General features: G+C 35.0%; 20 protein-coding genes, 1 long non-coding RNA gene and 1 other non-coding gene across 31 annotated transcripts; 10 read left to right on the top strand and 12 right to left on the bottom strand.

Annotated features, from left to right (window-relative positions):
• The first annotated feature begins 5,837 nt into the window (after nt 1-5,837).
• Nucleotides 5,838-8,137, top strand: LOC105156524 (transcription factor MYB106). The gene is made up of 3 exons (XM_011072681.2): nt 5,838-5,988; nt 6,349-6,478; nt 7,327-8,137. Exons 1-3 carry the CDS (start codon nt 5,838-5,840, stop codon nt 8,135-8,137), a joined length of 1,092 nt encoding a protein of 363 aa, XP_011070983.1.
• An 881-nt stretch (nt 8,138-9,018) lies between these two features.
• Nucleotides 9,019-11,192, top strand: LOC105156523 (uncharacterized). Its single transcript, XM_011072678.3, has 3 exons — nt 9,019-9,336; nt 10,364-10,437; nt 10,852-11,192. The coding sequence occupies exons 1-3, from the start codon at nt 9,085-9,087 to the stop codon at nt 10,922-10,924; spliced, it is 399 nt and encodes a 132-aa protein (XP_011070980.1). The 5' UTR covers nt 9,019-9,084; the 3' UTR covers nt 10,925-11,192.
• Nucleotides 11,193-12,626: 1,434 nt separating this feature from the next.
• LOC110013123 (uncharacterized) lies at nt 12,627-13,778 on the top strand. The gene is made up of 2 exons (XM_088875901.1): nt 12,627-13,499; nt 13,665-13,778. Exon 1 carries the CDS (start codon nt 12,818-12,820, stop codon nt 13,421-13,423), a length of 606 nt encoding a protein of 201 aa, XP_088732027.1. The 5' UTR covers nt 12,627-12,817; the 3' UTR covers nt 13,424-13,499; nt 13,665-13,778.
• Nucleotides 13,779-14,925: 1,147 nt separating this feature from the next.
• On the bottom strand, nt 14,926-16,529 carry LOC105156522 (uncharacterized). Its single transcript, XR_016062968.1, has 3 exons — nt 16,165-16,529; nt 15,663-15,826; nt 14,926-15,583 (listed from the first exon to the last, which is right to left on the bottom strand). It is a non-coding gene; the product is annotated as an uncharacterized LOC105156522 (transcript).
• An 869-nt stretch (nt 16,530-17,398) lies between these two features.
• Nucleotides 17,399-20,091, top strand: LOC105156520 (transmembrane emp24 domain-containing protein p24delta9). 2 transcript variants are annotated; one of them, XM_011072675.3, is made up of 4 exons: nt 17,400-17,843; nt 18,828-19,037; nt 19,521-19,597; nt 19,684-20,091. In XM_011072675.3, exons 1-4 carry the CDS (start codon nt 17,625-17,627, stop codon nt 19,826-19,828), a joined length of 651 nt encoding a protein of 216 aa, XP_011070977.1. In that variant the 5' UTR covers nt 17,400-17,624; the 3' UTR covers nt 19,829-20,091. The 2 variants fall into 2 exon arrangements, with proteins under 2 accessions (XP_088732026.1, XP_011070977.1); XM_088875900.1 differs by lacking the exons at nt 19,521-19,597; nt 19,684-20,091 and adding an exon at nt 19,359-19,472 and having other exon boundaries at nt 17,399-17,843; nt 18,828-19,064.
• A 181-nt stretch (nt 20,092-20,272) lies between these two features.
• VIK (VH1-interacting kinase) lies at nt 20,273-26,334 on the bottom strand. Of its 2 annotated transcripts, XM_020698869.2 has the most exons (12): nt 26,196-26,334; nt 25,551-25,982; nt 24,309-24,383; nt 23,556-23,672; nt 22,838-22,932; nt 22,423-22,543; nt 22,249-22,328; nt 21,711-21,770; nt 21,486-21,607; nt 21,309-21,394; nt 21,114-21,229; nt 20,273-20,817 (listed from the first exon to the last, which is right to left on the bottom strand). In XM_020698869.2, the coding sequence occupies exons 2-12, from the start codon at nt 25,860-25,862 to the stop codon at nt 20,691-20,693; spliced, it is 1,311 nt and encodes a 436-aa protein (XP_020554528.1). In that variant the 5' UTR covers nt 25,863-25,982; nt 26,196-26,334; the 3' UTR covers nt 20,273-20,690. The 2 variants fall into 2 exon arrangements, with proteins under 2 accessions (XP_020554528.1, XP_011070978.1); XM_011072676.3 differs by lacking the exon at nt 26,196-26,334 and having other exon boundaries at nt 25,551-26,054.
• Nucleotides 26,335-27,194: 860 nt separating this feature from the next.
• LOC105156519 (plant/protein) lies at nt 27,195-29,688 on the bottom strand. The gene is made up of 5 exons (XM_011072674.3): nt 29,176-29,688; nt 28,294-28,393; nt 28,075-28,198; nt 27,577-27,672; nt 27,195-27,503 (listed from the first exon to the last, which is right to left on the bottom strand). The coding sequence occupies exons 1-5, from the start codon at nt 29,528-29,530 to the stop codon at nt 27,366-27,368; spliced, it is 813 nt and encodes a 270-aa protein (XP_011070976.1). The 5' UTR covers nt 29,531-29,688; the 3' UTR covers nt 27,195-27,365.
• A 1,371-nt stretch (nt 29,689-31,059) lies between these two features.
• LOC105156518 (Tetratricopeptide repeat (TPR)-like superfamily protein) lies at nt 31,060-34,101 on the bottom strand. Its single transcript, XM_011072673.3, has 3 exons — nt 33,941-34,101; nt 33,117-33,739; nt 31,060-32,144 (listed from the first exon to the last, which is right to left on the bottom strand). Exons 2-3 carry the CDS (start codon nt 33,582-33,584, stop codon nt 31,362-31,364), a joined length of 1,251 nt encoding a protein of 416 aa, XP_011070975.1. The 5' UTR covers nt 33,585-33,739; nt 33,941-34,101; the 3' UTR covers nt 31,060-31,361.
• A 1,187-nt stretch (nt 34,102-35,288) lies between these two features.
• Nucleotides 35,289-37,315, top strand: LOC105156517 (uncharacterized). Its single transcript, XM_011072671.3, has 2 exons — nt 35,289-36,433; nt 36,974-37,315. The coding sequence occupies exon 1, from the start codon at nt 35,429-35,431 to the stop codon at nt 36,413-36,415; it is 987 nt and encodes a 328-aa protein (XP_011070973.1). The 5' UTR covers nt 35,289-35,428; the 3' UTR covers nt 36,416-36,433; nt 36,974-37,315.
• Nucleotides 37,316-38,947: 1,632 nt separating this feature from the next.
• LOC105156516 (uncharacterized) lies at nt 38,948-43,702 on the top strand. 4 transcript variants are annotated; one of them, XM_011072669.3, is made up of 9 exons: nt 38,951-39,818; nt 40,457-40,898; nt 41,071-41,154; nt 41,236-41,521; nt 41,613-41,775; nt 41,884-42,012; nt 42,368-42,562; nt 42,767-42,889; nt 43,050-43,702. In XM_011072669.3, the coding sequence occupies exons 2-9, from the start codon at nt 40,616-40,618 to the stop codon at nt 43,161-43,163; spliced, it is 1,377 nt and encodes a 458-aa protein (XP_011070971.1). In that variant the 5' UTR covers nt 38,951-39,818; nt 40,457-40,615; the 3' UTR covers nt 43,164-43,702. The 4 variants fall into 4 exon arrangements, with proteins under 4 accessions (XP_088733579.1, XP_011070971.1, XP_088733578.1 ...); XM_088877452.1 differs by having other exon boundaries at nt 40,122-40,898; XM_020692118.2 differs by having other exon boundaries at nt 38,951-40,264.
• A 189-nt stretch (nt 43,703-43,891) lies between these two features.
• On the bottom strand, nt 43,892-48,148 carry LOC105156515 (putative WRKY transcription factor 3). 3 transcript variants are annotated; one of them, XM_020692117.2, is made up of 5 exons: nt 47,940-48,148; nt 47,628-47,858; nt 45,047-45,741; nt 44,803-44,964; nt 43,892-44,545 (listed from the first exon to the last, which is right to left on the bottom strand). In XM_020692117.2, exons 1-5 carry the CDS (start codon nt 48,039-48,041, stop codon nt 44,266-44,268), a joined length of 1,470 nt encoding a protein of 489 aa, XP_020547776.2. In that variant the 5' UTR covers nt 48,042-48,148; the 3' UTR covers nt 43,892-44,265. The 3 variants fall into 3 exon arrangements, with proteins under 3 accessions (XP_020547776.2, XP_011070969.2, XP_011070970.2); XM_011072667.3 differs by having other exon boundaries at nt 47,628-48,146; XM_011072668.3 differs by having other exon boundaries at nt 44,803-44,961; nt 47,628-48,142.
• A 2,499-nt stretch (nt 48,149-50,647) lies between these two features.
• Nucleotides 50,648-52,571, bottom strand: LOC105156514 (eukaryotic translation initiation factor 5A-2). Its single transcript, XM_011072666.3, has 5 exons — nt 52,271-52,571; nt 51,296-51,418; nt 51,140-51,196; nt 50,976-51,050; nt 50,648-50,852 (listed from the first exon to the last, which is right to left on the bottom strand). Exons 1-5 carry the CDS (start codon nt 52,391-52,393, stop codon nt 50,751-50,753), a joined length of 480 nt encoding a protein of 159 aa, XP_011070968.1. The 5' UTR covers nt 52,394-52,571; the 3' UTR covers nt 50,648-50,750.
• Nucleotides 52,572-53,782: 1,211 nt separating this feature from the next.
• On the bottom strand, nt 53,783-55,786 carry LOC105156513 (cell division topological specificity factor homolog, chloroplastic). Of its 2 annotated transcripts, XM_088877055.1 has the most exons (3): nt 55,470-55,786; nt 54,980-55,012; nt 53,783-54,556 (listed from the first exon to the last, which is right to left on the bottom strand). In XM_088877055.1, exons 1-3 carry the CDS (start codon nt 55,560-55,562, stop codon nt 53,963-53,965), a joined length of 720 nt encoding a protein of 239 aa, XP_088733181.1. In that variant the 5' UTR covers nt 55,563-55,786; the 3' UTR covers nt 53,783-53,962. The 2 variants fall into 2 exon arrangements, with proteins under 2 accessions (XP_088733181.1, XP_011070967.1); XM_011072665.3 differs by lacking the exon at nt 54,980-55,012 and having other exon boundaries at nt 55,470-55,783.
• Nucleotides 55,787-56,541: 755 nt separating this feature from the next.
• RRG (sporulation protein (DUF155)) lies at nt 56,542-59,821 on the top strand. Its single transcript, XM_011072664.3, has 7 exons — nt 56,542-57,035; nt 57,453-57,561; nt 57,642-57,801; nt 58,558-58,706; nt 58,887-59,038; nt 59,221-59,335; nt 59,410-59,821. Exons 1-7 carry the CDS (start codon nt 56,731-56,733, stop codon nt 59,548-59,550), a joined length of 1,131 nt encoding a protein of 376 aa, XP_011070966.2. The 5' UTR covers nt 56,542-56,730; the 3' UTR covers nt 59,551-59,821.
• A 494-nt stretch (nt 59,822-60,315) lies between these two features.
• On the top strand, nt 60,316-65,012 carry LOC105156511 (ERAD-associated E3 ubiquitin-protein ligase HRD1B). Its single transcript, XM_011072663.3, has 8 exons — nt 60,316-60,473; nt 61,161-61,706; nt 61,801-61,977; nt 62,578-62,727; nt 62,813-63,009; nt 63,278-63,434; nt 63,744-63,990; nt 64,519-65,012. Exons 2-8 carry the CDS (start codon nt 61,174-61,176, stop codon nt 64,669-64,671), a joined length of 1,614 nt encoding a protein of 537 aa, XP_011070965.1. The 5' UTR covers nt 60,316-60,473; nt 61,161-61,173; the 3' UTR covers nt 64,672-65,012.
• Nucleotides 65,013-71,729: 6,717 nt separating this feature from the next.
• LOC105156510 (uncharacterized) lies at nt 71,730-77,283 on the top strand. 2 transcript variants are annotated; one of them, XM_020691766.2, is made up of 4 exons: nt 71,730-72,465; nt 73,393-73,653; nt 73,805-74,615; nt 74,910-77,283. In XM_020691766.2, the coding sequence occupies exons 2-4, from the start codon at nt 73,420-73,422 to the stop codon at nt 77,036-77,038; spliced, it is 3,174 nt and encodes a 1,057-aa protein (XP_020547425.1). In that variant the 5' UTR covers nt 71,730-72,465; nt 73,393-73,419; the 3' UTR covers nt 77,039-77,283. The 2 variants fall into 2 exon arrangements, with proteins under 2 accessions (XP_020547425.1, XP_011070964.1); XM_011072662.3 differs by having other exon boundaries at nt 71,731-72,465; nt 73,418-73,653.
• Nucleotides 77,284-78,781: 1,498 nt separating this feature from the next.
• On the bottom strand, nt 78,782-86,245 carry LOC105156509 (uncharacterized). The gene is made up of 15 exons (XM_011072661.3): nt 86,090-86,245; nt 85,163-85,617; nt 84,739-84,816; nt 83,232-83,287; nt 82,769-82,888; nt 82,600-82,670; nt 82,302-82,395; nt 81,986-82,192; nt 81,256-81,507; nt 80,332-80,440; nt 80,115-80,182; nt 79,678-79,747; nt 79,498-79,572; nt 79,299-79,390; nt 78,782-79,141 (listed from the first exon to the last, which is right to left on the bottom strand). The coding sequence occupies exons 2-15, from the start codon at nt 85,472-85,474 to the stop codon at nt 79,066-79,068; spliced, it is 1,680 nt and encodes a 559-aa protein (XP_011070963.1). The 5' UTR covers nt 85,475-85,617; nt 86,090-86,245; the 3' UTR covers nt 78,782-79,065.
• Nucleotides 86,246-87,432: 1,187 nt separating this feature from the next.
• On the bottom strand, nt 87,433-90,669 carry LOC105156508 (Ankyrin repeat family protein). Its single transcript, XM_011072660.3, has 6 exons — nt 90,485-90,669; nt 89,709-89,997; nt 88,927-89,053; nt 88,200-88,324; nt 87,848-87,994; nt 87,433-87,716 (listed from the first exon to the last, which is right to left on the bottom strand). The coding sequence occupies exons 2-6, from the start codon at nt 89,889-89,891 to the stop codon at nt 87,582-87,584; spliced, it is 717 nt and encodes a 238-aa protein (XP_011070962.1). The 5' UTR covers nt 89,892-89,997; nt 90,485-90,669; the 3' UTR covers nt 87,433-87,581.
• Nucleotides 90,670-91,378: 709 nt separating this feature from the next.
• LOC105156505 (uncharacterized) lies at nt 91,379-93,192 on the bottom strand. Its single transcript, XM_011072657.3, has 6 exons — nt 93,059-93,192; nt 92,842-92,933; nt 92,444-92,653; nt 91,944-92,355; nt 91,754-91,835; nt 91,379-91,676 (listed from the first exon to the last, which is right to left on the bottom strand). The coding sequence occupies exons 1-6, from the start codon at nt 93,082-93,084 to the stop codon at nt 91,485-91,487; spliced, it is 1,014 nt and encodes a 337-aa protein (XP_011070959.1). The 5' UTR covers nt 93,085-93,192; the 3' UTR covers nt 91,379-91,484.
• On the top strand, nt 92,899-93,374 carry LOC148789273 (uncharacterized). Its single transcript, XR_016064012.1, has 2 exons — nt 92,899-93,038; nt 93,116-93,374. It is a non-coding gene; the product is annotated as an uncharacterized LOC148789273 (long non-coding RNA).
• Nucleotides 93,327-96,440, bottom strand: LOC105156507 (heparanase-like protein 2). The gene is made up of 9 exons (XM_011072658.3): nt 95,840-96,440; nt 95,712-95,748; nt 95,210-95,393; nt 94,975-95,129; nt 94,659-94,892; nt 94,370-94,559; nt 94,147-94,272; nt 93,903-94,002; nt 93,327-93,826 (listed from the first exon to the last, which is right to left on the bottom strand). The coding sequence occupies exons 1-9, from the start codon at nt 96,041-96,043 to the stop codon at nt 93,512-93,514; spliced, it is 1,545 nt and encodes a 514-aa protein (XP_011070960.1). The 5' UTR covers nt 96,044-96,440; the 3' UTR covers nt 93,327-93,511.
• A 1,274-nt stretch (nt 96,441-97,714) lies between these two features.
• Nucleotides 97,715-102,031, bottom strand: LOC105156504 (uncharacterized). The gene is made up of 11 exons (XM_011072656.3): nt 101,797-102,031; nt 100,977-101,130; nt 100,764-100,835; nt 100,417-100,488; nt 99,327-99,398; nt 99,089-99,232; nt 98,930-99,010; nt 98,756-98,827; nt 98,574-98,645; nt 98,022-98,093; nt 97,715-97,935 (listed from the first exon to the last, which is right to left on the bottom strand). Exons 1-11 carry the CDS (start codon nt 101,897-101,899, stop codon nt 97,845-97,847), a joined length of 1,005 nt encoding a protein of 334 aa, XP_011070958.1. The 5' UTR covers nt 101,900-102,031; the 3' UTR covers nt 97,715-97,844.
• Nucleotides 102,032-108,341: the final 6,310 nt, after the last annotated feature.

Here is a 108,341-nt window from a genome sequence, read left to right as displayed (position 1 = left end):
TAATTACAACCATCTTATAAGCAATGTTTATTAAGTTCGATAAGATAAATATTAAATTTTTATCTTTTTTTATCGATATAATATTTCGAGATCACAAAGTTAAGTACTTTATTCAAATTTGATATTTAATACTCAACAGTAACACTTATGAATATAAAGAAAAGGAGAAAAGTGATGTTTCTACTTATAACAAATTTTAAAAATATAATTTCAAGTCTAACACCTTTATAGTTATGCTAGGACTCTCACTCAAAATGATACTGTTGAACCACTTAATAAGATTGCCGCCATGATTTATGATTTAATTCGGCTAGTCACTGTAAATTATCTCCTGAAAATATGTGGTAAGAATTGAACTGTTTACTCAATAAGTATAGCTAATTAGCTCTTATATATACACACACACATGCTCATACGCAGTACTTCAAATTTCATGCAATGACATTAACAACAAAATGCACCATGCAATCACTACAAATTTAAGACGTGACACCTACCAACAATTATATTTCAACTAATAGCATAATATTCGATGTTATCCTTTATTTTCTTAGGGATCTACTTGCTAAAGTTGGAGTGCATCACTCAATGGGCTTTGTCAGCTATCATCATCTCAATCCAATATATTTTTTTTTCTTTCTGAAATCATACGACACATAACTCGTATGATATCACATCATTAATCATAAGCACAACACACAACTCGTATGATATGTCATATCGTCAATCATACCACACAGCATACAACTCATGTGGTATCACGTCATCTCCGTTGATCGATTGATAGACACAACTCATCGTTAGTCATGTCATTATAAGTCATTGTTGAATGCCTCCCAGTCAGATAAACCATCTATTTATTTCAATTTACAATATATTTTCCCATTAATAACTTCCTCATTCCATTTCATTCGGCAACTCAATTTTCCATCAATAACTTTACCATTCAATTTAATTTCAACAATTAAATATAGTGTCACACAATCATTCATTTGTCTTTCTTACACCATAACCACAAATAAGCATAACAATAACCTCACATATCAACAAGGTAATCAATGTAAATAATTAACAATTCACGATCAAATACAAACAAGTATATATATATATATATATAACTATATTTACCTTAATCTTAAGCCAGTTATGTTAGTAAGAACTACTCAACCATCTATTTTATTTTTGCATCCTATAATAAATTATAGTATGTCGCATCAATATATTAAAAGTATGATAAATTCTAAATAAAATATTAAGTAAAGTATTCATATATTTTTCATCAACCTTTTAATATTTCATTTATATTGAAATTCAACTCTCCGTTCAATTTTCTTCTAAATAAACTAGATATTCCAAACTTTTGGGCATATATAAAATTTGTCAATTAACTCTTAATAATTTATTTTTGTTAAACTACTTATATTCTTATATTATCGCTCTTGACAATATCTCTTTATTAATTTATCTCAAAAATCTCATATAACTTTTTAATAATTAAATATAATATTTCTCAAATATAATTTTATGAAATTTTTATTAATTTCCATCAATTTCTTGTTATTATAGGAATTTAAGTAAAAACCTGTACATGCATATAATTAAGTATTCGACTAATAATTCAAGTTAAATCGAATAAAGTAATTATAATAATAATTAAATCTAATAAATTAAGTAATTTAATTAATTGAATATAATATCTTCTAGTCAAATTGAACGTTTAGCCAATTATTAATTTATAAACAATCAAATATATAAAAAAAATTGATTAAATATTAAATTGGATAATAAAATTACATATAATAAATTCACTAATTAAATCATATTGCTATACTACTTAATTAACAATTTTAAAATATCTTTCTAGAGGGGGGGGGGGGGGTTTGTATCATTTGGTGGTGTCACGCAGCACTTGCCATCATCATTCTTAGCAAATTGGTAGCAGCCCACGTGCTGCCACCATAAATTCTGGTCCGGTTTTTCTTTTTTCTTTTTTATTAACTTTTATTAAAATATAATTTGATCCCCAAATTTTTAAATTTATGTAATTCATTTAATCCCTTAATTTTTTAATATATAATTTATTTATTAATAAATTTAATTTTTTTAATAATTCAATTAATCCCACAATTATATTTAAATATCTATGTACGTCACACTTACAGTCCCATGCCTTTCTCTTTTTATTGAGGTATAATATTTTAAAATAAAATCATGATACTTATACAAAATCTGAGGAGATAATATTTGGTGCAAAATATCAATTAATTCGTAAACCACGTTAATATTGTTTTGACTGCACGCCTTTATGTGGCTGTAGATGTGAATAGAAGTAAATAAAGAAAGGAATTATTTGTAATAATACTTTTACTTATTACAAATATATAACGTTGTGAAGGAAGGTACAATTTGGTGATATGGAATAATAATTATTTCTCTTCAAAAAAAAATAATTATTATTTCACACGAAATATATACTATTAAGGCATTTCGTCATAAAGTGAACAGTTCGTTCTGCGAAGAATGTTGAGAATTTTATAAATTTCAAACCTAAAACATAATATCTAGAACATAATTAAAAGTTTCACCACAAAAAAACATCATTAATTCTAACAAAAAAACATCATTTAAAAGTAAAAAATCGTAGCGAATATTATTTAATTATAAAATACTGTGCACCGACTCCTAGTAATTATTTTTATATATAAGGTCAAAATATTAATTATAACTAAATAAGTCATAAAATACAATAAATGATAATTAATGGTAGTGAAAAAATTAAATTCTCAAATCAAAATTGTATGACCGTACCTGATATATAGTTGAGATACTTTGATATGCTATTTTCAAAATTGTAGTTATTTATGTAGTGAATGTTGTTTTTATTTTTTCACTGCAACTTGGGACGAGATTGAGAACACAAAAGAAAATTCACCACACCTCAAATATCATATGTGGCGACTCTTAATTGGTTGCCACTTGAAATAAATTCGACCCAAGATTTCTATTTTCTTCTTTTGATTATTTAACAATCTTTGTGGCACCGACATACCCAAAATGTCTTTTCATCAAACGAGCAGACAAAGAACTAGGTTTACGTCTATCAACCAATCAACATCCAAGGAACAACGGAAAGTTAGAATGTTGTCTTACTGTATTCAGAAGTAAAGATATTAATGACACGTACTCAACATACGATTCATCATGTCCCAATTGTTAATCATTCCCAGTTGAAATCTTTTTACTCACGTAAGAGTTTGTCCAATCAAATTATATAATAATTATATTATATTTATTATATAATTAATTTAAATTTAATCGAGTCGATTCCAAATTAAAATTTTCCATTCCAATTTCTCATGATCAAATCGAATATTCATTAAGCTACATTACTTACTTGCTGAAATCAATTAATTTATCAGTCATATAATTTTATGTTCCATATATAGAGCAGCCCACAAAGTTGAACCTAATAATCCACATTTTAATATTATTATGACGGTACTTTTTTGATTTGCCAATTTTAAATTTTTTATATTTAATTTAATTTATTTATTAACTTTTCATCGTCACACTAGATCTTCTAAAACTCCAAAGTGCTAATTGTTCTCGACTTCCATTAATTTTAATTTTTTATAACTTTTTTTTATATTTTATTTTAGCATTTTAGCTACTTCAAGTAATTTTTTTTAAATGAAAATCGTAGTAAATCAATACTATCTACTACAATCAGACAAATTTGATGCAAAAGCTAATTAAGTGTTGATCACAATTAATCACTATTTGTTATGATTTAATCTATGATCAAATTTTTTGTCGTGATTTTTAACTACTGCAGACGCTTTAGACTTGCTTGAAGAAATATACAACAATTAATAGTTGTTATGCAATCATGATTAATTAGTTGTTTACTTATAATCAAAATTAAAAGTTGTATTTCTCTAAGTGTGAGCAATAACTAACGGGAAGAACGTAAGGGAAATCTTGGTCCCGAAATGCTATTTGAAACACACCAAATGGTCCAAAAATTTGTGGTACCATGCGCAGAATCATCCATCTTAGATCGAAAGCAACTTTTTGGATATTTTATTAAATTTGCTCGCTAATTGAATAACATACTAATCAAACTCGATTTGAATTACAATAAATAAAATATCGATAATCACTTTTGATGTCTTCTCATATCAATTTTACACTTGTTAAAGTAAAAAATTAATAGTCATTAACCAATTTTTTACCTTAATATATCGTTCATGTTACATAGGATGATAAATGAGCGAGTTGGATTGGGTCCAAATAGATTTGGTTAAAAATAGATCGGATCCGAAATGAATTGAGTTGCAAATTGATTGGATCAGGTTAGTATAAATGATCCTATTAATTTGAATTTAAAGGTTTTAAAATTTTAAACAATAAAAAGAAAAAAAGGACAATATTTGAATTATTGAAAAAGGTAACTACTACTTGTAATGTAATAAAAATAAATTAACTTGTATCACATGTCATTTCTGATTAATAACAATGTACATTAAGATTCATTTGCTAAATCATAAAATAATAATCTACTAAGTATAAATCTAACAAAGTACTACATTTTATCAAAATAATTAATTCATAAAAGTTTTAATGCTCATCTTGAATGAACACCAAACCATGCAACCAAATTCTCTATACTTGTTGAAAGAAAATTTTCATTTTCATCATCTTCAAAATTATAAACTTATATAATGTGAAATAAAAAAATCACATAAAAATATAAAGTAAATTAATAAACAATTTGAAATATATAATAAAAATAACATTATAAGCTTTTAATTGAAAATTGACAGTTGTGCATGTGTGTGTGGGGAGAAAGAGAGAAGTGAGTGTGAGTGTGTGCATGTGTCTGCTGAAAGAGGAGTGGAAAAGAATAGCGGACGTATGTGTGGTGAAAGAGAAGAGTGGTTGAGAACACTGGAGTAGGTTATGTTCTTGTAAAAAAAAATATATTTTTTATTTTATGAATCGCGTTAAGAATATATTCATATCAAGCTCATTGACAATTCATATTAGGTCCACATCCAACCTATATTATCAAATACCTATTTTAAATTATAACTAGGGTAAATTACAACAACCTCTTTTGAGGCATAATTACAAATACCCTTTGTTGTTTGAAAAACTACCAATACCCCCTGATGTTAACAACTGTCTAACAATTAGTCCAATTCGTTATGTATTCATCCATTTTTTATGGTGAATTGACCAAAATGCTCTTGTGGATTAGAAATTATAATTTTATTTATTTTTTTAATTTTTTTTATTTTCTTTATGGACTAAGTGGATAATTTTTTTTATATTTTTAAAAACTTTTTTATCCACCTCTTTCAATTTTTTTACAAATTTTTAATTTTTTCAAAGAAGAATAAAAAATATAGTAAGGGCAAAGTCGATAATTTCATAACTATATTTAAAAATTACATAATTATTTTAAATACTAAAGTATTTATAATTTTTCAAATAACAAGAAAATATTGATTGTTTACCCTTATAACTAGCACAGTCCAACCCAACATTAATTGAGTCGAGTTGAACACATGGTCTAAACCCATTTTGACACCCGTATTGGATCTTCAACTACTGAAAACAATGAATCCCGTATTGATACGTACACGTGATTAAAAAATTTGATCCTTATATATATAGTGTAGTGGCGCACAGCTGGGTTTTGAGGCTCACCATTAATATATATAGTATACACTCTCTGTCTGAATGATGTAGCTAGGGCTAGCTACTTGTATTCTCTCACTCTGAGGTCTGTGTGTGTCCATAGGTTCGCCCATTTTGACGTACGGTAAGAAATGGAGGTGAAGGCTGATGACGGTGGATGCTGGCCGGATAACGTAGTCGAACTGAAGAAAGGGCCATGGACACCTGAAGAAGACCAGAAGCTTCTCCATTACATCCAACAACATGGCCACGGTAGCTGGCGCACCCTCCCTCCCAAAGCTGGTATGTAATAATAATCTCTCTCTCTCTCTCTCTCTCTCTATATATATATATATATGTATATGAACTACTCATGATTTTATTATTACTTTATAGTTTTTAAATCATGCATGCATGCAATGCATTTTGAAGATATATATAGATCGTATAGAATGTTTTATGAGATTTAATTAATATATGAAATAGTTATTAATATATATAGATATATGATTCGAATTTGGTAATGTACGTCGTTACATATTTTATAAACTATTATAAGATAATTAAAAAACTTTTTAAATCATGACAGTATTTGTAATTATATTAAATATTTAAATATTCAATGTAAATTGGGGTAAATCATTTGTTGGGGTGTAAGAACAGGGCTCCAGAGATGCGGGAAAAGCTGCAGACTAAGGTGGAAAAATTATTTGAGGCCTGACATTAAGAGAGGAAAGTTCAGCATTCAAGAAGAACAAACCATCATTCAACTTCATGCCCTCCTCGGAAACAGGTCTGTAAATGCTTAATTAATCTTCACTAATTAGTTCAGTGATGGATCATATTCATGGCCATACCCCAACCATCATTTCAACATCTTTACCCACAAATTAGGGCGGGATACAATCTTGTTTCTGTCATTTCTGCTCTGACTTAGGAATGATACATAGGTACAATAATACTGGGTTCCCACCAAATTTATAATAAAATTATTATTATATTTGTTAAAATTAGTATTAAATTAATTAATAAGTAAAATTCTCGTGATTAATCTATATTATTTAATATATTTTTTCAAATAATAATAATTAAAAGTTTTCATTTTGTCACTATAATGAGTTTTATAATAACTTTATTAGGTGACAGCATTTACATAAAAATTGACACTAGCAATATTTAGTAATTTATTTATAAAATTTTCAGTATAAATAATTAGCGAAACATGTATAATAATAATAAAAAAAGCATTGCTTCTAACATATGATTTTTGCTATTAATAATTATGTTATAAGAAGATGAGAATTATTTATATTTAACACATATCACTGGTAACTAGTAGTTAAATTTGTTATTTTAATAATTTATCACAAATAGTATCTTGTGTTCTAGTGTAGAATAGGGTCATAACTTAGTTATACAATCTAGTTTTTTGTCCATTTTAATTATACTTCCGGTGGAGTTACAGTAATTAAAGGGCTCACCTTTTGAGCAGTAGCTATGGCTCCAAAGGAACATTCCATGCCACAAGGCAAGAAATTCCTAAAAGCTGCTCCTTCATCCTTTATTTATAGTCTTAATAAATTTGGACAATTATAGTGTTAAACTGCTCTTTTTGGTTTTTGTACATTAATTGTTCCATAGATGGTCGACCATAGCAGCTCACTTACCAAAGAGGACCGATAACGAGATAAAGAACTACTGGAACAGTCATCTGAAGAAGAGACTCAGTAATATGGGAATTGATCCAACGACTCACAAGCCCAAAAACCACGCCTTCTTCTGTGGTGGTCGCTCCAACGACTTTGCCAATCTTTGCCACATGGCTCAATGGGAAACCGCTCGGCTTGAGGCCGAAGCCAGGCTGGTCCGCGAGTCCAAACTCATGTCCAACCCTTCCACCCACTTGCTCAACAAACCCACAACCGCAGCTCCACCACCACCACGGCCGCCGTGTTTGGACGTGCTCAAAGTGTGGGCATGGACGAATAATCCTGGAAAACACATGTCGACTGCTACTACACCTAGTGGATTGTTAACCTACAACGGCGGCCTTCAATTAAACTTGTCAGACAACTTGGGCCCCATCCCAACCGTCGAATTATTCGATCAGAACTCATCATCCATCACAAACATAAATCGCGTCCAACTGTCGGGTTCATGGACAGTTAATGGACCACCTAGTACTGGTTATAACTATGATCAGGATGATGATGAGGAGGAGGAGGTCAAAGGCATAATTGACGACTACTCATCATCAATGGATCAGATCCATGATATGATGATCATGACAAGCAACCCTGTTGATTATGCTGATCCCTTATGGATTCCAAGCAGCTTCATGCAGGGTTTCACAGATCTTCCTCCAAGAATTAATGTTTCCGAAACGTCCGGACCTTCTGATAATTACGTTTTCCAAGTTGTTGACGCTAATGCTTTTAACTTAACGCATTAACTGCTCATAAATTCGGGTACTCATGTTCTTTCTCTCTCAGTAATTATAAAGATGCACCAATAAAGTGTAAGATTAATGTTGTCTGTTATCGAAAAATTCTTACCCAAACTTATTACTATTATGGAAAATTGTTTGAGTACTTCAGTGGTGAGAATTTAATTTATGCGTTCATAATTGTTTATGAAATTGTGGTCCATCTCTGGTCTGCCTATATATGTATATCAAGAACCAAAATAGACACATGCTTTCATATATACGTTCTAGTGGGGTAAGAGATCTTATTATAATTTCCGGCATGAAGAATGTTCCACGACCAGTTATTAATTCCATTGTCCCATTCTTGATATAGTAAGAATGTTTTAATCACCATTGGATTTTAGAGAATGAATATAGCACACTTATTATTATTATTATTATTAAGATGGGGCGGGGGTGGGGGATTTTGCGTTTGAACCTAACATCTCTCATTATGATGCTAAGTCAATTAAATACCGGTGGTATGAAATAGTATGGTTCAAATTATTTTGATGTTCGAAATGATATAATTTTAAAATTTCAAGGGCTAGAAAAATACATTTTGCCCCAACAACGAGATATTTGTTAGCGTTCATCAATTTTAAAAGATATTTATATATCTTTTAAAGAATGAGTATGTATTCGTGATTATGATAAATATTGGGGAAGCTCATCAAAATTTACCGATCAAATAATTAATTGAGAGGGTATGAGTTGGGAATGGGCCGATTCATGAAAATGTGTTGTGGTCTAGTAAGATAGTCCACTTTCTTGAAAATCTACAGTTGGGCTGGTAAATAAAATCGGCCCAGTTTCTAAGAATGTTGAATTGGGCTTCATAGCAGTTTATGCGTCTTGACGTTTGTTATTTTCCGTAGGTCTGCTGCACCAGGGGTGTAGAGTAGCTCGGCCTTAACTTGACCGGAAACGACATGGCCTTGAGAGCGGCGATACTAAGAAGCGCCGGGAGGAAAGCTGGGTGCGGCTTAGGAGGCATCCGGCGGTGGGTCCACTCAACGGCCCAACCAGCGCCGCTTCAAGCGGCCATCAGCAACCCTTTCAACACCACATTGCCGCCGTTGGTTTTGCCGGAGAATGAAAATAATTACAAAATCGGAGTTGAAATCCCGAAATTTTCCCCCTTCCATGGGTCCATTGAGCTCATGGCTGTCCCAAAAAAGAAAGTATGTTCTCTTTTCTGGCTTTTGATTTTTCTCGAAGATATATCTTTCAAGTTTCAGCTACGCGTCACTCAAAAGAGAATTATTTTTATTCAGATTTTTGTTGGTTTTTTTTTTCCTGGTTCACTGTTTGTTTGATGATTGATGGAGCTATGATTCTGCTTTAGTTTCTTCTTTGAGGTTTTAGGGTTCAGGGAAGTGTGACTATAAACCAAACCTCTATGAACAATAGGACTTAGCTTAGAGCAGCGAGAGTATCAGTGTATCTTTCGTTTTACGATCAGTTTTCTACATGATTTGCTGTATTTTCATGGTTAACTATATTGTGCTTGGCCTTTTTCATCTTTGCTGTTGTTTTTGGACATGTGACTATATGCAGCTTAGCTTCTTGAATCCCCCCCCCCCCCCGGGACAACCTACCAAATAGAAATACTTGCCATGCTAAATGGTCTGTTGCTCGAGTGTTAGGTAACCTTATGGCTCAGGTTGGAGTCTGCACTCTTAAGTGGTTTAGGAGCTATTCTTATCTCGATTGCTTCGTAATCATATCTATATTGATAATCCCTTTACTAAATGGAGTATGTGTGTTGTATTGACCTGTATTTAATCCATCTATTATAGAAACTCCAAGTCACGATATATTCCACGTGTTTTGTCAAGAATATTGGGTTAAAAGTTAGGAACGTGTCCACATGATTGGAGGCTTGGCCAATGAATACTCTCATGATCTAGTTCAATTCAGTACTTGATCTTTTAATACTCTTCGACCATTAGTTTTAAAGGATTCGACCGATTCTTCTCATTCCCCTTGCACATCTTTCAGCTAGCACATTCAAGTAATACTGCATGACTGCCCTTTTTGGTTCTAGAGATCGGTGCTTCTTCATTTTTCTTTCAACACATCAAAATTATTAGAAATCCTTGTGGGAAAGCCTTCATATTTCTCTTGCTCAAAACCCTTGAACAATCATTAGAACATGTAAATGCGTGAATTCTTCTGGAATCTTACCATAACAATGTAAAAATGCAGGTCACTCCACACAAGAGAGGTATCAGAAACGGACCAAAGGCTTTGAAACCTGTACCTGTAATCATACGTTGCAAGTAAGGTGTTTTTGTTTTGGCAATGGTAGCATGACCTTCTGAAATCTTTTGTGATGACTATCCCAAATCTGCTAATAGCATTCAGAAAGTTTGCTGGGCCTCCGTTTTCTTCGGAGTAACTGGTTGTGTTTTACTTAGCATTTGCAAGGATGTTGCTATGGTTTTTTCTGTTGAGAGAAACTGATAAGGAAGCATGTGTGGCTTGAACATTATAATGACCTGAATTTTGAAACAATTAGCCTATGCACCATTGCAATCAATTCTGTAATCACTTTGCAGTAAACTGAATTGAACTGTAATATAGGTCACGAAACCAATGTACCATCATACTTTACTACTTGTTAGTTGTGATCAGTTAAGCTATTCAGCATTAGAATTATGCCAAAATCCTTCACAAATGTTGTGGCTTGGCAGGGTGTGCGGTCGGGTAAAACTACCACACTTCTTCTGTTGCAGTGGGATTAAGCAAAATCCTGGTGAACAATGAACACAATGGTTTGTCCTGCCCTCTTGTCCCTTCTCCGGGAATCTTGTCTGCATAATCAAAGTGAAATTAAGCACATGGATAGAGAAATGCAGAAAATTGGTTATAGTGCATGAATTATCAAAATTGAAAAGTCTTTTACGGTGAATTGATGACCTGCCTTGTCACGGATTATACTCTTGGATTTGACATTCCTGGAGGTATTACTCAATTAGGTTTACTCCTCCTGTTGAACAATTTTATGGTAAAAATTTTCGGCTTTGATTAATCATTCTAGACTTCTGTTTTGATGTTTCTGTTCTTCACTTACTGCACTCAAAGTTGCGACTTATGAAGAACCATCTATGTATACCCATATACATTGCATATATATTTGGTGGGAGTTGATTGGGGATTGTTTGGGGGTTCCTCAAAATCATAACAGATTTTAGTTTAAAGATTAAATTGTCTCTCCTTGTTATTTAGCAAGTTATTTGATAACTGGTTGGGCATTAAAATTATAATAATTTCTTCTGACAAAGTAATTTTAACTTACCAAACACACAGAGGTAAAAGTGGGGTAAATGTATTTTTGGTTGTCAAATATAATTACTAATGCGATTTTGGTGCTCAAACAATTTAATATTGCAATTTTGGTGTTCGAATTTTTTTAACTTTTTTGGCACTTTTAATCCTTCTATTAATTTTTTTGTTAAATTTAATGAAAATTTCTTTTAAAGTGAAAAAAATTGCTATTTTCCTCTTATTTTGTGGTGTTTTTCAAGTTTGATCTAGTGCACCCATTTTTTCTATTTTTCTTCAAACTACAAAAGAGAATAAGCAAAAAAATTAAATTTAAGCAACAAATTTTCTAAATAATCTTAACAAAAAATTGTCAATAAATTTTAGAAAATTTGTTGTTTAAATTTATTTTTTTTGGTTTACTCACTTTTTAAATTTGAAAAAAAATAGGAAAAAATAGATGCATGGGATTACATCTTGAAAAACACCACAAAATGTGAGAAAAATATACTTTAAATAAAATTTTCGTTAAGTTTAACGAAAAAGTTAACTTAAGGACTAAAAGTGTTAAAAAAGTTAAAAGTTTGAGAACCAAAATTACAATTTTAAATTATTTGAAGATCAAAATTGTATTAATGACTATATTTGAGAACCAAAAAATGCCTTTATCCCGATAGAAGTTTTACGTGTACTATTTGGTTTGATTTGCATGTGAATAAAGGAAAATTCTAGTTTGGATTTTGCGAATTTGAACTAATCATATGACAAGTGCAATACATTATCGTGTAATTAGTATACAGTTTTGAAAAAATAATCAATTAATATAGCAAAGTGTAATATACTTGCGATGTGATTGTTTAGTTCGGCCAAATTTGATCCGAATAAGAATATTTCATGAAGAAAAAATTAAAACGTTATCGAACACATCAACTAATTTGAATATATTTTCATTTTTAAGGTGGAAAAATATTATAAAGTAGTCGAGTGCATAAATTAATTAAAATATATTTTCAATTTTATACAAAAATTTAAATAAATTGAGAGCCATATTCTTTTGCTGAAACTGAAAAGTAAAAAATAAGAACAAACTTCAGAGTCCTTTTCAGCTAAAATAAATAAATAAATAAATTTGAGGGTAGATTGCGTAGTTTGTAGTCTACAAAACAAAATTTCCGAAAAAGAAAAAAAAAAAAAAAAGTGTACATTAAAACAGAAATTGGATTGTCCGCCAAGACTTCGATAGTATTCCAAAACGAATTTTCTGTTGACCTTAAGAAAATAAATAAATAAATAAAAAGAAATACCATTAAAATATACTTGTTGGGGAGAGAGAGAGAGACAGAGAGAGAGAGAGAGAGAGAGAGAGAGGTTTAAGGAGGTTTAAGATCAGCAGCCATGGGAGACATTCTGTCCGCGCCTTCACTATCAAACCCTAGCTCCACCGCCATCGCATCCGCCACCTCCGCTATGACTACTTCAAATTCCTCACAACCCCCACAATCGAAGTCTGAAACGGAACCCTCCAACCGGCCCAAAACCCCAGAATCCGAAGCGCCTTTTCTAGAAACCCGAGATCCACCAGCAGAAAACCAAGAAGATCCAGCAGAAGATGAGACCCTTTTGGGAAAAGCTTCAGAAGATGAGGAAGGAGAAGGAGAGGAAGAGGAGGGTGAGTGCGGGTTTTGTTTGTTTATGAAAGGAGGTGGGTGTAAAGACGCGTTTATAGAATGGGAGAAGTGTGTGGAGGAAGGAGAGAAGAACAAAGAGGATATCGTGGAGAAGTGTTTTCAGGCAACTGCTGCTCTGAAGAAGTGCATGGAAGCGCATTCTGATTACTACGCACCTCTTTTGCAGGCTGAGAAGGCTGCTGAGGAGGAGGCCGTGAAGCAATTGGAGGAGGAGAAAGAAAGGTTGAGTAACCAAGATAGGGGCGTTGAAGAATCGGAGAAGAAGGAGAAGGAAGAAGCTTCGGGTGGTTCTGAGAAAAAGGAGACGTCTTGATTTTATAGAGATTTGTTGCTGTCTTGATTATACGGCTATGATTACTGATTGGACACTTGAGATTTAGGGCTTCGAGGTAATTTAACAGAAAACTTCAGATTTCTGACAGAAATTCATATATTTTGAATAATTGTATTGAACAATGAATGGAAATTCTTTCAGTGCACATTGCCAATATTAACTTAGAATCTTTTCAACTTACAGTTTATAATGTGATCTTGAATTGTTTTGTCTTGCGCAGTTGTGCTGCTATTTTGGCTCTGTGAATTTGAGTTTTTTCTTCCGTGATGTGGAATTATGATATGTTCTTGTGGAATAAAAGGGGGAATAGAGGATGTTGTTTGTCGAGCCGTGTACTTTTGAATGTTAGAAATGCTTGTATCCAGTATGTTGTGCTGATTGCTTAAGTCACTATTGTTGCAATAAAACAATTTGATTGCAAATCTGGGGGTGTGTAGTTGGTGTGTCAATTCGATGCATCTGGGAGAGCATATGCTGTATTTCTTTGCGTCCATTAGTTCCTAATTTGGTTTAGTAGACTCCAGAGCATTTCCTTTAAGAATTGTTTACAGTCATTCGTACTAATTCTCAGTTGCAACCTTGAAGATGGAAATCAACCTTGAACTTCGTAGTGGCTAGCTTTTCTGGCACTATCACTGATTTAAATTTGGTTTGCCATTTGCTAAATCCTCTCTATGACTCACCAATGACATAGTAAAGCGGCAGGTGCTCTTAATGTGCAAGTCTGTCTCTCTCTCTGTATGTGCATGCCTATTACCATGGTCTGTGGTCTGATTCTGAAACTTCTTTTTCTTATTTTTTGAAACTTTATCCTATCACTTTGATAGCAAATATAAGTTTTGTGAGAAGGTTCTAATTGGACAATAGAAGCTGCAGTTGCTGGTGGTGGTTTCCAAACTGTTCTTCAGACTGTTGTGTTTTTATTACTTATATATCTTAAGCTCCTTGCGTTGTAGTCGATTAGACTTTACAAATATTCACTAGCTCTTCTACTTATTAGCCTCGGCTGCTCCAGTGTATTATCACCACTTACATAAGTTGATGGAATAGTGAAACATGTTTACTTCATCAATCAACCTTGAAGTGATATTTAGGAACTTATCATAGATGTGTGGCTTAAGGAGGTAAAAGCTAGGTTTTTTATTCAGTTTCTTTTCAGAAGCCAATTGCTGTAACTCCTGAAGAAATTTAAAATTGCTCTTATCTGTATGGTATTCATATTCCCCACTGAATGGGAGAGAATTTCTTGTTCTTGGCAACTTTCAAGAAAGCCTGAGTTTTGAGAAATAAAGTTTAATTTTAGAGAGTCGCGTTTTAGTTCTGCTATATCCCTGTAAATATAAATGAAGAGACGGTATATTTAAGGGAATAACACTTCTCATCTGAATAAGTGAATAGCAAACACGTTATGTAAACCATTGGTTTTGCCTCAGATTTTGAGTTCACTGACCTGCAAACTGCCGGAGCCAATACAAGCAAAATCAGAACAAAATAATTTTGAAGTTTCTATTAGCAAAATAATCAAACCATATATACTTTCTTCTTTTCTTGAATATTCAGATTTCTGCTCCCTACAATAAGAAGGGGAAGGACTCTTCAAAGTTGGCAATTGAGAATGTGATCATTCTTCTTTAGTAAAATTGTAAACTATGTTAGTCACTTGACATGAAGATCACATCTTTATAGGCCTCTGCAGCAACAGCCGATCCTTTGCTATTTCCTAGATTACTTGTTGAGAACATTGCTGTCACACTTTGAATGAAGAGTTGGCAAATCAGTGGCATCATTTCTTTCACTCCGGCACTACACCATACACAGGCTGTGGTACTGATATCTGCTTAAAAATCTCATTTTTATGGCATCTCTCACTGAGCTTTAGTTGTAATTTTAGGAGCTGATAAATCGCCACAGCTTGTGCCCTCACACAGACATTCTTGAGGATTTGCGTAGAAATAATCCTCTTCTTTAGGATTGTCTGGGATAACCGTACGGCTAACTGGCTGGCCCATTCTTCTCACATGAGCCAGCCGTACGGCAGCTGAAAACTCATCCCATGAGAGATTTCCATTGTGATGTAAATCCAACAATTCTACGAGCCTTCTCCGATCAAGTTGGAATGATTTTTTGTACCCAAGATACCTGCAAAATAGCCAATCAGATGTATCTTTCAGATATTGTAGTTTATGTAGATAGAGCATCCACTAGTTCGATTTCATACCGGTACCTACGGTGGCCTTTCACAACCCTTGCTATGCTCCCATCATAAGTGGGAACAAAAGCATTACTGGCGACAGAAACTATAAAATCCAGCGCTGCCATTTGAGATGAATGATTCTGGAACTGTCACAAATCTTCAGGTCCCAGTGGCATTTCCTTTTTCATCTGTATCCCAAAGAATAAGCAATCTTAAGAGGCAAAAGTTAATGATAAAAAAAAATAGCAACGACATTCGAGGGATCAGTGTCCCAAAGGGAAGTCAATTTTTTATCAGGCATATGTAAAATGTTTCAACAGCAAATCAGGTATTAAATTATACATAATTTCAACAAAATTGTAGTTGACTAATACTTTATCTACAAATAACTTTCAGAAAGACAAGATACTTTCTCTTGTTTCTGCAGAGCCCTTTTTAAATCGCAATCTTACCTCAACTAGGAAAGAAAGTATTACTCATTGCATATGACAGTTTTATATAGACACAGAAAGAAGACACGACTCACAATACTTGGAAAGGCAGCTCCTAATGCTGCAAGTCTCCTTTCACCACCGTAGATCTGTGTCTCCAGATTCAATCTTCAGTATGCAATTGTAGGATTTGAAGGAAACCCCAAATGACAGAAATATGAAAACAACTGTCTACATTTCTCCAACTTGAAGAAGAAAGATTTATTTTAGGGAACAAGACTGAAGTAATGGGATTCCTTCCTAGGAATGAGGGGGAAAGATGTATAGAATCTACACTGAGCGGTGAATTTCAGGAGAGAAAAATGTCTAGAAACTAAATGAAGTGTAATTCTCAGGGAATGGGTTTGTTAGTTTAGCAAAACCGCTAAAAGTGAAATGGACTGCAACAATTTCTCTCTTTCTTTTAGCAACTCTGAGTGTGTGTAATTATAATCATTTCACCTGAAAAAACATCAAAAGCTCCATTCTACTATTAATGAATTAATATTTACCAATTAGTTTATTATATGAATCATTGCAGATTATGTTTGATTTAAATGGACACAGAGAGATAGACATGTGCGTAGCTACTACTTTAATTACCAAGTTAGAAAATATTAATCCGCCAAATGTTGCCTTTAATTAATACGACCAATTAATGTGATATGTGTGTTGGAGTTTGAGTGGTGGCATGTTATCTCCTTAAAAAATAATAAATACATCCTATAATGAATTCAATTTTCGATTTCTTAATGTCTGATTGCCACAACGTCTATCACACATTATGTGTATGTGTTCACTACAAACTACATTTACATCAAATGAAACACCAACAAATCAAAATCATCTGTGATTGAGATCATAAGTTTGAAATTATGAGTTTCATTTTATGTAAATTATTATAATTATATTAATATATTGATTGACTAAAGAATTAGGCTAATTTTATTATTTACTGTTTTTATTATATTAATATATTAGTTTAATCAATATAAAACCAAAAAAAGAAATCAAAATCATCTTAAGAAAATGGGATAACAAATGAGAATTTAACAGGGTAAAATCTTGCCTAAACCTCGTGGGCCGAGCTGAGGCCTTGATTTAGTGTTAGGAATTCGTTAATAGTAGAGCCCAATGGGCCCAAGCCGAATTAATTTATGCCAAAAATCGACGTTGCTATATATATTAGTGTTCTACGTGTAATGCGTTCATTGGCTTATACAACTATTTATTGACGTCATAATTTATATTTTTAATAATAAAAATGGAGTTATATTTGCATTCAGAAACAAAACGAAAATCAAGAATTAGAAGACAAGAAGATTCCGTACAAGTGATTTGAGCGAGGAAAGAATTTGACTGCAGTTCTTTCCTCTCCTCTCCCTCTGCTTCATTTGCCTTTTTCGGATTTCATCTCCGCTTACACTGTTATCGGGAACAAATATAGGACGCCACTTCCTAAATCGAAGGTGTTGACCCAGAAATTATTGGTTTTTCTTGTTTTAGGATCGTTACTATGAATATCCAAATCCAAGGACAGAGTGTTTGCCTGGTTTTAGTTTCAATTTTACTGTTATGGACGGGGGTGGAGTGTATCCGATTCGATCTGGAGTCTGGTCACACCAAATGCATAGCGGAGGATATCAAGAGCAATTCAATGACAGTGGGGAAGTACCAAATCGTAAACCTCAATGAAGGACAACCTTTACCTGATTCCCACAAAATCAGTGTTCGGGTACTGTTCTCTATCCAGGGTTTATATATATATATATATATATATATGTGTGTGTGTGTGTGTGTGTGTGTGTGGCGTGGTTTTCTTTTCTTGTGTGAAATTATTCGATTCTGGGTCAACTTAGTTTCTACTCTATGTACTTTGATTCGACAACAATGGTTTTGCTGAAAGTTTGGATCTTTCTGTAACTCTAATTCCCATTTGTCTTTTGTTAATTTGGTCTGGTTTGTTTTGTTGCTGCTGCTCTGTTTCGGCTCCATTTGCTGAATGGGCGTGCAACTTATATTTAGAAATGTAGCGGTTTTGATGGCAACATTGGAACAAAAATTTGAATCTTGAAATTAGAAATTTCCTGGATATAACTTAATTTCTTTTTGTTTGCGTGAGACTTCTTCATCGCTAAGACTACTCACTTGATGGATTTTCTGAAAGATTAGGGTTTTGGGAGAAGTTTGAAAGACTATGATTAGATAAAAAGAATTAAATCTTCTTTGGAGCTTATATTTTTAGGTATATTTACTATATTTTGTCTCCCTAATGTGAGACAACACTAAGCCAAAGTTCAATGATACTTATTTTCTTGTGTAGAAATGTGTTTTGCTTATTATTATTATGTTGTATTATTTATATGCTTTTTTTATTGCATCATTAACCACTCAAAAAAACCTATGCTCTTTTTATTGCATCATTAACCACTCAAAAAAACCTATGCTCTTTTTATTGCATCATTAACCACTCAAAAAAACCTATGCTTTTTAAGAATTTGCCTGCTGTTTCTTTTCATGGTTCAATGTGTCATTTATAGATTTTGCTTGAACTGCTTTCTATAAGAACATATTTTAAGATAATGGCTTCTGAATGGGTTTTAAGTTACGGAAACAAGTTAGCTATATTTTTCTTTACATTCTATTCGTATTTCAGTTATATTATTTTGCTTTCCGCAAGGGATGATTGTAAATTTTCTGAATTTTGTTGAACTCATAGGTTACATCTTCATATGGAAATAGCTATCACCATTCGGACAATGTAAATGAGGGCCATTTTGCATTTCATGCAGTAGAGGCAGGTGATTACATGGCTTGCTTTTCTTCTGCTGATCACAAACCTTCCACTACCATCACCATTGACTTTGATTGGAAGTCTGGTGTTGCTGCCAAGGATTGGACTAATGTTGCCAAGAAAGGCTCTGTTGAAGTGAGTGCTCATCCTTCTTCTGCCCTCGTATCCATCATGTTCATGCATAGCTTTACTTGCTTTTCTTTTAGCTGCTATCCTATCATGCCAAAGATGAAAGTAATCTCGGTTCTTTGTGTTTCTTGTTTTGATTTTTCTTTTCCTGAGGATGGTTGTGAGTCGACCGGAGTTACAATTGTAGTTTCTACTTTCTTGCTTCCTTTCTGGATTCCACTTTGTGGAGTTGCCTATCTATCTTTATAAGCTATTGGGTTGTTTTCTGTCCTAAATGGCAGGACAGAAATAAACTCATGGCAGTTTCTTCTTAACTCTAGAATGCAGGCAGTACCCCGTGTCAACCCATGTTTGCAGCTCAAAACTTATTCAATTATGGCCGTCTTTCTTGTACTTCATCAAGTTGATCATGCTTGGGAAGTATAAAAGTACATTTTGTTCTTCTTTTTCTAGTCAAAACTAATCTTCATTTTTCTTTATTGTCACCAGTTAATGGAATTGGAATTGAAGAAAATGTTTGATACAGTCCAATCTATCCATGATGAGATGTTTTATCTGCGTGAAAGGTAAGTTCTCTGGATGACTTTTCCGTGTTTCGTGAATCATACTATTCAAATTCCAACATCTCAGATTTGGTTGATACTTATTTCAGGGAAGAAGAGATGCAGCAACTGAATACATCCACGAACTCCAAAATGGCATGGTTGAGTTTTATTTCGCTTTTTGTTTCCCTATCTGTGGCTGGACTGCAGCTTTGGCATTTGAAGTCGTTCTTTCAGAAGAAGAAGCTTATTTAATGTACTCCTGAATTATTTTAGAGTTTTCCCCCCATTACTGTATAATTTTCCACCTAGAGTATGATGGCTTCAGTTCAACGTGATAAAAAGATTGTTTTGGCTATACATATTTATTTTTATCTTGGACAATTTACACATGCTGTGGAGGGTTAGGACGCAAACTGTAGAAATGAGGCTGCATGCCTCTACCCTCTGAAAACAGCTTTGTTGTATGCTTAGCATTTGCCATTTGCCACTTAATGCATCCCAGATTTCCAGTGAAAGCTCAGGTAGAAGAACTATAGCCATATTCTACTTTGTCAAGAGCAGATTTCCGGTGGAAGCTAAGGTAGAAAAGCTAGGTCGCCTTATTCTACTTTGTCAAGAAGACAAGAACAGTAGCTGAATGACTGATGAGGCTTGATACATGTGCACAACCAGTAAAATGGGTATAAGAAATTTGACTTGTGGCAAACATGTCTTCAACAGCTACTTTAAACATAAAACAAGACAAGTACAATGTGGGACTTAGAAATACAGATTTTCACATAGTCATTATCTAGTCTGTCTGAGATTACTAGAAGTTGCTCAGTTTGAGCTACTTCAGATTACAGCAAAGAAAAATTTACACACAAGACAAGTCGATCAAGAATGTTGATCAAGGCAAGCATTGTAAAACCCGTTCAGATTAGTGTTAACTGCATAACCACTTCCAACAATTAACTCTGGATTGTACAGTGAAATTGGTCGCAGCAACTACTCTTGCAAACTCACCAAGCACAAAGCCTATTAGCAATCCATCTCATCCCACAAGTTCTGGGGTGAAAGGAGATATTGTCTGATAAGAAAGTGAGTGGTCTTGACATTTGTCACAGGCGTCTTATCATGATGTAAAGATGTGCCAATGATGATCAGATGGTAGCACTTCCTTGATCTTTTCAAGTCTCTTCAAAATCTCCAGGAAAGGTGGTCTCTGGTTCATGTCTGCTGACCAGCACTGCTCAGTTAACCTATGCAATTTTCAGTTAGACAGAGATTATATTAGGACAATTTTCAGTTCAACAGAGAATAGGACAACTTTCAGTTCAACAAATCTGGTGGTCTCGCATTTATTCCATAGACAAGACAACACAAAAATAGGAGGGATCTTATCTTGGAATTCTGATGTGTATCATTCTAGTACTGTCATTAACTTTTCACAAGGAGAGGCTTTTGAATATTATGATGATGAAACCAATTAGAAGAGTTCCTCAATCTCGATTATCAGTTGTGTATTACATGGTAAGAAGACCGCATAGATACTTACTCTCTCAATTCAGGGATGAAACCTTTTGCTCTAAACATTGGCCTGTGTCCTTCTGCCACATATCTTGCTGCTTCATATGGTTCATAATGTGATAATGGAGGTTCGCCTTCAAGCATCTGCAACAGTTAAAAATCACTTTACTTTATGTCTCAAGCATGATCAATTTGTTGTAGGCTACCACAAAAATAAGATTACCTCGTACAGTATCATTGCAAAAGAGAAAACATCGACCTTCTTATCATATTTCCGGTGCTTGAAGACTTCAGGTGCCATGTAACGGTCTATTGAAAATACATAACAAGACAATACAGCATAAGCAAAAAACTTGAACTCCTAGCTGCACATAAAAACTGTTCTCAGATAGTTACTCACAGCTTCCTGTCTCGCCAGTCAATTTGTATACATCATGAGAATGTTGTACCCTTATGAGCTTGCTTAACCCAAAGTCTCCTACTTTTAAATGGTCAGCACTTGTGTTGACAAGCAGAACATTCCTGGAAAAGTATAGGATTTAGCAACAAGGATTCTTGAAATTCCCCGGGACAGGGCGCAGAATTACTATGGTTGTCAGGAATACCAAGCATGAAACCAACTGACCTTGGTTTAAGATCTCTGTGTATTATAACATTGGGCTCACTATGGAGGTAAGCCATGCCTCTGCCCAGACAAGATTACGAGAATCAGATTAGGATACAACATATTCATTAACACAGAATATATTTAGATTGCTCAACCATTTCAAATTTCTATTATATGCATGCATAGGTATTGATGTCATTATCACATTACTTGACATAAGGCTGCCTAATAAGATCCAAACAATAACAATCAACTTCTAATATAGATGCAACTTCTGTTGCCAACCTATAGGAAGCTAAATACGCTGTAAATCCACCCAACAAATGCCAAGATAAACAAACAAATCAATAAATACACAGAAATATGTTTAACTTCATCACACCTAAGGTATGCAATTTGGATGAATATTTACCCTGATGAAAACAATTTTAAGCATAACACTAGGTACCCTGGTTTATTGTGCAATGGGGAAAGGATGATTGACAAAAGACATATGGCGAAGGTCAGGAGTTCTCCAGCAAATAGCAACTAAACCAATAAACCAATTCCAATGTACCTAGCAATATCCATCGCAAAATTTACTGCTGTTGATGGATTCAGTGGCCCTTTTCCCTTTAGGTGCTGATGAAGATCACCCTATAAAAGAATAGAAAAAGGAAACACCACAGTTAGGACATAATGAGGTAAAAAAGTTGATACTTCCATACAGGGATAAAATAAACTCACTAACCCCTCTCAAGTACTCCGTAATTAACATTAAGGGCTTTTTCTCGGTAACTGCTCCAAGAAATTGGACAATGTTTGGATGACGAAGCTTCACTAGCAAATTGACCTCATGCCTGAAGTCCTGACTGAAATGCAAGCGAGTGATAAGGTAAAATTTACCTTAAGACAGGAGGGCAAAAGGCAGAAATAAATAATTATAATAGATCTTAAATTAACTCCGACTATCAAGCTAAACAAATCAAAACCAAGTTTGGCATACAGATTAAGACAAACCAGAAAGCCACTTTTTTAAATTTCCAGATCTTATCATAGAATTTGGAGCAAACCCCAATCATGCATACAAGTTGCATGATGTTATATACTAATCAAATGGAAGATTGGGAAATTAGCAATTGCAAGAACATATTGAAGAAACATACATCACTAATCTATCATCTGAAAGGCTTGGAAGAATGCGTTTGACGGCTACTGGTGTCCCCCGCCAAGAAGCTTTTACTATCTCCCCGAAAGACCCCTACCAATATAAACCGTAAGCCGTGAGAGCTTTGAAAAAAAGTTTCGAACATTAGATATATTAACAAGAGCAACAGCAACTTTTAGGGCATCAAAAGAGGAAAAAGCAAACATATCCTAAAAAATTAAGCCGGGCGGAATGATTGAACTACAAGAACAAAAAGTTATTTTGGCTTCACTATAATATGGTACAGAACATATGAAGATGATGTTAACATGTTATAAGGGTGAGTAAAAACGCAGCAATAACGGGTCTATGAAGAAGAATACTAGATTCTCGGAGGGCAGATCCTGAACCATATGCAGTTGCAAAACCAACAATCGGAACCCTCAAACCAAATTGGTCTGATGTGCAGTTCAACGGTAAACATATTTCTTGATTAGAAATTTAGAAATGTTCCACTTGGCCCAAAAGAAGATAAGGGCCAAACATGCTGATCCGATTTAAGAAAGCTGTAGTCTTTTAATTTGAAACAGATTGAAATTATCAATGTGCTGAATTATTTCAATATAGAGAATCAGATTATTTCAGTAGTTTTTTCAACTAACTAATCGTTGACTAGTCTATATTTTTATTGATTAGGCAGGAGTTTTATCAGTAATATTCTGCAAATGGATCCAGACCTTCCCTACGAGAGTTGAGTTTGAGAAGTCCAGCTCATCAGGATCTATCTCCCAGTCACACTTATTTGGTAGAGGGGGTGGTACAGGTCTTGGTTCAAAATGGCTTCCATTCTGACCCTGCAAAATGTCCAAAAATAATTATCCAAATGAAAGCAAGGCAAGAAATTATAGAATGAATTTCACATGAAGATGAGATGAGGACATAATCTAAATTCAACAAACTTGAGCATTTCATTAAACTCATTATGGCTTCAGGGATTACAAAGGTCAATTTGCTTCATACAACATTCCACAAAACAAAAGAATTTCGCTACTCATAGCTTCACCTAGAGACCCATTTTTATCTTCCAACATACAAGCAGACAATCATGGAGATGCTCTGGCTAGTTTGGAAAGTTACCTCGTGATTTCAGTGATTCGGTCTCAAATCATACATAATAAGCGTAAAGATGAGCCCAACAAAGGAGAAAAGAATTTACATAAAATTAAAGAGCAATAAGAGAACAAACGGAAAATGGAAAAAACAATTATGCCTCAATTAAACAAATTATGCATTTCATAAGAATATGCAGACTTACCAAATATTCCAAGTTCTGAGTGTGGAGAGAGAAATTTGTTTCAAAATGACAATAAACAGGAAGAGAGAGAGAGAGAGAGAGATAGAGAGAGAGAGAGACAGGAAAAAGCATTCCAGTATTCACACAGTCTCTATTGCACGAGAGGAAGGATGAAAGTAAGATGCATGAAACTTACATAAGACAGTCCACCATGGGATTTTAATAATTCAATCATGCCAGATCTCTTTGCTCCTTCTGCATCAGCTAAAGGCTGTTTGACAAATACAAATTTATAAGTCTAGAGTAGCAATTAGATAGAGGGACCATAACAGATTATTATCTATTCCATATCAGAGCACACTAATAATTGACGGGGGAAAAGAAGTAAATCCATGGGCAGTTAGAGATGCCTTTTGTGCATATATGCATAGGATGGCAAGTGGGAATACAGACCTGTAGTAGGAAGCTGTGTCTAACAAACTAATAAAATTATGTTATGTAGCCAAAGAACTATATAGGTGCAATCACCTAAAATGCCATATGCATTTTAGGTCCGATCCAATCTTATCCAGTTAAATCAGCCTACTCCCTTTCTTTTTATTTGCACTAATATGGACCTACTAGCAATTAAAATTTTTATCAACATATTAAAATTTTAATGTAAACAATATCATGCATTCATGAAAAACTCCCATATTAAGAGCGGTGTTTGCAATAGCTTCTGCTTTTGTCATAATAAGTTGTAGAAAAAGTTGTAAGTCAAGCAATCGTAAAAGTTAGGAGTGCTGGAATACAAAAAAATTAATATTTACAATTTTACCAATAAGTTGCATAAGTTGGTAGGGAGATGCTTATAACTTTTGGCTTAAATCAATTCAATTTAAGTAGTTCAAATCCAGAAATGTAAAATAAAAACACTCTTTTAAGCTTATTTCAATAATAAGCTAATAAATACTTGTTTTAAGCATTTGCAAACACCCCCTAAGTTCACCTCTGAACTGAATAAACTAATTACTCTCTTCAGTCTACTACATGGCAATATAAGACTTCCCAAGGCTAAATTTTGAGGAGAACTTAAAAAATATAATTTTGACATTCTTGAATATCATATGTTATTTAAACATGCTATTCAATATTCAATTTAAGTACTAAAATGAAAATTGAATCAAGTATTCCCTCCCCAACATTTTGCACAAAAAATTTGGTGTAGTTAGTTACAGCAACTTCATATGTAAAGAGTAGGCATACACACAGTTGAAACAAAATTGCACCATAAACGGCATATTTTAACATATTCTGGAAGAAAGAAAGTACCAGTAAATTCAGCACATCGTGAATCGAATTAGTTATTGCAAACAAAAACAAACACAATCACCTCCCAGACACAAACTCAACAACTAAACAAGCAAACAAATTTAGGAATGATAGTGAAATTCACCGTGTTTTTCCAGCGATCTTGAGCGTTGACATCTGCTTTGCATTCCAGAAGACACCTGGCGACGTCGATCCAGCCGTGGATTGCCGCCACGTGGAGCGGAGTCCGATTATCATAGTCTCTAGCGCGCACCAGTGTTGGATCCTCCTCAAGTAGCTTCCTGACTGCCGCGGTGTCGTTCTGGTGCGCGTGCCACAGAATTTGAGACGTCTTGCTCACCCGCGCCTTCTCTTTCTTCCTGTCTCTCTCCGTCGACTGGCGTGGCTGCCCGTCTCCGGCGGCGGAATGCCCCGAGCTGCCCTCGCTTCCGCTCATTGGATGCAGTTTGGCGTAGTCGTCGGGGCAACCGAGCTGTTTAATTTGTTACAGGCTAACCCGTCAGACCCAACCCGCAACCGGATAACTGTTTTTGTATGGGTGCACGAGCCAAAATATCTTCAAAAGAAAAAAGAGAGACCCAAACAATAGAGTTCGGTTTAGCATAAATTTCATCACATAATAGTACTGACAGCAGGGAAATTTCGGGATCCCATTTGTCCAAATTGAATTAATTATAATTATTATTATATAATTAATTGGAGTGGATCACAATAACTCCAACTATAAAACGTTTATTGCTTAACAAGCTGAAAATATCTGTAGATTTACCTTAAATCCCAAAATTAGTAAGTCTTTTTGAGAAAGAAAGGTGAATGAAAAAATCAAACAAGGCAATTAATCTCCAAATGAGGTCAACCCACATGGTTAGGGATGTAAAACATCTATTAATATTACTACTTGCAGATTTTTTGCTCTTTTTGAGGCAGAATCAGATTCTCCGCTGACTTTCTATTGTATATGGTATGTTTACAGACTAGGAGTTAAAAGCAAGAAGGGTTTCAGCCAGTTAAGAACAGAGAATCTTGCATAACGCACAAAAGGGAAAAAACAGGGCTCCACGATTGAGTGTTGGTGACCGCTTTTGAATTTTATGCTCCCAATAATTGTGAACCCATTTTCCTTTTCTGGTGAAGTGGGGTTCATTATTAGTAGTATTTTATTACAAGTTTATGAAAATCATTGGGAGGATTGGTTGGATTGCTCAAATAATGTGATCTGAATTGGATTCAATTTCTGTTTGATGGTGATGAATTTTAAAAGGGATTTGACAATTCTTGGTATAAGCGCAATCCTTCTATGCTCAACTCTTACAGTATATTCTTTTTACTAAAAATGTTGTAGCAATTACAACTTATATAAAGCTACCCTTATGTTAACCATATTTCAGATTATAATAATTCTCAATCTCTGTATATTGTCTGATGAAAACATATTGCAATTGGCCAACCGGAAGGGGATTGTTCCACAAATTACCTTAATCAAGCACGCAAGTTTGTTCAAGCAAGAAAACTCATTATTGAAGTGGTCCAAGTCTAGCTGTATCCCTCTCAATTTCATTGCCAACTATGCATGTTTCGATTCCTTCATAGTTATCAAGACTTCAAGTTAATTAAACGTGTTCATATCAACATGCCTCAAATGCGCCAAATAAATGAGAGGACCGAAAACACGCAATGTGGGAAAGTTGAATTAGATAGAAACCTAAACCTGCACATAAAATTCGTTTCCTTGTGTATGAGTAGATGTTCAATCTCGGAGAACAGCAACTAAGATAGAAGCTCGTGACCACTTTTGATTTAGTTTCAACTATATAAAATATTCCTTTATGTCGAAATTCTGTCACTATATGTTTTCTGGGATTTTTTTACTATACCAGAAATTATATATATTACAATCTCCAATTTCTGAAGATCACTTGCACTCCAACCATCCAAGTCTTCAAATCAAGTCCTCTTCGTCTTCAAGGGAGCGTTTACGTGCTCGCAGATTAAGCTTAAGGCTTTCAGGTAGAGGAGGTGTTCTGCCGCTACGGAACAAGACAGCAAGCACCTTATTCTTTTGGCACAGATCAAAGACCTGCAGAAGATTTCTTGTAAATACTGGAATTACTCAGGATGTATTCTGATTGATAAGAAATCATGCTGCTTACAGATGAAGCTTCTATCTCTGCAACACCTTCACAGTTTTGCCCCCCTCCTTGAAGCAGATCACAGTACTTTGCAGCTTCATTTTGATCTTCAAATACCTTCATCATAGAAAAACTTTTACAGGACAAGTACCATCTTAAAAACTAATCAAGATATACACGGAAAGCACATCTTCAGTTATTCGCTATAAAGGTGGATCATTCTTATTTTCTCTTCAATGTGCCACAACACAGTGAGAATGGCAAGTGCCATTCCTACATTCAAACTACCTAATAACCACCAAGATGAGAACAATTCTGAGAACATTTCCAGTTTTTAAGTGGTATCATCAGGTCAACATACAGATAGAAGAGCTGAATAAACACAATAATCAGTTCACTAACATATCCTTCCAAATCTTTCCCTCTCCTCACAAGAGATCTTAGTTTCAGTGTGTTCATATAAGCTTGAAATGTAAACAAATCGTACACATTAAACAAAGCTTGCTAGTAAGAACTTACAAGTACACCCTCTCGGACGTCCTCGACAAGCATTTGGAATTTGGTGCTAGTTCCTGATTGCTTTGACTGGTTTCCCCACTTCCCCCCTTTGGAAAACAGAAGTCCAAGCTCCCTTTCTACTTCACTGTATAAGGAACAAACATTGAGCAACACTAGGAGCAATTGTCTGATATGAACATACTGGCATACAAAAGAGAGTGAAACAGAATCTTAAATCACCTGCGGTTTCTCCGAGTTTTCATTGTACATAGTTGGTTTTCCTGGTGAGTTAGGACGTAAACAGATTTTGAAGTCTCTCGCCAAGGGTTTGCTTCTAATACTGTGTGCATACATACAGAGGGCAAATTTAGTGTTGCAGGCAGAATTTTGCATGAGAATGATGCAGTTAAATTGGTAATATGAACTCATTCTATTTCATAATTACAGGCTTGCAGCAGTTGTGCTGTGCTGTTCCTTGAATTGGCACCAACTTAAACTTTTGCGTTCATGGTAGCATTTGCTATACGTAAAGCAAAAATAAAAAAAGAAGCAAAGGGGTGCGGGAGCAATTTTCCGTAACAAGCAGATGATATGTAGGAGTAGGTTGGTTCGGTTCATTCAAAGACCAGATTGCAATCAATAGAGAAACTAACTAGCCAAAACTTGGAATATCGATAAAACACTTCTGCAAAATGAAAACAATTCATATTCATAACCAGGGATAGAGGTTTCCAGAATATCTATAACTTTTCAGTTTACCTTCCGGCCAATTCTGATTATAGAAGTAAAGCTTATGATCTCTCCAAATTACAAAGGCCAAATGTCACAAAAAGTTTCTCAAGCTGCTCTTTCGCTATTAAACATAAATTTCGACCTTCAGTTCGATCAGGATGGTTAGATAAGATTGAAAACATAACAGGAGTAGCTGGTATTACATCACAATTCACACATCGTCAGATGATCAGATGCTGATTAGAGTAAGATTTGAAACAGAAAAATGATAAATATATATATATATATATATATATATATATATACAGCTGCAAATCAAAACATAAGATATATTACCTAATTTAAGCATAACAAAAAAAATCAAACATTGTGGGGAGAGAGAGACCTTACCATCATAGCTGCTGCTATCAAAACTCTGCTGGAGATGCCTACGCATATCATAAGCGCGTGAAGACACTTGCTTGACAAACGCATCAGAAGTAGTAGGAATCGTGCCGTCCATCCGCAGCGCTCTCTCCAATTCCTCATCTCTCCGATCATTTCCTGCTTCCTGTTCATCTTCTCTATTAAATTTACAGTAAACTCTCATACTCTGCTTTCTTCTACGAAACTGAATGGAAATACGGAATTGACTAATGGATTTGTCTCTCGCAAAGGAGAGAGCCGTTAGCCGCCGGCGAGGTTGGTGATGGTGACGACGGAGCGGGAGCACAATAGATGGCGAGACCGATGACAGAGAATCCATAACTTATGATACTCTGCTCTCTCTCTCTCTCTCTCTCTCTCTCCCTCCCGCTCGATTCCTCTTTCTACAGTTACAATATGCTGTGTGTGTATCCGGAGAAGGAAATCTGCAGGAAGAATGGGAGTGAAGGTTGGAGGGAAGGAAGGAAATAGAACTGAAGATTCGTGTTCTTGTAAATGAATCTTCAGATTTTTTTTGTCAGCATTCGGGTCGGGTCGGGGGCCGAATCAAAGAGAGAGGATTGGACACGACTCATTATCATGGTCATGGGTCAAAGTCGGAGCCCCAAATATTGGAAAACGAACCAAGGAAATGATGCTCTACGTCCACGTGTTCTCACGCTCTCTACACCTCCATAAGGATGAAGATTGCACAATTATTTCATAAATTAGACAGAGTTAATAAAATAAATGTTACCAGTACCTAAGTCTAAGCAAATAAGCATTTAACTAGAGTTGTGCACTATTCAGTTTACCCGTTAAAATCGATCCAATCGAAAATCCAGTTATTGCCGAATATCGGATCGGCAAATTTGGTTTAGTTTTTTTTTTTTTTAAAAAATATTTTTGGTTAGATTTTAATTTTTGTATCGATTAACCGAAAATAATTGGATGTCGATTTCTTGTTAGATATTTATATATATTATATTATAGATTGAAAATTATATATATTGATCTTGCTCGAATTCAGAAACCTCGAAAGTTGATTTCTTGGATAATTGCTAACTCCACTAAGATCGAGTATTGGGCTCATGAAAATGAAACAAGAACGTGAAACTCGTCGAGTACGTCCCCTACAACGACCCTCAAACACTCAAGTTAGTGTGATCGAGGTAAAAATGTACGATTAGAAGTTATAGATCGAAAAATCTCAGAATCAGCTATCTCAAAATATAGCGTCTCGGGGTACTTATAGGCCCAGGTGGATACTGTACTATGGGACACGTATCGTCATCCGATGGACCATTGCTCTCAATCAGACGGTTATTGTGCCGGAGTCTTCACGCGGGATTCGAATTCGGGTTCCGGGTTTGTCCCACCCATCTTTATAAAGTGCGCGGGTCTAGTGTTGTACTATAACTGAATTACCCTTCATTAAGGGTAGTTTAAGCATTTTGCACATAAAATGAGTTTTACCCGTCATATATATATATATACAGTTAATCTAATTCTTTTGTAATCAATGTAACTTATAAACTTAAATTAAATAATATTGAGTTGTTCAAGTTGAATGAATTCAAATATTTGGTATTATTAACTGGTGCATTTTACACTTTTACTTGGATTTGATTTTGGTTGTATATTTTATTTCATAAATTTCTACGTTTAAATTGTTTTGGAGTTTGGTTAGATATTTTTGGATAAAATCAATTGCAAGCTTTTCCTTAAAAAAAAAAAAGAAAAAGAATTAAGTCAGTTAGTTCAGTAGAAGATCAATCGAAATAAGTTGAATATTTGGTATTTGACACATTATTTCAGCATATCAATTTTCTTAATGAGTTGCAGTAAGAAATAATCAAGACATGCTGATGGCTCTCATCAGTGATCGCTATCACAAACATGTTAAACACTTTTTTCAATTGTACACACCTTCTATTTTGCTATGGCCATCACTTGTCCCACACATCTCATGCTAGGGGAAATGAATGGCATGCTCTATCTACAATGTCCTTCAACTTCTTCAATAATAACTACAAAATGTTCAACTATTGGACACTTGAATGGTGGTACTTTCTTGGATCTCCACCTAATGAACAACCGATTTCTTGACTAACATGATGCTCTTGCGGATGGCCCTCATTATCATCACGAACATGTCAATACTCGATGAACTATATAACGGGTTGTGGCATCCTTGAAGCAAAATCTCTTAGTACAAGTTCCACTTCTTCGACAACCCCTAGTTTCTGAAACCACTTGGCCAGCAAAGCTGAAGCTTCTTTACCGAGCATGACACCGTCCCTCTCCAATTCAATCAGTAGATCTAATGCTTCTTTCAGTCTGTTTTCCTTTTCATATGCCATCAGCACCAAGGCCACACATTTGTCGTTAGGTTCAAGACCGGCTTGTCTCAGATTTTCAAATGCAATGCAAGCTTCACGGCTTTGGCCTGACACGACATAAGCATTTATGAGAAGCCCACAAATCTTGACATCGGGAATGAGGCCTGCCAATTGGATTGCATTGAAAACCCTCTGAGCCCCTTGACTATCTCCGGTCATTGAGTATGCTCTAAGCAGTGCCTTATACACTTCTCTACCTGCATAGATTTCCTGAGCTTCCATTTCTCTCAGTATAGTCTCTGCACGGGCAAGCATTCCAGCTCTAATATAGGCCATGATCATTGAACCATACGATCTTTTATCCAATAGTACACCAAGCAACTTCATTTCTTCAAATGTATCTTCAGAGAGTTTGAGATTACCGGACTTGCTATACATGTGAATTAAGGCAGTCAGGGTCACCTGATCACAGACGAAACCTCTGCTCTTCATGGCTGTTAGAGCATTTTCAGCTTCTCGTAATCTGTTTTCCTTTGCGTAACAGTGGATTATCTTGGTATAATCACGAACGTTAGCTTCAAATGATTCTTCAGTAAAGGCATGTTCAGCCACCTGAGAATCAACAATAGAAATTCAGAAACTTCAATGTAAACGGCCTCCAACATCGCAGCAAGGATAAAGTAGAACTGCCTGGAATAACCGTGGGGAGTGCCCTAGTAATCTTGCTTTTGCAGACCTAGAAAACAGAGGAAGACAACTAGGGAATTCAGGAGAATCAAAACCTTAAAAACAAACAAACCAAGAGTTAGACGCTGTAGTCCTCAACTGGCCTCATATGCCTCTCCTATAATTTCTCTTTTTGATGATTCTTTAATGTCATCGCGTGAGTAGACTGCTACATACATCTCAAATGATTCAGTTAAGAGATTCGGGTTATAGATTTCATTTTCCGCTCAATCATTTATCTGGATAAACAAGTCAAGAGATTCTCATGTTAGGCTCTCATCTCAAAGAATACATCAAACTGATACAAGGCTTGGAAACTCTTGAGCAATGGCAGCATGCCACTTCTGAAAATTCTAGAAAACTATAGAGACCAAGATTTGCTTTATCCGGTATCAAACGGGAGCTACGAGCAAATAGAACACCTTTCAGGAGTACCCATCTAGACGGAAATGACTCTACCTTAAAAGAGAGAGAGACGTAAAGGGAATTGACTCTGATAACTGAACACCTTCTTCAAGATGAAAGTGGTATCAAATGGACAGTCCAGATACACCAGAATTCCGCAAGCAAATTCCAGTTAACAAGGATTCCTAAATGATATCTATTACACACCAAACATCTTACTGATCAGAAAAGAAACTAAACACCAGGCTATACACATGAAAATTGCACAAACAACCAGAGACACAGGAAGCTCGATTTCAATCTTGAGTAACCACAAAACTAATAGACATAGGCTAACATATATATCCAAGGATAACAGATAATGCATCAGAACATAGGGTTTTATTAATTAACAATGAAAAAGAACAACACATTTCAGATGGTTAGATCAATTAGAGCAAGAAAACACTCTACCTCAAAATACAGAGGATGATTTAACCGCTCCAATTCTTTGAGAACAGAAAGCCAATCAGCCCTCCGAGGACTCGTGCTCTTAACCCAAGCAGCCAACATATGCGAAAGACTCCCATTTTCGGCTGAAAAGCAGATAATTTGCTTCATCAATGCCTTACACCGGTTCGTCATCTTTGTTGGAAATTGGGAAATAACCTGCTTCTGTTCCTCAGTCAAATTGGGACTTGCCCTAACCCACTTAAATTTCGCATTCTCTATCCCTTTCACACTGCTCCCACGATTCTCACCCTCATTTATGCAACTCAAAATCAACAGTTGACAAAGATGGGGTTTTTTACACCTAAAAGTTGAATTGTGCCCAAAGAATGGATTTTTCCACAAAGGCCTGTGAAAGAAGCTCAAAAGTTTCTGGTCATGTATGCAGATAGTGCTGGCCATAGAAAATAAGTTCGGGGCTAAACAACCCATACGGCTAGAAAACCCAAACCACAGACCATTAAACAGCTTGCATTGATAGAATAAGGAACAGTTCTTCAAGTCTTTCTGAATTCCTCAGAACAAACACATAAGTAGTTGCATTCTGTCATCAGCTGGGACATGGATGAGACCCCAAGAAACTCAAACTGCAGGTGAAATTAAAGAATAAAATTCCCGAACTAGCAGCAAAGATGACTACTTCAAACAATCAAACGAAAATGCCCAAAAAACAAGCAGCAAGAAAGGCAGGAAGATTTGCAGGCTATGGAATACAAATAGCTGTGCGATTTCATTACAGGGAAATAACAATTCGATTAACTGAAATGGGCTCTGGAGAATTTTCTTACCCCATCATTTATATAACCGAAAAAACCTAAAAATAGCTAACAATTGAGTACGGGAAGAATCAAGATTCGATAAGATGGAGGGCCCGGGTGAAGAGAAGGGCTGGGAACCAAGCAAGCAAGAAGAAGACTGAAGATAGAATTTCACACATTATGTTTGTTTTGTTTTTATAACGTTTTGTTTTGTATTTTGAAGATAGAAATAGTAAAATAGACATAAATAAATGCATTTGAATTTATTTTTAGAGGTAATTTAAAGTATTTTAAAGTGATGCATATTTCTTGTTGGGATCTAGAAGATAGAAGTTTGTATCTTTTATGTATTTTTTATATATAAATATATATATATATTGTATGTTTAATATTATATTTTTGAAAGATAAAAATTATTGTTAATTATCAAATTATATTTCTTTAATATTATATTTATATATATAAATGTGTGTATATCTATTACATAAAAAAATTCAAAAATAAAAAAATATACAAATAAGATGTAAAAATAAAGGGACAAATATTATTGTATTTTATCTTATTTCAGAGATTGTCGAAAAATAAAATCAAAGATAGTGCTTATATCTTAGTTCCTATGGTATGATTGTTCTGTTCACTTCAGTATATAAAATCTTATTCTCTGAAAGGGAGAAAGAGGTTATGATGAGGAAAAGAAGAAACAAAACCCATAAAATGAATAGTGCGCCAAATTCTTGCTCTATTTGAAAGTGTGCTTAATTCTCAATCTTCCATTTTTTGTTTTAATCTGTACTATATATTAAGCCTCAAAGTATTAGGAAAATTACTTCCCAATAGCTAAGATATGGATTGATTAAAATATTCTTACTTATAATACTTTTTTACATAAGTAATTATTTTTAAAAATAATTACATTTATACTTCTTTAATTATGGAATATTTGCACGAATTATTCTTGTTTTTCTGAATAATTATTAATAAATCCACAAAAAGTCTCAATATATTCACATAAACGACTGAATCTTCTGAAAATTACATATATATATATATATTTATCTCAAAAAACATCAATATTATTACACAAATTAACCTTATATTTTAATTATCAAGGTGGTTTATGAAATTATATAACAAATAATAGTAATTTGGGTAAATAAATCATAGGCAGAGAATGTAAGTACAAATATTTATTTTTTAATTAACTAGTTTTATCAATTTTTTTATTCATACTAATTTCGATTATTATTTAGTTAATTTAATTTTATTAAATAAATATAATAAAATGTCTCAAATGGAGGAGTATGCTTCGGATCACTTGTAAAAAGAATGAGTACCATACTATACTGCTGTCTGATTATCATTTCATTATGTATATATATTATAGAATTATAAGCAGGGAGGAAGAAAAGAGTTGTTGATAGAACTGGACAAAATCCACAAACCATCTCATCTCTCTGCTCCATCGTCTTCTCGAATCCTCTCTCTCTCTTACATCTCTTCTTCCTCTGCGAATCAATCATGGCAACCCATAGCCTAAACCTCTGTGGAGTACTCTCCGAAACCAAGCGCATAATTAACGCTTACTCCCGCCATTTCTTGGCCCTCTCTGTTCTCTTTCTCCTCCCTCTCTCCTTCTCTCTCATCGTCTACCCTTCTCTTTCCCGCTCCCCTTCAACTGTTTCCAATTATCACCAATCCCTTTACTTTTTCTCTTTGCCCGAACCAGATATCCCTCCGATCGAAAAATCCCGCCTCCTTCTCCCACTTCTTTATGGCCTCTTTGTTCTCCTTTTCTCCCTTTGCGCTACCGCCTCCGTCACCTACAGTACCTTCCACGGATTCTACGGTAGGCCCGTGAAGTTTGTTTCCTCGATTAAGTCTATTCTCTTTTCGTTCTTCCCTCTGGCTGCGACCCTGATCCTCACCCAGATAATTGTGGGATTGATTGCGTTTGCTTTTGGGGGTTTCACGGTGTTGGTGTATAACGGATTTGCTCTATTCGGGGTTGAAATCGAGTACGAGAATGTATACTTTCGGGGCTTTGTTATCTTGATCATTGTTTTGCTTGTGGGTTTATTGATTTACTTGCAGGTGGAGTGGTATTTGTCGAATGTGGTGGTGGTTGTGGAATCTCAATGGGGTTTGGCACCCTTGAGAAGGAGCTCGTATTTGGTGAAAGGGATGAGACGGGTTGCGTTTTCCATGATCATGCTGTTTGGTGTATTGCTTGGTCTGTTGGCTATGTTGTGTTCTAGTTTGGTCCCTGATGTGGGTGGAATTAGAGAGGGGTGGGTTAGCTGGGCATTCATTTTTCAGACGGTTGTTTACACGGGTTTTATGACAATTTTGATGCTTTACAGTATAGCTGCAAACGCCGTGTTGTTCATGTATTGCAAAGCCTTGCACGGAGAGTTGGCATTTGAGATTGCAGAAGAATTTGCACAGGAGTATGTCAGCTTGCCTTTTGATGATGGGAAGGTTCCTCATGTTGTTTATGTCGCCTAACTGCAGGATGAGCTTGAGGTTAGCAGCTTAACCTTGTTAAAAGAAAAGCTGCTTTTGGCATGTCCCACTGTTGTTTTTATTACACGTTTAGAATATTAAGAATGTGTATGTATAAAAAGAAGTTATACAAAGGATCTAGACACATGAAAATTCTCGACTTGGTACTTAAAGAAAATTTGTCCTGTAACTTATTTTTTGATTATTCAGTGTCTCATATCAGTTTTTAGATATCAATTGATCTGTTTTGTGTTAGATAAGAAGATATGTGCAATCTGGTTGCTTAGAAAATTTTGAATTTGCATGTATTAATCATGATAAATGCTTCTTTCATTTATACAATCACTCAACTACTGTCATTTTATCGGGACAACAACAGTGATTTTCATGTATTTGCAGCCAGGTCAAAAAAGTCAAATGCAAGGTAAATTATTGCATAAGTAATAGGTTTTACAGACAAATGATTTGCACTTTACACAGTTCTTCTACCATATAATTCTGATATAGATTGCCTTGGCCACATTGAACTTGTTAGAAATAGATAAACTTTGTTTTCCACAGAATGGATGCCGAACTTTCTGGTTGAGATAACTGATGTTCCATATCCTTATTAAGAAGACAGCTTGCTGATTGAGTTGTGCTCAAACTTCACAAACTCTGTTTCTTATGGTAATCTCCATGAAGTCGTTGCCAATGGATTCCTTGTATTGAGTAGAGACCGTGTGATATGGAATATATACATATATACTCGTATTAACGATGTAATGGTACTTACAATGTTGACATAGTACCCGAATTTGTTGGTGTTGAGATGATACCTTAACTACCATGTGAAGTTGTTTGGAGCACTGGTTTCATGTTGTACTCTACCTGTTAGCATTCAGTTTTTGCCCTTCTCTGTTCTGGTTTTGTCCGAACTTGATTAGCCCAACTGTAGTCTTGTGTTGATTTGAATGTGAAGACAGTAGTTACTAATATGTATGGACTACGAACTGCTTGTATACCAACTTTGTGGAATTACTCTTCAAAATGCAGTGTACTTGTTGTTGTTTAGGTCTAGGGTGGAGTATGATCTGGATTAGAATTTTCATAAATGTTTTATATATTCAATCAGAAGCTATATTGTGGGCTTGGGCTGCTTTGCTTCAAATTGGATCCACCCACCAATGATATTCACTAATGATATTTTTGTCTGAATATGGATAGTCACTAAGATATTTTTGTTAATAGTTAAAGTTGATATTTTATCAATAATTGAAGATTTTGAGTTCACGCCTCATCGAATATTTGAATATTTGCTAATTATGTAAATACCGCTTCTATAAAATATAATGTGAACATCTTCAAAGTTTTAATTGGTAATCATGACAATGATTAATCAACTAATAACAAAAATTAATGATAATTAAGTAAGAAGAATAATAAGGTGGTATAGAGCAATGGAACTTGTGCTTGGGAGTTGAATGACAAATTTCCATTGTGCTTGGGAGTTGAATGACAAATTTCCATTGTAACACACACGCTACGAATTTACCCAATTCTCATTAATTAAGTGTTATGACCCGTTAACTGTTGATTTATAATGCATCTAAATAAAATGACAGGACCTAATTTTTTTAATAAAATTAAAATTAGTGATATTTAAATAAGACATTTTGCAATTTAGTTATCCGTAGCCTTTGTTTAGTCTTTACCAAATTTTTTAATTTTTGGGTGGAGATAGGAGTAGGAGTAGGGGTAGGAGGCGGAGGCCAATTTTTTTAATAAATTATTAAATTCCTGCAATGGGTTGGTAGAATCAGAGTGAGGACACAAATGAAAATTGGTTGGCTTTACGGCCCCAACTACTTCAAAAGTTGGAACATTAGTGCAACTTTGGTGGTCGCAAACCTCAACAATCAAATCATTGCCATTACTTAAAAACTCATAAGTTGACAATCACAATAATATTTCACAAGAAATGAAATGGTTTTCTTATCAAATGAGAATACGCTTCAAATTAGTTATTGAATTGTCGTGTTAAATTAATATATTTTTAAATAAAAGAATATATATAAATGAATATATTTTTATTTTAAAAACTGACAAAAAAAAAAAGAAAAAGACAAAGAGACAAACCTTTATTAGAAATTAGGCCACTTGGGGCTTTGCTAACAACATAATCAATGTATTTTTCCTTTTTAAAAAGTATAATCAGTGTGCCATGAGTTCCAACTTCCAAGCATCCCACTTACTTTAGAACCCATTAAATGTTTTTTTTTTCTTTTTTAACAATATTTTCTTGAACTTCTTTTATAATATTTAAAATTTTCACCTATATTTACATATCTCAAATATCAAAAATCTTACTCAAATCTGGAATAATTTAAAATATTTATAGTCCAGAAAAGAATAAATTTCACTTTACAAGAATAGATAAATGAATGCTATCCATGTAATTAATTTCATGCAAGAATTTTCAGCAATTAATGCATCAGACTTGATGCTAAAAAGTGTCTTCTTCTCTCCTCCTCAGCGTCCTCCGTTCCACGCAAAAGCACAGCAGCAATAATTATTTTAACTTACACATTTATATGATATATCTGTACATCTCTTCATTGTGACTCTTCATTTTCCACTATCTTCCATCTTGAACTAGAGTGCAGGTTGATTAAAGGGCTAAATAATCTTGAACACTTGCATATTTTCCAAGAAAATTTTCCTCTTATTTCTTAAGTCTAATCCTTTAAAACAAATAAAATGAAAATTTATGAGGTTCTGTAGGTTAGCAGAAGTACATATATTTTGAAGGGTGGTGGTGGTTTAGGCATTCTTGCATAGTGGTTTTTTCAGGGAATAGTTTACATTTTTTCCCCTTATTCTTGGCCCTTTTGGTTTTCTGGTGAAGGGCCATCTCTGCTTTGTTTAATTAATGCTGTTGTGTTGCTCTCTACAGTTCTCTTAAATAAATAAGAGGGCTGTACAGCACTCTAATCATTAGAACTCCTCCTCTTTACCTATATATTATATGGTTCTGGCTTATCATTTTTGACAAATGACAACCCCTTCTTAGTTCATGTTGAGATCTTTCTTTCACATACCATCTTTTCAGGTGGAGAAAGGACCCAAAAATCTAGTCTTTTTTGATAAATGATCATTTTTCAAAGCCGCGTTCTGTTGTGTGATTCTGGTGGGTGGTTGTTTTGGTTCTGGTCAAAATTTGGCTTCGGGGTTTTAAACCACTATATTTCTGCTTAACGTGCATTTAGACCAAGAATTTGGTCTTCCTCCAATCAGCACTCATGTGGGCTGGTTTTAGTTTCACTTTGCTGTAAATTTTTACCTCTGAAACAGATATAACTGATGATTCATCGCCTCTGGGTCTGTATTGATTCTTAATGCTATGGTTCTTCACTTCTGTTCTATGGTGAGTAAATAACAACCTGAGTTTCATAGTACTGTACTTGTGGTTACAGTTGGAAAAGATATGTTTGTGTCTGAATTTCAGTGTCATCTAAAGTCTTATGCAGCCTATTCTTGAAATATTCCTATATACTGAGTTTACTTGGTCTACTTTTGTAAATTTTCTATCTGCTTCTCATATAGCATTTTCGATGTTGAAAGGTTGACTTCTATAAGAGAACCCCGTAATGGCTTGTGGTCCATTGTAGTTTTTTCATCTAAACATAAGCTATCTAGCTCTGTTACAGCCGTAAAATTGTTATTGCAGGACCGTGTAAGAATAAATGTAAACTTTCTTAGGTAACTTTTTGAGGTTTAAAGATTGATTCACTCAGTAAAAGAGAGATATTAGCACCAAGCTATTTGAGCATCTTGTCACCATTTAATGGCGGACAAAGCATGAACTCTGATGTAAGTCTTAAACTTTATTGATTTTATTTGCATACAAACTCAAAGAAACTGTAGTGATTTTCCTTTAAAACCAATCTTGTTATGGTTTAAGGCAAGTGCTTGCTTTAGTTCTTGCTGTCTGTAGAACTGATCCTCCTGGGAATCAGATATTCTCTTGTTGTATTTCGTTGACTTATCAATTGTTGCAATTAGTGTGAGTTGATATCTCGGGCGCATTTGCTCATGGTGCTGGCTGGAATTCCTTGGTTTTCTTGAGAAGTCTTCAATCTAGTGGTGCTGAATTCAGTTGTTAAAGTTGACGCCTGATATGAAGAAGTGCCTTGCTTGATTTCATGAAATTTAGTCATTCTCATGGGTGGCTGTGTCTCCAAGCCCAGAAGTAAGTTAAAGTCGAAGGTGAAATACTTCTATAAATCATGCAAGTTTAACAGAAAGATAGCTCCCTCGATCCTGGTTGCACCTATAGACCAGAATACTGATGGTGATATTTATGCCAACGACTTCCCCATCCAAGATTTTGATTTTGTGGGTGTTCAAAATGGCGAGTCAATAATCTGCAGGAGGGCTGAGGTCCAGAATCTCTCTGTCCATCGTGCCCAGTTGCAATTGATCAAAACTGAAGTTGGTCCAAACAGTAAGTCCTCTCTTCGTCTAACTTCCATCTCTGACTTGTCTTAGTAGCATATTTGTTGTGTTTGCGGAATGTATGGTTAAAAGGATATGAGCAGCACTAGCTTTTCATGCTACATTTAAGCATTATGGCCAATTACATGAAAGATCATTCTTCTTGTCTATTATCTAAGCAGAAAAGTGTTCGGATGAAGAATGGTTCGACTCTCTAAGTATTCTTGATTCTGATACTGATGAAGACTTCATCAGCATCGCCGGAGGTTAAATCCAAGATTTTGTATATTTTCTTTAAATAGCCACCAATGAGTTATTCATTCACCGTGTTTTGACCTTTTCTTCAGACGGTTTTGGATCACTGAGCAGTCCAACTCGAAGCACATCAAATATTCAAATGGCTCAGCACGAGGAACTTAAGGAAGATAACTTCACACATTCATCAACAGACACACAAGATATTGATCTTTCTTTGACAAAAGCTGATGAAATATGTTCTAAGAGTAGGAAAGCCAATTTACAGAACTCTGCAGATAAAACTGAAGGGAAAAAGTTGAAGTCTTGTTTAGCTCAATGCTCCTGGTGCCCGGTTGCACCTTCTGCATTTAAACTTCGTGGAGAGAATTATTTCAGGCATGTCTTCCGTCGTTCTTTTCATAATCATCTGTTTATTGACACTACTTTCGATAGTTCTCAGTTTTGCTTAACACGAAATTATATGCAGAGATAAAAAGAAACACCCTGCTCCAGATTACAGCCCGTATGTTCCAGTTGGAGTTGATTTATTTGCCTGCCCTCGGAAGATACATCACATTGCAGAGCACATTGAACTTCCCTTTGCAAAATCATACCATGAATTGCCTTCCCTGCTGATTGTCAATATACAGGTACCACATTTGTCTTTGATGTTCTTCAATTTTTGTGATAGCTTTGTATATATCAGAATAAATGCTATTGAGCAATTAAGCTTAAAATCTCTGACGTGTCGTTGGCAGCTTCCTGCTTATCCTCCTTCTGTGTTTCTTGGAGATAGTGATGGGGAAGGAATGAGCCTTGTACTATACTTCAAAGTGTCTGAGAATTCCGACAGAGATATTTCTCCAAAGTTCTTGGAAACTTTAAAGGTAAGATAAGACTGCTAACCTAGATTTCCACATCTCATTTAGCAGTCATAGTTTTTCTCAACTTGTGAAAGGCTTTAAGAATCTTGAGTCTTTGTTTTTCTACCATGTTCTTCAAGTTTGTGGAAATATCAGTGCAAGAATGATTTTGAAACTGTAACTGAAGGCACCGAATGAGTATGAACAATATGAATTTGAGATGGCTGCTAAGAAATACTGGAGATGACATTATTGCATTTACAACCAAGAAACTTGAGCAAAGAACAGCCACCTTTTACATGCTGCATATATGTAGCTAAGGCCTAAGGGTCTGGATCCGCACATCAGCTGATGTTGTCTTCCTTGGTTTCTACTACAGAGGTTTCTCGAAAATCAGATGGAAACCATGAAAGGTTTTGCAAAGGAATCTGTGGTACCTTTCAGAGAAAGACTAAAAATCATGGTCAATCCTGTGAATCCTGAAGACCTCGGTTTGAGTTCAGCAGAAAGAAAGCTTCTACAGGCATATAAAGATAAACCGGTGCTTTCTCGTCCTCAACATACTTTCTACAAGGTATGCTTTTCAGCAAAGCAAGATCCACTCTGGCTCTAGAAATAGTTCTTATCTGGTAAAGATGCTCTTATATGCCCAACTAAGCTAGTGTAGCTAGCATTCCTGCTCAAATTGTATGTTTCCCTTTTGGTATTTGAACAGAAAACAAAAGCTTCTTATTGAAAATTTTGTTTCAAGAGTCTCTCATTGGTTCCTTGTTTGCAGGGCACTAACTACTTTGAAATAGACCTCGACGTACATCGTTTCAGCTATATATCTAGGAAAGGATTTCAAGCATTTCGAGAACGTCTGAAACACGGCATACTTGATCTCGGATTGACAATTCAGGTAATTCTTTGGATTACCACCAGATTCAGTAGAACATAGCATATAGTAGGTTTCTTGTTCAAGAAAACAGCAGACACAACTGATTTTTATGCTTATAACACTAAGATAGTGACCACTCTCATTCTTCCTGAAACATTTATCACACTTTTGTTGGCTGCAGGCACAAACCCCTGAGGAACTGCCTGAGAAAGTGTTGTGTTGCATCCGACTCAACAAAGTAGATCTTGTAAATTGTGGCCAGATGCGAACACTAGTAACTCCGACTGATGAATAAGATGGGGTAAAAATGGAGATCAATACATTCGAGAGAGAACATTTGACCCACAAGAAGGCAGTCGAACACATGTCTTCTACCCCAACCCCCACCTAGGCATAGGTGGTGTTTGCAAAGGAGAAGGTAAATATTGAAAACAGATGTTTCCAGATGGGGAGGAGGAGAGAGCACAAGCAGAAGCTCATTAAGCTTGCAAATATTCTTTTGCTGGTGTTTAAGAAGCTAGTTCTTCTATCATAGGCTGATCTTTAGAACATTGAGGTCGAAAAAATTCTTCAATTTTTGGTTCTTTGCATTTATTTCTCAAAAGAGAGTTGATTTAGACCAATGTGTAACAGAATTCATGTCAATGTAAATAAATAGGGGAGGAAGATAGCAAGACGCTTACCTCTCATCAATGGCTGATTAGCTGAACAATATGGGAAAATGCTCAGTATATGTACAAGTCCGTGTGTCTGGATAAGTGCATGGAGAGTATCCAATCATCCCATGTACAGTTGAATGAAATTCACATTCATGCACAAAAGACATTGATTACACATTTTTCTCCACTGTCAACACCCAAACAGAAGTATTTAGAAGTTGCATCGAACTGATACTCGAAAACAGTAAACAGAGTACCTGATAGCATAGACCTAACAAGTTCTTCCAGCTGCCCGTCATTTGATATTGCTAATATTGTATTATTAAAGATTTGGTAAAGAAGCAGACAAATACAAGTAAATGGCTTGAAATCCAAAACAACAAAAAAACTATCTTCATTTTTCAAATGGCAAGTCCAAAGATCCACCCCCGTTGCTCGTGTGTTTCACAATACAATATTAGCAATACAAAATAATTTACAGAAAGAATGCACATGTCAACAACACTACAATAGTTGTTTCCTGTTGACGAAAATTTACAAACAATCCTGTTCAACTCAAGCTTTTGTATTTTGTTGTTTCAGCCATTTGTATAACCTACTCTCTGCATCTCTTTGTACGTCTGTGTTAAGTAAATATAGCCAGGAGCAAGCATAGCTCAAGCATACTCACCAGTAGTCTCATGTACCTCATAGTAGCAATTTCAGTACCTTGGCTTGTCCCATTCATTTATAAGAAAGCTATGTTATCTGTTCTTCTTTGAACCGCAGAAGGGCTACAGGCTGTTGCTCATTGCTGCCAAATTCCATTCTTCCATCTGCTCTTGATCTGTCAGCTACTGAGTTGTGTGGTCTCAACTGTAAAGAAGCATTTGCGGTGCTGTGGCTGCTGCCTCTAGCAACGGGTAGATCATGGTTGTGTTTACCCTCATATGTTGTTATAACAGCTTTTGGGTCACTTGCTGCCCTTTCAACATGCTTCCGGACATTGCAACCGGGGTTAGTACACTTGTAGTAGCTTCTGCAAACACAAGCAAGATGACTTCAGAGAAAATGCTGAAGCACAAACACACATTCATTAAGACAGATGAAGCTAACATCGATTGGCATTGCAAATGCTGAATAATGGGATTCTGTATATTAGGTCCAGCAATCGCAAAATCAAAGAACACACTCCAACTATGTTTCCACAAAGTTAGCAATCTAATGGAAGTATCAATATATCTTCACATCATAAGACAGTTTTCCAACTTTGGCAATGAAAAACAAAGTTTTCACCTTGGGTAAGGGTTCCCTTTAACGACCTTCTGGCCATATTTTCGCCATCTATAACCATCATCCAAAAGGTCAACTTCACTCGTGGTCTGGACGATGATCCTAGGCTCGGTAACCGTGCGATGGGATGATGCTTGCTCTGAAGTCTGAACCTCGACATTCCTGCTAATGTTTCACCTTGTAATACTTTATAATAAATTTACAAACAATCATTTATTAGATATCCATAATATGGGAAACCATATACCTTCTTTTGGATTCAGGCTTATCCTCATCATCTAGTCTAGCTTCAGCATTACCCACTTCTTCACTGTCACTTGATCCAGATATATGTTCAGGTGTAGCTTGGCTAGCTTCCAGATCTCTGGTGGATGATAAATAAGGAAGCCCCTCCTTAGGTTCATTCAAGTTTCCAGTCCGACCATCAGAGCCAAGTTCAGAGTTTCCCTGAGGGTTCATGGTTCCATTCGCGTTTCCAGTATCTTTCGTACGTTTACTAGGTGGGGAATGGTTGTGTTGGCCTTTGTATATGATCTCAGTTATTTGACCATCAAGAGACCGTTCAACTTTCTTCTTGACTGGACAATTGGGATGAGTACATTTATAATAGCTTCTAGGGAACTCACTGCCTTTCACCTGCTTCTGCCCATACTTGCGCCAATTGTACCCATCATCAGTAGGTTTATCAACATTGAAGCTAGCAGGTTGAGATTTCTGATCAGTGTGAGAAATATCAGATGACTCCTTCATGATTTTCGGGTCTGGCAAAGATGGAGATATCTGCTGCTGCAAAGATGCATTGGAAGGAAAAGGTTGGAGATGGGAAGCAGATAAAGCAGGAGCTGATGATAAAGACGGGTATTCAGGCTGGATTTGCATCTGATTTTGAGCTTGAGCAGTAACCCGGGCCAGGATTTGTTGATGTGACATTCCAAAGGGATCCTACTTCAAGCAGAAGGGGGACAATAAGTATTTGAAACAGGGGCAAAGTTACATGTCCAAGAAGTCGAACAATATCTTCAAGGAAGAAAATTCTAACACTTTCTAAACTAAGATAGTAAAACTCTCACTTCCCAGGGAGACATACTGCCTCCAAATCATATCAGAACTGCTCAAACTTTCCCAACATTTTGGATTGCACACAGACAATCATTTGCATAGGTTTCATGCTGTAGCATACTGCTGAGTATCACTCAATAGATGCCCGAAGTGCCCCAAGTTTTAACTTACAGGGAAAGAATCACTCAAATTAGTGAACAGTGCAGGGCAAATGGCTAACAGTATATGCATCAAAGGAGATGTCCTTTTACTATAATTACATCAAATTTCATCACCATACCAGACAGGAGATAAATGTATATCCATATCAAGGGGAGAAATGAGAAATTTCATAAAGGAGAACCACAGAATAAGAAACCATTCTTTCTCTACAAAACTCTGTTTTATAGCATAGATATAATGGTAATGACTTTGAAGAAGTACAAGAGGCCAAAGATCTAGTTCCAAATATGGAATATTCTTTCCCTTCCTACCCATCTAGTATATAGCAGGGAAAAAGTTCATAAGCTCTTGCCATGAAGATAAGTGTAGGATCCAGCTGTTTTCACACTAAAAAAGGTTATATGTGAAATGGAATTATAATCTTTAGTTGTGTTTCTTGCATTAGAGCAAGAGTAAGCCACAAAACTAAAATTAGAACAAATGGCCCACTGATTAAGAGGTTAAGGCACAAAGCCTTTTCTTCCAGGACCTCTTTATATATGTATACACATGCATATTTATCTATCTCTATACTATATATTGATTACTAAGGAGCTCTCAGGTATTTATGTGTATCTCAACCATGAACACCAGCAGCAAATTACATTTGCAAACGGCAATCCATAAAACTAGGCTCTTTTTTATGAGGAATAAGAACCTCTAAAGCCTTTAACTAAAATTCCGTAATACAGAAATCAGAAGAAGTCCTAATGTACAAGCTTATAGGTTTCATTTAGAAAAGGTGGTTTGTCATTCCAGCATAAGTTAGCCATGTTCAAGATCATTCGAGTTTCATCAATTAATTACTCGGATTGCAGACGTTTTCCATTTTCAATCAATTAGAAACATTTTTTGGCATTGATGAAAATTCATCCCTGTTAATTTCGTCACATGAAGTTTTACACGAGCTTTGATATTTTCTACGAAATGTAAGAACTACATACAAAAGGAGGAATAAGTTTAGTTTCTACTTAAATTGGATACAAAACCAATATTTGGAGCCTCCCCAAAACTCCCACATTTTGCTTGTACGTCCTGTCTACAGTACTTTCTAAACAAACCAATATCTTTACCAACAAATATATAAGCCGATAAATGGATAACACCCCCTGTCTCTGCTCATTGCCAAAATAACTCATCATAAAGCTTTAACAGAAGGGAAACTCTAACCCAGACCATTTGGCACCACCTGAACCAATTTTTATGATTGGTTTATATTTCAGAAAAAGTGACCAATCACATAGCAAGTGCATTATGTTAAGAGACAACTTAGTTTGGGTAAGAATTTTCCTTAAAAGAAGTGTCAAAAGTTTCCATTTTATCTTGAGAAAATGACCCAAAAAGAATAGCTTTTTTTTCCTTCTTTCTCCATGCCATCTTCAGTATACAACAATAAACCAATCACAAATACAGTTTTCACAATTACATTACAGTTTCATAGCTTTAATAAGTAAGCACCAAAAAGACACATATACGCATAAAACCACACCAATAACTTCTAACCAAAAAAAAACCACCTCAAATCAAAGCAAACAAAAAAACAGGAAATTAAAACCTCTATTAACTACCTGTGATGAAGAAAAGAACCCCGGAGAATCTAGCAAGCTCGCAGGACTCAACCCCGGAGGAATCGTAAACATTCCCAGCGGCTGTGTTACCACCAACCCGGCCGGCCTACTCTGCTGAAACCTAAACTCCCCAGTCCCACCACCTCCACCCCTACTCTCCGGCTGCGGATGAGCAAAATTCTGTCTAACGTTTGGTAGAGCTGCCGGAGACGATATGGCGCCGGCGAGAAGCTGTGAGAAGGAGCGACAGTCGCTGTCCGCATCATTTTCAGCAAATAAGTTAGAAACCAGAGTCATGGGGCCAGGACTCACCCCTGTGAAGAAATTGTCCATTGCAGTTCTGGGCGGCAGAGTGATCGTGGGCGGAGGTTTAGACGATGAGGGTGGCGGTGGTGGAGGCTTGTTGTCAGCCATTGGATTCAGGCTCAGTTTGACGTGCGATTTTGCGTGTGTTAAAGTCTGCGAACAAGTTTTTTGGGTTTCTATTTTAGCAAAAGTCGTCGCTTCTGCTTTTCTACAATTTCTCTTTTTTTTTTTCTTTTCTTTTTTCCAGTAAAAAGTCTATGAAGATTTAACAATAATTCTTTTTCTTTTTCTTTTTCATTTTTTTTTTAAAAAAAAAAGAATACAGTTTTGTTAACTTGGCCCCAACAACTTCTCAAGCCTGACAACTAAGCGAATTAGAAACTCCCTTAAATATCACTTTCAACAGATTTTAATTAATAATTTTGAATATTTATTATATACTTATATTCGTTTCCTTAGTTGTCAAGATAATATATATTTAATATTTTTATTACAATAATTTCAATTTATATATTTTTCATAAGATGTGAAAAAAATTACACACTATTGATGTGGGTAGTTTGGACTAATAGAAGTAAGGATAAATTCAAATGAATTTTTTTTAAATTTGTTACAATTACAAATACTCCCTTATATGTTTTAACAATTACAAATATTTTTTTGAAATAATGATTGTTTAAAACAAATACTCCTCATGACAGCTCACATTAATTTAAACAGAGTATTTATAATTTTTCAAATATTAAAAAATTATTTAAAATTATAATAAATGTTATGAGAACCCATTGTAATTTATCATAAAAGTAAATATCCAGATAAATCATATTGGTCATTGAGCGTTTCAATTCGGGATCATGTGAATGAAGAGAAATTAAGCTAGCAGTTTTATTGCATTTGCCTACTACTGAGCACGATTGCCAAATTGGTATGTCACTGTTGCCTTTGACTTCATTTTCCAATAGTTTAGTGCTGTTGATATGTTGAGTGTGGGAAATTGGGAGGGACGTGTGGGTAGTCACTCTTATCTTGAGGGTTTAGTTTAGTGCGAAGAATATAGACGCAAGTGGTGTTGATGTGAAAGTGATGTACTAGAAACTGACGAGATGGGAATTGGGATTGTCTGGTTGTGTGGCGGAGGACGTGGGCGGGCGGCCTTCAAGATAGATTGTCTTGTTCCAATTTAATGAGCGTGGGCTAAGAAGATGTTGATGTAGTCTGCACACCGCTACGCACCAAAGAGATGGATCGGCGTCACCATGTGAGGTTGGCCGTCGCTCAATTAAAATATGGAGAATGTGAGGAACTAACTCATCATGTACCCCTTGTTTGGGGCATCTTGTCCTAAAATATTCATCTCTGAGGACGTGGGAAATTCATTTTTTGGTATCTCCTTCTTAATTCTACAACTCCACAAAATCTGATAAATTCTTGAATTGTATTTCATGGAAAATAATTGGGAGTTGTGAATAATGGAAAGCAACTTGATAGAGAAATGCCAAAATATTTAATACGTATAATATAGGAATTACAGTGAGTTAAGCAAGTGATGTTACTGGTAGATGCAGGGCACGTAGGATTATTGGTTGAGCAACATGGTGTAGATTCTTTCGCTTTCACCACCCTGCCTGTTTTATTTATTTTTTTAATTCTTTTGATATCCTATGCCAAAAAGAGTAGCGTTTATCTGGTTAAATTAGGCCAACTTCTCAAGATGTGGATCCAACATATGTGAAGAATTGGATCGCTCGTTAGCTTATGCCCAGCAACTGTCCACTGAAACCACAAACCTCGAGCGGTCCTATTATTGACTGCAACTGCAAGCGACCAAGACCGGAATTTGCAATTATATATGTGCCAGACGTTGCTCCTCTATCCCTTATAAGACGACAAAATTCAGAACAGAATTAGTAAAGATTATTATTCTCCCAAAATTTGGGGGTAGAAACAAGGAACCATTTGAAATACAGGAAAATTATTGTAATACACTAGCAACATAGTTTTAAAAAAAAATGAAATGACATGGTAAATGCATCACCACACTTGATTTGCAATTTATTTAATTTGATCTAAAACCAGTTTGAGTAAAAAGACTTATTAAAATACGTTGCTGAAAAAAAAAGGTCATATCACGCAACCAATGAAGATAATCATTAAATGACTTGTGATTTTATGCAACCAAGACATAATAATGGTTGGTTGACTAACAAGGGATAAATAAGGATTTGTCCAGGATTTCAGTACTTCTCTCCTCCATCTCACTTACAACCCCAAATGGCACGAGGTATAGTGCTACTTTCCCTTTAATAATGAAACCATGACCGAACCTACACAAATGCAACTATCGATAGAATCAACTTTCCAACACCATTGCAAGTAAACATTGCATTCCACGAGAAATTCAATTTCATGCAAGGAAAATTGCCTGGCAAGGCCGCAAAATATATGCTCAGAAGTAAAACCGACAGAATAATAACAAGATCACTAAAAACAGAAATGCTTCCGGACTGTAAAAGTTATCAACATAACTTGCCCGCAACATAAAATTCAACACCCACACCTTAATAAAAAAACATGAGATTCGAACGGCTCTTGGGAAAAAAATTAGAAAACTGTGAAAAGAAGTAGAGCATAACCGAGACCCACATGATCCTAATAAAGCAGTCTCTTAATAGTCGAGGACGTAAGCCATCAATGATTCAGCCAACAAATCTGAATAAGATGACCCAAAGTCCTCCCATCATCTCCACTATTCTATAATTATCATGTCTATCTCATTTAAAGTTAAAACCATTGCACAATCCCACCAACCAAAGCCAGCTACTTGGGACCAATATCCTTGAGGGCACAGATCTGCTCCTCTCCCATGGCAGACATAACACTCACAACAAGGTCTTTCCCCTCACCGAACCCATCCTTGATCTGTAAATTTAGCCAAACAAGACATGTCATGATGAGTGGTGAAATCTATACACATATATGTATAGATATATAAAACATGAAGACAATTTCAAATCAGCCATTGAAAGTCTAAATGAATACAACCTGAGAAAGCAGATTCTCATCAGTTGGAAGCCTGAGGTCATCTTTAGTGTTTCCATTCTCTGTCAGCAGGCTCACCTAGAAGAATTTTTCACCAAGGTCTATTAACCATGGTGCAAACAACAGCAATATAGAAATTATAATAAGTAGAGATATGAAGAACATACAAATCCATCCTCAGATATGTCAATGAGCTGGTAGTCAGTGCGAGTAACATGTGGAACCTGTAAAATGAAAATTACTTTAATCCTCACCCTCCACAATAAAAGATGAAACACATGAAGTAAATAATGAAAAAAGAAGAACAAAGTGAATATCCATACATCACAATTGTGGGAAGAGGGGACAATATCTTCAAGCTTCTTTGAAGTGAAGATGTCAATGCCCACAAAATGACATTTGGCATGACCGTGCTTTCCAGTTTTGGAGGTTGAAACTTCAACAACCTGCAACATCATGGGCATATTAGCATTGTATAGACTTGATGAAGGAAGTCATTCTAAAGAATAACTTTTAGCAGATAAAATAATTTAATTCTATATTAAAATTGAATCTTTCCCCCTCTGGCCGCTAGATACTTATTCCCAAAAGTTGTGAAAGATTAAAAATGTTAATCAAGATTAGTTCTACTACTAGCAACCAAATACTTTCCATGTCATCATCAATGATAGAAAACCAATCTACTTTTTCCTCAGATTTTCCTCTACAACATTTTTTAAGGTCTATTTTTTAATTTGAGGTGGTTTTTGATATTAGAGCAAATGAGTCATAGTAGGAAGGATGATTGTGTCCATAGCCAATCAATGGTTCTCTGCCTAGACATTCTACAAATAAGCATCCTGGATCCCTGGATTAACTAGTGTCTCCATATCTACCAGAATACAATCAATATCTTAGTACACTGCACAACATCCAGAACTTTCATAAATATTAACGGTGCCACAGTTCAGAATCATAAAAAACTTTTAAAGCTAGTTCCTTAATGAAGCCAAATCATACGCACAGTGGTATTCATATAGAAACATATAAAATTACCCAATCAATTCTATGCATAAGAATCCCAAGTCAGCAATGACAAGACAAAAAGCTTCATATAGCAAAATTCAACAATAAATTTTAATCGACGAACTAAACCGATCTCAAACCGCAAAATTAGCAGAAAGCGAATCGCCGCACGATAACAACTGATAGACAAAATCAACTATGTGTCCCAACTGAAGAAATTAGCTAATTTACACAGATCTCAAGTGGAACCAAAACGCAGTACGGCAAACGAGACAGAGATAGATAGATCAAACCTTGCAAGGGCGACCTTTGATAACAATGTAACCGTTCTTACGGATAGTCCCCGCCTGCTGCGGATAAGTTTTGGAAGCCCCGGCGTCGGCCTTCGACTCGAAGTGATGCTCCTCGTCAGACATCCTCGGCGGCGAAAATAGAGAGATAAACCAACTGAATGATAAACCTAGAGAGAGAAACTGGCGGAATGCAAGCAGATAGCCGAGGCTGGGGGGCGAGCGACTTCGGTTGTGTTTATATATGTGATAGGGTTTTTGCGTTGCGGGAGGAGGAGATTTCAGGGTTTTCAGTGTAGGCGAAACAGATGATTGGCTTTGGGCCGTCGATCTCTGTGCTGAAGCGGTTGACGGGTGTGATTGCTTTCGGGTATTTGCGTCAAAACGACGCTGTGTTTGGGGAGGACCTTTTTGTGGTATCTATCTTTTAAGCCGCCTAACGCGACTATTTTATTAGGTGGTTGTTTTAGGGTGCGAACTCGTCCCCGGTACTAACAGTGTGTCAGTTTCGAACTACATGCTTTTTTCTTAAAAATATATATATATTAATTAATAAAATTTAAATTGAGATTTCATAAATAAATTTGACATCTCATGAATAAATTTGAGATCATGTATTCAAATTCTACATGTGGGTATTTTTTTCACTTTATATGGGTCATAATAACTTATTTATTATTATTAATCATATTAATACATTGATTAAATTAAATTATTACTTTGTGTATCGAGATAATTATTATAATTACTTATTGTTATTAATAAAAAAACAAAAACACAAGTAATCTATATGGATGATGAAAAAAGAAGGGATAACATGTTATTTGACACTAAGAAGTATAAACTCGGAATTTATATATGAGTACTCAAAATTCATATTACTATATATAGTTTGAAGTAATTGTTGGAAATATAAATTTTGTACTAAAACCTCAATATTGATATTATTATATATTATTTATTATAACTATTAATGAAATCTACTATGAATGGAGTAGTAGTTTCCATATCCTCTTAATAGAAACACGAATAGGATTGAAGAAGAATAAATCCAATATAGAAGAAACCTGCAAGATATAATGCAACAACAGAGTATTAGCATTTTTAGCTATAAAATAATATTTACTCTAAGTATAAACGAACACGATAAGATAGGAGCTATAGTGGAGAGAAAAGAAAAGCATATGCAGCACTTATCATACTGTACCATAAACAACACATGTACTATAGCATAGCAGCAAAACACACAGCCACACAAATTTAACGGATTGAATTTTTTGTTTCAAATTTTGTTTCATCATTTATACCCATCAACATTTTCTATTTCAAATTTATTACATCATTTATACACGTGACCAGCAAAAACATAGGAAGTTCTTGTTATGTTATGTATTTACTGCCTTTTATTTTCTTATTGTATTCAAATACATTTATAGTATGTTCAATGACACGATAATGCATCTCAAATGAAAAGGCAAACACATTCTCACAGTTTGCAATTTCATTTACACCACCTGAAAGAAGTTAATAGATATATACAAAATACCAGCCTGTTCTGGTGGTTACATTGTATCTGAACAGCCAACTGTAGTGTATAAGAAGAGAAAAGATTAAAACAATGCCAACAGAACCAGAAACACTGCTTATATTTCTCTCTTTTTCTTGTTAGCCCTCCAGCTCAAGCACCACCTAATTTCACACGCTAAAATCGCTGAATTTGTCACTCGGAATATAGAAATCAAACTTAACATCGACAGAACCAGTACTTTCTCCGGTATCTTTGTACTCGATGTTCGATATTGTTCCAGTTTCATCGTCAACCTGATACTCTGATCTCACCCGCCGCACTGGTACCGTGACAGAATAAATGGTGCCAAGATCCGGATCGGTTGACACGCTGAGTTGAACTTTGTCCTGTGATTCTATCTCGATGAAATCAGACAGTGCATTGACCACGTTGGTCACTATTTTCTGCTTCGCCTCATCACTGACGGCACATCGATCGGAGAAGAGAATCATCTTTAGTCGTTGCTTGGCAATGTTTGCATTGGAATTTCTTCTTGATGTAGGGGATGGAAACATTATCTTCCATGCCAAGTTTAGGCGGTCGAAGAAGTTCATGTTGATTGTGTTGAGGAGGAAGCTCTCAATCTCCTGGCTGAAGGAATTTGGGGAGAGCTTATATTCTCCGAAATTTCCAAGGGGACGTTTCGAGTGAAGACGAGTGTTGTGATCTACTCCTGACCGACAAACACTAGTTGTGCCATTAGCAAACACATTGTACTCCACCTATCCCAGAAAAATGTGCTCGCGTAAGTACCTAATAACACCTAGTTATCTACAATTTAGCACAATGTTGCTCCAAAACAATATATCTTAAAGTTGAATCAATCATCTGAACCCTCAGAAGCAAGTGAAATCTTGCAACAAGACACTTTACAATATGCAATGATTCAAGAATAACAAGATAAAAACAGCTATATCTACAGAAAGAGTACTGAGGAATCACGTCCGGAAGAACCACAGATCCATGCATAAGCAAGCAAGTTCCAGGAAGTCATAGTCCAGCTCTCTAATTCTAAGACATATACCTACCAAGGAAAATGCAAGAATAGTCCAGATAGAGCAAACTCAAACAACTTCCCAGAGAACTGGAAAGATAGAATGCATAGTCGACTACGGATTAAAAGCCCGCACCAACCTTTAACTTACCAAATTACCACAGGCCACTTTTCCTGAATGAATCTGAAAAATGAGCATCAAGCACAACAATACCGTTACCAGCAAAGCAAAATCCCATTCCCATTGTTTCAGAAATGCTTCCAAATTTCAGAAATGATATTAACGAATCTATACTAGCAAAAACCAGTATAGCTGCATGGCAATCAGTTCACAGTTTTCAGGGAATTGATCAAAATAGTTCCAGCTGGATGAAGGATAAAATCATTCGACGTAATTAATCAGCTTAAACCCAAAATTATACAATAATAGACTTCAATAGACAATGTAGCCCTTCTCCGGTAATACAACGAGCAGGTTTTATAAAAGTTCTTCCTGTGAAGTAAGCATTATTATGCTTCCCGGAAAAGAAAACGAACACAAAGTCCCCAAATTACACCCCGCAACGCATTGCAGTGAAAAAATTCAATTAAACGAAGTACATGAAAACCAATTCCGAAAATGGGGAAGAGCTGGAACAAACCTTAGAAGGAGGAAAATGCGGTGGAGCGCGAAGGGGATTGAATTTATATGGATTTAGAGCCGCAGAAACCCTGAAATCTCCTGATACAGCCATTTATAAAATCCAAATCTTGCTGCTACCTCTCTTTCTTTTTGGGGATTTTTCCACTAGAATGGTCTCCGATTCAGTAGGGTTTTGTGCTCAACCTATTTCAGGTGCTTTTCATGAGTGCATTCAACATCAATTGTGGGAAGAGCGGAGACCGTGGATTCCCCCCTGCGACAACGTGGTGTTTGGACTTCAGACCACGAGGATTGCGATAATACCTTTTCTTTTTATTATTATTATTTCCAAGAAAGAAATTTAGAAATATACAATAGTTGCTAACTATTTTAAATAACTTAAATTTTCAAGTAGTTCCTAAATTTTATAAACTAGAAGCATATGTTTTCAAGTTGTACTTCTAATTAGGGATAATTACACGTAAAAAATTATTTAATATTTTTTATGTTTATTTTTTATTTTTTTAATTAGTCAAAAAGTTATTAAATTTATTTATATTAATAAAAAATTATATTTAATCTCGATTAACTTATCAATAATTTATTGCATATCAAATAAATATTTATTTGACTGGAATACTCTTATCAAGGTGAAAAAACACTCCTTGCATGTTTGAGTTTGTGAAAATATATAATGATAGTTTGATAAAAAATATAAGTTTTTTCATATATTAATAAATTCGATAAATTTTAATTAATTGATAAATATCTTTATTAGACGAAAACAAATTTCAGGTATATTATATATAATTTTTCCAACTACAAAATATATACTTGTAAATATTCTAAATCTCCATCTCGTCAAATTTTACACAAATATTTATGAAATATATTACCCTAGCACTTACAAATAGCAGGAGGTTGTCTGTATAATTAGGTCATAGAAGCGACGAAATAATTTATCTTTTGTGAATATTAATAATAATTAATCCGATTAACATTAATGCTTAATTAATGTTTCTCTTAACGAAATGACCTAAACCGCATGTGTAAGAACACAAGCCCTACAAAAAGCTTTTGCCCCAAGTGAAATTTCAGTTCAGTTTGCCTTTTACCGTTTACTTCGTTAATCCCTCTTAACTTTTAACATCAACGAACAAGAAACAAAATTCCCCTCCATTTTTGAGGACCGGAAACGCGATGTAAAACTGAGGAGGAAAGGGCAAAAAGAAGAAGAGATTCAGATATTCAAGATAGAATCTTGCAACAAGACCCAGTGAATGGGGAGATGGAGAGCTTCCCTCATAATCTCCCGCGTCATACTTGTAACCAAATCGATCAATAATCCCTATATTAGCCCAAACCCGTTTCCCAGATCTCCAATTTCACCTTTAATTTCAGAACCCAGAAATTATTTCTTGAATTTTAGGTCATTTTCTGCACTCCCATCTCCATCCCCGCACTATGCTGAAGACTTTGATGTCAGGATTCATGAGTTTAATCAGCGGCACGTGGTGGAGGAAGAATCTCTGGAGAATGAGGAGGATGGGAAAATCCCAGTTAAAGCTTTCTTTCTCTGCACCAGGTTCCACTCCTCTGTAATTGTCGCTGTATACCTGAGTTGCAGCTTCCACTGATATTCATGGCAATTTTTTATTTTGGAACATGTCGGGCTTTCGATATATTGGTTGCTTACAGTTTTATTTGTGGATTTGATGTTAATTTTGCTGAGAATTTTCTGTTACTTTTGGCTTAATTATGGATGCTTAGTAGTGTTGCATCTGTTTCTTTCTTTCTTTTTATGTCAAATCTGTTGGTTTTGCATGTATAACCGTGTCTGTTTCTTGATTGGGATGTTAATTTGTCAAGAATTGATTTTCTTCTTAATTCGTCCATGGTGATGTTTGTTTATCATCGAATTACTCACCTACACTCACCATCCCCCTTCTTCCTCGGTGTTCCATCTGGATTTTCTGGTCCCTCAGATTCATGGTTTTTGCAGTGTTGATTTGAAGAGTATGCAAGCTGAGAATTCAAGATATGTTATCCCTCCAAGCTCGCGTTCGTCAAATTATATTGCTCTCAGATTTTGTGATTCCCCATTGCAAAATGTAAGAAGATATCACGCTTACACCTAGTGCATTCAAGACTTTGACCTATGCCTCATGGCAAAGTGACTCTTTCATTTCAGGGAGGACCTGTTGAGCAGAATGTGAGTTGTTATCGCTACATGGTTGTCTTCCAGTATGGTTCAGCAGTCCTATTCAATGTGGAGGATCATGAAGTTGATTTCTACATGCAGGCTGTCAGACGACACGGATCTGGTTTGCTTCCCGAGATGAGAAAAGATGGTGGGACTCCTTTTCTTCTGCTAGATATTGTTGGCTCACATGTGTGCATCTTCACCATTTCTTATGCTAAATGTGCTTGGAATCAGTAACCTGTTGGTATTGAATTGCTTCTATGAACTCAAAATAGTGTGCTACTCAATTGGTATTGAGTTTAATATAGTAAGTAATGCTGATGCGTTACAAGGATGGCCCCTTTTTTGCTTGAAGTACATCATATAGTTGATTTTGTCAAGTAGCGTGTCTGCGAGAGTCTACGTGGATGATTGTGCACCCAAGAAAGAGAGGGAGGGAGTTTGACCTGGATGGGTATGCTTGAGGTTTGGGTTTGGAGGAACGACGAGAATTGAAGTTTGATCAAAGTTGCCAATGAGTATATAACGCTTAACTTTGTCACAGTTCAGTTCAAATAGATGCCTATAGAGGGGATAGTAACAACTTATGATGGTATGGAAATGATCTGGAGACCAAGGATGGGCCTGTGGTTGAGGCATTAACATAGGTTGCAGCTCCGGGTTTCTTGGGCCTTGGGGAGGGCGAGAACTACACCTATTATTTAGTCTATCAAAGTACTAAAAGAAGTTAAACGTCAATCCAGTTCTTCAATTACTATATGAAATATCCAGTATTTCTTTGTGCTGAACTGCTGATTAGTTTGTCCAAAGTTGTGTATTACTACTGCTTGCCCGTATAATTACTACTGCATCTGCTGGATGATATTTCATTATTTCATCCTGTCAACTTTTCTTGTTACATCAGATTATGCTATAAAAGAGAAGCCTTTGTTGGTTGAGGATATGCAGGGGGGTCCAGATTACATTGTCCTTAAAAATCTGGACACAGATAGCATTCGCGTAATCAGTAGCGTGCTCGGCCAAAGCATTGCTCTCGACTATTTTGTCTCCCAGGTAAATTGTTACCTATATTTCTGTTTCTGTTTTTCTACATTTTTTATAATCTGTTCTTTAAATTTCCGTAATGCTGCTGTGGAAGCATGTAGCTCACGGCTGCCATAAAATGCAATAAGTAGCTCAACATAGCCCTTCTGCAGTCTTAAGCTAAACTTGAATATTTTCTCCGCCTCCTAGGTTGACGGTATGGTCGAAGAGTTTGCAGAAATAAATCGCGGAATGGAGAAAACTGGTACTTTCACAATGGATAGGAGGAAGTTGTTCCAACTCGTTGGGAAGGCTAATTCAAATCTTGCTGATGTGATCCTAAAAGTCGGTCTGTTTGAGAGGTAAATTTTGCATATATGTCTGACAAACTTTCTAATGTGATTTGGCGCTCTTGCGAACACATTAAGCACATCGAACGATAATCTAACTCTTATCTCGCCCAACGCATTTTATCCGCAAACTTATCCCAACAAATTTATTTCTTTTAGAACTCTTTTTAAAGTCTTTATTGTCCATACTTCAGATCAGAAATTGCATGGAGAGATGCAAAATACGCGCAAATACTGGACTACCTTCGTGAGGAATACGAGGTCACTCAGCGATTCGGAAACCTTGATTTTAAGTTAAAGTTCGTCGAGGTATGTGTACATCCAATTTCTCATTTTGGGTTAAGGCCAATGTGATCGATGATGAGATCGTCTCTTTGCTGCAGCATAACATTCATTTTCTCCAAGAAGTGCTCCAAAACCGGAAGTCGGACTTGCTGGAGTGGTGCATCATAGTGTTGTTGAGCATCGAAAATGTTATTTCAGTATGCGAGATCGTTCGTGGCTCGATGGGGACATCAATCTGAACACAAGTTATACACACAATTCTTTGCCGAAAGCAAATTGTTTTGTTTAACCACAGAGTTAGCACAATTGTAGCAAAGTCTCTCTTCTTTCCAGTCATACAGTTTTGTAGAATTCCTTCATAAATGTATCTGTTGCTTCTCTTCGACGGAGATGCAAAGGAAATTATTGTTTTGCCCTTTTGTAAGGGTAATAATTTTTTTTATTTTTTTATTTTTGCAAAACTTATTGTAACTAAATATATGCACAAGTCTCTCACAAGTTGAATTTTTACTTATCATAGCAAATACTGTGACCGGAAAAAAAGTTAATAATAAAATAGAATTCGTTAAATCTATATAATATATAATTGAAGACGAGTAATTGGTGTCTTAATTATTTTGATATGTCAATTTTAATATTTAATTAAACTAATTAATTTTAATATTTTATAATATTTTTTAAAAATTATGCACATATATAGAATAAGTCAAGTTTACTAGTATGAGATTAATCTTGAGTCCAACTAGATTGGGTGACATTGTATAAAATTCATGTACAAAATTCCATGGGAGGCATAAGGTCTCGAGCTTAATAAATTTTGGACACAGCATAGAAAAAGAATGTAAAAGGTAAAATGAAATTATGAGAATTTTGTTATAAATAATACTTTTTTTGGTAGTCAAAATATATTATCATTTTCCACAAAATTGAAAATTTAGGAAACCCTTTCTAATTAGATATGTGGAAATTATTGCTATCTTTATCACATGGGAAGTTCATATTCTGCCCTAATTCAATATATATGTGAATATTTCTTACTTCATTTGAATAGTCTTCAGGTAGTCTTGTTCTTGTTTTTCCCCCAAATTAACCCCACCAACGATCCGTCTTCTCTCCGGCGGCGCGGCCACTCCTGTACGGATCCACCTCCGCGGCCCTCCTGGTATTTATTTCTCCTCTCCATTCTCTTCTCCTTCTTTTCAATTTTCTTCTTCTCTATTGCCCCAGTCGGTCTGCACAAGATCCATAGTATGCATCATTTTCCGATTATCTTTCTTTTAATTTTCTTCTTCTGAATGAGCAATTGGACGTTGGGTTCTCATTGGCGGTTGGTTTTCCCCTTCCTTCTGCGCAGGAATTAACATCCTTGTCCTACTTTTCAATTTTTTCTTCTTTGTTTTATGGTGAGATGCTGAAATTTCCGTAATAGTAAACAGAAACTGATGAGTTTCATGTATTTATGAAAACTTGGAAATGATCGATTAATTGATCAACTTTATGCTCTATGAGACTCTCTCTCTCTCTCCCTTTTGGTGGGTGGGGGTGAGGAGTGGTGGAGTTCGTGCTGTATTTGACATAATGATTCTATCCGTTTTGTTAAATGGCGTGAATTATAAACGCATGCTTTAGTCTCTGTCTCCTTGGACAAACGTATTTGTATCTCGGTTAAATTTCCTTTAATTGATGTTCTGAAAGAGTTTTATTAAGCGAATCTGATAATAGTTGAACTTTCACTTTGCAGAACCTAAACATACTGAGATTATAGTTACTTTGTTAAAAAATCAGTCAAATTGATCTCTCTTTCTATATGATATCTGGAAATAATTAATTGATTGAATGTGATCAACAGGTAACTAAGTCAAATGATGAAGCTGCAAACTTATGCTGGGCTTAGCTTAATAGCTACATTGGCTGTTATTTATCATGCCTTTAGTAGTAGAGGCCAGTTTTATCCCGCAATGGTTTACTTGTCGACTTCAAAGATCAGCTTGGCACTTCTTTTAAATATGGGCCTGGTTGTTATGTGCATTTTGTGGCAATTGACCAAGAAAATCTTCCTTGGCTCACTGCGAGAAGCGGAAGTTGAAAGGCTGAATGAGCAATCGTGGCGGGAAGTCATGGAAATACTTTTTGCAATCACTATCTTCAGACAAGATTTTTCAGTTACATTTCTTGCATTAGTTACTGCTTTACTTCTGATCAAGGCTTTGCATTGGTTGGCCCAAAAGAGAGTTGAATACATTGAAACAACTCCATCTGTCCCTAAGCTCTCTCACATCCGCATCGTGTCTTTCTTGGGATTCCTCCTCCTTGTTGACAGTATCTTTCTCTATAACTCAGTCAAGTTTTTGGTAAAAACCAGAAAGGCATCAGTTTCACTTTTCTTTGCATTTGAGTAAGTTTCTTTGACTATGTTATTTGTTCATATTTGTGTTGTTGTTGGAAGGTTTTTCTAAAGCTGTTATTCTGGGAAATTTTATATTTCTCAGATACATGATATTGGCCACAACAACTGTATCAACGTTTGTGAAGTATGTATTCTACGTCAGTGACATGCTTATGGAAGGACAATGGGAAAAGAAAGCTGTCTACACCTTCTACTTGGAGCTTGTCCGAGACTTGCTCCACTTGACTATGTATATGTGCTTCTTCCTTGTCATTTTTGTGTAAGCAACCTTCAGCTCAATTTCTTCTACATGGTTTAGGATAAAATATCATGATTATCTGAAGCATGGCATGTATACTTGCATGTGTTCATTATCAAGTTTTATGCATATCTATACCTGCTTATGTGCTCCTCGCGAGGTTTACATGTGCACCTTTATAAATTACAGAGTGCCTGTTCATTCTTGTTAATGTTCATTTTATAACTTGGATGGTGTATGTGTTTCCTCTCTATGTGAAATGTTTCTCTTTAACTATGCTGGTTTTTGGTATTTTCTACTAAAACAACAACTTTTTTCCTCTGGATCGGATGTTTTATGTGGAGATTTATCATTTAACCAGATTAAAGTCCTATAATTTTTTTTATTTTTTTTTTTGAGTTAAAAGAAGTCCTATATACTTCAGTTAATGTGGCCCAGTACAAGAAATAGACTTTACTATTTGGCAGACTGGCAAATGTAGCTCTATTGTGAATCGAGACTATTTAAATAATTTCCTGATGATCTCATTTCGTGAACATCATTTATTGCTCTTTCCTAATCCACTCTCATCAGCCAAATGTTTCAAGTTTGGAATTATTATTTGCTCTTTTCTTTCCCCAGTAATTATGGCGTGCCTCTTCACTTGATTCGGGAGCTGTACGAGACGTTCCGCAATTTTAAAATACGTGTGGCTGATTACATACGTTATCGGAAGATCACGTCAAATATGAATGATCGCTTCCCAGATGCAACACCTGAAGAGCTCAATTCGTAAGCGGTTTTCCCTCAGTGGAAACAAGTAGTGTGGTTTCCGCTGACAACTCTCATTCACAATGCTTTGTTTCCTTCTGTGCAGAAGTGATGTGACCTGCATTATATGCCGTGAGGAGATGACTGTAGCGAAGAAACTTAATTGTGGGCATCTTTTTCATGTCCACTGCCTCAGGTCGTGGTTAGAAAGACAAAATACATGCCCTACATGCAGAGCGCTTGTTGTACCACCTGAAAATGGGACGTCAACTTCTGGATTAAGGGGCGATGGTCATCAGCGAGGTATGTTTTCCACTTGGTTGTGATACGCTTCTGTTGGATTTTAGGCCCATTATAGCAACAGGGTTCAATCCTTGTTGAGCATATGCATTATGCCATCAGGGAAGTAGTTTGAGGCATTTTCTAGTAGGCCCGTTTTAAACTGAGTCAAGTTTGCTGATCTGAGATCTAGAATTTCAAAGTTGACTTCATGTGCGGATCTGTTTGATGTTGAAGAACCCCATTGTTGTACTTCTAAAAATTGTTGACTAGCATTATTGTTGGGACACAGGAACTAGCATTCCTGGTACACCTACGCAAGGCTCTGTCGGTGATAGAGTGGCAAATGATAATGTCAGTCATCATCAGGCTAGGCTCCAAGCTGCCGCAACTGCTGCCTCGATATATGAGAAATCTTTTGTCTATCCTTCTCCAAATACTCTATCGTGGTATGCATTTTTTTGTATACTGTGTCTTGTCACTCTATCGTGGTATGCATTATTATTTCATGATGGAAGCTGGAAAGTGTTGAAACTCTGTTTTTCCTCAATTTGGGTTTTCAGAATTTCCTTAACTCTTCTTTCTTGGGCTATTACCATAGATTGCTTTATAGTTCATGATAATTCTCATTTGGGATGTAGCATTGTTCACTGGAGAGCATATAGGTTGTATGGGATGATATCAAGCTGAGCATATAGATATTCATGTGTGGCATCTTCCATGTGGGTGTTATAAATTGGTTTTTGAATATCTGCCAGGTCTCCTGGATATACCTTACTTCCTCAAACATTTGGACATTGTGGCAACAATGTAGTGGCAAGTGATGGTGAAGATGGAGCTGTGAGTGGACTGTCTCAAGAGCATCAGCTTGCTAACATGGTCTTTCCTCAGTTACCTCAGGGCAGTTTTGTCCCTCCACAGTTCCAGGGATTCAATGGACATTTTGCTTCAGGGAATGCATCTGAACATGATTTACAAGTCAAACTAATTGAACACCAGATTGAGGTAATTCCTTAATTATCATGGACTTTTTTCTTTTTCTTGTGTCCTGTACGTTTTTGTTGTGGAGATGAAGCCTGAGATGATTGAAAGTCCTATATTTGCTTCAAGCCAGTCTTTCCTAATTTGGCTACTTTCATAATGTAAACATTAAGAGATGTACCAACACAATTACATGCGACAAACATCAAATTTCATGATTAGATCATAATTTGTGGGAGCATGCCACTTTACAGAATATTAAAAACTTAAATGTAATAGCAACAAAGAGAGGGGGGGGGGGAGGTGTACAAAGCACATGCTTCAATGCTGTCGGTCAGGGTGAAATGAGAGATGTTCCATACAAAATTATCTCTGTCTGTGTCTTTCAGTGTGAGTGATAGAGAGAGATCATGACTCTGTTTAGTTTTCTACAGTTTTTGAAATATATATATATGTATGTTCCCCCCCTTTTCATTTATAAATATATATGTTGGCGGAGCTGCAGAACTGCTTGGACTTAACACTACTTTTTATACCCCTAAATTTGGTCAGTTTCTGCAACGTCAGCTGGAGCTTCTGCAAACATCCAGTAGTGGAAAGGGGAAGGATCTAGGAACATCTGATATCAAGGGAAAAACAATATCATCACCATCTTCATCTACTGTAGACTCTAGTGAGACGGGCAATGCAGCTGCCACAGACTAACTGGCCTTGCAGAAGTATACTCTGGAAGTCTCTTGGAACTGATAGTATATCGTGTACTTATCTCTGAAAGTCAAATGTAATTGTATGTTGATTATTGTTCAAGAAAACACTGCTTGTATGCCGTGCTCTTGTGGTAACGCAGAGAATTAGTCCAGTCACTCTTTCTTCTTTCGCTAGTTTAGGTCTTTCCAAACCACAAATTCATTCAGGTTTTAGTTTCAAATCAGAGTTTGTAGCTTCTGTTAGGGTGAAATATTGGGGTAATTTTACTTGGCTACCTATGTATTTTACCTTTTGACCCTTTGAATAATGTATATACACACCCATAAATAGTTGGATCATGTGACTTCACTTGTAGTTTACCAACTTTTTGGTCTTCTCTCCCCTTTTCAACTTTTTAGGCTATATTTGTTTTTTGGATTTCAGTGAAGGAATTTTGATGGCTTCTCAGAAAGGGACAATTAAGTAGGAAAATAGAAACAGGTAGTGTAAGATTCTTATATATCCGTAAGACATCCAACTGTCAAATCAAACAGTTGATCTTTGAGGTGACTTATTTAAAATGTGATAAGAATTGGCCACAATTTTACGTAAGCTTGTTCAGCTCCAGAAATATATGGTTGTGATATTTTAACAATTTTGGTATGGACAAGAGTGAGTCTCTTCATCAAAGATGTTAGTTGATACTGATGATGCCTGTGAACCGATGTGGACGAAGCACACTCGATCTTCGTATACAATCTAAACCCAAGTGATTATTTTATGTAAAAGAATAAGTTTTTTTTAGCGTAATTTTAGTCAAAAACATATATTGACAATCTAAACTCACACTTAATTAATAATAGTAATACATGTAATCATGATGATGGTCTATTTCTGATGAATTAATTTAACCTTTTTCTGGTCCAAAAATTTGGTGAGCATTATGGGCCAGATCCATTTTCCTAGACCGGTGATGGCCCAATCGGCCCCACTATGAGTAATTGGCCCAGTTTTCTTGGACTTATAAATTGGAATTGTAACAGAATAGCCCCATGATTTTGCAATATTCTTCTTTTCTTTCCTTTCATTTGATATATACATAATGAATTGTTCAAAAAGGTTGAAATCCTCAAAAGCTAAATCCTGCCTTTCCACCCTTTGTTCTCTTTTTTCTTTTGCATCATAATAGAATCTCAAAAAATAAAATAAAACAATAATAATAATAATTGTCCCCCTTCATGTCCATTTAAACGGGAATCATGGTAAAGTACTTTTGAATAATAATGATTCCACCCCTTCAAATTCTAATAATTACAAAGAAATGATAGAGCTCCAACCTTTTTTCATGTCTAAAAGGCCCCATCATTCATTACCAAGATCTCTCTGCCTCTCCTACCAAATTAACCAACCAAGAAAAAAATAATTACAAATTTTCCCATCTATAATTATTTAATTACTAAAAAGACCCTGCCAAAATACCAATGAGTATGTCAATAGTGGAGACAAAATTCCCAAACCATCACACACAACACATAACACTCCAAATCCATCAATTAATCTCAAGGGATCTGCACTTGTCTTGTGTGGGGCCCCTCATCTTCAAATCTTCCACTACTTAGACAGATTCAACATTAATTTCCATGGGATATGACTTAGGATTGGTGGGTCCCAATTAATCACATTAAAAAAGCAATTAATAATAATAAAAACAAAATCAAGAATGATTAAAAATTAATTGACTGGGAACACCCCCCCCCCCAACCCCCACCCCCACCCCCACCCCCCCTGTCAAGGTTTAAGATCTGTGATTAAATTTCTGACAGTGACCACTGCCTTTATCCATCAAAGAGATGATAGAAAATGAGTAAGCAAGTGATTAATTATGTGTAATCACACTGTCTTTATACGTCTCTGTGACACCCCACCAAACTTTTAAACCACAAAGTAATATAGTATTAGGACCGTCAATGAGTTCAAGTTGGTCATTGTTTTTATGAAAGTTCAATATGTATTTATATGTAAGTATTATTGTAAATTGAAGTTGAATGTAAGCATCACTATAAAAAAAAAAACATTAACTTTTATTGTATATTATAAATGATTACGGTTTAAGAATCATGATGAACTAATAACATTTATCACAATCAAACAAATTTAATATTAAATTTAAGTTATGATCGCCATTGATCAATATTTGTCATAATTTTTTATTATGATTAATATTATGAATTTATTTCTAGAAACAACGTCTAGTAGCTATGACAAAGTTATAGTTAATTTGTATTCCCCACGGTATTTATCATTTGACCATGGTACCTAATGACAAAATGTTATATTTCTTTTAACGTGAAGAAAGATTTCTGTTTGAATTTAGGTTTTGTCAGGGTTTTTGACTAAGTTAATTTAAAATATCTTATAAGCTCCTATAATATCTTATAAGAGGTTTTAAGAATTTAAAGATATTGAATCTTATTTTAAAATTAAGTTCTAAAGTGTTTAAATAAATAAGACTTTAGAACTTATAAAATATAAGATTGTTTATAATAAACTTTTCATATTATAATAATAACTAAAAAAGGCATCAAATAATTAGAATTTAAAAATTAATCATATAAAACTTTTTTTTTGTGAGAAAAAATATTAAGTGAAATACTAATAAAGCTCTGAGAGTATTTTTTATTATTGGGTATTAAGGTTAAAAAAACTTAAAAGATGTTATAAAAAAAAGAGCTTACGAAATTTTAAACATTTTATTTTTAGATCTTATAAATTTTTTTAGAAAAAAATTTATTAGAACACTTTTATAAAACTTATAAACTATCAAACATCTTATAAGATATTTTTAAAAAGTTTATAAACTCAGTCAAAACACCCTCTTAATACTATCTTCTTTTTAAATGACAAAATTCTCGAAAAAATACTCTCTTACTTAAAATAATTATCAAATATTACTAATTTTCATTCATTATTTTTTAAAGTAATTACAAAGAATCGTGTTTTGTTCAAAAAGTTTTATAAAGAATCGTTTCAAGCTCTCATTTAAAACTTTGATAATGCAGAAGAAAAGAAATTCAGGTAGTGAAAATATGCCAAAATGTCAAATCATTTTGGTGTAGGTTGAAGGAACATAGATAAACACGATTCTGCTGTACGAATTCCCCATAAAAGGTTAGGACCAAAATGCCTACACAGTTTGTGTGAATGAGTGTTGTCTCAATAAAGATGCGCAAAAGAAGAGCTATACACTGTTGAAACACGCTTCTCCACCCATATCGTGTTTATTAAATTATAACTGACTATTTTAAATTATTTGTAATTATAAATACATCGTCGTTATTAAAAAATTTATAAATATTTTATCGTTATTGGAGTAATTATAAATAACTCATCAATCATTTAACAAATACTCCTTACAATAGGTTGTTATGAGGAAGTATTTATTATATGATTATTGATTCTAAATATATATTTATAATTTATCAAACAACAACATATTGATATAATTATGGGCATCATATAATAAGAGAATGATCCTTTTAGCCTTGACAAGGAAATGATACAGTTTTAGGGGTATTTAAGGAATTGTTTATTTGACATACCAAAGTGGGACTTATAGCTTTTGTCAAAGAACCATTTTCTCCTAAAATTCGCTGTTTTCACCAATTTCATTTCATTAAAATTTGGACGAGTAATATTGTCATTAGCCAAAAAATATTTAAATTTTTAATTAACGTTCTCAAATAATAATTTTAGTTATAATACAAAAAAGATAATAAAGTTAACCTCACACACTCTCTCTCTCTCTATATATATATTATAATTACAAAAATATACATGAGGCTGTTGAAGGAGGGATATAATTAAAAATTTTATATTTTTTTTATTTATGAGGATCAGATATAAATAATTTTTTTTTAAAAAAGTATAAATATAATTTTAAAATTTTTTAATAAAAAATATAATTTTATATTTTTTAAAGAAGATCTAAATATAATTAACTCTCAATAGGTATGATTTTGATTTAAAAGGTGATGGCAAGAAGTTAGAAGGACAAATGTCCTTTATGAGGCATGTGTTTGTGTTTATTTGGCAAGTAAGTGGGTGAGTGAGTGATCGTGTGGTTCAATTTTTGTGATCCGTGTAAAAGTGATGGGGACGGAAAAGTGTGGACACTATCTTGCCCATTCATTTTTGGCAACCCGGATTAAGTATAGTCGCATGTTATGTGTTGGTATTCAAGTTCATGTGTTTGAGTTCATCGATTATGTACCAGTGTTAATCTCATTTTTATATAAATTAATTATAATTTAATATTTAATAATTTTTAGTTATATTAATATATTAATTAAATCGATATATTACTCACTTGCTCAATTTATTAAAATATTAATATAATAATACAATTAATGCTTCTTTTATCTAAATTTAAGATGAAAATTGGAACGATCTGATAAATTCAAATGTAATATTGAAAGATGTAAAATAAATATGGAAGAATCAATTACTCAGAATTTAAAATTTTTACTTTCAAAAGATGTTAATTTTTTAGTTTGGGTACTTATAAAAAATTTAATTCCACTTTAAATGTGGGTGGATTAAAGAATTATAATCTAAAAAAATTGGTAATTAAGAAATATGTGAGGGAAGGAGTCAAAATTGAAATAGAAAAGTGTAGTAAAATACACATAGGATCAAGAATTGACCAACATCATCGTCATCATGGAGCAGGTCCGTCCGTAGTCTTTGATTGGCTGCAAATGCCACGTGTAAGAATGATGCGCCATCATCATATTCGTCCTTTCATGGGTGCTTCCTGCACAGTACACACAGAGTACCCTCTCTGCCTCTGCCTCAGACAACAATTTAGACTTTCTCTGGAACAAACAGAGCATCACCCAATCAGATTTCACCACCACCATCAGTCCGCATTGCTCTAATTCTACCTAAATAATCCCACAATTAGAATGACCATAAAATTAAAAATAAAAAAAGAGGAGGGTCAGCCACATCCCTACCTACAGAGGTTGTCACAGTGGGTCCCGGCCGGACGCTGTCGGCTTCCCCACATTAGCCAATGAGACTCTGTTACAAAATGGAATGCAAATAATTATTTTTTTTTATTTATATAGGGATAATTGCGAATTTGATGTTAAAAAATTATATTTAGTATTTTTGATTATTTATTTCTATTTAAAAAATAAACTTGTTTTTTTAGTTAAATTCATCAAATTTATTAATATTAGCAAAAAAACTGAATGAAAATCACATTTATCTTCAATTGATTTATTACTCATTTATTGCATGTCAAATAAATCTTTTTCTAACCAAAATATCCTTAAAGGGCAAAGATATACCTTCACACACCTATTAGCGTGTGAAGGGTAATTAGGTCAAAAAATATTTATATGACATGTAATAAGTCAGTAACAAACCAATAATGCGTAAATATAGATTCATTCGACTTTTTGATACTATCGATAAATTCGATGAATATTGATTAATGAATGAACTTATTTATTAGATAAAAATAAATATAAGGGATACTAGATATAATTTTTTAAACCATATGGGTCTACGCATAGTTACACTTAACCTCATGGGAGGGTGGTGTAATAATCCTTAATTTTATCGTATCAAATTAATTGCGTAATAAGTATAAATATGTTTGTTTTTATGATCAATCACTGCTTTTAAGCGAATATCAATTACATGACAAGTACAGTATACTTATTATACGATTTTAGATTTGATTAAATAACAGAGAACAGATTCTGATGACAAGTTTACTGGATAATTCGAGTTTAATTTTAGAACGAATGCAGATTTTGGGACGAGTTACAATGCTTATGAGGTTAAGATATTATCGATATGAGGGGTGTGGCCGGGTGGTTTAAGTTAGTGATAGTTTTTTAGGATTTGACTGTTAGACGATGTATATTACGTTGGAAGTGATGACAATTCTGATTTTGATATGAGTGGCACCAGGGTGTTGGGTTAGGAGGTGGTGGCAAGGGTTAATTCAAGTGGGAGTCATCAATCGATCGGGTTCAATTAATTGATAGAGATCAAAGTAAATAAAAAATAAAAAGAGGGTCTAAATCAAATCGAGCCCATTATATATAAGATCCAACTCAAAATGAAACAATACGTAATTTGATAAATAAAAAAATATTCAAATTATATTTAAATTTATGTATTTGAATAAAGAATTTCAAATGAATTTGTATTAAAATAACTTAAAATTTATATAGAGGGCTAAAAATTGAAATAAAAGAATGGTCTACAAGTGGAAAATAAATTGAAAACTAACTCCATTTTGGTTTGTGTGGGTTAGTGTGAATCTGTATCATATGGACAGAAATGAATTTGGTATAGGATTTTAATAAAAACAGGATTTTGGGCTCTTTTTTAACACGCAAAGAATTTTAGCATTTAATCCATGGACATTAAAGATGGTAACGAACCGGGTTGAGGCTGGTGTACACCAGACTCGAGACTCGCTCCGTCTCGTCCCATCGCCAAATCTGTTGGATTTAAACCACAAAATTTGATAAACCTTTCACTTTTGTTCAATTAATCGATACGTATGTAGAAAATATTAAAATTATTATTTATTAGTATCTAATAAGTTATTATATGTTATAAATATAAATAAATCAAATAATGTTATTTTGGGCTTGTACTGAATTTGGGTAGTTTCGAAATTTGACAAGGTTCAAAAATTTCAAATTCGATTATAGATGCGAAATTCAGTAGTTCAGTTAAAATACAATGGGTTCAGAACAGTCTAATTATCTGCCTACCCTGACTAAGGAAGATTTCATATTAATGACTTATTAAATACCAAATTTTGATGGTTAGCACATATTAGAAAGTTGGTTTGTTTTATTTTGAAGAGTAAAATGTTTTCATAAACTTGAAAAGCATAATGAATGTATTTCCATATACATAATGAGGGCATTATATAGTCCTATTATACATAGGTGGGCAGTTTTGTTTTCTCATATTAAATTATCATTAATATCTGTACCAAAAGCTAAGGAGGTGGAGAGAATCTACACAAATACCACTTTCTTTTCAATTCCTCAAAAACCCACAAATTATAAAAATGGAGTTTTAGAAAAAACAAGTCATCAGAGAGGTTCTTATTTCCTTCCCTGTGTGTGTGTGTGTGTGTGTGTGTTTGTGTGTTGAGAGGGAGAGGGAGAGAGAGAGAGAGAGTGAAGAAAAGCAGAGAATAAAAAGAGACCAGATGTTGACAAATTTCATGTCACTGTTCTTGGAAGCTCGTTTGTTTGTGTGAAGATTTCTTATCTGGGATCTCTCTCTTTCTTGAAAATAAATATTATTATTATTAATAGTAGTAAATAACTAAATATATACAGTTTGCAAGAATTCTTTCTCCTTATATATATATATAGTTTGTTGTGTTTTTCTCTCCTCTCTTCTCTCTCTAAAAGGTCTTAGCTTTTCTCTTCATAAATAGAGAGTGGCCCAGCGGGTGGAAATCTCCAATCTTTAGTTGAGTTTGATGAGGATCTGAGCTTCTTCAATGGAGTTATTACCAAACCACCCACTTCTTTGTTTCTTTCTTTCATTTTCCAATTATTAGTATTACTTTACTCCTTTCTTTCTGCTTCTTTTATTTTTCCCTTTTTCTTTTTCGTTAGCTTTGGGTTACTGCTGCTGTAGTAGTGTGAAAGCCTCTGAATTTCACATGATTCTGTGTTCTTGTTTTCTTGAATTTGCTGTCGGATGATTCAATCCATGAGGGGTTCTTGAGGAGAGGTCGTTTCAGGATGTGGGTCTGAGGTAATTTTTTTATTTGTTTATTTTCTGCTTTTTTAAGATTTACTTGGCTTTGACTATGACCCAGAAGAAGAAAATACTTATTTGTTTTTTTTTTTTACCCCTTTAATTCTGCCCTATGAGTGTTACGCTGATTGGTTGAGTGATAATTATTTCCAAAATGTCTGCTTTTTTTAGTTTTACAGATGATTGGTTTATTGGCTGGGATATTTGGATTCTACATTTGTTTTCAAGAACGGCTGCTCATGTATTAGGGCTCTTGATTGGTATCTAATTGAATGATATCTGATGGGTAGTTGGTTTTGATGTGTGATCATCCATGTAGGATCTGCTTTCTTTATATACTCATATGCAGGGTAAAAATTACGAAAACTTTGTTAGTGTTTCACTTCTGCATATTATTCCCTAAATTTTTTGTTCGTGATTATTTATAATTTTTAGGTAGCATATTCTCAATGTTTGTTTCAGGCCTACTGCATTAGTTGAAGTGTGTTCAATCATTTTGTCTGAATTTCCACCAGTTACCTTTACGTTGGATGTGATTTCTGCAATGTAGTTCAGTTCTTTCAATCACTGGAAAAGCCACCTCTTACCAGATTAGATTTCTAAGACTTGTTATATTGTTTTCTTTTTGGTGCATTTCCTGCTACAGAAACCACGTCTGAATCTTAATATCATTCTATGCATTATATGTGCTGCTAGAATTAGTTTTAACACAAAGCTTTCACTTTGTCCAAAGTCAAGAACATGATATATTGGAGGTTGCATAAATTTATTTTTTATGTCAATAGCAGTAAATTCTGGATTTTATGCTGAGTAATAGAACTTTTATGAGCTGCAGCAACTTTTTGTAATATAGACAAAAGGAAACTAAGTTCAGGAATGTCGAAAGAAATGAAATAATGTTTTATTGCTCTATGGTCTTGTTAGTTGCTGAGTTAGATATCATCTCCAGGAATGGGAACAAAAATACATTGCAAAACCTACTTGCCAGGATTTTACTCCATGAGGGACCTTAATGAGGATTCTAGCAGTAGTAGCTGGCCATTTTTTAATGGGGACAAGACCGTACAAAATGGGCAGTATTACAACGGATTCATGCCGAGGACTTCAGTAGATGGTTATCCGGGACATGATAAGGATGCATTGAAGCAAAAAATGCTTGAACATGAGGCAGTTTTTAAGAATCAGGTACTTCGGTTTTGTTTCTTACTTGTCTCTCATTCTTGACATCCAGTTAGTTCATTTTCCGTTTATCAAGAAACTCGTATGTTAATTTGGTAAATGTAATTCATTGAATATATCAGAAGCATGAGTGCTTGAATTTTCCACTGGCATCCAGGTTTTCGAACTCCACCGTCTTTACAGAATTCAAAGAGACATGATGGAAGAAGCCAAAAGGAAAGAACTACATGGACACCGAATGTCAATGGAACCGGCATCATCATCTAGTCTTCACGGATCTCAAATGCCTCAAGAAGATGCTCGAAAATGGCATATGGCAGGCTTTCCTTTGTTCAATTCTGGTTATAGTAGAACATCTATTCCAGGAGTTGAAATTGTTAATTCTCCTCTGAGTTGTACAAAGGGGAATATCAAACAGACTGGTCTGTTTCCATTCCAGAACGGGACTACTTCAAAGGATTCTGAAGCATTGGATTCAAGACCCTTGAAGGTGAGGAAGAAGTTATTTGATCTTCAACTTCCAGCTGATGAGTACATAGATACTGAAGAAGGGGAAAGATTGCAAGACTATAAAGTATCTGAAGTATCAAGTTATGCTCCTAATGGCCATCTAAATGGTGGACCTGAAAGTAGTATGAAGTTATTCGTTGGTGGTCATGCTGGTATGAAAACTGATTGCCCAATAAATGCTTCAGCTTCTTCATCCTGTTTGAGGCGCTCTACTGGGTTGGCTGATCTAAATGAACCCGTGGAGGCCGAAGAAACAATGGCTCCATCATCTGTTGATTTTCTTGGTCGTACTTCAGAAAATGCAGAGACTAAAAGCATAAATCACCCCACTAAACTAAATGCAGGGTATTATGGTGTAACTGGAGAAACTATTAGAGACCGTGATGGATTTTTGATGAGTTCGTCTATTGGGAGTAAAGTTCATGAAAGAGGAAGGCTCTCCCATATATACGAAGGAGGTAAAGATATTGTGAAGTTCCACTTTATTTTTCAACTACTCATGATTTCGTTATCATTTTCATCTACCTGCTGTGAAACTTAAATCCGTCAAATTCTGTGCTTGTGCTAATTTAGTTTATATGATGAGGAAGCTCATCTGTACATTCACTACAAGGAAATACTAAACTGAGGTTTTGTGCCTGTTGTCAAAATAAACTTCTCTTAGCCTTTCTGGTTTGTTTATAATTATTGGCATTGCTATTATTACTGTAGTTATTCTAATCTTTAAAATGCTATGGATTTCTGTCTTTCAGGATTCACTAAGAACAATCTCAGTTCTCTAAGTCAAGGTCGTCAACCAGATAAGTTGCCTTTACCTTCCCATCCCGTGCAATGTATGCCTAACCAGGTTCATCCTCCGACTGCTGGAATATATCCAAGTGGTTACAGTAGGGAAGATCTGTGGAGAGATGGGCTCCGACATGGTTTAGAATCTTCTGGTAGAAGTCAGGATCAGTCCAATAATAGCCGATTGGAACATATAGCTTCTCTGACCCCTGGTTCACATCCGTTCTTTAGTTCATCTTGTTTTACCGGATCACGGGCCCACTCTGTCTCATCTTGGGCAAAACCAACAAGTAGCTCTCCTCAAAAGGTTACCACATTGGAAACATCTTGGCATTCAGCTGCAGCAATGACTAGAAGTTTGCAGCCGTCTGCTCAAATCCCAGTACCTTTTAGTGGAAAGTGGCAAGTCGATGCTGGTTCTAGATTGAATCCATGTTTGGGACGGGAATCTACGCTGAACGGATTTTACCAGACGTGTGTATCAGGATCCAAGGAACTCAAAGTTGACTCTCCATCAGTTGGGTTTGATTATCTCAACGGCAGTAGGGCTGATAATCTAGCATCTGAACGCTCAATTAATCATACCTTTGGGAGTCTTCCGAAGAGCTCGCATTTTGCAGATTCAAAACCTGCCATAGATATTAACTTGAATGAAGTTCTTCCACAAAGCTTGTCAAATGAGGTTGTGGTCCTGCAAGATCTTAACACGGTAGATGGAAAAAGTAAGACTGAAGACAATATGTCAGCACTGCCTTGGCTTAAAGCTAAGCCAGCCCATGTTAATGAGGTTGCCAAGTCTTGCAAGAATGAAACGGCTAGAGATCTTAGTCAATTGTTTACCCCAAACGGTATGTTGGCTTCAAGTGATTCTGCTATAGCCAGGAAAAAGGAGATTGCAGAGTCTCGAACTGTTAAGAAAATTCTTGGTTTTCCCATATTTGAAAGAGGTGTTCCGGAAAATGACTCATCATCCCTTGCTTCGACCTCGGTGAGTGTTGACTGCCATACTGAACGTAAGGATGTCAGTACTGGAAGGAAGAATGGAATTATTGACATAAATGTAGCATGTGAGCCAGACGACCAGATAGCTGAAGAGTCAATTGGGGAAAAGGAAAAGCAGGAAAAGGGCACCTGTAGCAGAGAGTACATTGATTTGAATTCTTGTGTTAGTGACTGTGAAGATCCTCCAGCACCTTGCTATGAAAAAAAGAGCACCAGTGTTAAGATAACCTTGGAGATAGATCTGGAAGTTCCTGTTATCCTAGAGACTGAGGACGATAATACACTGTACAAAGAAAATATGCCGGAGGAGGTATCCTTGCAGTCATTAGAAAATAAAAATGATGTAATACGGGACGATGTTCTTAGAAATGCAGCAGAAACAATAGTTGCAATCTCCTCATCGTACCCACAAATCCATAAGAACGATAGTGCTTCCCTGCCAACGGAAGCTTCCTTAGCAGAATCTCTCCTCTGGTTTGTGAATGCTGTGTCTTCATATGCAAATGAACTTGAAAACCCATCTGGCAAAGAATTGAGGGACATCAGAGTCGGCTCACCTCACCAGGATTCTTCTGAGGAGATAGATGATTTTGAGGCCATGACGTTGCAGCTAGCAGAAACAAAAGAAGAAGACTACATGCCTATCCCTTTCGTCCCTGAAGTCCAGAAAATGGAAGACACAGGAGGCAGTGCTTTACCAACCCGATCTCGTAGGGGTCAGGCGAGAAGAGGAAGGCAGAGGAGGGACTTCCAACGGGACATTCTTCCTGGTCTGGCATCATTGTCAAGGCACGAGGTGACGGAGGATCTTCAGATATTTGGAGGGCTGATGAGAGCCACAGGTCATTCTTGGAATACGGGATTGACAAGAAGAAATGGGACCAGAAATGGGGGAGCTCGAGGCAGGCGACGGGTTGTTGTTGAAACTCTTCCTCCCGTTCCAAGCCCCGTTTGCGCACCACCGACTCAGCAACTTAACAACATTGGAGCTGGTCTGGAGGATAGAAGCCTAACGGGGTGGGGGAAGACACCTAGACGGCCCCGCCGACAAAGATGCCCTCCAGGTAATCCGCCTACTGTCGCATTAACGTAATAATTGGAAGAGGCCTTACATTATTGATTCAGAGTTTTATAGAGGGACACATGCCATCAGGGAGCTCGTTTTATGACTTTTCGAGATTGAGTTGTTGTGATCGTGGTTTTCGTCTTTGTACATGTCATCATAGCTCATAACGTGAGTCTTCGTGATTTATATGTCTTTGGATTACAAACTTGTACTATTTAGAAATAATGTGCTGATTTGATCCTGAAATATACACAACATTGATTTGAATACAAGCGTTTTGTCTTCCTAAAGACCAAAAATTCCTTCAGTTATCTTGCCTTAGAGCCTCATTAAAAGCTTAGGTTCAAGGTTGTCCATTCATTGGACTTCAGGTTATGTTTGGATCTCCAGTTCTGGCGAGAAAAATAAATGTACAGAGAATAAAGCGGGGGACAGTATCACATAATTTCCTTAGTTTTCTCCTGAATAAAATTCAAGGACCGAACAAAGCATTAGTGACCTCTTTAACTCTTTCTTCTCATGTAATGAATATCAAAAGTGGGTGTCCATTTGGGTCGAGTTGAAAACATCGTTATTCAAGCCTATTTTGAATTATTATTGAGTTTGAAAAATCACATTTTGAGTTTTGTGTGATTATTAATCTAATCGAGTTTGAACGAGTTTTAATTGAATAAAATATGAATCGATCTCGAGTAATTTGATTTTTTTAAGTATATTTTACTATTGCTACACTAATTAAATCGAATTTGAGCTAAGCACGAAAGTTTATCTAAAAAAAAAAATGTTCAAATTTGGTTTGTTAAATTTAACAAATCGAATGCAAATTTCAATGTATTATTGAATAGCTTTTTTAATTTATTTTTCAACCTTAATCTAATATTGCTAAAAATAGAGAGTTGGCTAAAGGGATGTTTGCAATAACTCTTTATTTTTATAGAGGAAATAAGTTCTAAAACAGAATAAGTTTAAAAATAGTGAAAATTGAGAGGATTTGAAAATAAAAAGAAAACATGGGGAAATTGTAGTGAAATTTGGTTGTTTGAAAATAAATAAAAAGGTGAAAAAAAAGTTAAAATTGGAGCGTATTAAAAAACAATTCAATATTACAATTTTGTTAAGAGTAAATTACAACGACCTCTCATGACATTTGACCTAATTATAAATATCCCCTTGTCTAAAAAATTACCAATACCTTTAATTTTAACGGTTGTCTAACATCTAGCCCAATGCATTAGATTTTCATCCATTTCTATAATAAATTGACCAAAATGCCTTTGTTGATTAAAAATTATAATTTTATTTATTTTTTTTTAAAAAATATTTTTTTATGGACTAAATGGATAATTTTTTTTAATAATTTTTAAAATTTTTTCATCCATTTTGTTCGATTGTTTGATAAATTTTAATTTTTTAAAAAACCTAAAAAGATACAATAAGGGTAAAATTGACAATTTCATACCTCCATCCAAAAATTACATTATTTCATCAAACATCAAGAGATATTTATATTTTTCAAATAATAAAAAATACTCGTAATTATGCCAAGCCTCAAGAGATATAATTGTAATTTACCCTTTTGTTAATAGACTATATAATTTAGTAAAGAACTGCTTATAGTTTAGAGAGACACACAAATAAATTTCTTATCGTAAAAAACGGTAGGCTCATTCGGCCCAAATCGTGCAATGGATTAAAGGGAAGGGCCTAACCATACCCATTGAATTGAAATTGAACAGATTTGCATGTCACCTGTCTAAGGAGTGAACATGGTTTTAGAAAACGAAGAAAATTGGCAGCGGCCTGTTTCATAATTGTACAGAAAAACACTTGTTCTGAATAAAGAAAATGATACAGAAAGGTATGTCTTAATACACATTAACATCTTTAGGAAAGATGCTGAAAAAATGCATGAATACACGCATACTCAAAGAAAAAAGAAAAAATAACCTTACAACCTGACCTAAAAGTTAATTGGAAAGGTATTAAAAAAGATTCACAATGCTGGAGAGTTGCTGTGTTACTGGTGAGTAGAGGAACAGCTAAGCGTACAGCATCTATGGTCGCTGATAGACGTATTTTGTTCTTGGATCCACGATAAAGCCTTTTCCTCCATTCACCTCTAAATCATGCCTGCAACAGATTTTTGCACTAGTTACAAATTTTTTCTGATTTTTCACGAGCCACAGAGTCGAATACCTTATTGATATGAGAATCAATTCCTTTGTTACACAAACTTCCTATGTGAAAACGACAGTGGAAGTGATTAGACAAAGGCAGGGGAACTCACTGGAATACAAAATCAGGAATAGACAGTTGTTCACGAGGTACATATCCGAATAGCTGCAGAAGACGATCAACGTAGACCACCTTCTTCCACACCTGAAGATCAGTTTGTAATTCCTTTGGTTTCAGAATAACGTAGAGAATATGGAAATTATGACTGATTCTTGTTGCAAATAAAGGAAATATAGCAATACAAGGCATACCACATCATCTACAAATAATTGCATCGCAAATACTGCAGTTTTCAGCCCGAAAGTTGGATGAAGGACATATATAGCCTACAGCATAAAAAGCAAACTGCAGGTAAGAAGAAGTGCTTATTGTCGGAAGAAAAAAATGATTCTCAGCATTGTGGTAGGAGCCTTGGAGAGGAATTCCCATACATGAAGATTACGCTGGTGTTTCCGTCCAAGTATTTGCTCTAATCTCTTCATCCACCCCAGATCTGGTTGCCTGTTAATTCAGATAAGCTGAAGTGAGCCAAAAAATCAAGTATGCCCAGTGGAAATTTGTCAAGTAAGCTGCAGCATCTTGTGACGCCCAACAAACAATAAGCATAGAGCCAGAGTACTATCCTAGAAGAGCCCAAATTTGCCGTCTCAGCCCAGTGAACACAAAGAAACAGATTAAACCAAAGAAGTTATAACAATATTTCAGGCATGTCAATTTTAACAACTTTTACAGAACAAAATTATAGTTGTTTCCACCAATTACGCATTAGAACGGCACAATGAATCCCAGATCAAAGAGGCAATACTCAGGTGAAGGCAAAACAGAAGATGACGCTGTGAGCAAACTATATCAGGGAGAAAATACTTACATCTGCAAGGATGCTGCTGAATGGAAATAAACTATTGTGTACGGCTTCTGTATCAGGGGTTCGAACTCCTGAAAAAGAAATACATAACATAATTATCCACTAAAATAAGGCAAGCATGGGCTTCACCAGCACATAAAGGCCACTAAACATCATATAAACTTTGTGGTGAACTCATGGATATCAGAAATTTATAACTTAAAAAAGCCAAATCATTTACCTTCACTACATACAGAACAAAACGCTCTAGATCGAGACATCTTAGGAGAAAATGTGCTCCAACAACCACCATTACTGGGCGACCTTCACTATCAACCCCACCTCGATAACTGAAATGAAGACGAGCTTTACATTAATGAAGATCTGGATGCTTAGAAATTTAAGATGCTTTTACTGTTTTATGTTTCCGGGAGAGAAATAAAGTGATCCCCATTTCCCAATCATGACATAGCTGAGTAATGATTTTTGAGTCACACTGAATATGAATGATGTCTACTGGCAAAGTCCCTCTTACATTTTATCACAAATTACCCGCCCAATAAGAGCTCATCATGTGGTCTCAGAGGTTCAAGGGTAGCATTTTATTGCTGAAGCCCATCTTACATGAGACAATCGCAAAATACACAGCCACTAATCAGATAATGATGTAAAACATCTTCTCAGGCAGGCAAAGACCAATTTTAATTCAAGCGGTTAACACGTGAATATCGGCCAACGGTCAAAGCCTCAGAAGATTCCAACAGTGAGGAAGGAAAGCAACCATAAAGAATCTACAGCATCCAAAGCTTGAGTCTAGCTATTTCACTGTAATCAAAACACTAAAACACTTAAATGTATGATATCCTCATGCAGAAACGGTACATGTCCAGCAATATAAACTACCTCACAACGACTTGTGAAATTTATGAGAGAATTAAAGAAAGGTATCGTGGGAATCCTACTAATGAAAAGCATCTGCAGATCAACATCTAGTTTAGCATATTTTTAACTAACAAATTAGTGCCCGCTGATGGTCACAAATAAGATTACACAAAAGTGAGCGTAAAAATCTCAAGAAACTGCCGAAGTGACAACATTAAGGAGGCCAAGGACAAGATCTGTACGTGCATACCATACACTATCACATAAGTTGATAGTGGCTTACACAATTTTCATTTCAGCAATGTCAGACAGATTAAGTGAGTTTGCTTTAGCAAGATATCTAGAATGGAGGGAGTATTCTTCAGCAGCAGATAAAGGAGGACCCCCAAGGTCCCCGTATCCAAGCATTCTAGCATAATTCCAACCATTTCGTGCCTGAGCTGCCTTCTCCCATTGTTCTCTCCGTCTCTCATCTGGATCTTTGATCAAGGACATAAAAGCAGGATCCAGATATGAATCCAAGTATGACGAATCCCTGCTTAAAAGAGAAGAATGCCTACATTAAATAAGATCATAAATAAAATATTGAAGCTTGAAAACAGTCCCCAAATCATGCTAGTGACAACCTCATTAAACAGAAACCAAGCCAAATAAATTATTTTACTAGACAACAATATGTCATAAGCAAGTAACGAGTCAACCAAAAACAGCAGGTTATCTTGCAATTTGCATTCAAAAGTCAAGTAGGTAGCAAGAAAACTAACACCATGTAAGCTTAAACCAAGATATACCTTTCTGGAATATCCTTTTAGATCCTAAAGCAAGTTCATTGAGGTCAAAGCTCTTGGTGGAAAATTTCACAACATGAGAAAAAAGTCCGAACAAATTGAGAACTGCAAGTCAGTAAAAACACACACGCCTACACTAAGCTAACCACATAATACTTAAAACCTCAGAGCAAGCTCATTCATGATACACACATAAGGGCTGGGAAGGTATTTCGAGTCACTAACCGTCTTGTCAGCGCAATATCACTGACCGGAAAATCAGCAGACGTCTCGGGAGATTTTGGAACAGTCTTCAAATTTGGTAAAGGCTTTATTCTGATTTTGCGTTCGTCGATAACTGTCTCACCATTTTCATCTCCAACATCAGCAGGAAGTTTTGATATAGCTACTTCCTCCTCAAGTTTATCTCGGGGAAAGTAAAGAGGGAGCAATCTGCAATGAGAATTAACACATAAATGATAGCTTCAAGTGTAAATTAATCTCTCAGTAGCATGTGACATATGCATCAACAGATCCAACTGTTGGAGCTTTCAGTACAAACCTTTTATATATCTCTGTATCAGATGCGGTTATGGTACAAAATACAACTGCATGTATTTTATCTTTCTGTTTCTCAAGAAATCGTCTAACAGTTCCTAAACAAAGAAAATAAATTGGACATCAAGGAAAGAAACAGAGGAAGGAAACAGTATTGGAGAAACATGCTCACAGGCAAGAATTAGATAAAGGGATTAATAAATATAACAGAAAATTACATGTAAAAACTGCACTTCACCAAAGGATTTTATTTCAGGCACAAAACATCAATAACAGATCAAAATAACATGGAAATTGCTTACTTATGGCCACATGGGCAGCTGGTTCTCGTGGATAATTTTTGGCTTCAGTATATATACATCCCACAGCAATGCTGCATTCACATTGTGAAAGAACTCAATCCAGTATTTACAGATTATATATTGGACAAGAATAAAAATAACTTGTTTTAATGCCATGCTACTGAACCACCTCTGGAGTCCTTCTTCGATGAGAAGTTCAAGACAAGATCTGTAGCAATGACTAAGTGCATTCTCTGCAGCTGTATGATATTTTACAGCATACTTGGGACCAACTGTATGTATAACCCTCCTGCAAATTACAAGAAACTCCAGCATTGTGTAAACACTTGGTGTTGAAAAATGCATATGAAATGTTGAAATTTTCTATGGCTATACACTGTTAAGTTGAAGAGACTCTGAACACATAAGTATTTTTGTCCAGATCAGAAAATGGCTACTTTAGCATCTTATCCCATGTTTCCCCATTAGTATGCTTTGAAACATTTTGAGAGCATTCTCCAGTGTGCGTAGTGCAGAATAAAAGTGCATGCATATACAGAATTTTCTAGAATGATACCAATGAAGACTGTTACAATCCTGATTAAAACTACAGAACATCATAAAACTTAGTAAAAGTATTTTGACATAATCACCTTGCTGGAAGGTCATAAGCATGTGTAACCTTTGCCATCCCTGTTCGGCAGCCACCCTGTGCAGGTGAAAACAAAATCACTGCATAGTACAGCTTTATACATAATCTAAAAAAGCAAGTGAATGTATTTTTACCTAATAAATTATGTTCTTACTCTAAGACTACATTGTCTTAAATTAAGGGTAAATTCAACTTTACCCCCTTCTACTGTGTCCTAGTCTGCCTTTACCCCTTTATACTCTCAACTATATTACTTAACCCCCTTGAACTTTTATAAATGCTTTAAATTACATTCTTACCCCCCAAAATCAATTTTGTAAAGTTGGCAATTTGGTTCAATAAATTTTATATAGTAAAACACCTGCTATAAATTTATGAAACTCTTCTTTTTATACTCCTAATATCTCTATGTTATTACTCCAAAAATTTTAATTTAAAATGTAATTGTTTAAATAGTTAATAATTTTCAGAACTCAAAACTATTTAGATGAATTTAACAGTTGAAAGTTTAATTTCTAAGCAATTCAGAAAACTAACTACACATAAAAAAGTTACAGAACTTTTATTCAAGAAATATATATAGTGATACTATTGTAGTAAACTTTTAAGAATATCTCTACAGTGTTGCTGATCTATTGAATAATTTTTATCTTAATAGATGAATACAATTGTCCTAATAATTTTATCCTTGAAATAATATAAATTTCTTATGCTTCTTATTTGATTATAAAAGAATCATTGTATTTAGTGTATCTACTCTAAAAATAAGTTTTCAAATAATTTTTTTATATGATAGTTGGTTGTATAATGAATCAATGATTATTTGACTATTATAATTCTGGAAATTATTTTACCACTTAAATGATTACACTTTAAAGTGAAAGTTTTGGTGTAAGTGTATAGAGATGTTAGGAAATATGAAAAAAGTTTTATAATTTTATAATGAGTATTTTATTTTATAAAATTCAATGAGCTAAATTGCTAACTTTATAAAATTGATTTTGGAGATAAGAATGCAATTGAAGCATTCACAAAAGTACAAGGGGGTTAAGTGATACAATTGAGAGTAGGAGGGGGTAAAGTGAGACAAGGGCAGAGTAGATGAAGATAAATTGGAATTTACCCTTGTTTTAATCATTTAATAAGGTCAAATTTGAGGAAAACATTTTCCAAGCACCCTAGCATTCGTATGTTCCAGTGTGAACGGGATATCGCCGCATGCAGTTTTGAGTTAAATTTCACCTTTTGCCAATCCTAAAAGAGTCTGCTTGATATTCTTAAGTCCAGCAGACTTATACCCATGTCGGACATCCATTCTCATGTCTGAGTGATAAAGCTAACATCTCAGTACAAAAATCTCAATGGTACTCCAATATTGAGAATCTGAAAAAAGCATACTTCCAGATTTTTAAGCCAAAATCCATACTGGTTCTTCTCAAAGTTATCCTCATAAAAAGTAGATTGATGATGCTCAACCTAAACGACATAACTAAGTCAGTATAGCTTACCAGTGTAGCACATTCTTCAGCAAGACCAGGTCCCGCTGCAGCATGCAAACCAGGACTGCTGTGTGCTTCATCCAAGTTCTGTCATCCAAGCAAAGAACATGTAATGTTTCGGACAAATCCTAACAACTTCTGCTAAGGCAGTAGAGATATGTTAGGATTGTATCTGAGAAATTTCAGAGAAGATGATAATAAAGTGGACATGATGTACATAAATTAACTACCACTTACACTTAATATATCATTAGTTCCACAAAGATAAGTATCCAAATAAGATTATAATTGTTTCCATTTCAATTTTAAAGGACCCAACATGTGGATAGCTCAGATGCAATACATAGTTGAAGTGTCAGCATTTGCAAGAACCGTCATAAAGGGTACCTATACATACAAATAAGACTGCATAGACAATGCATTAACCACTCACCTCATTTGTCGAATTAACTACGGCATCCACCTCAAGATTCCATGGGTTCCCCCTCCAAAGATATATCTTTGAGTTAACCTCATGATCAATGGGAAACCTAGATACCATTCCATTTCCATTATTCTCTCCTTCAGCTCCAGATGTCAAAGGGTCTGGAAAATATGGATTCTGGAAAGCCGAATCATCATTCTCGTATGAGTATCTGAACTCCGAATCTCTCCAACGTGGGACTTGATCTAGTGTCACAATAGAATCTCCACTATCTGTTTGCAACCCACCTCTATTAGTGGTTGCAGCCCCAGAGCGATACATACTTTAGGATCCCAGATCAAAGCTTTACCTCCGCGGCCTTTCCGCTAACATTAAAGATAGCTCCTTTAGCTTTTACCAACTTTGAGGGAAACTGTGAAACCTCAATTTGAACAATCTCCAAACAATGTTGTAACTTAAATAACCTGGTTTGAAGAAATTAAAATAATAAAACAAATAAAAAACTTGAAAACAGAGTTCAATAATATCCAAGTGTTAATGAAATGCACTACTTCGTCATCAACTTTGAATCAAGAAAAAACATCACATTTCCAATCAAATAAAACATTCCATAGAACTGTAGCTCAATTACAATAGTTCGAGATTAAAACTTTTCGCATCATATCCAGGCTGAAGGCAATCAAAGCATACAAAAATTCATCACAAACCCAAAATTTACCCAAGTGCAATAAATTAACGACAGAAAGCACAGGCAATAATTTGATAAAAAGATACGTAAATATTGAACACATACCACAAACCCTAAAACGCAAACATAACAAAACTTGAATGAGAAACAAAACTTAACGAAAATTTCCACAAACTTTCCACATGTACGCGTATAAATGCCTCCACAAATTCCCAAACCAACAAAAACACCTTCGAAATTCGTGTTACCTGGAGTGCGCGTATGAGATTGAGACGCAAAAGAGAAGAGAAGCTTGAAGCAACGATGAGATGGAATTTGAGGGCAGAAAATCGATGGGGTCCGGCTCTGGGTCTGGGGTGGAATTTGGTGGAAATTCTATTTTTTTTTTATTTGAGAATTATTTGTCAGATATTTGTCTTTTGCTGAAAGAGAGGTTTCTTTTTGCGTTGTGTTATCAGAAATGCCCTTCAATTTTCAACTGCATTTCATTTCAACCCATTAGAAAATGTAAATTGGCTTTTGACTCCCTTTTAGAAACTTTTTGTCCCCTTTTTAACTTCTTTCTGAAAGGGAAGATTTTTCATGTTCGTCCATAGTAAAAGAGAAAAATAAAAATAAAAAGAAAATGCTTCACGGAAGTGGTTCACTGTAAAAAATTAAATATATCTTGAATTTTTCTTTCAAAAGAATTAATTGATTATATTAATCAATAAATTAAATATTAAACTAATATATTAGAATAAATATAAATTATTAAAAAAATAGACAAATACCCCCATACAAGTAAATTTAAAATCAAACACATAGAGGTGTCTATTCGGTAAAATCGAAGCTAATGAAATTGAAATTTTGATAAATTGAGAAATCGATCTATAACCAAATACCAAGTCGAATTAGTCAGTACGATTTCAATAATTACAAACTTTCTTTTAAATAAGTAAAATGGCAAAATTAGCATACAAAATTAATATATATAATATTTTAGCATTCGATATGGTTAGATAAGTAGACACTAAAAACTGAAATCAAATCAATTTCAAAAAATAAAAAATAAATAAATTTGATTTTAGGTAAATTCTGAATTTTCTATTTAATTGAAAATTCCATCAATTTATCAAAGTGTGAACAGGTTTATTCAAGGACGTGTCTCGTGCTAATTCCCACATAGGTTCTGGTTTGGAGGGAAAAATAGAGGGACAAAAACTTCACAAATTAGACTTTAAATATTTACATATAATAATGTATTTAATTAATTCACTCAGCAAAAAAACTAATCGATAGGGATGGACAATAAATAGTATAGGGTAAAATTCCGTCTGTTTTAATTATTGTGTTTTGTCATTCAATTATTGTTAACGTTGGAGATCCTAGTTGAATATCCAAATGCATGCTTAAGATGTGGCAATATTTTTATTTTTATTTTTATAGTAAATGGATGTCAACCCTTAATTTCAATATTATAAGTTTAACAATACTTCTTAAGGGCACGTAATTTTGGTGTCGTAAACAAAACCACCACTTGCGATGTGCATTGGTGTCTGTCTCATTGGGGGAAGTTGAACAAAATGTTTGAAGACTAGGAATCATATGATGATTCAGGACCCATCTGTTGCTTTGTTATATTCAACATCTGAAGATAACTAAACATAAAGAACACCAACTCAAGCCTTAGAAGAAGCCATAAATGTGATACAACTCCGTCATGTGTCTCTCTAGTGTCTAGGAGAGTATCATTATGTTTCAGTCTTCCAGCATAGCTTTAGCGGCATCGATCAAAATTGGCCGTAGACCATCGGATGCTCGCCCAAGTACGGTGTATCCTTCTTTGTCCTTGGCATCCACATCAGCTCCATGTCTTATAAGAAGGAGAGCTACCTGCAAGCCGAGCACGGTAGGGAAAGATGAGTTAGAAAAGATGCAACTTATTGGTTAAGAAAGGTGTTAGAACAGCAAATTCTTGGAAAAGGATTGAGATGCATGGAAAGGAGAGATATTTCAACATTTACCTCTTTGTTATCGCATACTACTGCAGTCATAAGTGCAGTTTGCCCTGCTCTATCAACATCATCAACTTCTGCTCCTTCCTCAATCAAGAATTCACACAACTCTGCATTCCCAGTGCTTGCTGCACGATGCAATGGGGTGCATCCGACCTGCACAAAGAAATTGTCACATTGAACAATTATAAATCCAGAAATGTTCTAAAACCAATTCAGTGTGGTTGGTCATGTCAATTTTAAGATCACATGAAGAACACGCAAGTGAGTTCATGAAATGATTAAACACAATAAAAAATCGACATGATCAGATAAAAAAAAGTTCAGTATGAATGGCTTAGTAGTCAAAAGAAGTACAAGCCTTGTCCTTGACATTGAGCTTTGCACCATGGGAAACCAAAATTGCAGCTATTTTCAGCTGACCCTTGCTAGCAGCATAATGAAGAGCTGTGCGGCCACCATCATTTTTCAAATTTACATCAGCTCCTGTTCACCAGCATTTTGACTTCCCAATTAGAGATTGTTCACAAACACTTCAACAGCACCAGAGGATTATCATAGAATCAAGAAAAGGCAATGTAAAGTCTTTTGGTTGTAGACACCTTTGAACATTGACCAGCTCCAAAAGGTGGTCTCTGAAGTTAACAGGAAACCCCTTTGGCTTTAAGTGTTGCCCTGGTTAGCCTAATTTTAATATCTATGGCAAACCATCTTCTGCTTTTCATTTTCTTCTACAGGCAATAACATTTTATCCTCCAGCCCAAATGCTTTATGGAGGTTAAACTTTAAAGGAAGTCAGATTCATAACATAACACATGGTGAGTGGGGGGGGAAGCAGTCTCAAAATACTTTTGGTATTTATTTTCATGTAAGAGATACAGAACGTTCTCCTAGATCTCTGAAACTTTTCCTCTATCCTTTCTGCCCTTATCTATTCTAATAAAAAAAGAAATCATTTTTCTTCCAATAGACTCAAACAGCTAGATAAAACTTTAACTTTTTGAAACCAATTAAATGTTTCTTCAAGAGAAGAGTTATAATCCAACCATAGTAGGAACCACCTTTAACATACAGTCCTAAACACTCACCTCTACTGAGTAAAATCTCCACAATCTCAACATTGCCACTGCTTGCAGCAGAGTGCAGAGGTGCCCAACCTTCTTCGTCAGAACTGTTTACAACTGATGGGCTTGCAGCTGATAGTATTTCCACAACCTAATGCATCCACAAATACAAACCACATATAGAAGAGAAAGGAGTAACTACATGTAGACAAACCAAAAATGCAAAAGAAACAGATAATAATATAACACTGAAACACCTAATGACACTCATATTTGCACTAGGGGAGGAGGGAAAAAAATATTCGTATTGGGTTCTATAATACCACCAAAGGAAAAGATCCACCTGCAAAAAGTCAAATATGGATACCTAAAGCAATAATCTACGAATTTTAGCAATTGCATCCATCTACTACGATATGTGTTTGCTAAACAACTCCTCAACCAAATTTCTTAATGCTACATTATTGAAAGTTATCTTCCTCAAAACCAATGCCAAGGAATTGGGCTTGAGGTTGGATTCAGGGAGAACCGTTTTCAACCAAAACGGAAAGGTAGGCACAGAATCTCATATTCACCAATTATTGAAACAATCACTAGAGGAAATGCTGACGCGACTGCCAATTCACATAGGGTTTCAAGAAAAACTACAAGTCGAGCATTGAGTTAGAGAGCTAATAAGTAAAATACCACCAGGAATTACATAATAAAATCGGCATAGTAATTACTACAGGACTGAAATAAAAACCTACACATGCTCAAATTGTTAAAAATTCCATGAAAGTGAAAAACTGAGCCACGAATTGGACCTCTCTCTTGGAGGAGGAAACGGCAACGTGGAGGAGAGAGCGACCGTCTTCATTGCGGAGGGAGCTGGCTTTGAGGAGTTGCTCTTCAGATAATGATTTGAAAAGAGAGGAATCGCCGGATTCCGCGGCCTTAAAAAGGTCTCCCTCTTTGATTTGCGTGGTTGGCTTGCCGTCGATTTCCATGTCCTGCTGTCGGTTCGGGTTCACTGTGTGTTGTGCGTGTGTGGGTTTGGAGGGGTTTCTGTTCCCATTTCCCACTTCCTGGACGGTTAAATCTGACAATTTCTGTCTGCCATATTCGGAATTATTCAATATATTATTAATCTGAAAAATAAATTTTATTGCTTCAGAACTAAATTAATTACTTATTAATAAGGTCATATTTTTAATTTTTAGATTATCTATAACTTTTTCTTTATTTGCTTCCTGTAGACACGCATGGAATTTGATTTAAAATTATTTAGATCCTTTATGTTATTTTTTTTAATTTGTATATTCCGATCTGAAATGCGTTGATTTACTTTATAAAAAAAATTACATATTAAATTAAGCAATTTCTCTTTTTTCCATAATTCAACCATTAACATCAACATGCAATTTAATAAACAAATTAAAATGGTAAGGCAATAGCACAAAAGAACACAAGAAAAAAGAGATAGAAAATTAATATATACACATTGTTATAAATTTTATACAAATAACATCCATATATTAAATAAATAAACATAAATATAAATAAAATATTTTAATTTATAAAAAAAGAAAAAAGACATTACCAACGTTGTTGTAGCTTAGAAGAGAAACAAGCGGTTCCCAAAGGGGTGACCTGAGAACACAAGTGGATTGGAATTGGTGCAGTGCACCCAAATCCACCCGTGTTCTCAGCTACACTCCTTTGGGGCAATTCAATTTCCCCTTGTTATCGCACTCTAAATCTGCGGTGCTGCCACTCGTGCAGTGCACTGCTCCCATACTTGCAATTTATGGTGAAATTCTCAAAGACTCAGAGTGGGTGTCACGATGTTGTCATTCTATTGACATAATGATACCAGGTTTTGGCATCAATGGACCATTTCACCAACGCAATCTCCATTTTTCTTTTCTTTTCTTTTTATTTTTTCGGCTTCAAGTGTTTATTATATAATACTACAAGGCCTCGTGTGCCAAACCTCATTGGGCTGGATATCTACGATTCTACATTAATTCAGTCTAATATTTTGTTAGTATATTTTTTATGATAATTACACTCTCTTTCTCTGAAATTTAGTATAATTATATATAAACCCTGTAATTTAGGAAATTACATCTAATACCTTTGAAATTTTTGCTTCCAACTAACAAATAAGTCCAGCGTTAGTCAAAATTCACCAAATTTGTTGATATTAACAAAGAAATTGGAAAAAAAGATTTATATTTACCTCCAATTAACTTATTACTGACTGTTAAATAAATCTTTTTATGATAAAATTAACCTCATACATTTTCACACATTAATGCATGTAACAAGGTATATTTACATGATAATTTCTTCTGAAAAGAATTATTTAACCTATAATAAGTCAGTTTTAAATCGGATACATATCAATTTTCATTAAATATTTTTGTTAATATCAATAAATTTGATTAATTTTGACTAACAGAAAAATTTACTTTATTGAACGAAAGTAAACTTTAAGGGTACTAAATGTAATTTTTCATACCACATTCATTTTATTTTCTCTCATTTACAATTTTCATCACTTTCTTTTAATCAAAGAAAGCCCTTGGACTGGTAATTCAAAAACACAGGCATGTTGCTGGGAGCTTCCCTGTTGATCTGATTTTATTTGCTTTCTCTTTCACCTTGAGCTCCTCCTTTCTGCGATTCTTCTCTGCCTGTGCCCTGGCTCCTCCTGCAATTTCTTCTATTCTTTTTATCTCCTCCTGGTGTCTCTGCACAGCCTCTGCTCTTTTATTCTCCGGTTTAGCCTGAAAAGTTTTCGTTGTCAAATCTGAATAACCTTGATTTCTAGTGTTCACATTTGAAGAGTACTGATCAAAACAACCTCTATCCTTTCCATTTTGCGATTCGCCTTTTTCTTCTTGTTAATCTCCCAGTCATCAATGATGGCCGTCAGCCTCTCATACCTGAAATTTCTTTCATTAAAAAGCAAAAACTAATACACAATTCTACAACACCTTCAAAAGAGAGATGCATGCACAATCTTACTCCCATTAGTAGAAATGAATTGTTACCGTTCTTGAATGCTTGCCATCTTTTCTTTTTCCCAAGCATCTGCCATAGAATCTGCCGGTCCAGGTTTTGTAGCAGTTTGCCTTCTTGGATCAACTGGTTGAGTCGTGGACCATCTGGTGGGTGGACTATCAGATTTTGGCTGAGGGGTCTCAGGCTTTTCACTTTCACCGATATCCAAATGCTTATCTGCAAAAGTTGGTGGCCTTCCCATGGATGGGGCACGTTCAGGAGCCATCTGACCAGCTGAATTGGCAGGTTTTTTACTAGTAGTTTTGTTGGTATCAACAAAGCTTATTTTGTCCTTGCTGGGTGGTCCTGGGTCCGCTGCCTTTTCAGTCATCTTTTTACTCCTGGAGGCGCTTATTGGCATCTTGATATCGGGATCCTTGTAATTTCTCCTCAAAGTTTCCTCTGGTATATGTATTATTTGTTGACGTATGGTGAAATAGAGAAAGAATTTCTTTTAGAACATGCGGACTAGGCGAGGTATATCTCTTACCAGTGTCTTCAGCTCTGCTCCTCATCTTGTTCAAGGACTTGTCAGGGCCATAAGTTGTCAAGTTCTGATCCCGGGACTTTGATTCTTCCAGTGATTGAATAGCATAAGCTGCTGCTGCAACCGCAGTGGGGTAATCAAGAGCACTGAAATCGTATTCCCAACTCATTTGTCTAGAAAACTGTCTTAACCAGCTCTGGCTTCTTTTCCTCTCTGCAAAAAGCATTTGTATGGTTAATGTTGGTTGTTTCATCCACATATAATTAATGATCTTGCATTAAAGCCCTTCGGCTAAATGCTTGTGTTTTTATCATCTCCTTTTGGTTATTGGCTGTTGATTGCTTAAAAACATCCCACACCTATTTAAATTTTGTAGAAAATCTTCAAGAACTATAGTTTACCTCCAGAGAGTAGAGTTTTTTGAGGTGGTATTTTCCTTTCTACTGTGCCTCTGCTCTCTTTATTTTCCTGTCGTGTACCAGCAAATTTTCGTCTGGAGAAGTCGTTAGCGGCAACACACAAAAAGATGCAAATTAAGGAAATATACGCAAGGATTGGTCTTGACCATCAGGCGACTTGCACATGCAACGTGTTCCAGGTAGAATTCAAGAGCTTTACCTCGTTTGCTTAATCAAGCTTTCCATAGATGAATAAGGCTCTTATGGTTTCTTGTAGTTTGGAACTCATTTGAAGGAGAAGCAGTAGACGGAGGCAAACTTGTTTAGGTTTATGGTAGGCTGCAGACTTGGTTTTGGAGACAAGCAAACCTGGGATATTCTTTGCAGGAACGACAGCTTTTGCATCTTAAAACCCTGTAAAGAAAGCATACTTTTCTTCTTGGTACTAACTTTTAGAGAAACTGTGTTATCTTTTGGATCCTTCGTACTTTCACCACATATGACTTTCTTCTATTACACTCCACTTGGTTTAAATATTACTGCTACATGAAATAATCATTAATTCCATACAATTTATACCCGATCAGGTTACATGAGAGATTCAGTAAACTCCTGAATGAGAAAGACATTTTATCCTTCTCTATAGATGTAGAATTTTAGAGTTAACAAACTTCTAATCACAGGCTGGGGCTTTAAAGCCTGGCAGCGTGGCAAAAACTATTGAATCAGGCGTGACCTTGATAGGCAGACGAGCATCAACGAGCTGTGGATTCATTGCCGGAATGTCAGATGACTCCGTGAGCTTCAATGGCGTCCCATTTAGCAGCAAAACATCACTTAGAATATTGCCATCTTCTGGGGTCAGATGGTATTCTTCCCTTTTGTTTGTGTCTCTGTATTGTTGATGGTACGAGTTTGTATCATCAGCTACTGAGACTTCAAAGGTTGTGGAATTTGACATGTTGATTAGGAGTAGCGAAATGCCTGCCTGAAATCCAGAAGAATTCGCAAGCTTCAGAAACTATATTCAAGTTGTTTTAATCTGTGTACTGGATTCTGCTTACTGTTTTCTTTGAGCAATGAGAATAGACGCGCAAGTAGGGGGAGCCGTTATGAGAGGCAGAGAGCACATTCGTTCCCATCAAGCGATGCCATAAGAGTGCACTGTGAAAGGGAAACAAGAATTTAAACTAGTCCAAACATCGACTAACACATGATATACTTCAACCCTTTTAGTTTTGGCAACAAAAAGAAGTCTTAATTTGAAAAGTTACTCCGACGTCCTTATTGTAATGAAAGAATACCAACCCGTAATAATCTGGGTTGGGAACGAATGTGGTTGTGTTAAGCAGACCATAGTTTCCTCCAATTAAGGATTGCCTGCAGAAGACCTTATGGTTGAATCTTGATGTCATACCCAATTGATCCAAGTACCTGTTATCAAATATTTTACGAGAAGAACTTCACCCGAATAATGTTGGAATTTGAAACGGGTCATTCACAGATAAGCAGAGTGAAAAAGATGCAAAACCAGAATCCATCAACAAAGGCATGTGATACATATTTGCCACCGCTGTTGTAAGCCCCCCCAGCTTCCCCAACCCATGCTCCTGACCATGGCCCAAATAACTTAATGCTGGTAGAAACCTCTCTGTATGTCTCAGCTATTTGATCAAGAAAATAAGGATCTTGAACCTTGCTGATAAGGGTCGGATCAACACCTACACACACACACACACACACGAACAGAACACAGAAGAGAAAACGATTAGCCCAAGAATCAAAAGTGCAGAAGAGTTTCATTGAAATCGAGCCTGTACCTGCACCAAGGTTGTAAATGTGGTGGGTTAAACCATCTACAACATTTGGTCCTGTGGTCTGGAGGAAGGTATTGAACCATTGCTTGTCGTAAAATCCGGCCGGACCCAAGACTTTTGGTTGTGTAGCAGGGTTAGGGTACAGCTTCTGAACTAGTCTTTTTAGTACAATAACATCCTTGCCATATTGTTCTGCTCCTATTCTTGCAGCTACCCCACTTCCACAAAGCTCATTTCCTGGAGACAACTGAGCACTAGAGTTAAAACCAAACAGAATAACAGCATTACTATAGTTGTACTAAATAACGGATCTCTTTACCAAGTTCATATGAATCAATCTTGTACCCTTTGGAGACAGTGTACTTCATGAATTCATAGGCATTTCTTGGGTTCCAGTTGCCTACCATAAGTGAGTTATCGTCTTTGGACTTCTTCCTTCCAGTGAGGGCGTTCAAGCCAAACGTTAGCCTGGCCCTGCAAAACTTATGCTCTTGTAGAATACTTTTTGAGTCAAGTTGATCATATAATGAATTTGTTCATGCATAAAAGATTACCCGGTTCTGTTGAACAATTTGTTCAGGAGATCCCATCTGTTCATGTCTAGACAGCCTTTTGAAAATCCGAAAAGGCCATCATCTCTTCTTTTGAAATGTGGGCATTTTGGGGCTAAGGTTCCAACTTTGTACAGAACCTGATCTTGCAGTGAACCTCCAATTCTGATCCGAAGAGGGCTGAATGCTGATTTCAGTGACAGTAACCTCAACCAGTCAAATGGAAGCAACATATAGACCAAAAGATTAACAAGACATCTTAAGCAGTGATTACTGCCAATTGCTAGCATAAAAACTGAAATGTATGATGATTTTTGTGACAAGACTTCACTGATTCATGATGTGTCCTGCCTGATGAATATGGTTCCCTGACCTAATGCTATCATCTTCAGTCTCAATTTTGAACATTTTTGTCCAACACAAATATGAGCTCCAGAAACACATGCAAATTGTAAAAGGATGGAGAAGTAGTTAAAGAGTTTCAGCAGGCACACGAGAGAGCAACCTTTGATGGCATTTGCAAGAATCTTGTTTTCCAAATCCTGGAGGATACAATACAGAAAAAGATAGCTAAGATTTCTGCCAAGCTTTCTTCTCATAGTGGCTAAAAGTTCAGTTTCAAGAGATCGTTACCAGATTGAGGATGCCTGCTTTTCCCCAGGGGCACTGGTTGTAGTTGCACTTTGTCTCAGGCCACCAATCCAGAGTGGCACATATGAAGTTTTCATCTGTCTTTGCTATGGAGGTCACTCCTCTCACTGTCAACTTCACTTCTTCTGCACAACACAAACAAAAGTATGATAGAAGAATACAACTTATTACACCCCTTGATTCCATCCTGAAACAAATTGTTTGATCTTTTGTCCAATCTTTGAAGATAAAGTAGCCTATTGGATTATAGTAAATTGCCCATATATTCTTTTATAGCTGAGGTTGAACGCATATCAACTACTATTCTATAAAGGAGCCTAATAGGGACAAATCTTTTTACTACATCCTTCTTATCTTCAAACTCAAAGTCTACATCAATATCTTTCTACTTTTTACAGAACATTCTGTAAGAATATCAACTACCCTTATCATTGAGGTTGATTCTTGAAGAAATCAAATAAAAATAGTAAGATATGTTTCTACCACTCGGAATGTCGAATATTAATGAGGGAAAAGCTTTAAAGAAAGAGTTTAAGGTTTTGGGATAATAACTCCATGTGCAAGATGATAATTTTAGTTATGGCCGACTGGAGTTGTCTGATTACTCCATAATCTAAAACCCACAAACATTTATTGCATTCGCGTGAAACTGTCAACGCAAGGACAAGACATGTTGTTTGTCACAGGGCTATTTATTGTTACAGTATGATGTCTGCGTCTCTGTGTTCTAACAGCAAATTTTGGCCTTTTTGCATACTTTTTCTTACGTGTATGTAAAGTTGGTGGTTGTAAAAAGTGACTGACAGATGCCTTTTATCGTATCTGTTTTGAAAAATATAAGACAATTATTGCAACTAAAGCAAGCTCATTAATGGTAGACATGTGGGCTTGGGAAGAATAGCGTCGTTATTTGCTTTAAGCAAAATCTTGGTTTTCTACTCAGACCCTTTTCATGGCAGCCTCTATTGTGCACTATGTTATGAAGTCAAAGCTGAGGACAAAAGCAATGGGCATTATTGAATGAATTATTTTCTAAATTTCCCTCATCTCTCTATTCTTCTTCTTCTTCCCACCTCCTTCTGTCTAACTTTTTAATTTTCTGCAAAATTTTCACTCTTTAGTGTTAAAAAAAAAAAAAAAAACCTTGAAATTTTTTAATTTTAAGTGTGTGTGTTAGGTTCGTGAATGTTAAAGAAAAAAAAAGAAAAGAAAGAAAAAAAACTTTTGTGCTGATGCTCGGCTCCCTTGAGATTGGAAAGTGGAGTCCTCGTAACGTCAAATTGGGCACTTCCCTCTTTAACAAGTATTCTAAACGTGGGTGCTTTGAGTTTGGCGAAAAAGGTGTTTGATAGATTGCCGCACAGTAGTGATGTTTGCGGAAATACTATGAAGATTCTGGGAATGGAAATAAGCTCAGTTAGGTTATTGTAACTACTGGAACATGGCACATGAAACCCTAATTGGGCTGTACATCAGAATATTGAGCCTAGCAAGAGTACTATGGACATTTAGTTGATTTGCTCAAGGGAGCAAAGATTATTGTAAAAGTTACGATTAAAGTTCAGAGGATGTCTATTTCGGGTTCCAGTCTATAGCTTGGAGAGCATTGCACAGTGCCCGTTGCGATCATGGTGATAATGGGCACGTCAATTCCCCCAATCCATGTCTAAAGCCCCCACCACGCCCACATATTTCACACAGGCAGGACTTTCTGAAGGACCACCAATATGATGATATATTAACTACTAGTTGCGAGTGTCACATGTCCTGATAGTCATCTCAAAAAAGAGAACCTGACCCAATTAGGAAAGCGAGCATGGAGGAGATCAATCTCCACTATCAAGACCACTGCTAACATTGCGAGAACAAACTTATGCAACTAAGAAGAATGTCTCTGCAACAATTATGGTGTTTCCTTTATTAATAAAAGAAAGGAAACTTGATTGATGAAAACAGATGCGAGTCAAAATTGTGTTGATTCATTTGCTTAAAACAGGAAATCTGAATCAGAAAGTTCCAGATATTTGTGGTCGCCAATCGGTTTTACACCTTCCCGGAATGAATTTCCTTCTATATACCTGTGACCACAATGTTCGTAAAGTGAATAGAGAGTTAAGCCTCAAAATAGTCGGTTGGCGAAATAATCACTCAAGTGAAAACTCACATTTCCTTCAAAAATGGGTGCTTGTAGAAGGTATCAGGAATCCTCCCTAGAAACTGATTGTGATCTAAGTACCTGAATCAGAGAAACAGGTTGATATAGCAAAAACAATTCTAGCATAACTTAGTATAACACACACCCTTTTTCAAATTGGTTGTCATTAGCCATGTACTATCACAAGTATTGCATGTGAGCCACTAGCAGTAGGAGATTCTTCCATATAAAATTGCCAACCAACTGTAGGCAGTGCTGGTAGTTATAATGCCAGAGGATTGTTTCATTAAAGCCATTGGTTCATTACTTAGTTTGCCTTGTTATAGTAAGCTTTGGACTCTTGTCCCAGGTTTAATAGAGACATGAAGGGCAAAAGAAGAGAGCAACAAATGGATGGACAATATTTTCAGAAAGACCATTTGTCCTGCTCTTTTCACCATATGACTATTGAGACCACCCAAATAGGCATACTGCTTACTGCTTCAAGAAAATACAAGATACTAAAGTATGTTTCAGAGCTTCAAAATTTAAATATCATCTAATATATGAAACCATACTTACAAGTAAGTTAATCGAGGAATGTGAGCGAGCCCGAATGGTATAATTCCAGCCATTTTGTTATATGACAGATATCTGGAACGAACAGAACAGTCAAATTGCTAAGTTAGCACAAGATAGAGAGAAACAGAACAAGAGAACATAATAACAAGCAGGACCGCCCAATTCACTTCACATAAACTTACAAGATCTCTAAGTTTGTCAAATTGGCAAGCTGTGATGGAACACCACCTGTAAGGTAATTGTTATTAAGATACCTGTGACATTAAAATATCAGGAGATGCATAGGCACTTGGTTAATGAAATTAGCAAAAGAACTAAATAGCTCATCAATAGATTGCCAAAAAAATAAAGCGTACAGATTACGAAGAGATGGGAAGCATCCTTCAAAACGAATGAGTTCCCTTAAGGTTCCGACCAAATGATTGTTACCAACATCCCTGAAAAATATTCAAACTCGGTTAACTGTAGAGATAGGCCATAGACTGCACATTTCAAAAGTCATCAAATGATCTTACAAGTGACGCAGATTCTGCAAAGTTCCCAATTCAGGAGGAATTCTCCCGGTCAAACGATTTACATGTAGTTGGAGATAACGGAGTTCGGGAAGATTAGCAAGCTCCCGGGGAATTCCCCCCTTAAAATTATTAAAACTTAGATAGCTGCATAAAATTCACAATCATCTGTCAACTATGGAAAGCAAGTTTGATGCAAAATTAGATAGAATGAATAATCTTAAAAATTAACATCACATACAGATGTGTTAGCTGCTTTAGTTCGCCAATTTCAGGAGGAATGGCATCTTGCAGTTTATTCCACCTCAAATTACTGATAAAATCAATCACAGGCACATAACAAAACCGAAGATGTCAAAAATAGGCCAAAGTTATATAGAGAAGTGAAGGAGCAGAAAAGAAAACAGAATCCCAGTTTCTACTTTTGGCTTGTGCTATTTTGCCTTAGAACTTTTCAAGAAAGAAAGGTGTCTGTCTATACTATGACCGTATAATAGCATGCCCGAATCAACTTAAACTGACATATAATGAATTCCAAACAGCGAAGCAAACCTAGTTTTTCTCATACAATCTGCAATTTTTTAGAGAACCTGTCTGCCACAAATTGATATATAAATAAGTAAATAACAGTGGTCACAGCAATCTAGCAAGGTCACGTTAGTAGATTTTTAGATGTTTCACAAGCTTTCAGCTGACAAGTAACTAAGCACCCGGCATACTACAGCCTGACAATAGGGGTTTGGTACTACAGCCTGACACTAGGGGTTTAATTGTTCAAGTCAAAACAGGAAGTACAAATGTCATACAGTAAGAGATTCATTATTACGGAACTCAGAGTATAACTTGAGCTCTGATTTACAACTGAAATTGAAGATGGAAAGAACATCAGTCTTAGAGTTCAAGTTGAAAAATAGATTTCAGATTGCCATGAAACTCAGTATATATAGTTTTGGATTTAAAATGAACGTGTATGGGTAAACAAGCCCATATTACATATTCACAGCTTGAGTGGCATGACAGACAAAATCCTTACGAATAGCATATGAACACGATATTCATCTCATTTTGTAGAAGGAAAACTATTGATATTTCTTAGGAACTCCGTAAGTTTTTGTGTGTGGTTTTGGTGCATGCTTCCATTGAGTAATGGGGCCAATTGACAGACAGGCCAGACATATATCAGCCTTGACCAGTCAGTTAATAATATGTCATATGCATAGAAGGAATCTTACATACTTAAGTAGGAGTGATGCATTAAATGTATGCTGCATGCATCAATGACAAACAGAGAGCAGCTTATTGTTTATCAATGAGAAAGCACAAGACTTTACAGTATCTTGAGATGCTTCAACCGTCCAATTTGTGGTGGAATTGGCCCAGTAAGTTTGTTATTATGTAGATCCCTGCCACAAAATATTTGAGAAACTCAAGAGGAAGAAAAGTACCAAAATGTTCGATTCATAATTTGTGCTGACATCATAATACATTTGTAGCAGGAAGCACCGTTCTATGTAACCATTCCTTGGGTTTCAAATTCCATCATATACATATATATATATATGTATATAAAGAAAAAAAGAAATTCAAAGCCTGAGAGAAGTGCTATAATAATCTCATTCTCAAATTGCAACAAAGAATTGCTCATATAGCAGCAGAAGAAAAGAAAGGAGAACCATACAGCCTAGTAAGATCCACCAGATTGATAACTGCAAGTGGAAAAGGACCAACAATAGAAACTGCATAAACTTCCCTGAAAAGATTGAAAAGCAGAATAGGTCAACAGCAGATAGTAAGATGATCTGGTTGTTGGACAAATATTTCAGTTTGAAAAGTTCTGAATGCAGAAGAGTCAGAAAAGTTGCTTAAAAGAAAGTGAAAAGAGACAACTAACAGTCCAGTAACAACTCTATAGTCATTCTCATTGGCAGCAGAACACGTGATACCAGCCCATGGAGGCAAATCACCATCTCCACAAGGATCATCACCGATCCATGCATATACCACTCTCCATCCTAGTGATGCCTTTATTTCATTTAATGCCTTAACTGTAATTAACATACATTTAACAAAATTTAGCTCCAGAAACATATAAACATCTTAGTAATTAAGTTCACATATCCAGTCACCAAGCAAAATAGCATGCGGCCCATAGTTCGGTATAGAATAACATAATGTACAGACATTTTCAAATTGTAGTAAAGATGTTGGAGAAAATAAGTAGAGACTGCTTGATACCATATGCTAGTACTAGTAAATTTACGCCTCTCCTGGACAGAAAGCAATAACTAGAACAAAATCCAATGTGCTTAAACCGTATCTTCTAACTTATGCATCAAGATTCTAGCATGATGAAACTGCTCAACTTCGTCAATGAAAAGAATCAAACTTTTCCATCTACTGCACTGAACTAAAGCATCATACTCACTAATTTTTCAATGAAATCAAATTAATCAAAAACTTTGAGCATGAACAGAATTTATCCTTTCTTTAAAAATCACGAATACGCAGATCCCACTCAATGTTGGTCCAAGCTAATCATTCAGCAATCCTGACCTAACCATGAGCAACATTAAATCTTAAACTAAATCCAAACGCCCTCCAAAACCTGATGTTACCAACCAGAGAACAATTTCTTTCTTAGCATAAAGCAAGCATTGTTTTTAACAGTAATGCTGCATTAAAAACAGAGAAAAAAAAAAAAGGATAATTACCATCGCGCTTAAGGGTCTTGCACCGTACTAATTCATTGAGGATCAAGGAAGCTACGATAAAGTGACTGAATGCTGAACAAAGAAAATGTATACAAGTGGCCATTTTTCAAATTCACTTTCCTCCAGCGATTAGGGTTACATACATAACTCCAGAGCATGTAGTTTGATTATTTGAGAGAGAGAGGGAGGGAGGGAGGGAGATAGGATCTGAAGTCAGTGTGAAGCTATGAAGCATGAAAACGATGCGTGAATTCAGTTGACGTCGTTGCTGGACTTTTACGTGGACTTTGGGCCTGTAAAGGAATTATAGAAAATTTTGGGGGAGGAAAACATAAATTAAATAATTAAAAGGAAGTAACAAGAGTAATAGCCACATAGGCCCCTAAACTTTTATTATTGTTATTAATTAATTTTTTTTAATTATAAAATCTTTAAATTGTACTTTAATCAATTTTAATGATTGTACTCACTCCATCCTTTCATAATACATAAATTTTTAAAATATTAAAAAATATAGTCCAAGAATTTAAAAATTTTACTATCAAAAGATTTTATTTAAACAAGTTGGATGAATTTATTACTATGACTTAATTAGGTGGAGGAAGAAGGGAGCCCTTGTGTGTATATATTAATTAATGCAAGCATTAACTGAGTCATGGGATGCATGCATCACTCATTCAATTTTTATACTTTTACTTTTTGCATTTTCAAATTCAGTTTCACCACACTCAAATTATGAATTAAGCACATATTGCATTATTTGTTTTATTTAAAAAAAATTTGTACACATGATCCCATATATGTTAAATGAAATGAAATATATAATATAATTTAATTGATGAAACTGACGACACGTTGTTTAATTGCGTCTTTTACTTATTTGAGTTGTGAGTCTTTAAATCGTTCAAAAAGAAGTCATTATATATATATATATGAATGTAATAACTTAGACTTCATGTAAACACAAATTTGTATGGACAGCATCGAAATTTTTCAATATAACTAATGCATTGAATTTGGCATCATACCAAACAGTTACAAAATGAATGAGACTCATGGGATTTTCTTGACTCCCACCTCTTCTTTTCACAAAGAAGAAAGACAGTTTGATCCTTAAAAAACAAAAAGGAAAATAATACAGTACTGGGGTGTCTGGCAGCTTGGTCAGGACTCAGACTATTTCCATGGTTGTTTCCTTGAACTTGTTCAAGACTGCACTGAATTCCAAAAAACAAGCTTGGAAATAGCCATTTTGCAGCAATAATAGACAAAAACTATATCAGATGACAGAAACCAACAAAACATGATGAACAGTCATCATGTCTTCATGCCTACAGCCACACTGAGCAACTCTGACACAAATCTTGTGATCTCAGAAACAAAAAAAATTCAAGAAAAAGGGCATTTCAAAAATGCCAAGAAACCGATCAAGATTCATCAAAATTTTTTAGGGTTTATATATGGAGGTTATGATCATCATCATGATGAGTGAGTGCATGCAACTTCAGTTATGAAGAGGGTTGGGGCCAGATGGGACAAATCTCTTCTCAACACCATATCTTGGATCAATCTCATCGCCTCCATCTCGCTGCGGCGGCGGTAGTGGGAATGGTACTGGGCTGTGACGGATTCTTTGAAGCTGTAAAGAGATGGCTGCTGGCGGCGGTTGGGTGGTGATTGGGTGGCAAGAATGGTGGCGCCTCCACACGTGATGACGGGCGGCAGAAATGGAAGATCGGGTGGGTGAGATGTTGATGATGATGAGTAGAATGGTGAGTAGAAGGATTTTGTGGTGAGATGTGACGGTGGAAGAGAGAGAGATCTTCATTGTGATGGTTTGAGTTTGAGATAGAGGGAAGGACATTTTTTTTTTCTCTATGTTAGTATATATATATATATATAATGTATATATGATGATTATTATGTACAATTATATTTTTTTTTGTAATTTAAATAGTATAATAATTAATTTAAAAAACAAACCCTTTCTTTTAAATTTTCACATTTAAAGAAAGTACAATTACCCATATTTTGATATTAGATATAAAATAATCGAATTTCCTAGTTTTTTTTAATATGAACATTAACATCTCATCATGTTTTTAAATATTTGAGACTGTCGCCTGTAATACTTACATGCATATAATTTGATAAATATAATATAAATTAATTTTAAAGATAAATATAAATATATGATTAGAATCGTAATATATAATTATATTTGTACGTAGTTAAAAGATGATGTGATAAATTTAAAATAAATATGTCATTATTTTTTTATGAATACTTAAAAGATATAATTAATATTTTAAAACTTAGTATTGCTGAGTGACAAACCTCCAATTCTAAGTGAAAATTAGCTTCTTCTTCTTTTTTTATTATTTTAATATAGATTACGACTTATTTAACTTATAGAACATGGGCCTACTACAGATAAATGTTTTAACCCTTCGGCCCATTGGAGCCCATAACTTTATAAATACTGAAAAACCAAATTTATCTCAGAAAAATCAATGGGCTCGGCCCAATATAGACACAGTCCATGGGCTTCACGTACATTGCGGACCATTATATTCTATATGAACCCCCGTTGAGAATTTAGATGCTGATTTCTTTTTTCTTTTTTACTCTATATCTTTTGTTTATAATTTTATATTTACTATATTAGGCTGGTATTTTTCCAAAAGTTTCTAAATTGCCCCTTGTACATTGGGACGGGTGCAGGACGGACGATTTCAAAACGAACTCCTAATTCATTAGTAGTCAGAGAAGATCACTAAGATTTTACGATAGCATTGCGAATAGGCTTTTTGTTTTCTATTTTTGATTTATATATATATATTACTATTTAGATTTTGTATTTATGAAACTTTTCATTAAAAAACATTAAAAGTGCATAAATTAAGAATAATTTAGCCTAAGAGGCAAAAGATGGTGAACTTTTCACTGTGGATCATTATAAAATCCACACAAACTTAGTGAAACCACCACTTAACAATTGAATGAATCTGTAAAGCTAAAAAAGAGTACCAAAATTAGTGCAAAATATCTCGCGAGATTCATTCATGCATTTCTCCAATTCTTGATTCTCATGAGTGGGTTTAATTTTGAATGTTTGTGCACCACATCTATCAACCATTGCTATATTCTTTTTTTTTTTAAAAAAAAAAATATTAGATATTTGTCAATCATCTAATTTACTATGGGATAGCTGTAATTTTTTTAATTATATAATTATGAGCGCTATAAGCAATTTTAATTATGTTGGAATTCAATTCAGCAATTAAGTCCTGTAATTTTAAAAAAAATGGCACATTAAGAATATAATTTGTTGGATTTAGGATTTACGTGAGGCACACATGCCAAATTCAGGTCAAATTTAAAATTTTCGATCGATTTTTATTGTTAATGGGCCAATTTTGTTATGTCATAGGACTTAATTGCCAAATCAAATCCAACAAAATTAAATTATTATTTTTCTATAATTACAAGATCAAAAATGCAATTATCGCAACTAACCATGACAATTTACATTGAATATAGCATCTACATAACTCTGTAATAATTAGTGCACTTAACATGTTACAAACCCTAAAAATGCTTATAGATTTGGCTTCTCCTTTTTTTTTTTTTTTCCTTAACATTTAAAATTGTTGGCTGTAAAATTCATGAGTCATTTTCAGTTTTTGCCCTAAATTGGGAACTACCCATATAGTTGTGTAAGAATATCATGAAATCAAGAACCACTTTAATGTAATAATTAAGGGTATTAATCACAATTAAGGATAACATGATCAGGCGCTTAATTTGTGGTTGTGATGATAATATCATTAAGGATTAATTGTCATGCATATGTCCCACCAGAGGTGACTGATGGGTGATGATGGAGCGTTGATTTCGTGTCGGCTGGAGTTTCCTCACCGTCTGATCAAGTACATTTGTAATTAATATCAATATATATAAATCATAGGTGGTATAGTTAGATTCAACCAAGTACTTCGTGAAATTCTGTCGGTAATTAGGTTTATGATCATACCTAGGTATTCACAGCAACTTGGTTAGCATTTAATTAATTAAATTATGTTTAGGGGTAGTCAAGTCTTTTCACTCAACTTGAATTTTTTAGTGCATATCCTTTTCAGGGAATCTATAGTTGGATTTTCATTAGGGCGAGTGTTGAATAGTACTAGAAAAGTAGTTTTTTTTTTTTTTTTTTTAAAAAAAAGAAACTTCAGCTTATTATTCATTTTGTAAACGTTCTCCAATAAAAATTAGGTTAAATTACAACGAGCATTAATAAGATTTGGTATTTATTTAAAAAATTATCATATCCCTTGATTTTGACGGTTGTCTAACAATTAGCCAATCTATTAGTTCCTGTTAGGTTTTCATTTAATTTTTGTAGTTAACTGACCAAAATGTCTTTGTAGATTATGAATTATAATTTTATATATTATTTTAAAAAAATTGAAACTTTTTTATGGACTAAGTGGATAATTCTTCTGCAATTCTTCAAAATTTTTCCATCTGTCTCATCCATTTATTATAATTTTTTAAAAAAAATTATAGTAAATACAAAGTTAATAATTTCAGACCTCCATTTAAAAATTACAAAATTTCATCAAATATTAGAGGAGTTAGTAATTTTTTAAATAATAAAAAATATTTATAATTATATTAAACCTACGAGGAGTTGGTTGTAATTTATCCAAAAATAAAAAGTAGACCAAATAGAACTAAATTAACTACATTAATCTTCATAAAATAGTACTATTATAATTAATCTGCAATTTAAGCTACAAGATGTATGTGACTAATAAAATGAAATTTATTGGATCATGAATAACAAATAGTTAAAAATTCCAGATTTGGTCTAATATCATAATTACAAAATACTCTTTTAAAATTAACGATCGCCTATTAAATACCTCCTGCAATGGACTATCACGAGGGATATTTATTAGATAACTATTAATTTTATAAAGGATATTTATAAATTTTCAAAAATAAAATCGTATTTGTAATTATGACCAATCTTAAGGGAGCCCATCGTATTTGCAAGGTAATTAGTGAAGTTTTTAGATAAAAAACGGGGGTGATTAGGAGTTTAATTAATATACTTAAGATTGATAACATTGACTAGAATAGTTTCCACTGTCTAGTTGACATGATGTTTCCTCAACCGCTCTTTTCCCACATAATAATAATTAATAATATGATTATTAATATGCTCCTTTTTTCCCAAGTCTTCTCCAAATTCATAACTAATACGCGTAATCGCAACTTTTAGGCACTTTTTGCATCACGGACCAACTCATTTTTCTTTATTTAATTTGTTTAATTAGTTTCAAAGAAGCTTCTGTCGTTGAATTCATAGTTTATTATGTCCAAAGAAATTGATTTTAGTGGTCTAAATTAGTTGACGAAATTGAGGCTCCATAATTTTAAAGATTATGTGTGTTGTTCCAATTATTTTTGTAAGGTACTGATATTTGATAGGAACGATTGTACTTGAGTTATTTCAATTAATAATAGTTCATCACTGCAAATAAATAAAAAAACAAAATTGATTTGAGTGAGATTGTGAATGTCTGTAGAAAATATGAAAAGAAAATTGCAAGACACAAAATTTGTGTGGTTCGAACAATTCTCTTACGTCCACTAAGGATCAATTTCTAATAAAATCATTTTCAGTGAAATTTGAATAAATTATCGATCACTCACAAACTATTTATACATACTGGGGTAACTAGCTAGATCATAGTTACTGGGTTTGGATGCGATGTTAGGTTAGTTCCATATTCCAATATTAAGGACCGAGTGGGTTGATCATCTCAGAAGTCGAGAGTGTTTGTATGTCTATGTGTGTATATATATGACGAGAATAAAATCTAAAATAAACCATAAAATTGTAAATAGTAAATGAATTATTATTATGATCAGTCTAATTCAAGTTGTAAAGTTGAGACCTCAACTGCTTGAGATTTAAACTCATCAGACGTGTGTGTATGTATTTCTTCTTTAATATATGCATACAGTAGTGATTAATGTTGATATTGATATTGATTCGTATAGTAATTAATATTAGCTTATTGGTATATTTAATCTTTAAATAAAAAATAAACTAAATTTCTTAGTTTGTTCTAAATATTGGAAATGAAATGAAACATGTGAGTTGCAAGTTGCACCACATAATCATGTCACAAGGGATTTTATGTAGGATGTTGTACAACTAGCTCGGCAATAATTGCGCAATATTACACTTTCCCTTCTATAAAATAGGAGTTCAATAAATTTAATTTTTTATTTTATTGAATTTTTAAATAATTCAAATATTAGAAAATTTGCATTACAGAATTTTTAGAATGGTTTCAAAATTTTAAAAAACTCGACTTATTTAGTCTCATATCCAAATTTTCATAAAAAAAAATGGCAAGAACCCGTGCAATGCACGTGTCCGTTAGCTTGGCTATCAAATAAATGATGAACAACCGCACTGTACATGTCCTTGTTGTTTATTTTTTTACAGAAACTTTAACATAGGG

The sequence above is a fragment of the Sesamum indicum genome, linkage group LG2 (assembly GCF_026168435.1).
Source record: "Sesamum indicum cultivar Baizhima isolate 11 linkage group LG2, ASM2616843v1, whole genome shotgun sequence".
Taxonomy (NCBI): Eukaryota; Viridiplantae; Streptophyta; class Magnoliopsida; order Lamiales; family Pedaliaceae; genus Sesamum; species Sesamum indicum.
Note: the sequence above shows the minus strand (reverse complement) of the source record. Positions and strands in the feature narration are given on the sequence as shown.

What these genes read in the sequence shown, in the direction of transcription:
- LOC105156505 (XM_011072657.3), bottom strand. Translation starts at nt 93,084, where the DNA reads ATGGAAAGCTTGATTAAGCAAACGAG. An exon ending in AGCTTGATTAAGCAAACGAG is followed by an intron (nt 92,934 to 93,058) that starts GTAAAGCTCTTG and finishes CGACTTCTCCAG; the next exon opens with ACGAAAATTTGCTGGTACAC. An exon ending in ATGGCAAGCATTCAAGAACG is followed by an intron (nt 91,836 to 91,943) that starts GTAACAATTCAT and finishes AAGAAATTTCAG; the next exon opens with GTATGAGAGGCTGACGGCCA.
- LOC105156515 (XM_011072667.3), bottom strand. Translation starts at nt 48,041, where the DNA reads ATGGCTGACAACAAGCCTCCACCACCGCCACCCTCATCGTCTAAACCT. An exon ending in AAGCCTGAATCCAAAAGAAG is followed by an intron (nt 44,965 to 45,046) that starts GTATATGGTTTC and finishes GTGAAACATTAG; the next exon opens with CAGGAATGTCGAGGTTCAGA. An exon ending in AAAGGGAACCCTTACCCAAG is followed by an intron (nt 44,546 to 44,802) that starts GTGAAAACTTTG and finishes TTGTGTTTGCAG; the next exon opens with AAGCTACTACAAGTGTACTA.
- LOC105156517 (XM_011072671.3), top strand. Translation starts at nt 35,429, where the DNA reads ATGGCAACCCATAGCCTAAACCTCTGTGGAGTACTCTCCGAAACCAAG.
- VIK (XM_020698869.2), bottom strand. Translation starts at nt 25,862, where the DNA reads ATGAGCGGAAGCGAGGGCAGCTCGGGGCATTCCGCCGCCGGAGACGGG. An exon ending in CCCATGGTGGACTGTCTTAT is followed by an intron (nt 23,673 to 24,308) that starts GTAAGTTTCATG and finishes GACATTTTGCAG; the next exon opens with GGTCAGAATGGAAGCCATTT. An exon ending in GACTGGCGAGACAGGAAGCT is followed by an intron (nt 21,395 to 21,485) that starts GTGAGTAACTAT and finishes TATTTTCAATAG; the next exon opens with ACCGTTACATGGCACCTGAA.
- LOC105156509 (XM_011072661.3), bottom strand. Translation starts at nt 85,474, where the DNA reads ATGTATCGCTCTGGGGCTGCAACCACTAATAGAGGTGGGTTGCAAACA. An exon ending in GCTTATGACCTTCCAGCAAG is followed by an intron (nt 82,889 to 83,231) that starts GTGATTATGTCA and finishes TGTAATTTGCAG; the next exon opens with GAGGGTTATACATACAGTTG. An exon ending in AATTATTTGTAGATGATGTG is followed by an intron (nt 79,391 to 79,497) that starts GTATGCCTTGTA and finishes ACTGATCTTCAG; the next exon opens with GTGTGGAAGAAGGTGGTCTA.
- LOC105156520 (XM_011072675.3), top strand. Translation starts at nt 17,625, where the DNA reads ATGAATATCCAAATCCAAGGACAGAGTGTTTGCCTGGTTTTAGTTTCA. An exon ending in CCCACAAAATCAGTGTTCGG is followed by an intron (nt 17,844 to 18,827) that starts GTACTGTTCTCT and finishes TTGAACTCATAG; the next exon opens with GTTACATCTTCATATGGAAA. An exon ending in ATGTTTTATCTGCGTGAAAG is followed by an intron (nt 19,598 to 19,683) that starts GTAAGTTCTCTG and finishes TACTTATTTCAG; the next exon opens with GGAAGAAGAGATGCAGCAAC.
- LOC105156511 (XM_011072663.3), top strand. Translation starts at nt 61,174, where the DNA reads ATGATGAAGCTGCAAACTTATGCTGGGCTTAGCTTAATAGCTACATTG. An exon ending in ACACCTGAAGAGCTCAATTC is followed by an intron (nt 62,728 to 62,812) that starts GTAAGCGGTTTT and finishes CCTTCTGTGCAG; the next exon opens with AAGTGATGTGACCTGCATTA. An exon ending in TCTCCAAATACTCTATCGTG is followed by an intron (nt 63,435 to 63,743) that starts GTATGCATTTTT and finishes AATATCTGCCAG; the next exon opens with GTCTCCTGGATATACCTTAC.
- LOC105156504 (XM_011072656.3), bottom strand. Translation starts at nt 101,899, where the DNA reads ATGGCCACTTGTATACATTTTCTTTGTTCAGCATTCAGTCACTTTATC. An exon ending in TTGACAAACTTAGAGATCTT is followed by an intron (nt 98,646 to 98,755) that starts GTAAGTTTATGT and finishes TGTTCGTTCCAG; the next exon opens with ATATCTGTCATATAACAAAA. An exon ending in ATTCCTCGATTAACTTACTT is followed by an intron (nt 98,094 to 98,573) that starts GTAAGTATGGTT and finishes TCTCTGATTCAG; the next exon opens with GTACTTAGATCACAATCAGT.
- RRG (XM_011072664.3), top strand. Translation starts at nt 56,731, where the DNA reads ATGGGGAGATGGAGAGCTTCCCTCATAATCTCCCGCGTCATACTTGTA. An exon ending in TCGACTATTTTGTCTCCCAG is followed by an intron (nt 58,707 to 58,886) that starts GTAAATTGTTAC and finishes TCCGCCTCCTAG; the next exon opens with GTTGACGGTATGGTCGAAGA. An exon ending in TTAAGTTAAAGTTCGTCGAG is followed by an intron (nt 59,336 to 59,409) that starts GTATGTGTACAT and finishes TCTTTGCTGCAG; the next exon opens with CATAACATTCATTTTCTCCA.
- LOC105156518 (XM_011072673.3), bottom strand. Translation starts at nt 33,584, where the DNA reads ATGGGTTGTTTAGCCCCGAACTTATTTTCTATGGCCAGCACTATCTGC. An exon ending in ATCATCCTCTGTATTTTGAG is followed by an intron (nt 32,145 to 33,116) that starts GTAGAGTGTTTT and finishes GTTGATTCTCAG; the next exon opens with GTGGCTGAACATGCCTTTAC.
- LOC105156510 (XM_020691766.2), top strand. Translation starts at nt 73,420, where the DNA reads ATGGGAACAAAAATACATTGCAAAACCTACTTGCCAGGATTTTACTCC. An exon ending in AGGCAGTTTTTAAGAATCAG is followed by an intron (nt 73,654 to 73,804) that starts GTACTTCGGTTT and finishes ACTGGCATCCAG; the next exon opens with GTTTTCGAACTCCACCGTCT. An exon ending in CTCCCATATATACGAAGGAG is followed by an intron (nt 74,616 to 74,909) that starts GTAAAGATATTG and finishes TCTGTCTTTCAG; the next exon opens with GATTCACTAAGAACAATCTC.
- LOC105156524 (XM_011072681.2), top strand. Translation starts at nt 5,838, where the DNA reads ATGGAGGTGAAGGCTGATGACGGTGGATGCTGGCCGGATAACGTAGTC. An exon ending in CACCCTCCCTCCCAAAGCTG is followed by an intron (nt 5,989 to 6,348) that starts GTATGTAATAAT and finishes GTGTAAGAACAG; the next exon opens with GGCTCCAGAGATGCGGGAAA. An exon ending in CATGCCCTCCTCGGAAACAG is followed by an intron (nt 6,479 to 7,326) that starts GTCTGTAAATGC and finishes ATTGTTCCATAG; the next exon opens with ATGGTCGACCATAGCAGCTC.
- LOC105156514 (XM_011072666.3), bottom strand. Translation starts at nt 52,393, where the DNA reads ATGTCTGACGAGGAGCATCACTTCGAGTCGAAGGCCGACGCCGGGGCT. An exon ending in TCAAAGGTCGCCCTTGCAAG is followed by an intron (nt 51,419 to 52,270) that starts GTTTGATCTATC and finishes ATGATGTTGCAG; the next exon opens with GTTGTTGAAGTTTCAACCTC. An exon ending in ACATATCTGAGGATGGATTT is followed by an intron (nt 51,051 to 51,139) that starts GTATGTTCTTCA and finishes AAATTCTTCTAG; the next exon opens with GTGAGCCTGCTGACAGAGAA.
- LOC105156523 (XM_011072678.3), top strand. Translation starts at nt 9,085, where the DNA reads ATGGCCTTGAGAGCGGCGATACTAAGAAGCGCCGGGAGGAAAGCTGGG. An exon ending in TGGCTGTCCCAAAAAAGAAA is followed by an intron (nt 9,337 to 10,363) that starts GTATGTTCTCTT and finishes GTAAAAATGCAG; the next exon opens with GTCACTCCACACAAGAGAGG. An exon ending in CCTGTAATCATACGTTGCAA is followed by an intron (nt 10,438 to 10,851) that starts GTAAGGTGTTTT and finishes GTGGCTTGGCAG; the next exon opens with GGTGTGCGGTCGGGTAAAAC.
- LOC105156516 (XM_011072669.3), top strand. Translation starts at nt 40,616, where the DNA reads ATGGGTGGCTGTGTCTCCAAGCCCAGAAGTAAGTTAAAGTCGAAGGTG. An exon ending in CTTCATCAGCATCGCCGGAG is followed by an intron (nt 41,155 to 41,235) that starts GTTAAATCCAAG and finishes CCTTTTCTTCAG; the next exon opens with ACGGTTTTGGATCACTGAGC. An exon ending in TGCTGATTGTCAATATACAG is followed by an intron (nt 41,776 to 41,883) that starts GTACCACATTTG and finishes TGTCGTTGGCAG; the next exon opens with CTTCCTGCTTATCCTCCTTC.
- LOC105156507 (XM_011072658.3), bottom strand. Translation starts at nt 96,043, where the DNA reads ATGGAATCAAGGGGTGTAATAAGTTGTATTCTTCTATCATACTTTTGT. An exon ending in CATTTACAACCTTGGTGCAG is followed by an intron (nt 94,560 to 94,658) that starts GTACAGGCTCGA and finishes GTGTGTGTGTAG; the next exon opens with GTGTTGATCCGACCCTTATC. An exon ending in CTCATTGCTCAAAGAAAACA is followed by an intron (nt 93,827 to 93,902) that starts GTAAGCAGAATC and finishes TCTGGATTTCAG; the next exon opens with GCAGGCATTTCGCTACTCCT.
- LOC105156508 (XM_011072660.3), bottom strand. Translation starts at nt 89,891, where the DNA reads ATGGAAATCGACGGCAAGCCAACCACGCAAATCAAAGAGGGAGACCTT. An exon ending in TTTCCTCCTCCAAGAGAGAG is followed by an intron (nt 89,054 to 89,708) that starts GTCCAATTCGTG and finishes TGGATGCATTAG; the next exon opens with GTTGTGGAAATACTATCAGC. An exon ending in GGAGATTTTACTCAGTAGAG is followed by an intron (nt 88,325 to 88,926) that starts GTGAGTGTTTAG and finishes GCTGGTGAACAG; the next exon opens with GAGCTGATGTAAATTTGAAA.
- LOC105156513 (XM_088877055.1), bottom strand. Translation starts at nt 55,562, where the DNA reads ATGGCTGTATCAGGAGATTTCAGGGTTTCTGCGGCTCTAAATCCATAT. An exon ending in CGCATTTTCCTCCTTCTAAG is followed by an intron (nt 55,013 to 55,469) that starts GTTTGTTCCAGC and finishes CTCATTTTTCAG; the next exon opens with ATTCATTCAGGAAAAGTGGC. An exon ending in AAGTGGCCTGTGGTAATTTG is followed by an intron (nt 54,557 to 54,979) that starts GTAAGTTAAAGG and finishes TTTCTGGGATAG; the next exon opens with GTGGAGTACAATGTGTTTGC.
- LOC105156519 (XM_011072674.3), bottom strand. Translation starts at nt 29,530, where the DNA reads ATGGATTCTCTGTCATCGGTCTCGCCATCTATTGTGCTCCCGCTCCGT. An exon ending in TGATAGCAGCAGCTATGATG is followed by an intron (nt 28,394 to 29,175) that starts GTAAGGTCTCTC and finishes GTATGCACACAG; the next exon opens with TATTAGAAGCAAACCCTTGG. An exon ending in ACGTCCGAGAGGGTGTACTT is followed by an intron (nt 27,673 to 28,074) that starts GTAAGTTCTTAC and finishes TCTATGATGAAG; the next exon opens with GTATTTGAAGATCAAAATGA.
- LOC110013123 (XM_088875901.1), top strand. Translation starts at nt 12,818, where the DNA reads ATGGGAGACATTCTGTCCGCGCCTTCACTATCAAACCCTAGCTCCACC.